The 130,261-nt window shown below is 40.0% G+C and overlaps 4 protein-coding genes and 1 non-coding gene across 15 annotated transcripts; 4 read left to right on the top strand and 1 right to left on the bottom strand.

Annotated features, from left to right (window-relative positions):
- The first annotated feature begins 4,023 nt into the window (after window positions 1-4,023).
- On the top strand, window positions 4,024-7,615 carry MOS (MOS proto-oncogene, serine/threonine kinase). Its single transcript, XM_027671066.1, has one exon. The coding sequence runs from the start codon at window positions 4,053-4,055 to the stop codon at window positions 5,100-5,102; it is 1,050 nt and encodes a 349-aa protein (XP_027526867.1). The 5' UTR covers window positions 4,024-4,052; the 3' UTR covers window positions 5,103-7,615.
- An 11,926-nt stretch (window positions 7,616-19,541) lies between these two features.
- On the top strand, window positions 19,542-22,571 carry RPS20 (ribosomal protein S20). The gene is made up of 4 exons (XM_027671449.1): window positions 19,542-19,655; window positions 20,992-21,091; window positions 21,833-21,906; window positions 22,348-22,571. The coding sequence occupies exons 1-4, from the start codon at window positions 19,653-19,655 to the stop codon at window positions 22,528-22,530; spliced, it is 360 nt and encodes a 119-aa protein (XP_027527250.1). The 5' UTR covers window positions 19,542-19,652; the 3' UTR covers window positions 22,531-22,571.
- LOC113964744 lies at window positions 21,692-21,756 on the top strand. The gene has a single exon (XR_003533281.1). It is a non-coding gene; the product is annotated as a small nucleolar RNA U54 (small nucleolar RNA).
- A 2,299-nt stretch (window positions 22,572-24,870) lies between the features above and the next one.
- On the top strand, window positions 24,871-50,159 carry LOC113961288 (kinesin-like protein KIF20A). 4 transcript variants are annotated; one of them, XM_027671782.1, is made up of 19 exons: window positions 24,871-24,909; window positions 25,281-25,429; window positions 26,618-26,692; window positions 29,842-29,961; window positions 30,838-30,976; window positions 31,063-31,247; window positions 34,607-34,703; window positions 35,177-35,371; window positions 35,463-35,574; window positions 37,038-37,109; window positions 39,071-39,217; window positions 39,831-39,996; window positions 41,784-41,954; window positions 42,642-42,781; window positions 44,257-44,422; window positions 46,057-46,174; window positions 46,257-46,324; window positions 47,941-48,060; window positions 49,251-50,159. In XM_027671782.1, the coding sequence occupies exons 2-19, from the start codon at window positions 25,298-25,300 to the stop codon at window positions 49,524-49,526; spliced, it is 2,499 nt and encodes an 832-aa protein (XP_027527583.1). In that variant the 5' UTR covers window positions 24,871-24,909; window positions 25,281-25,297; the 3' UTR covers window positions 49,527-50,159. The 4 variants fall into 4 exon arrangements, with proteins under 4 accessions (XP_027527583.1, XP_027527515.1, XP_027527373.1 ...); XM_027671714.1 differs by lacking the exon at window positions 24,871-24,909 and adding an exon at window positions 25,005-25,148; XM_027671572.1 differs by lacking the exon at window positions 24,871-24,909 and adding an exon at window positions 25,021-25,052.
- A 1,299-nt stretch (window positions 50,160-51,458) lies between these two features.
- LYN (LYN proto-oncogene, Src family tyrosine kinase) lies at window positions 51,459-103,971 on the bottom strand. 8 transcript variants are annotated; one of them, XM_027672134.1, is made up of 13 exons: window positions 103,907-103,971; window positions 81,994-82,067; window positions 80,672-80,720; window positions 80,474-80,579; window positions 79,903-80,001; window positions 79,694-79,797; window positions 78,098-78,247; window positions 76,660-76,812; window positions 70,105-70,287; window positions 69,151-69,227; window positions 61,041-61,194; window positions 59,193-59,324; window positions 51,459-53,112 (listed from the first exon to the last, which is right to left on the bottom strand). In XM_027672134.1, exons 2-13 carry the CDS (start codon window positions 82,060-82,062, stop codon window positions 52,910-52,912), a joined length of 1,479 nt encoding a protein of 492 aa, XP_027527935.1. In that variant the 5' UTR covers window positions 82,063-82,067; window positions 103,907-103,971; the 3' UTR covers window positions 51,459-52,909. The 8 variants fall into 8 exon arrangements, with proteins under 8 accessions (XP_027527935.1, XP_027527712.1, XP_027528025.1 ...); XM_027671911.1 differs by having other exon boundaries at window positions 81,931-82,067; XM_027672224.1 differs by lacking the exon at window positions 103,907-103,971 and adding an exon at window positions 103,698-103,775.
- Window positions 103,972-130,261: the final 26,290 nt, after the last annotated feature.

Raw genomic sequence — 130,261 nt, forward strand, 5'->3', positions numbered from 1 at the left:
CAATTCTTTTCTGGCTTGTGCTTTTAGTGTTAAAAAAAAAAAAAAAGACGTGGTTAATCAGTGGCCTATCTTCAGAGAAAGCCTTGTAGGGACTGGCTTCAGATAATAGTATCACTTACACTTGTGCAATTGATAATATCAGAACTCCTTTCAGGCAACTCTGAATATCATTTGAGATCTATGAGTTGTGACTGGAAGCAGTGCTTGGACCATGAAACACTATGTGTGTAAGGAGAATGTAGGTTCATCATCAAATCCCAAACTGAGATCACAGGGACCGACAGTAAATGAAGGAAAAAGAAAACTTTTATTTGAAACAGAGAGGAAAACCTCTCAGAAGTCACGAAGGCACAGGCAAAGAAACTGTCTTTCTTTAAGTAGGACTGTAATTTAAGTCCTGAAGAGCTACATTTGGCTCCTTTAGCAAGATTACGAAGTACCTTATTAGAAACACAATGTATTGTAAAGTAGTTCTTAGGAGCCTTTGGACGGCCAAGCCTTCAAGGGTTTGTTATATGGTACACCACCAAATGTACAAAGAAATAAAGTAATGATTATGGAAAAGAATATATACTCCTAAACTCTCTGAAATCAGTTCCAATTCCCAGTTCTGTCCTTCACCTGTTTTAGACAAAACTTTGGCTGTTAACCACAAGAGTAATGCACCTCAATCAAATGACTGTTCATGATTTTTGGTATGTGTCCTGTGTTACAGCCGTATCAGCCCTTTAAAAAGGGCCCTTGGTATTGGGCCTGACTTCTTCTGTCCAGTGACCAGACAAACACCAGTAGTAACTAACAGCAGCAAACAAAGAGTTTCTATATTCCTGATAAACAAGTGAAATATAAATGGAGGAACTGAGCGAGACTGATTCTGTATACCTTCTCAGCCAGAAGCACAGATTAGGGTGGGCAGCTATTGCAGCACTGGATGCACAGGTATGTTTTACTTGAAGAAATACAACACAAGCTTGGAACAAAATCATTGCTGCTGCAGGTTATTGTAGCTGCGACATATTGCAGCCCATGGGACACAGACTGTGTGTTTCCCTCTTGTCACTTGTAAAAGTTCCTGTTGCATTTTCTGCTGATGACTTCTGGTTCCTACAGCTTCCTTTTTCCTTGTGGAAATAGCAGTGCAGTGGGAACAGTAGGTTGCTTGTAGGTTGCTGTGGGTTCCTTGGGGAAGAGCAGCTGGGAGGGAAGGGGCAGCTTGTCCCCAGCAGCTGGCTCCCTAGGCCTCACTGTGTTTCCCTACTCCAGCCTGTGGTAATGCTGGAGCTAAACGAGGCTGTGAAGCATAGCAAGGATTTCCTATAGCAGTTGTGTCTCCTGTGATGTCACTGGGCCAAGTCATTAATGGATTAGGGGAAAATAATCTTTATTCTTAATAAAAGCCTCCTTGCATTTTAATCTGATTTAATTGTGTTCACATTGAAAGACAGTGGATGTTCCCTTGCTTTGGTCCACAGCAATAAGTCTGAGACAAGACAGTAAGTTACATTAAGAGGGTTCCTGTTCAAAAATTCAGTGTATTCCCTAAGAACAATACAACATGTCTGCCATGACAGGGGCAAAACAGAAAGGTTTCTAACAGAAAAGGGTAACAGGAAAATTATCAACAAAGGGACAACTGAAAGAAGTGGACATAAAGTTTGGAAATAGTAATATGGAAGGTCTGGTATACCCTTCTGAATGAGATTTCAATCAAAGAAATTTGGAAACAACCCTAATTCTAACCCTTTGTTTTATGAACATAGATTTTACTTCTGTGTTCTATAGCATTCTGAATCATCAGATATGCTGCTACAGTTGTCAGCTTAACAGGTCTCTTCATCCATGCATCCTTCTACCTATGCCTCTCCCACAACCAACTTGCTCTTTGAACTTCAGTGCCAGCTTAACCTGGTGAAAACAGGCTTAAGTTCTTGGAGAATTCAGAGCAGAAATGTCTTTCTGGTGCTTTTATATGCTATTTGGCAGAGAAGCCCATTGAAGAATTGGAGCCCTAATAGTACTCAGAAAACAGGCATAAAAATCTTTCCTCTCTTCCATATAGTTTTGTCAGCTTTCTGCAGCTTTTTGTTTCCATCACAGCTCACCTGTGTAGAGAACATTCTCCGCAAAGATTGGAAGTGAAGACTTTTACTTACAAGTATAACATCACAGTGCTGCTCAGAAAAGGAAAGTAAATACACTAAAGATCCTCTGGTCCTCCCCCTACCCCCAAACAACCCTGTGTAACTGATGTTGAGCAGTGCTTCAAACCAGAGAGCTGCTCCAAGGAGCAGGCAGCAACAGGGTATTACCTGGCTGGCTTGTACTGTACAAAGAAAGCTCACAGGGTTTGATAGCACCTGAGGGGTCCAGGGGCGTCTTGAACTGTTAGACTCCCTTCTGGGAGGGGCCAGGAAAGAAGAGCCTTGTGCTGTCAGCCAGTCTCATCTGCAGGAACTGTCGTACCCAGGGCCACTGAGAGGCCTTTTGCCATCCTTAAGTCTTTGCACTCTCACTTGGTAACAACTATTAGCACCTGTTTATCCAGTTCTTTCACTGCCTGTCTGTTTCACACACTGCCAGGTGATAACCCAAATTCCCTATTCACACTCTGATCCAAGCTTGCTTCCCTGTGAATTGCTGTGACAAATTTCTCCTGATAGTCTCAGTACTAGGGAAGATCTCCATCACCAATTTACTACAGAATGAATTCACCCTCTAGAGTTCAAGTAGGATCAGAAGATGCCTTTTGGACATCAGGTTTGCCTGTTGAGGTGAGCAACTGAATCCATCTCAAGGTGGAGAACACAAGTTTTCCTTGCACATGTTCTGAGTACCCCTGAAACCTCCCTCGGTGACGTGCTGCATCTTATCCAGAGAAGCAAAAGAAAGAGAACAGAAAACACCAGGAAGACTGCAGGAACTGCCTGCAGAGCCAGTACTGCCCAGAGGTAAACTCTGGAGAAACAGGCACTGCCAATCTTTTTGGTCCCATGGCAGGATCCACACCAACAAAGCTGACATCCAGAGGAAGGTTCTGAAGGGTGAGGAGGTGGGAAATGAGGCCCAGTCTTTCCAAGATGCTTGTCAACATGTACAGAAAGTTACTTACTGGAATATTCAAAAGCCCTTAGCTGTATAGGTTCCATAAGTGTGCTCTGATACCTGGGCAGTACAGAAGGTACCAAACACTAGGGCAGTTAGAATGACCACTGTGAATATGTGAAAGCAGGGTCAAAATTCCAAAAGCCCCTGTGAAGAAACACCAAGGCGAAATTACATTTTTTTTTATTTCTGCCAGAACAGCTCTGTAAATTCAGCAGTAAGTTTTCAAAGGAGGATCCAGAAATAAAATACCTCTAGTAACTGCATGAGGTGTGATGGGAAGACTACCAAATACTTATATATAATTCTAGTTACTATATCCAAAGGATGATACAGAGCAATCATTTGTATTTATGCTGCTATTAAGGTTGCTGTCCTGCATGGGCAGAACTGAGCAGCCAAACCAGTCCCTTTGTCCCAGTCATGTTGAAGTGGTAGGTTTCTACAAACGCACTTTTATATTTAGTTATGCCTGCTGTAGCCCCATCAAATGTTAGCACTCACCATTTCAGTTACTTCCACTGACAAAGACTTTGAGCTGTTTAATGCACCTAATGCTGATCATTCCTGCCTGGAGTCATGGTGAAATGCATTCACTAGTCACTGCTTTATTAACTCCTGGGGCATTTTGCTAGAGGCTTTCAATGGGCAGAACATCTTTCTTTTTGAGATTAGAAATGATGTGAAATACTTATGAGTTATTAACTTTTTAGCTTTAAATCCATTTGCTTTGACTTTCTAGAGATTTGCTTCAGGGTTGGAGAAGAATGTTTCCAGGTGAGACTGATTTGGTTCAGCTAGTTGAGACAGATGCAGCTCATTTGGGGGTGGGAGGGAGAATGGTGAAGGGAGGATAAAAGGCTTTGAAAGGCAGTGTAGAGTCCTTTCTGTTGGGGAAATTTCTCTAGTCTTCTGTCTTATTAACTGCTTCTGGTTTTCTCCATCTTATTATGCCATCACCTCTTCCTCTTAATTGTTTTCTTTCTTTTGAGTATTCCCCATCTGCACATTTGCGCCCCTGCAGTAGCCCTTTAGTTATCCCTGGCAAAGACAGCAAAAGCTTTTTGGGGGGAACTCCTTCAGTCAGGACTCGCCGCTTGCCTCCACGCCTGGCCTGGTGCTCCATTGACTGGGAGCAACTCTGCCTCCTGCAGCCCATAGGCTCTGGGGGCTTTGGTTCTGTCTACAAAGCTACCTACCATGGTACAACTGTGGCTGTAAAGCAGGTGAAGAAAAGCAGCAAAAACCGGCTGGCATCGCGACAGAGCTTCTGGGCTGAGCTGAACGTAGCCTGGCTACAGCATGATAATGTGGTACGTGTGGTGGCTGCCAGCACGTGTGCCCCGGCCAGTGAGAACAGCCTGGGCACCATCATTATGGAGTATGTGGGCAGCATCACCCTGCACCATGTGATTTATGGCACTGGTGATGCGTGGAGACAGGGTGAAGATGATGAAGGAGGATGTGGAAGGAAGGCCCTGAGCATGGAAGAGACTGTGTGCTATTCTTGTGACATCATGACTGGCTTAGCCTTTCTCCACTCACAGGACATTGTGCACTTGGACCTGAAGCCTGCAAACATCTTCATCACTGAGCAGGGAGTGTGCAAGATTGGAGATTTTGGGTGCTCCCAGAAACTGGAGGAGAGCTTGTCCCACAGCCCCCATGTTTGCCAGCAAGGGGGCACATACACACACCGTGCCCCTGAGCTCCTCAAGGGGGAGAGGGTCACTGCCAAAGCAGACATCTACTCGTTTGCCATCACGCTCTGGCAAATTGTCATGCGGGAGCAGCCCTACCTGGGAGAGCGGCAGTACGTGCTCTATGCTGTGGTAGCCTACAACTTACGCCCTTCGCTGGCTGCTGCTGTTTTCCACGAGTCACCACTGGGCCAGAGACTCCAGAGTATTATTAGCTGCTGCTGGAATGCCAATGTAGAGGAGCGCCTGAGTGCAGCCCAGCTGCTTCCCAGCCTCAGGGCCCTCAAACAGAGTCTCTAGGAAAACTCAGGACACTTCAAATTTATTTTGTCAACTTTTCCTTAACCCTTTCTCTGAACATAATTAATTTAGCCCCTGTGTGTTCTAAAGGTTTTGTTGCTGTTTTTTTATACTAAAAAAAAAAACAACCCCAAACTGTTTTAAGAAGACTATAAATAAAGAGATTTAATAAAACTGTGGGCTTTTACCTTGGGGAGGGAATAGACACAAGGATCAAGACACTGGCAGATACAACTTCTTCAGGCTGATCTGTTGTGTGCTGTCTTGCTCAGGGAGAAACTGGAGAATGTGATGTGCAAAAAAAAATAGTTGGTTTTAAGTAAGTGAAGTACAAAAAAAGGGGCTAAGGAGCTTTTGGAAGGTTCTTTATATATAATACCTTTTGGTATTTTCAAAATGTCAGATATGAGTAGTTCTTCACTAACTAGGGTTGTGCATTTGAGCTTTTCCTCTCCATTTTCCAAGGAATGAGTAGGTATCGCAAATCAATGAATGCAGAAAAATAAATACAGAGTGTCAATGGGGTTTTTTTCCCTTGTTCTTGGATGTACTTAATTCCAGTAAGTATGCTGCTTTTGATATGGAAAATGTGAACTACTATAAGATATACATCTTGAAATAAGGAAACTTTTTGCCAGTCTAAGGCTATTAAGAGTAAGAAGATACATTAACAACCTGTACTTTTATAAGACCTCCCTGCTACGAAGGAGGTGTTAGTTTCAACTTGCTAGCTGGAACACTGCAAACTTTCATATCTGAAGCATTATAAGAGCATCTTGTGCAGAGCAGAAAGTTACCAAGTTTTTGAGGTACAGGGTGAGTTAGAAAAATAAAAAAATTGGGGAAAAAATTATTGGTAAAGGGAGGATTATTTGTGCTTCATAATGCATGGGTCAGTATTAGACAAGATACTGGAAGTACTGTAAAGGAAGTTTGCTTAAAGCAGTAATAATGATGCTCTGCTGGTACTCAAAGTGTTTGCTATTGAACTATCCTCTGCACTGCTTATGTCTTATCTACTATCTTTCCTAATCTGGCTGTAATGTGTCTGGGAAAGGAAGCGCTGTAGGCAATGCAGATGACAAAGAGCTCTGATCCATGATTTATCAGAACTGATAATTGTACATCTGAGCCCTTATCAGAGGCCAACTGCTGTAGCTGATATTGCCATTGTGCTCAAAGACTCTGCTTCTTTTTAAGACAGGAGAAAGAGTGATGTTTCGGTCAAATTGTTTTTCTTCTTTACCCTTCCTCCCCCTTGCTTCCATTCTGGAAAAAAAAATCCCCAAGGAATTGAGCCAGTTTCCTGATTTCTGACACACATCTGTTCTTAGCCCCGTGAAATCCTGGAAATGAGCAACTATGTGAATTTGAGATGATTCTGTAGGTCTTTATGGTATTTGGGTTGGTAATTGAAATTAATGGTTTATAAAGCATATCTAAGCTTAACTATTTCTTGGTCTTCTGTCCCCCTTAAGCAGAACTGTAAAATGCTGGCTGGAATCAAAAAACCTAAGGTGAATCCTGGAAAATATTTCCCATGTTTTCTCTGTCAAAATAATTACGCTATAGAACCAGAACTTTTTTTGTGTGTGTAGCATAACTTATTCTAATAAAGAAGTTATCTTAAAGAAGTTATTATGATAAGTCAGTTACCTTTTGAAATGATTAGCTGAGGGCATCTAAGATAAAATGTTAGATAAAGCCAATTGATGCCTCATCTTAACATCAAGCCTTAAATAAAAGTGCTTCTCCAGTTTTCAAAAGTATATAATAAAAAATGGAATTGAAGTTTGTTAGTAGTCCCTAGATGCTTATGTGTTGTATTTATTTTGCCAATCTAGGTAGCTGGTTGCTTATACTGCTAGAAAACTGCTATTTTTTCCTTAATGATCCTTCAGCATCAACAAGTGCTACTTGAGTCTCTGTGAGAAATCAAGCACCCTTCAAATTCTCTGTTGTACTTGACAGAATGATACTGGATGGCCAAGACCTACTCTTGAAGTATAATCAGCTCTGCAGATGTCTCTGTCAATTTTTCAGGGTTCTCTTTTGATAGCAAGTGAGAGAGAACTCTGTACAGCATTCAAGATGTAGGCACATCATACTCTGCTGTAATAATGATGGTCTCTAGTTTTTAGTAACTTCTAAGGTTTGATTTGTTTTGAGGGTTTTTTGATTGCTATTGAGCTCTGAGTTAATACTAATCAAGAAACATCTCAACCCTAATAGCTCAGAATCCCTGGTTCTATGTGATAAGGATAATTTTGCCTGCTTGCTTCACTTTATATATATATATAAATATATATATATATATACCTTGAATTGCTTTCTGCCAGTTTGTAGTTGGCCCTTGCAATTAATGTCCAAAATAACTCCACTATCAACAAATTTGTTTATCTTATGGCTCACTCTCTCGCACTTCATTTATGGATGTGCTGGGCAGCACAGCATCCCCTGAAACACCAGTGGACACTTTCTCTAGCTGAGAGAACTGACACTTTACCCCTGTGCCTATCTTTTGACTTATCCAGTGCAGGATTTTCTCTCCTAAATGTGGCTGCGTAATACCTTTCAAAAGTTTGCAGTGAAGGATTTTTCAAATACCTTTGGAAACCCTAAGGGAACATATCAATCAGTGCTTTATCTGCATGCTGTCAGTGCTCCTAAAGAATTCTAATACAATCCAACACAATTGTGAAGTGCAACTCCTTCCAGCCAAAGCAATATTGGCTCCTTCTAAACAAATCATGTCTATGTGTCTGTTATTTCCTTTAATATAGGATCTGCTAACGTATCTTATACAGATGTCAATCATGTAATCAGAAAACTTATTTTTTAAAGACTTCCTTGGGATATGATCCTGAAGAGGAGGGGCCAAGGACAGCTGGTTTGTCTTCAAAGATTGCCTTTTACAAGCTCAAGATTCAGTCCCCATAAGCAGGAAATCAGGCAAAGGTGGCAGGATGCCCCGAGGGATAAACAAGGAGCTCCTGATTAAACTCAAATGTAAATAATAAATATGCAAGAGTTGAGAGACCAGTGGGGGGGCTGAAGCAAGGAAGACTTACTGTTGGTAAAGAAGGATGAGGTTAGGGAACATTTAAACAAGACTTACAGAAGTTCAGAGGACCTGATGGGATGCACTCACAAATGCTGACAGAGCTTGCCAATATCATTGTGGGGCAACTCTTGACTACCTTTGAAAGGTCATGTGGTCAGGAGAGATTCCTGAGGTCTGGAAGAAAACAAATCTAACTCATGTCTGCAAGATGGCAAAAAGGAGGATGTAGAAAATTACAAGCCAGTCAGCCTCACCTAAATCCCTGGGAAACTGGTGGAATGCACCATTCTGGAAATCATTGCCAAATAAATGAAGGACAAAAAGGCGTTTGGGGGATCATAGGGGATTTGTCAAGAGGAAATCATGCTTGATCAACCTAGGAGCCTTCTGCAATGAGATTACTGGCTGCTGGAGAGCAGTGGTTGTTGCTTATTTTGACTTTAGTGATGTTTTTGATGCTGTTTCCCATTACATTCTCATAAAGAAACTGATGAAGCACTGACTAGATAGTGGAAACTGAAAATTAGCTGAGCTGCTGGGCTCAGTGTTGTGATCAATGGCATGAAGTCTAGTGGGAGATCAGTCACTAGTGGTGTATCCCAGAGATCAATACTGGACACAGTGCAGGTTAACACCTCCATTAAAGCCTTGGACGATGGGATGGTGTACCCTCCGCAATTTTGCAGTTGATACAGAATTGGATGGAGCAGTCAATACCTTGGATGGTTGTGCTGGTGTTCAGAGAGATCTTACCAAGCTGGAGAAATCCGCTGATGGGAACCGATGCAGGGGGCTGGGGGCCAACCGCTTGGAAAGAAGCTTTGCAGGGACCTGGGACACCAGGTTGAACATGAGCAAGCAATGCGCCCTTGTGGCAAAGGCGGCCAACAGCATCTGTGGTGCACTCCAAAGGGTGTTGCCAGCTCTTCTGGAGCGCTGCTAGAAGAGGTTATTCCCTGCTGTTCACTCAGCCCTGGTGAGACACATGTGGAGCTCTCTGGTCAGCTCAGGGCTCTGCCAGAACAAGAAAGTCATGGCTGTACTGGACCAGGAGTGGAGCAAAGGGCCATTAAGTTGATTACAGGAATTTTATCTTCTGTCTTAATCTTCATGCTCTTACTTAAGGTTCAGTGTCTTTGGTTCCCAAATAGAAATATCAACAGACATTTCAAAATAGGTTTTGAAAAAAGAAGCATAAGCTACAATTCAGATGCTACTCTCTTTATTTGGAGGTGGGGTGGAGTATTGCATGTAAACATACTTGACAATTAAGTGGGGAACCTTTATCTGTTTCTCTTTTACAGAGCTTCTGGCTTCCCATCAACCAGAAGCTTCTGTAACCCTGGTCCTGGCTTGTTCTGTTGTTTGCTCCTCTTTCCTTGGAGGCTTCTTTTTTTTTTTTCAGTATTAAGCTTTATCTCAACCCAGAAAGAAAGTGGTAACAACATCACTATCTTCAAATAATAAAAATACTATGTGACTTGGAGGTGGGCAGGTCCTCAGTACAGAATTAGGATGGGAAGCACAAAAACATAAGTGTGAAGATGTATGGGTTGCTTCTGTATTCTGTGGTAAGATATACCGCAGCAAAGAAAACAAAGACTGTTTTACACAATATAACACAAATATTTGTAAATTCAATGAGAATCAAGTGGATGTTTATTATTTGAATTGTATATCAACTTTTGCAGCATTAGCATTTGTGTTCATGAATTCATCCACTAGAACAAAGATGAAAACAGGGACAGAAAATGAATGGTTATTTTTAAAATTAACTGTATGTGGAAAATTTTACCTATTGTTTATTTTAGCCATTTATCTGCTGCAAATACCTTCATAAAGCACTCAAAGAGCCTCTTTCTATGCTTCAGTTAACCCAGCTGCCAAATATTTGTCTGCCTGTCAAATGAAAAGCCTTAAAACCAGTTAAAGAAGGAAAATGGAACAAAAAAGTCTACTGGCATCTATCCCAGTCTGCCATCAGCTAAAGATGCCATGGGACAGTTTGGCAGTAGAGGAACCACCATCCGCCCCTGGACTTCTCCAAGCGTGAGGCTGAGTTTTGCTCTCAACCCAGCCTGAGGTTCAATAGCTCAAGTGTTCAGCAGAGCAGGGAGGTGATTGCATTTGCCTTTGCAGGGTACCTGGGATAATAGGGTAATTCATAACTTAATAAATATTCTACTGCACATGTGCCAGGCTACAAAGAGCAAAGTAGGCTGCAAATTGGAAACGTAAATGTCTAGCTCTTTTCAAGTTACTCCCCCCACAAGGGTGGAGGGAAAATCAGTTTTATTTTCAAGCCATGTATTTTTCTCAACCACTTACTATGAAAATGGGAAAAGGATTTCGATTCAGATATGGCACAAATGAAGCTGCTCCCAGAGACAAGTAAAGAAAGTTGCACCTGAACAGAGACTGTAAAAAAGATAAATGTAAATAAGGGAACTGATAGGCTGGGGAAGCTGGGTTTTTTTTAATAGTAGTTAATACTACATATGATATAATACAGGAAGTTTAGGGAGATATCATATACTTTTTCCACATCCTTGTTTTTCTCTTATCTGACAGTTCTAATAAGATATTTTACAGATAACACAAAAGCCACGTGCAAAACTTTTGAAGGAATGTATCGTTGCACTGACATGCCAGTAGATGAATGTCATCCAGATTTCTCTTCGTTAAGAAAGTGACAGAACTCCAGACCTCCCTTAAAGTTATCAATCCTTGTATAGCTTTTGAGACTGAAATGAATGCTAGTAGATGTTTTCTGATTTAAAGGGGAAAAAAGGATATTCTTAAAGGGGAAAAAGGGTATTCCTAAAGTTTAATTAATCTTTTTTGCCAAAAGCTGACTTTCAGAGGAAATGTTAGTTTTTTTAAAAAACGTTTTCATACTTGCATAGTTTGTTTAAAAAGTTGTATACTGAATTGCAAACAGCATTTGAAAAAGTGTCCTGATCATAAAAATTAGCACTACCTGACCAATCATAGAAAAAGGGCCATTTGCACAGGGCAACAAGGGAGGTGGCTGGAGAAGGAAAGGAGTCAAGCCAGAAACAGGGAGAGGGGAGACACTCCAAATCCCAAACCTATTTGCTACAAGCATGTGAATCAGTGAAGCTCTCACTGAAAAATAACTTTATTCTGGCACGTGACTTTCTGTGTTGTATGCTAGAGATACCTGCCCACTGGGCTGTCAGAACCCTGTATGACTTAAACTAAGGTCTTGAACTAGTGCTTAAAATTAGCCAAGGCCACTGATTCAGTTCAGAGTGGTCACCCATTACCACCAGGTCGTAGTAGTCCCATTTAGTTAAAAGAAGCATAACCTTCCACTCTCAGCCCCAGCCCTCCAAAAACGCAAGTGCTCTTGAAAAACTGTCTAATTTTAAATGTTCTGCAAACCATTACCTGTCCCTAAACTGCCTGAGAGTGCTACACTTTAATAGCACCAATGACTTAGCAAAGTAGATTTCTTTGCTGGAAAAGAAATTTCCTTTATGTACAGAAGATTTTAAGAGTAAAAAGCTACACTTCCTTTATCAAAGGTGTATTGTTGGTTTTGTTTTGTTTGTGTTTAGGAAAGATGAGAATCAATCCCTAGGTATTAGCATAAGCATTTGTGCCCACCAGAACAAAGTTATTGGCTCTACCTTACACCAGGAATAAGAGTGTATGAGAATCAGTTGTTCCTTTAAATACATAAGGGACTCTCAAAAAGGAAATATACCTGCTCTGATGTGGTAAGGGGTTATTGATAGGATGAAGTACCTGCTGGGTGCTCTCAGAAACATCTTCCAACAGTCATTCATAATGAATATTTTTTTAACATGTGTGTTTTGTATTTAAAAGAAAACCATAATACTGAAAAAAATTACAGGTATTGATATTTCTGGAATTTTTTCAAGAGGCATGGCTACCATACTCAAACCCACGTTCTGTGTATACCATGATACTTATTTTTATTTGCCTAAAAACTGAATGCTTGAACATAACCCTCTTAAATGCTAATACTATTTTTTCCTTGGTTTTAAGCCTGTGGACAGTACTGCTTCCCTTGATCTGCATCTGGAAAACCTGTTGCTAGGGTTTTCACTGTGCACAGAGGCAGGAGTGTTGGAAGTGCACTTGTGTGCATTTACATATAATTGCTGTTACATCATTTAAGTGATTGTGGCAGGGGAAAAAGGCTTCTGTTTTATATAATTTCCAAAACTTATTCCACATTTACAACGATGTTATATAGTCTGGTGTGAAAGGACATGTACAAGCCCAGTTTTCATTACCAGTAAGAACTTCTGACATATATTTAGGTGAAAGACAAGTTTAATAGACTTGCTGTACTCTCCTAGTAAGTTATTCTCTTAAATAAAACTTCTGGGTCTTCCATGAGATGACATTACAGACTCTACTGTTGTTGATCCTGCTCCCCTACCACAACCTCAGAACTCCTATGCAGTAAGCCACAGCTGCCACTTTGCCATGTTAGCCTTTTAGAGAAGTTAGCAAACCCTTTGAAACCAAAACTTCTTCATATTTGATGCCTCTCGGATCATTTTCATGTTACACTGTGGATCTGACCAGCTGTTCTGAGCAATCACAGTGTAACGATTTCCTCAGTGGCTAACTCCTGTTTCTAAAGCACATCTTTAACACCAGAGTATCTCCTTTAGTTCCAGGTCCTAAGTTCTATGTTGTTATTCCTGTTTCTGTCAGGCTTTGAGTAATTTAACTTGCCTGGGTCATAGAGGGTCAGATCACAACAGAAGCATTACCGAATTGGCTTTAATCTTTCTTTACTGATGCCAGGGTTGGGAAGGGCACCTTTTCACAAGTCCCACAGAAGTTCAACACCTGGATGTAATCTAGATAAAATTGTGAGTTGCAACTAATATCTTGCTCTAATTGTACTGTAGCATGAAGATGGCGATCAACTCTTGCTTTAAGTCTCATCTTCATCTGTGGCAAGCATTTGCTAAATTTTGTGCTTGCAAACTTTCATCATCTGAAAACCAGTTGGATCAGGAAATGGACACTAATCTTAAAGAGATGAGGAAAAACTTCTCAGGAACAAAAAACCTACACATGATGCAGTGATGCATTACATATCAAGAGAAATTTTTCCTCTAGTCATAAGGCAGTGTGAGGTCAGGACCATTCCTCAAATTATCACTGTTCCATGATAGAGAAGCAGTACAAGCACCATGAAACAATTCCCTACTACTCTGTCTCGCCAAAGAATTAGATTAGATTAAACTGGGTTTTGGATGCAAAAAGCATGATCAGTGACTTCATGACTGGGCTCTACAAGAGAGGGCACGGGCAAACATATATGTGGGCTACATACACTGGTATACAGAATTGCTGTAAAGTTAAACAACATTTTCTTCCTCAAGGACAAACATCCAAACATACTAATATCCAGCTGCTGGCAGCTTCCCACGAAGTCTTTGCAGGAGGCAGACATAAGGAAAAAAGACAACTCCAAAGTTTTTACTAGCACAGTACTGTGAGAGTTTGTATGCACCAGCATACACTACTAGTTCCTAAACGCTACGAATACAAAGCATCCATAAAGAAGCCAACGAGGTAAGAGTAGCAAACAAACCTGTGTCCTGGAAGCCATTTCCAATTCTGTTGGTAACACAGCTTGCTATGTTCAACAAGTCTCATGGATATTATCTGAGCAGCAGCAAGTCTTCAACATATTCTACAAACTATTGCAGTCTTCCCAAACTGTCTATTTTTTCAAAGTAAAAGAGATTACAACAAACAGTGCCAAGCAGTGCTGCCTCAAGTAGACAAATCTGGAGAAAATTGTGTAGAGTTCATTTTTTTATACTTGATTAACCTTTCCACATATGAAGTCTTCTGAATTGATTTCCAAAATGAAAACTGGATGCAAAAACACAGTTCTGTTTGCATTTCCACTAGTTTTGCTTTCACTGGGCTGATGCTGGGGTTTTTTTGTACCAGAATTGCATGCCCCCTTTTGGTAACCTGGCCTGGATAACAACAGATGATATGGTAGGAATGCAAGTGTAAAGAGTGTGTGTGAACAGAGTACCCAGAATTGGCATGTTTTGAGAGGATGTTTGCCCAAAACCTGATAACACTAAGAGGAAATTAGCAGTAACAAAGCTTGCTTAAGACAATGAGCACCCAGATTAAACAGTAACCAGAGAATTAGATAACTGAGAGCCTTTTGAGAGAAGAAAAAAAAGGAAAAGTTAGCTTGAAAAGCAGCGCAAGAATCTGTGGTTAGTGGCAGAAACCTTGGGGTGGGAGAGCAGTACCAGAGCAGCAGGTGTGAACACTTCTGAGATCCTCCCCACTGGACACGGTATCTGCCATGCCACTCCCAGTACGGGCTGGGGGGCTGACAGGATGAGGCAGAGCAGTGGGGACCCACCTTTCAGGAGTGCATATGGAAACTCATAGAGTACGCTTTTGCTGGCATGTGGATTAGCTGCACAGGCTCCCTAGAGTGGGAGTGTGCATTTGTAACCCACACTTCTTGCATGGAAGTGCATATAAAAATGTGTGCATATGTAAATGGGGTCAGTTGTAGAAGGATATCTAAGAAATTTGTAGGTGTTTACTAATAGTTTGTAAGCCTCTAGTAATGTGATTTCTGTTGTATTGCTGATACTGATCCACCATGTATAGTTCACTGATTACCAGCAAATTACATGTTGCTAATCAATAAACAACCTTAGTTGCTGTCAAGACTATGTGAGTTGCACAATTATTCTCTGCAAAAAGATTTTTCATTATTACAAATTTGACAGAAGCATCACATCTGCAGAGCAAGGAGTGGAGAGGAAACAAACATTCTTCCAGACAAGGAGAGAAGACATAATTCATCAATTTGAAAAAAAAATAAAAATCTTAAGACTGAACCAGAGCAAGACAAATTCAAATAATTTCCTCCTGAAAGCAGCACAGATGGACAATCCTGTTTCAATCCCCAGGGTTTGAAGACATATTGTAGTGATGTATCACAGATTTGGTGTCACTAGAATGCTGTAGCATATCAGCAGCTATGTATGTTCGCCACTCTGATTTGTGTCAGAAGAACAAGCCAAAACAGGCTGACAAAGGAGAAGTTTTGCTCTAACCACATCAATGATATTAGAAGTCACATGTATTATCTGTCAGGCATAAAGCACAAATTTAGAAGGAAAGAGCTTGTGGTTATAACTATGAAGTTCACGTTGCCCACTTGAAAGAAAGACTCCTAATGATCAATATTTTCAGCAACATTTGTCAACAGTAAAGAACTCCATCAAAGCACAATTGCTTTTTTTCCAAGTCATGGACTTAGTTCATGTTTTCCATGCTTACATGAGAAACTTTTAAGGTAAAGAGAGCCTAGTATTTCAAGGGTGGGTTGCATTTTTATATGCTGAGCTTTACGCCAGAATTGGCATGAAAATTTAGAAAATGTAAAATGGACAGGCTAAGTGCAATATGAGAACTCCAGCTGCAGACTGGTGCTCATGCACTGTGCACTCTGTCCACCTGCTACCTGCAAAGACTACTGCCAATTAGCAACCCATCTACACAAATCAATCTTTTAAAAGGGAGTATTTTTAATTCAGTGGGTTTTATGAAGTTCCAATAGCTGAGGCATCTATAGATAAAGCTAACTGTGCAGCAAAGAACTTGGAGGAGAGTTCTGTGACATGATACAACTGAGTAACTTAACACAAGATAATCAGCAGATACATAAAATTAAGACCAAGCAGATGCTGTAGCCTTTCTTAAAAGGTTTGAAAATAGCTTTCATTGGATTTCTCCTGACTGGTTTAGATACTCCACCATCTACTGATGATTTCCTGAGAAGCCTCAGGTATGATACTGCTTCACAGGTATTTTATGACCAGAAGCTAAAACAAAACCCTTAAAAGTGTGTTCAGATCCCCAAGACCTTGGAAAAGCAAGTGATTTACAAGTAAATAGGAATATTTGGCAATATGTTAATTACTACTGGAAGTGAAGACTAGAGGTATTAAGCTGGCATAACAAAGACAGCTTCCAGGGAGCTGCCCACATCAAATAACCACTATGAAAAATGACAAAGCACATTGAAGAAAGCTAATGTGAGCCCTGCCAAAACCATTCACAGGCTACCTGTTTGAAATAATAATAAATCTACTCAAAAGAATAAATGGTGTTCACAACCCAAGTGGCAAAGCCTGAGGAATACACCTGTCCTTTGACCCAGCCAAAGATGCATCAGTTCAACATTCACCAGAAGACAACACAAGCCTTCATCTCACTAAGTTATTACAATACTTTAGAAGATGCTGAGTGACAATAGGCACATGCTCCCTCAGGTAACTCTTCTGTCACATAGACAGGTTCATCCCAGGATCTAGTCTTCTGAAGGACAAACTAGTCAAAAGAAGGGAGAAAAAAAGCCCCAGTAATCTATAGAACCCAAAATAAAAGTCAGAAAGTATAATGAATGCACATGGAATGATAATCTGCATGATAAAATTAAATTAGGTATTAAATTGTTTCTCCTACAGACTACTAAATCATGTTAAAAGCATGTCTTGCTTCTTAATCTTTTATCCTCTTAATTACTTGACATGAGGGAAAGACTCCTGAAAGCTTCATCTAAAAAGCACAGGCCAACAGGATATTATAAGTCACAGAATCACAATCTCATTACTAAAGTTATCATTGGCTGCGGAGAAAAACCTACATTAAAACCAGTATGTAACTGAAGGAAAACCAGGCATAATACAAAATATGAATCAGAAGCTAAGAATGGCAAAATACTCAGAAGATAAGCAAAAAGTTGTATTTAGAATGGCTATTTACTCATGTGAATAGCATGAAGGAGCACATATTTCAGAGAAAACAGGACGTTCAGATAAATTTCTGTTCTACATTTGTGGAGAAAAACAACATATATCAGAAAAGTCTAACAATAGCCATGGAAAGCCTTAAACATAGGAATAGAAGTAAGGCGGTTTTTAAATCAGCAGCTCTATATAGCTTGCATCCAAGAATTTTAAGAGCTGGCAAAGGAGACTTGTGTGCTGTTAATGTGGATTTTCCATAAGCTCTGAGAAATCTGGGGAAGCTCAGGAAAAAAGAAAAATCTCAAAGCAAGCTGAGGTTGTGCCAATACTAGAAAAATAAGTAAGAAAGGAACAAATTCAGGAACTTACGGTCAACCTCGCCTTAATTCCAGAAAAAAACCTCCAAACAATAAACCAACTTCTTGATCCAGGAACAAGAAATAAATGAGCAAATTTTACTTAAATTACACAGCTTAAACGTATGGAAAATGTATCTTTTTGGAATGACTTTTTTTCCTCATGCAATTACAGCATACATTTGGTAAATAACAGAAAAGTGTTGATGTAACACATTTGCACATTGACTTGTTAAGTAGAACACAGGGAAACTGGCACAGCTGTGGACATATAGCTTGTAGTAAGCAAATTAAAACTAAAGTTACAGGTCTGTGTCACCAATGAGGACTCAGTCAGACATATTTCTAATTGAATCCCACAGGAATTAGTTCTTGGCAGCAACCTACTCAGTATTTTATCTGGAAATAAAGTTCACTAAGAACATTCATAAAAGCTCTAAGTAAATAGTGTAACAAGACTGCTGGTTGGGAACCATCTGGATTACTGGAAAATTAAGTGTTTCAGCATGATCAGTGTGAGGTCATGTATTGAAGAATGATGGATATAAAACACTTATAGGTGGAAAACTTCCTCAGGAAGTAGTTGGAATAGCTGGTAACAGAGTAAACATGGGTTCCTTATGCATGAGTTCAAAAATAGTATATACATAATTGTTAAATGGCTCAGAAAACAAACCACCAGAACCAAATGCTGTTTTCATTGCAGGGAGGAAGAGACCAAAGAAACATGACTATCATCAAAACATTTTTCAAGTACTGATCTCCATTGGCAAAAGATATCGCTCCATTTCAGAAAGCAGCAACAGGATGACAACTTCTGTATCCATGTTTATTGGAACTGCTTTATCAGAATATAGCCTCTAGTCCTTTCAAAAAAGATATTAGTAAACTAGAAATTTCAAAGAGCAAGTACAAACAATCCAAGTGCAAACAAGCCTAAAAATTGAGCATCACAATGGAATAGCTGGCATATTAAAGTTAACTCCATCACCTGAGGTTTAAGGACAATATGAAGACCTATAATGCATTTGGTAGAGGAAAACTATATATTAAGAATAGTGTGATCACTGAAAGTAAGTTCATATTAAAACACCAAGCAAGCTTTTTTGAATAACTCTAGTAATCACTGAGCTTCCAGAGGTGGCAGTATTTTGCTAACATTATCCATGTCTATGATTCCTGGACTAAATCCCAAACTAGAATTAAAGTAATAATTTTAAAAGATAATCACAGTGACCAGTGACCTTACAATAGGCCATAATTTCATAATATCTGTTTCACCAGTGATGTAACTAGAAACAGACATATTTTCAGCAAAACACTTGGTTTGGGACTGGCAGTTACCACTGTCCAGGCCAAATCAGTGACTCTGCTCAGTAAAAAAAATCCCTCCAACACCCACTCTCAATAAATAATGGAACTTTCATAAATAAATTCATTTAAGTCCTTAAACGTAAGCATGAATGAAACCAGTACTTTTACTTAAAGCTTCTGCTCTCACACCTCCACTTTACCGAGTCACTGAATCATAGAATCAGCTGGGTTGAAAAACACCTCTAAGATCACTGACTCCAACCTATGACCAAAGACCATCATGTCAACTAGACCATGGCACTGAGTGCCACATCCAGCCTCTTCTTAAATACCTCCAGGGACAGTGATTCTACCACCTCCCAGGGCAGTCCATTCCAATGTCTAGTCATCCTTTCTATGAAGAAATTCCTGATGTCTAACCTAAACCTCCCCTGGCGCTGCTTAAGACTATGTCCTCTCGTGCTGTCGCTTCCAGTGACGAACGAAAATAACAAGACCCAAAGGCTCAGACGGGAGCGTGCTCGCTATCCCCGGAAGCGATAAGGCCTCGTTTGTGCGTCAACTCCCGGTGCTCCCCCCAGGAGAACGGCGAGATCCACTGTAAAAGGCAGGAGCGCAAGATGCTCACGGAGCCCGAGCGGGGAGGGCGCTGTGCCCCGCTGGGCGCGGCCGAGCCCGGTGTGGGGGGCACTGCAGCCCCCGGGCCCCTCTCCCTCTCGACTCGCCATCAGCCGAGACTACGGGGCGACCATCGGCGCAGGAAGCCGAGCCATCCCGGTCTCCCCGCCCCAGCGCTTCCGTACCCAGCGGTCGGGTGAAAGGTCCCACAGCGCCCGGATGGAGGCGGCGCCGCTCCACTATATAAGCGCCCGCCGCCGGCACCCCCGCCTCTCACCGCGCCGCCCGCCGCCGCCTCCTGGCTCACCGCTGTTCGCTGGGCCCCGCGCCGCCCCGAGCCCGGGAATAAGTCGGTCAGGAAGGCTCCGCTACCGCCATGGTGAGGCGGAGGAGCGTCGGGGACGGGGGGAAGGGGAAGGAGAGGAAGAGGGGCCGCCGCGCCGGCAGCGCCGCGTGGCCGCCGCGCTCGCCCAGGCCGTGCCGGCCCTCGGCCTGGGGAAAGGGCTGCGCGTCGCGGCGCTGCGCGGAGGGGCCCCGGCTGCTGGAGCGGCTCCCGGAGCCCACCTACGCCGGCATGTAGGGAGGGCGGCCTGAGAGCCCGGGAGTGCGTTTCGCTTCGGGAGCTCCCACGTGAACTCCTGTCGGGAGCGGCACCTCGGGGAGGCGGCGGGAGCGGGGCTGACACGGCCTCGTGTCTGTGCCCTCAGAGTCAGCTCATGTTGAGGGGGTGTGCGACAGTTAATGCGGCAGGTCATCGGTGTGTGACATCCATATTTCAGACTCGGTCAGGTTGGAAGGGACCACAGTGGGACATCAGGTCCAACCTTCCTGCTTAAGCAGGATCGTCCTACAGCACACTGTACAGGTTTGCATCCTGACGGTTGTTGAGTATCTCCAGTGAGGGAGTCTCCACAACCTCTCTGGGCAGTCTGTTCCAGTGCACGGTCACCCGCACAGTAAAGAAGTTTCTTCCTCATATTCAGGTGGAACTTCCTATGCATCAGTTTCTGCCCCTTGTCTCTTGTCTTATTGGTTGGCACCACAGAGAAGAGCCTGACTCCATCCTCTGGGCAACCCCCCTTTAGCTATTCATATTTATAGTTTTACATATATATATTTGTCTATATATCATCCATGTTTTTTCAAGATCTTTCTTCCTCCATATTTTTATTTCTGTTTTCATCAGCTCACTTAGCCTGCATTAATGCCCAATTATTTGCAAGCGCTTAATTGCATAAGCTTCTCAAATCAGTTTCCTGAGTGGCTGAATTAGTCTTTCTGGCCAGGTGCCCCTTTTTGTTCTTGCAGTGTGAGTTGTTGCAGTTTTGTTGATCAAGTCTTTGCTACTTAATTCGTGGTGAGGTTAAATGGTAAGATACATGAAGCCTTAAATGTATTTTTGAGGACAAGGAGTGTTTGTGCTAGCTGTATATAGGCAAACCAGGGAGGGATTTGCTTGCAGCTTCCCACCGTGAGATGCAGTTAGACGCTAAAAAATAGCTTTTCCTTAGAGTTACAACTTTGCTCTTTCATTCTTTTCCCACCACCATTCTTCTTCTGTGCCACCGTACCCTTCAGATATCTCTTCTACTGAGTAGAACAATGTAGTCCCATATCGAAATTGTTCTTTACACTCTTGAAATCTGTTTTTAAGAGGCTGTAGATAGTGTTGGTGTTCACTGTAGTGTCTGATATTTATAACTTCAATATTTTAGGCGTTTAAAGATACTGGCAAAGCACCTGTGGAACAAGAGGTAGCAATTCATCGTATTAGAATTACTTTGACAAGTCGCAATGTCAAATCACTGGAGAAGGGTGAGTAGTACTTTTTTGTTTACTTGGGTAGCTTGTCAAGTAATGAATATGTCACGTAATGCATTGCAAAATAAATGTATTGAAAACAGTTGTAATTAAAGATGTTAGCTTTTGCGTGCTTGGCTCACTGAGTCAACCCAAAGCGCTTCATACACTGACAAGTAAATTCTGATTTAATTCTTAATGAAAGCTAGTGTTTTGGGGGGTTTTATCCTGCTGAAAACTTATGTCATAATGACTAATGAAAGAGAGTGCAGCTTCTTCGCTTTAGTTCTCATGGGGGATTTTCAAATAGTTGTTATTCTTTGAATTTATAAGAACTGAAAGGCACCAGTTTCTCAATATTTTGTCACTCATGTTATGAAGAGTTTAGTATAACATTCTTTTAAGAAATTATTTATTCTTGTTTAGGAACTGGCCTTGCCAGTGTTTAATCATATAACATGTTATATAACAATCATAAATGTTGTAGAATCACCGTTTGCAGGATCTTCAGGCTGATAACAGCTTAAATACAGTTTAAACTTGTAGTAATGGCTTTTGTCTACTGTTGTAACCTGATTTTGCTCACCCAAGCATAACACTTCCACTTGTATGTGTTGGCTATGAGGATAATGCTTAAAATGAATGGCAGTGATCACCTAATACGCTATTCTGAGCCAACATCTTGTTTGAAATACTCACTTAAGGAAACAAGCAAGTAAAATAGTCACAAACCTGAGCTATTTTGTCTTTTTCCAGTCTGTGCTGACTTGATCAGAGGCGCTAAGGAAAAAAACCTTAAGGTGAAAGGACCTGTTCGCATGCCCACCAAGGTATTTAACATTTTTCTTGTCTTAAAAGTTGGGGTTTTTTTCTACAACTATGCAGAAACATCTTTTTCCAAAAAAAAAGAAAAAAAAAAAAAAAAGGTGAGATGAAAAGCGGTACTACTAAACTGAGTGTTGACCCAGTGTGAACAGATAGTGATTTCACAAGTTGCTTTGATGCTTAAGGGTAACTGTTTAGTCCAAAACATGTTTAATGTGGAAGGGGCTTTTCTGTTCAATTTATTTTCATCATGAACTTTTTTTTTAAATGAAATTAAATAGGTGGGGAAGGAGTGCTAACATCAGTAAACTATAACTTAAGAGGTAACTTTCTAAAGTCATAGATACCATACAGTATTTTTAGATGATTTAGGTGATCATATTTTATGTGATTCTAGATTACTCCTCTCTGTGCATCAGCTAAATACCTCGTGTTTGACTTTTCAGACCCTGCGGATCACTACCAGGAAGACACCTTGTGGTGAAGGTTCCAAGACCTGGGATCGTTTCCAAATGCGTATCCATAAGCGGCTCATTGATTTACACAGCCCTTCTGAGATCGTGAAGCAGATCACTTCCATCAGCATTGAACCAGGTGTAGAAGTTGAAGTTACTATCGCCGATGCCTAAATGATCATCGTTGTTGAATAAAATTGATTTACAAATTTTCATCAGTGTTTGTTTTCATATGCGTGTAGAAAGGTAGCTCTGTGATTTTCATGAAGGACAACAGAGATCATAATCAAAATGCCGTGTGATATTTAAAGAAGATTATGATATCTGTAAACATCAGGAAAATGAAACGTGGGCATCATGGTTTCATGGAGGTTGGTGACTGTATGGTCATGCAGCACTTATTAAAAATATATTTTTCATGAAGAGTTTAACTTTAACTGAAATCTTAGTCTATACTCAGACAAGCAGTAGCATTAAAATTGATGTTTAGGTAAATTACTAAGTTTTCAATTCTTGGTTCTTGCTGTGCAAGGCAGAACTACCACTAAGCTTACTTGGCTTTGTTTTTTTCCAAGCATGTCACAGGTGAAGGATCCCGAGGACACTACTTATAAAACTTCCTAATTTGTGGTGAATACATTGAATTTAGCAAGTTCATTCTTTAGACTTGCATGTAGAGTCACAAAACTAAGCTGTGAAACTCTCTAGTTGTCTTTTCAGGTTTAGATTTCCGTAGGTATGATTATTAATGTTAAAAGTAAGGTTCATATGTAAAGCAGCAAAACAGCCATTTTTGGTGCTGCTGCTTAGGGCTCTCAAGTAAAGGAGGTATGATTAATTCTTAAACCAACAAGGCAAAGAAATCCCAGAGTTGAATAAAAGAGTCCAGTTTCATTTAATCCATTTAAGATAAGGTTGCTGTTTCTGTTTCCAACCATAGGAAAGAACTTGAATTCAAATGAATTTAGTGGAAATGTGTAGTTTCAGCTCCTATTTACATTTTTTAAGACCTAAAACAGTGGCCAAAGCTTGAGCTTCCTTACTCAAGGGATTCAGGTCCTTCCGTTTCAATAACTGTAAAGCCTCAGAAAGATTCTAACTATCTAGTTAGCAGGCTTGAGAGCTTTGGTAGTAGGAAGAGGTGAGAAACTGAGTTAATGTGTACAGATTGCATCAAGCCTGCTTCCTTGGGAAACATCCTGAAGAACTGCATGAGCAGAGGGGAAAAAAAAAAACAAACCAAAACACCTGTGTTTTCCTAGAAGTCCATTTCTGGTAATACACTACAAATATGAGCTTCCTGACAAATACTTCTAGCTCTAGTTTTAAAATTATTTGTGTTTATATGGAGTCCTCTGTGGGGATAAATGAGCAAACAAGTAGCAGATGAGAAGTGTTACTGCTGAAGCCCACTGACCTTTGTGTACAAGTAGATACTAACTTTCACATAAGTAGTCTTCCCTCTGCTTAACTTTAGCCCTCTGATTGAAGGCACTGCGATGGATCTAGGGAGAGCTGGCAGGCTTTAACATCAGTTCTGTCTTTGGTCTTTCCTGTTGGTCAAAACCTTTTGCTATGAAATAGCTTTCTATTGGGTTACAGCCGGCTGTACCTCTGACTTGGGTGGTGCCTCTTAAACATACCTAAATGACCTAAAGCCCCATCTATGTTGCTGAGCAGCTGTGGCACTTCAAAGACCACAGTTTTCTGCGGTCTTTTGAGTGCGTATCTTTCTTTTCACCTGTCTCCAACTTAAACACAAATGCAACTTTACCTTTGCACGTGGGGCTTGTGCCGTGCAGAGGTACTGCTGCCTGCCTACTGTATGAAGGGACAGGCTTTCCACTGGTTACCGGGAAAGCAGACCGCTTGCCTGTGGAAGGTGATGGACCTCAGGCTGCCGCGGGGTTCCTTCAGCAGGGAGCAGGTCCCGTCCCGCAGCGCGGCTCATCTCCCGCTCCCTGCGGCACGCAGTTCCTGACCTGTCCCACTTACGGCTTCTGCGTGACCCGAACGCTTCGGGATTCATTTGTTTTCAACTTGATTTACGACAACACTGTGGGAGTGTCGAAATGTTTTACGTAACAACCACAATAAGTTTATGTAACTCGTTTGGATGGAAACATTTTGGTACCCCCGTCTCCCCCCTCAACCCCTGGCACGGCTTTGTCGGGCAGTACAATCCTCGTTCCTCGTTGGAACGGCCGCTGTCCGTTCAAACCTCTTCTTTACCGCCCTGCCTTATTAAGGACGATATACAAACACTGCATCAGGAGCACACGCAGCTCCGTCCCGCTCCGCTCCGTCCCCGCCGTTCCTGCCCTCCCTCCCGGGCCGGCAGCAGCTCCGAGAGCTCCGGCGGCCCCGTCGCCTTGCGCTGTGCGGCAGCGCCCCCTGCCGGGCGGAGGGGGCGGCGCCCGTGCCCGCGCGCGACCTGTCCGTCACCGCCCGCCCCGCCCCCCCGCTCGCGCTCGGCCAATCAGCGCCCGCCTCCCCCAGCCCAAAACGCTCCCCCTGCGCGCACTCGGCTCTCGGGTTCCCGCGCGCGCCAAGGTAGCGGCGCTGGCCGGGAGCTCCCCGAGGAGGGGCCCGGGAGCCTCGGGGAGTGGGGATGGATCGGCCCCTGGGGACTGGGGAGTGTTGAGCCTTGCGGGGTGGGGGTGGCAACACTTCCAGGTGGATGAGAGCAGTGCCCAGTGAGGCTGTTAGCTTGCTTTCCCTTGAGTGTTTCTTTCCTAGGATAACCTGCCAGTTGTTTTTTTGAGATTCCTTATACTCACAAACTTCTCCAGGTGACCTTATCTTCCTCAGAAGTGCTTGTTTGTATACAAGCTGCCCTCATCTTTGTTTTGTTCCGCCTGTATTTTTGTCTGTTCTCTGAGAAAATGATGAGCTTTTTTTTCCTCTTTTTTTTTCCTTACAAGTTCCTTTGCACGGAACAATGGATGATGAGGGGAAAAACTATGTTTCTGCAGAAGTATCTGATGTGCTGGAATCAGTTTCTTTTCTGAATGTTGAGGGTAAACCTTCACCCTTGGAGTCAACAGTATTGCCTAATATGGAGGAACAGCAGGTGTGGATTGGTTTTACAAGATGTCTTTTGGTGATGCTGGGGGTTTTTTTTGTTTGTCTGGGGTTTTGTTTTGGGTTTTTGTGTGTTTTTTTGTTATTGTTTGGGTTTTTTTAAAAAACGCTTTAATTCTGACAAATACTTCTTTCATAAGAACTGCTGTGCTCCTCTACCCCTAAGATGTGTTTGACTCTTCTGCTTATTTCTCACTGCTTACACACAGGTCATAGCCGGTATAAAATACAAGTGGTCAATGCTATGTCGTGTGCTAAGCTTTTGAAAAAAATAGTAAGGGACTTCAGTAATTACACTTTGAATGTAATGAGACTGTGCTGTTCTTTTTAGTAAGATGAAAAAGCATATGAACCTGTGTTTAAAACTCATTAGGTGCTTGGAAATAAAATCTATAATGCTGTGCTCTGCACTTGAGGAGAAGATAGTACAGCAATCTCTCCTTTTTGGAGTGGTAGGTTTCCTGGGTGACTTTTCCTCAGGTGATCTAATTTTGTATGATTAGTGGAGTGCTGGTCACGGGACGGCTGGAGTAAATCCATCTGCTGAATGAAGTTGACTTTGAAGCTCTGTGAGAAAGGAAGGAATGCTAGAATCCCTCTGAAAAGATCCCTGCTATGATTGCTTTACCTGTGTGGGGAGACCATTGTGTAACGGTTGGGGGATGGAAAAGCCCTTCTTAGCAGCTGAGAACTGTTTCATGGGTGTTACTGTGAGGAAGATGAGTGGCTGGTGCCTGGAGGTGGTAAGGAAGTGGTCTCTTGAGCCTAAGAATGTGTCAATCTGTTAATTGAACGTGCTCCACACAAAATGGAAGTGCAGTACTGTTTAGCAGGTGTTAGAAAACACAGCTTGAATTCAATACAGAGGGAGACCAGAAGGTGGAAGCAGTGCAGTTTATGCCTGGGATAGTGTGCTCTTTTAAAATCAAAGTACTAGCTTTGCCACGAAAGAATGCTAAGAGGGGGTGGCACACAAAAAAGGTGTTACTTAAGGACAGTAAAAGATAAGCAAATGAAAGGTTAGAGTCTGAACTTCACAAGGAAGGAAAAAGTGAGGCATTAAGATGAAATAGGAAGTACTGCATCAGATATGTATGCTGATATGATTGATTTGGGGCTGTTCTGCTTAAAAAGTGGCAATTGTAACTGTGTTTTGTGCCTTTTTTTTATTGAATAGGTATATCAACCTCTGAAAGTCTTCTTGAGAGTGAGGCCCTTTTCTATAGCAGAGCTTGAAAGCCATGAATCTCAGGTTAGTTTTGTAGAATTAAGAAATAAGTTTTTCTTCTCTCCCAAAGAACATGCAATATTGTAAGGTGGAACTTTTTTACATAAGCCAGGTACTGCTTTCAAATAGAATTAGTGGACACCTAGATAAAGGGAATTTCTTTTTTTGTGTTGTAGTTGTTTGGTTTTTTTTAACCGCAATTTTTAATAATTTGTGGGGTACAGACATGGACACCTGTAGCTCCACAAAATTCCACTGGGTATGTTGTTTAAAAATTGGTGTCACTCTTAACTCTGTACAGTGCTCAAGAAACGAAGGAATTTCATAGAAGAGATTATGCAATTCTAGGAGTAATTTGGATATCTGACCCTTGAGCTTTTTAAAAATGCTTGAGTAGTTTCCTACCTCATCCTGGTTACCTGCTGCTCATCCTGTCAAAATGTTCTATAACCTGTACCATTTATAATGTCAGATTCAGATGTTTCAGTGTTTGACACACAAGTGCACACACAAACATGCGGAAATACTCCCCTCCTTTGTGATCACTGATGCAAAGAATTCCTTTAGCTGTCTTTGGAGGACAAGGTCCCTGCAGCATATCTCTCAGAGTCCTTGTCTTTGCGGGGTCTCTGATAGACCTCTGGTTCCTGACTTGTTCAGAGGATTTAATATTAGTTCTGATTTATGTTTTTCAAATTGGTTTTAAAAAATGCATTCTTGCATTTGATCTACAAGAGCTGGAACCCTTTGTATTGTTTTCATTTGGATTATCCTCACACACCAGCCCCCTCCCCGCCCTCAACTTCCATTCACCTTTCCTTAGGCAGCTCTTATTGAATAGTGTGTACTGCCACCATGCTTCCAATTTGGTAAATTCCACAGTCTGAACTGGCTCTAAGTGTAAATTCATTTGCAAAGTCAAACTGTTTTATGAGTTATCTCATTGCTCTTTGGAGTTTGACGTTTCTGACCTCCTGACCATTAGAGAAACTATTTATTCTTAGAAACAGGGAGGAAAAGTGATCATTGAAGTTTGTGCTAGATTTTTTCTAAAGCTCTTGTCTTCACATAGTTCAAGCTAAAATAGTTGAACTTCGAACGTATTCGCTGTATAACCTGTTTTGCATGGGATTAAGACTTTTTTCTCAGTGTCCAAAAATGGAGTGATTGAAAGATCTTCAACATCTTCAATGTTTTCTGTTTTCTTTACTATCACCTGAATCCAGGAGGAAAATGTTTGGTGGCAAATGAAAAAAAAAAAAAACAAACCAAAAACAAACCAAAACAAAACCCTCACAAAACAATCAAGTAATCCCCCCTTCCTATCTCTTTAATCAATCAGATTAATTTTATTTTTACCTCTTTTTTTTGCCTCCCTGCCATGCATAATTTTCAGGAAAGCATCTTTGTTCCAAATATGTAGCAAGAAAAGACAAAAGTAGAACCCAAAACCTATTTTTTACAGCTGTAGGCTGATGCTTTAAAAAGAGACAGTCAACAGCTTAACTGATCTGTTGTTGCTTATAGCGACAATGATTTCTGCAAGTAAAGCTTAAGACCTCTGGAAGAAATGCTGTACTCTTAATACAATCAGTGATTCTCCAGAGTCACTTGCAGGAGAGCAGGAGGTTTTGGTTTTTGGATATAAACAATGTGTATAGTGCCAGAAGTGGCCTAGCTCCTGCCACTTTACCTCTGAGGTGACAAGCAGAGTGACATGTTACCAACTGCCTCCTGTATTTGCAGATCTGACTACTTCAAGGCTTCTATTCACAAATTTCTATGAGGCCAGTGGCAGCTGATGGCACATGCTGCAGATATTGGATTATTTGTTAGCTCCCCAGGGTTTGGTATATCTGACCTGCATTCCTGTTCCCGGTGGTGTGGAAGGAATGTTAAAAACTGTATGCGTTTAGAGCCTGGCACAGTGAGCAAGTGATTGGTCTAAGTTCAGAAAGCAGCTTCTTAGATCTTCTCAGAATCAGAATATTCTCAGTTGGAAAGGACTGACAAGGCTCGTCAAAATCCAGCTCCTGGCCCTGCACAGAACAACCCCAAGAGTCACACCACGTGCCTGAGAGCATTGTCCAAATGCTTCTTGAACTCAGACAGGCTTGGTGCTGTGACCACTTCCCTGGGAGCCTGTTCCAGGCAAAACCACCCTCTGAGTGAAGAACCTTTTTGTAGTATCCAACCTAAACCTCCCTTGATACAGCTTCCTGCCATTCCCTCAGGTCCTGTCAGTGGTCATCTGAGAGAAAAGATCAGTGCCTGCCCCTCTTCCCCTGATGAACAAGTTGTAGACAGCTATGAGGTCTATACCAGTTAATAAACATACTTGTTAATTGAGGCTCCTAGGAAGAGCAGTACTTCCTATGTACATGCTACATATGGACTATTAGTCTTAACAGCTCTGGCCAGTGTCTGAACATAAATGTCAGATTTAACTACAATCAATCCTTGCAGCTGATGCATCAAGACATTGTTAAGATATACTGGTAGTTCAGTTTGCATTTTTGGTAGCCAGACTGGTGTAAAATAAATTTTCCTTTGACACTGTATCCTACATTTATCTAGTTAGTGAGTTCTGGGTAATTGTATTTCATCTTTATTTAATTGAGAAATGGCAATCAAATTACTTGAAACTAATTCAATTTCCTTCATTAGTGGTAACACCATCTATCAATCAAAGGATAATGATTCAGACTTATTTTACTTTATTAATGCTGCTCATAGTCTGTTTCACATTGAAAATGATTGATGTGGAAAACCAGTAGATTTTGATATAGCTTTTTTTTGTGTAAGTCACTATCAAAAAATACTAGCCTTTAGAAAGTGTTTCCAAGAAAAAAAAAGTTACTGGAAGAAACATTAGAAAAACTTTTTACCTCTTAGAAAACCCCAGAGATTGCCTTAACTTTTTCTACACTCTGGCTCTCATGTGAAGTGGATATCTTTGTAGTTATGTGCCTCAAGATGATATATGTAAATTGGGCAAGTCTCTATAGGTCTAGTAAATAGGTGAAGCCAATAGGCTTTTTGGCTGTTTGTTTGGGGTTTTTTTGGGGGGATGTTGAGTTTGGTGTTTGTTTTTTGTTTTGTTCAGATAGCTTTGTTCCTGAATAATTTTGTGTGGTGTTTTGGTTTACCTTCTCTTGTTTTGTTTTTTTTAGGGTTGTGTAACTATTGAAGATGCCCAGACAGTAATTCTTAATGCACCCAAAGAGTCTTCTGCAATGAAAAACAGCGAAAGAGGGATTGGTCATGCTGTGCACAGGTTCACATTTTCTCAGGTAGGCAAACTTGTTTCAAATTTTTAGGTTTGTTTTTTTTTCCACTGTAATGAAAGCTGAATTTTGTACCATATCATGCAATTTAATTTTTCTTCTTTTAATTACATGTGGTGGTACTTGCCTTTAAAAAAAGACTGCTCATTAATTACTAATAAGCTGTGAAGAAAGCTGTATTACAGTGGAGGTGCCTATTAGATGAGACAAGGAAGCTTCTTTGGTAGTTCTGTGGATTTCTTTGATTAGATGCTACAGAAGCTTCTTGTAGGCACAAACTTACTCTGCTGTTCCTGCAGATGCTCTCATCTGGGAAGTGGTACGGGAAACCTTAAGTTTGTAAGCATGTATTTATGAACTTACTTTTGAAAGAATAGCAGCCTAACTGTTTAAGCCTTCTATACTGAAGGTAAATTTCTTAACTCTGTTGCCTACTGCAAGAAATCCTGTTCTTACCGTATCAAAAGATAAACAGCTCCAGGGACTGAATCATTTAGACTGCTGTAATGCTGATTTTTCTCATCAGTTGTGGGTAACTGGTGCTGAGTGAGAAGGAAGCTTTACATCACCAGCAGAGCTCTTGAAAATATCCACAGCATGTGCTCAGTAGCATTCTGAGCAGTTTATTTTAGGAGTAGGAAAATATTCAAAAATGAGTGCAAGCCTGAGTGCCTCTCAGAATTAAGCAGGCATCCTGTGAGAACCCAAGAGAAAATGTTGAATCAGAAGGGGTTCAGGCAAGACAGAAAACTAAGCTGGTATCTCCTACCCAGCTTGCTCTGAAAAACTAGTCACTGTTAATGAGCGCTTAATATTTTGATTTATTAAACTTCTTTGTGCCACTTGTCACTGCTTTTTTTTCTTTCTCCCCTTCTCTCCAAGGTTTTTGGACCAGAAACTACTCAGAGTGAATTTTTTGAAAGCTCAATAAAAGAAATAGTAAGAGCGTATGTTAATGGAGTGAATGGACTGGTGTTTACTTACGGGGTTACAAATGCGGGCAAGACATTCACTATCCAAGGTATAAAATATTTGCATGTATAAAAGTACACCTATAAAAACCAAGCTTATATGAACGTCTACACTTAATCTTTTAATATTTTTAAGGGACTTCAAAAGATCTTGGTATTTTACCTCGCTCACTTGATATGATTTTTAACCACGTAAGGGAAAGACATTATCTGAAGATGGACTTCAAACCATATTTGAGCAATGATGTTAAGAAACTAGAAGATGCACAAGTTAAACAAGAAGAAGCCTTAAAAACTGCTATTCTTGCAGCACTGAAAGAGGTCAGTGACCAAATACTTCCTTGTTACTGAATGAAGCTCCCTAAAGCTGTTCTGTAAGACAGGAAGTTTTAAAAATCTCTATTCCACTATTAATTCTTTAGATTTATCTAAATCTACAGTATGGATACTTGTTGAACCCTGGTATAAGAGAACTGGCTATTTTTGGAGCTCAGGATAAACTGGAAGAACATTCTGCAGCGCACAGTTCAAGCCAAAAACCATTGCAAAGCCAAATCTGAATTTCTATAGAAAAAGCTTCCTCTATAGAAAAGCAGTTCTGACACTGTGGTGACACTTGCCCTTGAAAAGTCTGAGAGTTATAGGACCTATCTAAAACCTGCTTTTTGTTAAGTGATTCTTCTTGTAGGTCAGGTTCCCAGGCTGGACCTTGGTGCAGTCATTCACGTGACATTATTAGCTCAGGAGAGATGATGGCAAGAAGAATCCCTTTTGGTGGAAGACAGTCTTAAGGCAGATTAAAAAGTTTATAAACCTGTGTTTTATGTACCTTCATAAGAAAACTTTCTGAATCAGCAAGTGAAGTGAGATGCCACAAAATGAATGTCCTGAAAGGATTCCAGTCTGCTTTAGGGGATAGTATGTTGTCTTTTTACTCTGGTCTTCGGAGATTGTAGGTAGAATAGAGAGGTCTTTATTGTAGCAGCCTCCTGTTCTTATTATATAGTAATTTCTGTTTCCAGTGTAAGAAACCGGTCTCACCAGAAAATGGGCATCCTTATGTGACTATTCTACATTTCTAGACCCAGTTGCAACTTGTCACAAGATGTCTGGCTTGTTTCCTTTTGTTCAGAACATTTTTAACCTGAACTGTGATTTTGTGCGTTTAATCCCAGAAGGTCAACTGATTAACATTCAAGGCAACTCTGAACGAATTTCTGGATTTTCTTTTTTCTGTGGTCTTTAATACTAACATTGTTAAAGTACTCCAGTTAACCCTGAAAAAATATCCTTCTGTGAATCAAATTCATATGTAAAGTTCCACTCTAAGTTCTGTTGCTTAATTTAAACTCTGCAAACCAAAACTTTGTTTAGTCTGAGTCTGGTTAACTCTTGAGGAAATATTTTGGACGAAAAACCTAAAAGATGCTAAAGATTGCATATTTATTTTGAAAGTGTCTGTATGTGCATGTACAGGGATAGGGATCTTAAAGAAAAATTGAGATGATCAGGAGGATAGTAGGTAAATATTTTTCAAAACTTTATGGAAACTACAGCTTTGGAAAAAGGAAGAAGCAGGAGCTTAATGTCTGGAACAGGAAGTCAAATATCTTATTTTGAAGATTACTCTGTACAATATTCCCTTCTGTTAAATCAGTCTGACTTATTAATGGCTTAGTTACTGAACGTTGCAGTAGGTGATCTAGATGCTGATGCCCTGCTGTGGAAAGCAAGCAACCCTCCACTATCAGGAAGGAAAGGTAAAAATGCATCAGGAAGCTATTACGTGGCAAGACCTCGTTTGTGTGGTACAATGCTTCATAGTTGATAACTCAGCAATCCCCAGTTCTGAAACTGTGTTTCTTGATAGCTTGTGAATGAATAGCATCACTGTTTGGATGCTCACTCGAGCTTGTAATCTGAGAAGAGATATGGTTTAGTGGGCTTGGTTTTGGTTTACATGGATTTCTGTAGGCTCATTTCCCAGGCTCAGTTTACACGTCACGCAGAAAGAGCTTGCTGTTCTTTCATTCTCTGTTTTAACTGCCTGGAGTTACTGCAGTGCTTACTCTTCTACTGTTTATGGTCCATATACAGTACTGTTGCAAAAGCTCTTGCTTAGCATGGTTCACACCCTCTCCTTCCTTCCTGTTCTTGGTTCCATTCATGGGATTAAATACTGTTTTTTACTGGATTAAAAGTCATTTGCGTTCCCATTCCCACCTGTCCTTGTATTTTCTATTAATGTCATCTTCTGTTGTTAGCCGTGTCAGTTCCTGTTCCCACTTGTTTTCAGGCAGTCATTTTCATGCTCTTTTCTGTATTTGGTGTTATGATTTGACTAACAGTGTAGCAGTGTAGCTAATTCACTCACTTTTGTTGCAATACCTTTAAAAAATCTTACCGTGCACACAAGCACTGTGGTTACGGGGTTTCCTACTGTTACATTTTTGACATGCATAGACAGGATACTCTGCTTTAGAGTTCTGCTTTGTACTTCACAAACAATGAATAGAATCCATGCTGTGGTTATAATTCCAACTACTCAAGAAACACAATCATATAGACAGTACAGTATTTGCAAAATGATCACTTGTACGATTTTGTTGTAATTTATTTTATGCTATTTATCTTTAAAAGGGAAGATCTGAAAGTATGGCTTCATGCTTCTCTGTTTGTAAAAAATCTGGTTTGAATATGCCAAGTGGATAACGCTGATATCAGTAGTCAATCCATAACCAACTTAGTGCTGCATTTGAATAGCTAAGACATGAAGGCTTGCTTCTCTGAAACTGTTCCCTTCTACTGTAGGATGACCCTCTATCAGTAGTTCATTTTGGGAAATTAGAGTGAATGTCCTGAATTATGTGGGGCTATAAAATATGGAGAGGGAGGTAGTATGTAAAGATGTTGGAATCTCTAAATGGTGGGAGTTGCTACTTTGATACACTAGTTTTTCCAGAGGTAATTTGAAGCCCGTGCTTTGGTGAATCTGCACAGGTTCTAAATAACTTTGCTCATGTGAAGAAATTCAGCAAATGTGTGTGCTTAAAGAAACTATGCTTTTATCTATTTTTAATGGCCTTTTAATTCAGTCTGAATTAAACCAACCTAGACTGTTGGTTTTTCAGATCTTTAAGTCCTTTATGAAGCTATTATTCCACTCTTAAAGTAAGTTTGACTTATACTTTCACAGACCTGGCACAAGCCAGTGATTTGCAACAAGCAGACAAATTAGTAATCTCTGTTTTGGTTTGTCCATTGTCTACCACCTTGTTAATTACTCCTAGGATAAACCTACTTCTCCAGTTCTTTTGGTTGACTGAAGCACTGTTCAGATTTGTCCAGTAGGTCATAAAGGCAGTCTGGGCTGCTGCAGTCTGATAGAATCTTGTTTCTCTCAGGACTGTGAAGTTAAGTCTCTGATGTTAGCAGCAATTGGCCACCAAAACAGGTTGCTGGAAGTAGCAGTGAGCAATAATTCTTGTGAAGGAAAGAGTGTTTATTGATGATAGTTCATTGTTGTTAAAAATATTTCACCTGAAGCCATAGTAAGGCTGGTATAGCACTTAAAACTACTTCAATATTTAAATCTTAAATACTGGAATTACTATAATTTTTAATTTCTGCTATCCTCATAGTCTGTCCATGTGGATATAATGGTCTTTTATTTTCTCAAGGAGACAGAGAACATCTTAAATACTATGACAAATATCTGTGATGTGAAGTCGGAGCCTTCCAGCTGTACTTCAAACAGTCATCCTTCTAATTCACTAGGTAAAGCGGAAAACTTTTGTGTGTGGGGAAAAAATAATAGAAACTAAGAAATACAAGTGGGTAACTATTAGTGGATTAAAAAAATCTCTATATTTTACTACAAAGTAAATATATATACTTTTGGACCAAATTTTAATGTCTCAGCTCTGAAGAAGAAGCAACTGTAAAAATATTTCAATAGTTTTGCTCCTTTTGGGGAAGAGGCAGACTTAGTTCTGCAAAGATAATGTATAAACTGCTGGAAGCTTGTGGTAAAGTGGGGGCAATAGCTTAGAATTTGAGCATATTCTGGGTACAGATGACTGCTGAGAAGTTTGAACGTTCTTGGGTAAAGTCCAAGTTACACAGTACTGTTTATCTAATTGTATAACACAGGTGTATCCAAGCCTTCTCCTCTTAGAAGGTTCTATATACTGAATGAAGATTTATTAATGAGTTGGATGGTCTTTGAACTTTTTTCTGTTTTGGGTTAGCAGAGAAGAACGTTGTTCCACTTGACATTCATAGGACTAATATACACCAAAGAACACAAGCATCCGTGTGGATATCCTTTTGTGAAATTTATAATGAATATGTGTATGACCTATTAAATGTATTATCTACGAAGACTCAAAGGCGCAGAGTTTTAAGAATTTGTGAGGATCAAGAAGGAAATTCTTATATTAAAGGTAATAATGCTGTTTTATGACCTAGGCAGTTTCACAGAATTTCTCTAATGATCAGAAGTGTATGTAAAAGGTCTTTTTTTTTTTCCCACAGATTTAAAGTGGATTAATGTTCAAAGCACTGAAGAAGCCTGCAAAATACTAAAAATAGGAAACAAGAACCGAAGCTTTGCTTATACTAGAATGAATGAGCAATCAAGTAGAAGGTTTGTTCCTCTAATTATAAGCATATTCTAAAGGAGGAGGGGAAAGAGGGGACTTTAGAATATGTTTGAAATGAACTATTCTCCAATAGTAGTTTAATACTTTCCTTGACTATTATGGTTTTGTTATGAAATTTTCTCTGAAAGAAAACTAGGAGAGACTCTATGGCTTTATTAATAGCTGGACTTGGTTTGCTATTCGTATCTTTGTACAACCAAAAATATCAAATCACACTAATTTTTGAGTGCCAACAGGGCTATACATCTTGGCAAATGCTAATGGGTGCTGAGTGAGAATGACTGTGTGAGGATGTTGAAGGAAAAGCTGATTAATTCTTCATTACTGGCAAGTATAATTCTTGTAAACCTTGAGCCTGTCACTAGGGGATGTAGGAAGGATCAAATCATGCAGCATCTTGCAGTGCTGCTAGATTATCTAGATGCTTTTAGATTGCTATGTTCAAGATGAGCTTACTTGCTACCTTAAGAATTGAGCTCCTAGCTTTTACCCATCTCTGGAGAGGGACCAGGGAGAACCTGGCTTTTGATGGAGTGGGAGAAAATAGAGAAGGTGGAATAATTTCTATTGAAAATGTTGCCTTTCTTGATTTTAATGACCTCTTACTAATTTGTCCTTTAAATGTGGAAGGGCCATCTTGTATTTTTAGCTTATATAATCATAGTGTTAGTAAGCCTGCTTTTTTTTTGCTAAAAAGCAAGAGTTATATTATTCTGTATTAGCTAAAGACAGTTGCTGTTAAATTTCATGCTTTTCTGAAAGAGTTTTGTGTTTAGAATGCCTGCTGCTTTAGGCATATAGTGGAGAAGTTTGTCTTCTGTGTTTCCTGACTTATCAGATAAACTGGGAACTGGGCAATTTTGCATCTGTGACTTTTCGTTTAGTTTCAGACAGCACGTCCACTGCCTTTCTAGCTTGATGACAAAACGAGAGTAACTGGATTTCGAGTGTTACAAATTCAACCTTTCTAGAAAACAGAATTATTTCAAAACTGAAGAAATAACTGTGCATATTGAAGTAGACAAAATTACAGAACTGTTTAACTTAGTCCCTTTTCTCCACCATTTATTTCTAAGTTGATTCCTCAGATATACTGAGTTTAGATACTGCCTGAAATTTCTATACAAAGTGGCTACCCGAGTACTCATCTTTTGAAGAGCAGACTTAAGTGAAGTGGCTTGTTTTTTCTCCAAGACAGTTTGTAGGCTTCATGTGATATTTTTCCTTTTCCTATACGTAAAGAAATAGAAAGTCACAAAATACAGCTTTTATTGCTGCTTTTTGCTACTGAATGAATGCATTGCAGAGGTAACTAATGTAAAGTAATGAATTAATTCTTGTTCTTTCTTGAGCACTGAGCTTTCTGTAGCACACAAATTTTACTTTGCTTCAATGACTGCTTAATTTTCATAACTGTGATTATTAAAAGTACTTTGTTCCATTCCAGCCACAGTATATTTTCCATCAGGCTGCTAAAGCTAACTGATGAGCAACAGCCGCGTGTTCTTGGAGTTTCAGAGTAAGTGAATGCTTCACATGATTACCAGAATGTAAATATTTTGGAAAAGTTGATAAGGTGTAAGCATGGTAAACTGGTGAACTTTCTGTTAATAAATAAATTCTCTGAGAGCTGAGACAGAAATCAGGACTGGCCACATAAAACTGACTAGAAGTCCAAAAGGGACAGGTGTAGAAGTGTCTTCCTGTCTCTTATTCTGTTAAGGTTTGGCTGGAGGTAACCTGTTAACTGTCAGTAGTACATAAATTGAGGGAAATATGGATATTGTCTTACAAAATGGGGAGGTGATGACAGAGTAGTACTATATAACACAACACTATATGTTCTGGTAAGCAGAATTCAGGTGGCTGGCTGATAGAAGCTGATCTCTAAAGCTGGGGTGCAGCAGTTAGTGCTGAAGACCCAAGGTGCAAACTATGCCAGTATATAATCCTTCTACTTTGGGACCAGATTAGAGTTTATCAGTTGAACGTTTGTGGCAACATATTTGATGTGTTCCTAGAATTCAAATTAAAGCCTATCATCCAAAAAGAATGCAGGTGACATGCTCCATGGCCCAATCTACAGTAGGAGGGGAATCATCAAGTGATTTGCTTAAACTGTTCTCCTAATCTAAAATGCTAATGTGGGTGCACACTGTGAGAGCAGTCCTTATGCTTAAGTCTGTTCTTTTGTGATTTAGAGGAAGCAGACTAATCTTTTGTCTTGAAGCCATTAAAATAGCTTTTTTGGGTGGTGTTTTTTTTTTCTTCTGATTAATGGTCCATTTAACTTTATATGGAAACATGAAGACAGCCTGTGCCAGAATGTTTTAGTTCAGTCCTAGATCTTACTGATTTCTCTCTTTTTCTCTGCTGAGCAGGGATGGTAATAAATATGCCTCACTGTGAGTTAACACCTTCTAATGTCAGATGCTACAGTGATAAATACTCTTAAGAAAAGATAACTTGAGGAAATGACTGCATCTGTGCTTTTTGCTGTATTACCCTGGCAAAGCTTGTAGCAGCTGTTAAGTGAATGACAGAGTTTGTATATTGCTTAAGGAAGAAAAAGTCTTTTCATCTTGTACTGAAACAGATAAAGAACATAAGACCATACCCTTTCACACAGTTGAAATATGTGCCTTAATAATATATATAGGACTCACTTCAGCTGTGTGAAAGGTTATGGTCTTTACAAAGGCATTACTTTATTTAAGTAGATTTATGGATAAGTGAGTAATGGTTTGGTCACATAAATTATCCAACTTCCAGAGCTTCCTGTATTTCAAGGACTGTCCTAATACGAAGTAAAATTGATTAAATTCCTTGGCTATCAGAGACAGTTCAGTGGTCTGAATTTAGTAGCACACATTGCTATAGCCAAGCAAACCAGCTCTAAGGTGAGCTGGGAAGGACTTCTGGCCTATTTGCAATAGGGAACAGGTCATTCTGTATCCAAAACAGGCAGACTGCAGTGCATTGAAGCTCACTACTATCCTGCAATCCTCTCAGCACTTGAATTGGTGAAGGTGACTGCCAAAGAGCTTCTGTACTATAGCCTCACTGTGCAAAACTGTTTCAGAAATTCATCTCATCCTGTCTGGGTGTGCTTACTTTAGAATTACAACAAAATGTGGGCTTCTAAACTGAATTCTGTGTTAGAATGCCTTCAAAGTTTTAGATGAATGCTACAAGCAGACTACTTTGTGCTGAGTAGACTATCCTTAGGATCAGCAATTTTGTTCAAGGATCTTTATATACAATGGGAAGATAGATAGGTTAGTGCTGAATACCATGTGTAGTGCCTTCTGGACAACAGCTCGACATTGAAGTACAACTAATTCTGTGATCTAGGTAGGCTGAAAAAAAAAATCACTCATTTGTGCTTCAGACACACCTAGAAATAAAAAGTTGTGATGTTCTATTTTCATACTGCTTAGAAATAAGTTCATATGTGTGTTCTGGATAACTTTTGTGCAGGTTGTCTTTCTGTGACTTGGCTGGATCAGAGAGGTGTAATAAAACACATGTCTTTGGAGATAGACTAAAAGAAGCAGGAAATATTAACAATTCTCTTCATATCCTTGGAAAATGCATTGCAGCATTGAAGCAAAACCAAAATCCAAAGTAAGTGTTAAGTTGTTTACAACATGCCAAGTTTTAGGTTGAAACCCTAAGTATCCCTTTACGTTTCTGCAAGTAGTTTGCAGAGTCAGAAAAACAGAAATCTAGAAAATTTTGTAAGCCTTCTTTATTACAGATGTCACTGGAATACCTGAAAAGAACATTTTTTTTCCCTAAAACTGTTGTTTGTGCAGAACTAAAAAAGGCAATTTGCAGAAAACTACTATGATTTTTTTTTGCGTTTGTGTGTATGAGCAATGTACTTTGTGTACAGAACTCTTTGTCCTCTTCCCTTCCACCTCCAACTTATACAGGTAAATTCATCAGGCAGCTGACAGATGTCCTGTATTTAGCTTTTGGCTTGTTCCACTATCTGCTTGGTAACACTAGGGAACTGTGATGCAGACACTAGATTACTTTTAAATAGTTCAGCTTGTTGGAGAGCTTATGAGATCCAGCAAAGACCTTGCTCTTTGATGTGAAATAGCATAGGCTTAAATATGAGCATCCTACAGGATCTCTTTCCTGAAAGAGAGAAACAGAATTGAGGTAAGCTACAATATCCCACAGTTTTAAAAATTTTGTTTCACAATTTTATTTTTTTTTTCTCCACGAGGATGAAGCCAAGCTATATTCCATTCAGAGAAAGCAAACTGACTCGTCTGTTTCAGCCATTTTTTTGTGGGAAAGGCAAAGCTTGTATGATTGTAAACATCAATCAGCATGCTTCCACATATGATGAAACATTACATGTAATGAAATTTTCAGCTGTAGCCAGACAGGTAAGAGAGCATCTACTTTCTCTGCTATTCTGCATTTTTTTAATCACTATTGATTTGTGAAATGATCAGGTTGTATAGAATTGAGTGTGATTCTGACTTCTGATGCATCCTATTAATTCTTCTGCATGTGGCTTCCCTCTAAAAGGCTTCTAGTAGTCTTGCCCATCCTCAAAACTATTTTGGTGGTAAGAAATTAAAGTAACTGTAGTTGTCTGGCTGTTCAGTTTTATACCACCCATGTTCTGTGGAAAAAAAAAAAGTAGGACACTTTCAGATATGACTGATTATACCATATATCTGAACAGATTCAAGCTTTCAGTTCAAACTTTTGATGAATTATTTAACTTGTGTGCAGTTAAACATCTGTTGCATAAGATGACAGTTATTCACAACTTCTTGGACAGTTGGTAGTAAAAGGAGTAACTGCTTTCTTATCTGCAGCCTGAGATCTTTTGCACTTGCATTTCTCCTGTTTAGCTAAGTGCAAGTAATTAATAACAAAGTCGCTTAACAAGCCCTTCCTCCAGGTCCCTGGGTACCCTTGGGTGGATCCCATCTGGCCTCATAGACTTGCGTGTGTCTAAGTGTTGTAGCAGGTCGCTGACCATTTCCTCCTGGTTTTAGGGGCTTCATTCTGCTCCTTGTCTCCCTTCCAGCTCAGAGGGCTGAGTACCCTGAGGACAACTATTAAAGACTGAGGCAAAGGCGGCATTAAGTACCTCAGCCTTTTCATTGTCCTTTGTCACTATATATTTCCATCTGCATCCAATAAAGGATGGTGATTATTCTTAGCCCTCTTTTTATTGCTGATGTATTTGTAAAAAACATTTTTTGTTGTCTTTCATGACAGGAGCCAGATTTAATTCTAGTTGGGTTTATATTCAGTTTTTTTCCTGCATAACCTCATGATATCCTTGTCCTCTTGCCTTGCCTGCCCTCTTTTTTTCTTTTTTCTTTCTCCTCACGTTTCAGCCAAATTTTCTATTCAGCCAGGACAGTCTTTTTCCTTTCTGGCTTGTCTTTTGACACATGGGGATGGGCTGCTTTCTAACATGCTTTTGAGCTTTTTCTGCTACCTCTGTTTGTCAGTCTCCCATTAAATTCAGGACTTGGTGTTGATGTTTGGCCTTAATTTCATTCAGGTTCCCTGGAAGCTGCTGCTTGCAGGGAGTGGGGCTCTATGGATAGTGGGCTATGCTGTATTTCATGACAGAAATAATAATTTTCTAGTCTAGGGCCATGGATTAGTTCTGACATGTTACAAGTCTGTAATAGCACGTCTAATATGATCTCAGAGAGGATGATTTTTCTAATTTTCTTCAGCTGCAACTTTCATCATGAGTGTGCACTCTAGAGACAAAATTCTCTGGTATGTTGTCCTACAACATAGATGGTTAAAATCTTTATGTAACTACCATGAGTTGCTGAATTCTGGTCATGGTATTTCAGGAAGGAGCAAATGTTTTACAGATTTGCTGCTTTTCATTACCTTTGCAGGAAACCATACTAAAACCCTTTTATTTTAGAGGGAGAGAAACTGCCTTTCTAGACAAGCATACTAAGTTTACTGGTAGATGATCTTTCCATTTTTCTTCTTTTTTTTTTGGGGTATTAAAGTCTTATATTCATATTGATTTATTTTTTTTTTCTGTTAAAATATGTATAAAAATTCATTAATGTTCTTGTAATCGTTAAATATTGTGTAAATACAACAATGCACTCATGCCACTTCTTCCTGGTATTCTGCAATACTGACAGCATTGATAAATCAACTCTGGATTTTCCAGGTTATCCAGACAATCCTACCCAAAAGTTTTGGTTATTTTTCACCTAAGCTCGTTGGAGGTGATGGCAAACCTATCATGCACTTTGATGCTAACACATCTGTAGATGACTTTCCTGACAGTACTGAAACCTCTGCAGAAGAGGAAGTGGACATCACCATTCTGAGTCACGAGGTAGATATACATCTACTTAAAACTGAACCCAAGAAAGCAATTGCTATTAGTTATAATATCTAATATAATCTATATTAGATAAATATCTAATATAATCTTTTAGCATAGAAGTTGTGCTGGGAGCTGCATCAAATGGGAAGTTTAAGCTTATGCTTAGTGTCAGACAGACCTAGACTTTAAAGTGGCCTAGTTCAGTGTAGTTGTGGAAGGATGCCTGTGGCTTTCTAGTTAGATCAAGTGCTAAATTTGGAATTCAACTGATTGCTCAACGAGAAGAGTAAGGAAGCAGCATGTATGTTTAAAATAACATTATTTAGTTGCTCGTGCTTTCTTGGAAACAGCAGGAATGAGTTAAGATGCAAAATTTTAAAAGCAAAGCAATACAATCTAATAGTAATAAATTGTAAAACTCAAGTAGGCTTTATGCTAAACAGTTGTAGAAATTAGTACTTAAATGCCAAAACAGCAGTGAAGCTTTTGATAGCAGAAACCATGAAGAAGGACAAAGGTTGTCTTTACAGTAGAAATTCATGTTTGAAAATACTTAACCTTTGGTGCAGTCACTCCGAAAACACGGACTTGTAAACATACCCTCTGTGGATGGCTGCCTGTATGAATATTTTGTTTGACATGCATATCAATATGTGTTTCTAGCTTGTTTTCTGAACTGAAATATGTTAAATTTAGGACCTCTTGAAAACTACAGAGAACTTAAAGGAGAAGCTAGTTGCAGAAAGGCAAAGTAAGCTCCTTCTGGAGGTGAAGATACGTAAAGAGATGGCAGAAGCAATGTTTCAACAGCTGTTGGAAACAGAAGAAGCCTGGAGGTAAGTCGTATTTCAGTCTTCTCTGAGACTGAAAGGATTCTACATATGTAAACACATGCGTATTTACGTATATACGTATATATGTATATACGTACTCATGTTACTTAGAGAAGTTAGGGCTGGACAGTTTCAAAATCTCTGATGGAAAGGGGAGAAAGAATATTAAACTTGTACAGATCAGACTCTTCCCATGTACAGTGAAAAAGTAATGCTGCGTTCTGTTGAACTTTTCTCTGTTTCATTTGTAATTACTGGAGCTTGTCCTGACATGTTATTACTATTTAGCAGATGTGCAAGATTTTTACAGGTACCCCACTGAGGCTTATGATTGTGCCAAAACATACACTTGGTCATGTTAATACGCATGCATGTGCTTACGGTAGCTTGAATTGTATCTCTCTTGTGAGCTCTTCTGCGTGACTTACGAGGCACTGTTAGTTTACTATCTTATAAATTACATGCCCGCCTACACTGATGTTACTAACTTGGGGATTTTTTTTTTTGTGTGTCCAGATTGCTCAAACTGAATTCACTTCCTATTAACTCTTCTTTAAATCAGTTTCCTGCTGATTGAGTTGTTAACAGAGAATAACACCGAGTTGCCAGCTGAGCACACTCTGGTTTAACACCTGCACTGACTTTAGAATTGTTTGGTTGCCTTTGGCCAAACACATGAAACAGCATTGATGTTTTTCCTCTGAGGTGATGTTCTGTGTCACTGATGGGGCATGTTTTTAAATTGTGGCAGGAGTAATGTGTAATGTATTGAAATAATAGATGGAGAGGGACTTTTCACAAGAGCATGTAGTGACATGACAAGGGGGAGTGGATTCAAACTGAAAGAGTGCAGGTTTAGTTTAGATATTAGGAAAAAATTCTTTACTGTGAGGCACTGGACCAGGTTGCCCAGAGAAGCTGTGGATTCCCTATTTCTGGAAGTGTTTAAGGACAGGTTGGATGGAGCTCTGAGCAACTTGGTCTAGTGAAAGGTGTCACTGCCCATCACAGGGAGGTTAGAACTAGATGATCTTTAAGGTCAGTTCCAATCCAGGCCATTCTATGATTCTATGAAAATGAATTTGGCATTTATCTTTAATGGAAAAAAAAAACAACAAACATCTGAAACCCAAAGTGAAAGATATCCCCTGGAAATATGCTTCAAATATCACGTCTAAATGGGTGTAATCATTTCTATTGCTCTATGTTGGTGGATCTTTTTTATAAAACTTTTTGTTTGACAGACATTAAATATGTGTTCTTCTATAGCGCTTTTTTTGGTTTATGCCAAGTAGAAGTTATGCTTTGAGGCAAGTCTGTAGGATCATTGAGATTAAAAAGGAGAACAATACTTCTTGATCTCTTAACTTCACTATATGATTACACAAATAACTTTGATATTGCCAGTTGAATACAGGTAGCCAAATATAATAGCTGGAATGCAAAAATATTAAATAAAACTAACATGTTCTCCTCAGCAACCGCTTGGAAGATATGAAAGACAGTTATGAAGAAAAACTGGAGAGCAAATTTGAAATGTATAAAGAGGCCATTAAGAAACATGCGTATATGTGTGCAATGGAACAAATTGAAGACCATTATGTTCCCATAGAAAAATTTCTGGCTGAACAAGAGAAAGTTGAGGTATGACTTGACTGCCACTAAAAAACATATACTAGCCTTTTAACTGCAAATTTTGCTTTTCTGTAACAGAATCCTGTAACAGAATCATTCTGAATTTCTAAATATAACACTGAGCAGTCAAAATAACTGGCAGTTGTTCAACCTTGCTGTTCTGGTGTTCAGCACTAAGATAAGGATACAGATGTCGTCTGTCTGACACTACCTAGTGCACATCTAAACTTCCTGAACTTTGAGGCCACAGTTCAATTAAATCCAAGTCGTCTTTATCTCTGCAGTGCAATGATTGGATCACCTAGAGGAATGGTGTATACAGCAGTCTGGCTTTCTGGAGATCTTTGGGTGTGGAGTAAAATGCTAGTCTGAAAGGGCAGTGGGGAATTTGGTACAGGGTAGCTATTTTAATTATAAAGGATCTCTGCTCTGAAGGTGACAGGGGGAGGATTGTGAGACAAACTAATCAGAAATCAAACTTTTTGCAGGAGAGAACTGAATCTCCTGGATCTATTTAAATGTAGAAATGCTCAGAGTTGGCATCAGTAGGTTGTTCCTTTTGCAACTCAGCCATGTTAGCCATGAGCAACTCAGTTTTCTAACCTCTGCATAGATGGTTAAGTGTATCCAGGCAGCAGATGAGACCTGTGGGTCTCGCTCTTTTCAGAAGATATGTAGTGGAAGAATAGAACTGTGGTGTACACCAGAGGGGCTTTCTCACTGCAGTCTCCTGTTCTGGAACTGGTAAGACATTGCATTCCATGAGTAGGCAGATTCCTTTCAGATGTGAGAGAACTGGGTTTCTGTTGTAGATTGTGATATAAAAACATTTCTGCTTTTATTGCTTTCCATTCGGGTGCTGACAAACAACACTGTATTATGTAATGGCGTCTCTTTTTCCAGCTCCTTCACATTTGTCTTTTTTCCCTCACTTAGACTGTTCTTATGTTCACTTAAATGCTACCTATACACCATGTTGGGGTGGCAGAGAAGAGTTCAATAGTTTAATGGTGCTCTCTGTATTTATATCTGCATCTTACACTGGCCAAAAGGCTGAATGAGGGAAGATTCAAAGAACAAGATGGATTTAGTAGCAAGTCAGATAAGAAACTAATTAAATCCCTAAGATGTAAAAGTGTTAGTTCACATAGGAGAGCATAACATGAAATCTGAGCGGGCAGCTTCAGAGAACCAGAATCAAATGAATAACTTTTCTTTATGGTGGCACTTGTTTAATTTCTCACTCTGAGATACCATCCTAGCAATCTGACAGGTACTGAAAAAGAGATTGAGATTGAAATGTAGTTCTCTGAAGTATGTTCTTCCTTATTTAGCAAACTAATTGGCAACAGTGTTTAACACAGATGCACTAGTTTCCTTTCTGCCATATGGTTACTTCTAGTACAGTTTGGAAATCTTCAGACTGGAAGAGTTGACTCCTGTGTAAAGTAACTTCTTCCTAGAAGGTCTTTTGATCTGAGTGTTATTCTTTACTGTGATTTCCTAACTAACCATTGCACCTTCTACCTGTGAAATTATTTAAAATTATATATACATGTGTGATGTAATTGAAGGATGTGCAGTAGTGCATCAGATCAAGTAGAAATATAGACAAATTCTACCATGTGCCCTTATTTTTTTAGGATAGAGAGAGGAAAATACTGCATTTGGAAAGGCAACTTGATGAACAGTCAGGGAAGCTATTGGCTCTGGGTAGTCTGAACTCAGATGTTCTGACTACTGAAAATAACATGGAACGAGGTAGGAATCTAATCTGGGTATTCAAAGTTCTATTTACTTTTGGTAATGAATATAAACAAGCAAACTTCTCTTTTGCCTATAGATCTTATGGACAGGACAATGAAGAGAGCCAATGAAGGATTACAGAAACAATGCGAAGAGAAGGACGAGGTAGCTCTTGCTTAGTATATAACAAATTTGGGGATAACAGTTGTAAACTCTGTCATGGTTCAATGCTTAAAAATCTGCACTGTAGACAAAAGCATGAAGGTTCCTGCAAATGGGCATCAAGTTTACAAGAAAGCCCTTGCCCAATTGTGGATTACTTTTGCCAGAGCTTGTCTGTGTTCTGACTTGACTTTAGTTTGTAAAGGAATCTACTACTGTAACAAGTATTGTGAACATGGAGTGAGTTGGAAGTGAGGAAGTATGTAGCCTTGTGTTTGGAATTTATTGTAAACACTGCTGCCATGGCCTCAGTGTTTTCCTTCCTGAAATGCTGCCTGCTCCTGCACAGGGGAACAGTTACAGAATCTGGTAATAGTTTTGATCTAGAGCCAAAACAGTGCCTTAAACTAGTCCCTTCTGGAAGTACTAAACTCCACTATCCCCTTAAACTTAAGTGAAGAGTAATGCCTCTGTTCTTCAAACAAGATCCCTGTGTTCTGAATAACATATAGAGGTGGGAATTATGACCTTCAGGCTCTGTTATGGAAAACATTACTTTTTTTTTTTAGGTATACATTTTTAATGTATACTTTGAGTGATCTTCTTGTAAGGCTACAGTTAGTTTCCCGTGTTTAAAGAGGGTGGGAAGAAGGGGAGACAAAGCCTTGCTCCTTTCGCTAAAATAAGAGTAGGGATTGGAGAAATAGTTTCCCGCTGGGTCTAACAAAACATGTAAATGGAAAGTGAACTCAAATCCCTTTCTATTGAGAAAGAGTACTCCAAAAATAAGTTTGTCCTTACCAATTTTAATGTCTCCTGTTATGGCCCTGGCATTTGTTTTCTACTCCTATTCTTGATGATGGTGTAGCTCTACATGATTTTCCTATGTTATTTTCAAATGGTGGTGAAAGTTTGGCTTTTACACTTGACATGGGTATACAGTTATTGGTTGTTTCATGTGGTTACAAAGTGTTAGAGTAGTGAGATTGCCTGGCAATAACTGACATGAGAACAGTTTAAAACAGCTGGTTCCATCAGTGCCCTTCTGCTGCTTTGCCTCACAGATCAGTGCATGTGTGATGAGTAATTCACCACATTTTTCTTCCCATTCAGCCATTAAACGTGGGCAAAGGGTGTGGGGTATTTTAGCAATCTATATATTTTCCTTCCAACCTTGTAGAAGTAAATTAATTATAACATTAATGTTTCTGCTTAAGAGTTTCTTTTGCCTCTTGGGACTTAATCCATTAATATTCCCATCAGAAAGGTGAGGTCTTCTGTGGTAACTGTGCTCCAATTCTGTATATGAATGGTGTTAATGAGACAAAAATGTCCTTTTAAATACCCTTACTGACATGGAGCAGGCTGTTCCAGAAGTAGCTTAGTCTGTGCTGCTGTTCTGTGATTGACAAGTCTATGGAAATCTAGTAGCTTCAGCACAATAGCTTTTGAATGCTCCAACTGTATTTTATCACCCAAAACTATGAGTTGGGACGTTAGATGTTGAGAGAAGCAGACTTCATTGTTTTGATCTTGCAGTTTGCACTGTTCTAGTCATAAACAAAATTAATGTAAAACATGCTGTCATGAACTTCAGCATGTATGGGCTTTATTTTCAGCTTATAAAGTCTCTGAAGTTTAAAATACAGAAACTAAATGAAACCCTGCTAGAAGCTAATGAAGGCTACAGAAAAATGGCAGAAGAAAACAGTCAGCTGAAACACACAATCATGCTCAAGGTTTGTCAACAATTTTAAAAGCAACTTTAATATGGCTTGTATCTATAGTTGTACTGGTTGCTTTTGCATCTTTATACATTTCAGATTAGCAATTTGTTTTGATGTTAGCTCTTCTTTCTGCTCCTAACTTCCTGAATCATGAGTTCGAAGCCCTTGTGTTTTCACTCCTTGACTTTGAATCTAATTTTTCAGCTTAAGGCATAGACTTGGTCAATAGGGTAACTCTCTGCTGACAAATCTTGCTAATCTAAAGATGCCACAAATTATTGTCAAGCAAAGAAAATACTACTTAGAATTCTAGTCGTGAAGTGTGTTGCTGAGGCAAGCAAAGTGTCAGTGCACAGATGTTAGTGCAACGAGGCCTAAGGATTTATGGCTTTAAAGCTACACTGACAGTCCTGCCAGGGGTGGCCATGCTGGATAAGAGATATGGGCAGGTAAACTGTTTAATACGGAAATAGAAATCTTTCCTTCAAAAGCAGGGACTTCCTAAAGTTTACAGCATCTGACCTCAGATATCAACTAGATTCCTAGAAAAAAAAGCAAATGAAAATTTTGAACTCTTGACACTTTGCGTCTATGACTCGCCTGTAATATGCAAGTGAAGCAAGGTGGCTATAATACTCATTAGTGATGATTTTCTTTGAGCATTAAATTACTTTCTGCATACTTCTTAGTCTGAGACTGAAAATTATTTGATTTGACTTTCTTAATTGGAAGTCATCTTCCTGTTCCTTCTTAATATGAAGGTGACTTTTTGTTAACCACAAAGATTAGAGAGCATATTTAATACTCTGTATTTTGCCCACTCAAAGCATTTATTCAGTCCTGGTTAGCAGATATATGACATAAGAGTTTTGATTTGACCAATTTTGCTTTCAGATATTGCAAGACAGGAAAGCCACCTTTATTTGGTTCCTAGAACAACATCAATTCTTTGCAAAGTGTGGCTAAGCATTTTAGCATCAGCTTTTTAGTCAGACTTTGTCTGTAATTAGATTTGACAGCCCTATAGTTTGCTGGTTTTTTAATTACTTTAATGTAATTTAGAGGAAATGGGTACTGAATAGCCATTTGGCATAGTAATAAAGGGTGTTCATGGGTACAGTAGAATAATCTGAACCAGAAAATTAACTACATAAGAAAGACCTTGGAGTGTTCACTTACCTAATGCAGCCTTATCCTCATAGGATCAAGAAATAAGTAGTCTTCAGATCTGGGCTAAATGTGTTCTTGAGCTTGAAGAAACAGTGTCTTCCCTGCAAAAAGAACTTGAAGAACGGAAAAAGCATTTCTTTGTAGAGAAGCCAAAACAACAGAAACCCAGGAGAGGTTTGCTGGCCAGCCTGAAATCCCCAGTAGCAACCACTGCTTGTACACCTCTTGGTAAAGGCGGGGTGAAGTATGAAGAGGCTTCACCCTATTCAAGAAAGAAAGTACTGTTGCCTCATAAAGCAAAAGAATAATATTTGATAAATCAAAGTGTACAATTTCTGGGCTTCTTTATCAGTATTAAACTGCTGATAGCTCTTTCTCACTCTTAGGTACCATCTTCACTGTCATGTTAACTGACAGAAAAATGTTTAATACAGAACTTTTTCAATTGAGTTGGGTTTTAATTTAGAGCTATGTAAGTTTAGGTCTAAACTTGTGCTTTTACTGTTGATATAGGGGTGTGATTTGAGAAATATATATTTTAATTCTTGAGTAACTGCTATCATGGTCTTCTATACTGATAAATGTGTGGTTCGTGCAAAGTGGGATGATTCTAATCTGCTGCTAATTATGTTTTTATATTATTTTATTTCATTGTTGATTTGTAGAAATCAGATGGCTCATAAACTTAACCTCAAGTAGCTAAAATAGCTTGATTCTTCAGTTAATATTCTGGCTTTGACCTGGAGATTGCCTTTCTGGGACCAAACTAAGCAAACTGCTAAAAGAGGCAATAAGATGAGACCTTATCTGGCTCCTTGCTATTCTTCAGCTAACTTGGCTTTGTAAAGAAACTTGTTTTAATATAATTTGAATTTCCACTAAGAATATATATATTAAACTTTGAAAAATCTACTTAATAAAATTTTCTATTGCTAAATTAAGTTGCTGTTCATTTTATAAAGCAGTAAAATCAAGATAAGGAAAGATCATAAAATTAGAGGCCAAATGATGATAGGGATTGATATAGGATGATCTTGAGTTGAAAGTATCACAGCCCTGATTATATTACTTAGCTGTTATCTAGTAACTTAGGGTTGGAAGACTGGAACATGATAAAATTTGAAATAGACTTCTTAGAGCCCTTTCAGTCAGTGAGGGTGAGCTTTTTTCTAACTACTGTGAAGGTACCATGCCTGCAAGTGCTGGAGGCTTGCTGTAGAATCTGTAAGTAAATTGGATGGATCAGTCCATGTAATGGTGTTTTTCATAGTGGAAAGGGGACCAAGTTCAGAGCAAGAACCTCACCCTCCCTGGGGCGACACTAGGTGGTGCAGCCTTCTTGTGTGACGCTGAGGACAGTCCTTCTCTGGTATGACTGTTCTTGCCAGGTCTTTAGAGTTTTGGGTTGGTCTACACAAATGCTGGTACCAGGAATCGCTCTGACACCTCTTTAACCAGGCTGTAGATGTTGCACTTCAGCCACTGCTTTTCTCACATTTTGAACTGTTTCTGTTGAACAGGGTTATCTGGCTTCAGTAGTTCTAAAGGCCTATAATCCCTGCAAGGTAGAATTTATAAAATACTATTCTACTCCCACACAAATAATTCCAGCTATTAAGAAATATTTTGGTGTAGTTATACCAGACACTGACTGTTGATCCTCTGAGTAAGAAAGTTGTTATATATGAATTGCTTTAGGAACAGCAATATTCAAACAGAAGTTAAAAAAATCATCAGAACAGGCTAATACTGGAAACTTTCATAATAGCATTTCAAACTATCTAGTGCTATACCTTGGCTATATTCTTGTCTTAGAGTGTATGTTACCAACACTAACCTCTTGTTCCCAGAGCCACTGATCTTATGCCTTTTTTTTTTTGTCTTAATAAACGAAGCCTGTAGTGAAGTATTAGCCTGTACTTAACTGTAATGTTTTCCAAAGGGTTGCTAAAGGACTGTGTTGCTATTAAATTAAAGGATTTTGAGAAGTTATTTAAAGGATACCTGAGGACTGGCTTCCTCTCTTCATGCCCTCCAGGTCAAAAAGAAACCACAAGAAAGATGCAAAAATGGTTAGCTTGGTCCTTTACAGCTTCTCAAGGCTGAATGGCTGTAAGGAAAGCAGAATCCATTAATCTTGTTAGTGGTGATGAACAGATGTTTCCCTGTTCCACATGAAGCTACCACTGGATACAACATCAGCCATTTGTTTTATCTCAAATTACTACCCCACAACTTGCTTCAGAGTAAGTGTGTTTATTAAAATTAAAAACCACCATACAATAGAAACTATTTACATATTTAACTGATAGTCTGCTTAAACTGCACAGTTTGACTGAAGGAAGCCAAGGGAAAAGAAAAGCAATGAATATTTCTGCTGCTGAATTTTAACTGCAGGCACACTGAAGCTTTATCACAAAGGTTTTAAGCTTCTGCAAAGTACCATTTGCCTAAATAATTGGGCTGAAGGGTGGCAAAGATGTGTACTGGGTTTCAGTTGTAAGAACCAGCATCACTTTGAAAAATAAAATAATCTATGCTGTGGTTACATTGCAATTGCACTAGCTCATCTGTTTTGGTAAGTAATTTGATAGAACAATTCAATATACAGAGCTTAGCAAATTGCATTCACTTTAAGAATTAGATTTGTATACGGAGCAACAAACTACAGTGTCACTGCAATGTAACTTGATATCCCATTGCATATTTCCACAAGTTGGTTTTGATAGTGCTAGAGCTAGTTTTAGCTTTAAAACAGATTTGAGGTTAGTTGATTAAAGCAGCAAAAATATAAGGAATATTCATGAATAATCACAGAGGATTAAAAATGAAGATTAAAATATTTTCAGTGGTAACAGTTTCAGCAACTGCAATGAAAGTGTTAACTTCCTTCACAATCCTGTGCTTTCCCATGGACTTCAGATGATGACTTTGGCCTTGTGGGAAGCTGAAAGTTGAACACAGAGCCAGGTGTGCTGCTGCTTCTGCTGTCACGGTTGTTCATCTTGTACTTCTGCATCTGTGATGGCTTTGTGATGCTTTGAAAATGATTTTAAATTTAGTATGAGTAATACAGCAGTAAACCAGAACTATTTTCAGTGTAAAGAATTACATACATAACTCTTCCTCAAAGGAAATCTGTTTAGAGAGTCTTACAAGAGGTGACAGTATGCCAGATACTAATGTGAAACAAGTATATAAAAATAATTTTCACAATATGTTGTATTTCAAAAAAGATTATTTAAGAACATCAGCATGTCTTAAATCTGTAAGTTCTTTTTCGTGACTTGTTCTTTTGAAAACAGCTGTTCCTGGATCCTCTCACCGCTTTATAAAGGTCTCCTTGTAACATATTTGCATGACTTAGAACCTAAGGAGGCATTGTCAAGCTGTACCAGGGCCTGATGGCTTTCCCTCCTTCTCCTTCCCCACCCCAAAAAGCCTGTTTGCTTTGGGATGTTTCTACAGATGCAAAACACAGAACATTTAAGGAGAAATTCAAGCTTTAGAGGAACTGGTTTAACCAAATAAAAACATTATTATTTCTCTGCAGAATTACTCTTTCCTTCAGTGTTTCAGCTTCCACACTCAGTTAAGACATCTGAACTCATGAAGTAATTGGTTTTGAGCAGTCTCTCCAAATGATAGTCTGTGCCAATGATCCATGTCAATAGAAAAAGTGTTCTTTGTTCTATGGCTGTTGTTGATACTGCCCTTCTGTTGCTGTGTAGAAGTCATCAAGCACACTCTGTAGATAATCAAATGTTGGCCTCTCTTCTGCTTTGTCTTTCCAGCATGTTTTCATGATATCATAAAGCTCAGCTGGACAGGTTTCCATGCGTGGCATTCGGTATCCACGCTGAAGAGCAACCATCACATCTGAATTGCTCATACCTTTAACAAAAAAAAAAAAGATTTTATGAAATTATCTCAATTCCTAGAGAAATTACTTTTTTTATTTACTTCACTTTAAAGACCTTCACCCAGTAATACAAGACTACTGCTATTTTTCGAACACATATAAATTAATATATGTCCCTTTTCCGGGTTAAGTAAAGGTGGCCCGTCCACCTCGGTCAAAATCGGTAAAGATTTGTCCCAAAATCGATGGTAAAAGACACGTCATGAGTTAAGTCCCAAATCCTGGTCCCTACAAACTACCCTGCCTGTTCTAACTGGCTTGTGGCGGTCCTACGTCCCTAGCGGTCGCTACCTTTATTGAAAACTAAGACACACTTACAGTTCGAGCTTTGCTCGCAAACATATGTACAATATCTACAGAAGTGAGGAGCGCTCTGCAGGCCAAGGCCCTGGCTGTTTTCTCCCGCCTCGATTTAGAGAGGCCCAGGGCACTCAAAAGTTCATAGTTCTTATCATACCATTTCCCCCGCGCCCCAAGGGGGAAACCAAAAAAAGAAACCTTCTCTGCATTGGTTAAGTCCTGAATTTGTTTCTCTAGATGTTGATATTTCTTCACTTTTTCCTTTGCAGCTATCTCCAAGGTGTTCATGCTTTGTTCGTATCTGACTGTCACATCCACCACGTGTGCCTGATCGCCTTTAACAAATATAAGGTCCGGTTTATAAAGTTCGCCAGCTTCATCTCATAAGTGTGGTTCTTGAAACACTGCCCAATCGGCCTTTTTTGCTTGTTCAGATAGCATGCCACAGATGTAATTATGTCTCTTAATCCTTGCGTCTTGCACGATTGGGCAGTTCCCGATGATATGGGAGCAAGATTCGTTTTCCGCGGGGCAGTGTCTGCAGGATGTGCTGTATTTACCCCGTCTGCCCCTCGCCAGAAATTCTTTCGAGGGGTAGACGTTAGCTCTCAATTGAAGGGCTGTCAGGAGTTTCCTGTGCGGTATGCCTCTGTAACGCTCAATCCAAAAATTACTGATTTTGTCCGCCTCAAAATTGTCAATACCCCGGCCTTGGGATGTCAGTTTAGTCCATTTATTAAATTCAATTTTCCTCCAATTGCAAGGTCTCGGGTACTTAATTTTAGGTGCGCTTACCTCCCACTCTGATGGTTCTCCCTCATCTCTATGTTCAGGTGGTTCTAATACCGGTTTGGGCTCCCAGATTGATGGCATTTTGTCTTTATCTCCACCAGCTTTAATCCATAGCATGAGTTCAATAAACAAGGCTGAGGTGTGCACCACAATGAGGGACTTGCTCTGAAAATCCTGGGGGGGAAGATTTCCATTTCTGCAGTTGTGTTGCAACCTCTGTAGAGCCAAGTCTAACAAGATCATAATTCTTGTCTCCGGAACCATCTCCATTCTGTTCTTCTGACCAGTTCTGCCACCATTTATTCTGCTTCCAGGGGCAGTGAGATTCACAGCAAAAGCCCACCCTGGCATCAGCCTTTGTCTCTAGCTGCAGTGCTACTAACCTGCTTGCTGTAGACCCCATCCATACTGAGATGGAGAGCAGCCTACCTGTTGGACTCTGCTGCCAAGTCACCCTGCCCAATGTAGTAACACACTTTCAGATTTTCTTCTACATCAGTTTTTCTGTAAGTGCTGCTGATTGCAAGATACTAGACAGTCACTCATAAAATCCTTACTTGTAACAGGCAAGTTCCTCTCCCTTGTTCCTTGTCCTGTAACTGTCATGCAAAACCATCTTGCCATCTGTGCTGAGCTTTGCTTTGTTTCCCCGTTACAGTTTTCTTTCAGAGGGTATGAATTGTAACTATCAGAAGTGCATCCTGAGCCTCACATGCCAACTAATGTCACATGAGAGAGTCCTGCCCTAGACTCCATCATCTTCTTCCATACTTTTTTTATTTCCCATCACCCTCCCTCCCGCTTTATCAAACCCTGGAGAGACTGGTTCACAGAACGATTTCAACACCTTCTCTCAGAAGGTCAGCTATGCTAGGGCCAGCTTTTGCTTTTTTAGGCTTACCCAGAAACCTGCCTTTTGGCTTGTCACTTCCTATGCAAATCTAATGCAACCCAGTGGAGTAATGGTGCCAGGATTACCTTCTCCAGGACACAGAGTCTAAGTTTTCTGTACTCAGTGAATGCTGTTTGTTCTGATGACTGGCCATGCAAGAAGCACCCCGCAGTCACTGGCCGCTTCTCAGGCTGAATGCTCCACGTGGTGCAGTTCTGCCCAAGACCACACTTTCTCATGGTTTTCTCAGGCAATTCTGCCTCTGGTCAGGTCCATGTGTGACAGCCACTGCTGCTGCATACACCAGCTCCCTAGAGGTGTGGGGAGAGCAGCCACACTCGGCTCAGAGAATGCAGTGAGATGAAGATGTGGTGCTCCCACGAGGACTTGGTGGCTGTGCAGCTCTGTTGCTACAGTCTGTGCAGATCTTTGTACACATTATCTGACTACTATGGCTCTGATTTAAGCCACTTGGCAGGTAAGGACATATTTGAATTATAACCAAATGACAACTTTATCCCGTATAACTACTTGGATTATTCAAGATAACCATAGTTCATATAGCTGACTTCAGCTCAAGCCTTTTGGCTTTAGCCTATTCCAGAAATACCATCAGCCATGTAATCTGAGTCTGAATTCAAGTGCTTACTTTGGGCACATCTTTTGTATTTTCAGTTCCTCTTTGGAAAGAGAAGGGAAGTTTTCCTGAGCTAATACTGCCCATTTGCAGAAAAGAAGTATTTTGAAGTAGTGGAATGGCATGTTGTCACAGAATAAGGAATTACTGCTATATAGAGACAAATTAAATACAGGAAGAAAGTCAATAAAGCATTTTATAGAGAACCGTGATCTGACTGCTTGAGCTTAAAGAAATGGATTGTATATAATATGTGCAGTAAAATAGTTACTAATACTATGCAAAGTCTTAGTTAACTGTGTGCTATTGGGCAGAGGACTGCTGCTATTGAGCAGAGTGGGACTGAATTTTTGGGCTTAAGTACTTTATAGGATTGTGCTTAGATCTAGTGTCTGCAGGACCAATTATTACATTGTGAATGCTAAAGACAAAGCCTGTGTTTCATCTGCCCCGCAGGAAAACTATGTTAAATAACCATTGGAGCTCAGAAGCAAAAAATTAAAATACTTTCATCAGTATCCCATAGTAAGTATGTCATGTACATACTTACACGTGTTTGGGGTTTTATTTAAAAGAAAAAGGCTTACCCACAGTCCATGCAATATTCTCAAAATAGCTACTTGTTTAACTTTTCCTTTTCTTTTTTTTTTCTGCCTAGAGAATTACCTGTCTCATCATAACTACATCCTAATTAGTAAAAGAAGTATATCCCACATGCATATTTATTACACTTACACCCTCTTGAATGCTAGTAAGGGACATCAGCTCTAAAGTTTTGGTACATGTCTGTTAATTTATGCTGCGGTACCTGTTAGGCTTCTCAAAGACACATTTGCTTACGTTAGAGCCTGGCAAATTTTGTGAACACAGTGGTACAAAGGAAGAGTCCCACTGTACAGAAAGGGTCATACCTTGTGAAGAGCAGCAGACACAACTGGAATGCAAGTGTGGATGCTGCCAGTATTTGACATACTATATAATCACCCGGAAATTAGTTTTAAGAGAATCTTAAAACTTGTTTCATATTTCAGAGGTGGTTCCTGAACCTATAGTCCCACTAATTGCTTTGAGTTTCTTACAAAGAGAAACAACTGTTGGAATTTAAGAACAAAGGTCACAAAAGCTCCAAGTTTCTTGATTACACAGGCTTCCTACCAAGTTGCTTACCTAGATTCTCCTCACGGGTATTAACTACTTGCCAGTTTCAACTCAAACCGTTTCATATGCAGCTTTATGCTGAATACTCTCTGGTTGCTAGAGCTGGTTAATAATTGAAAATAATAATTTGAAGCATTCCAATTAGAAGTGAAAAATCAGTTTACTCTTTCTCTCCAGTGGCTACTGGTTACAACCTATCATCAGGTTACTATTGCCATGCTGGGGTAATTTGCCCAAATCTGTCACATTTCTTCATGTAAAGTAAATGGGTCACCCATTTATTTTCCTGTGATTCTGATTCTCAGTATCAACTTTCAGTCTAAGAGGCTATTTCAATTTATACTTCTATTTAAAATGGATATATATACCTCTTCCTTTTTAATGCAAGCAATACCTGCAAACTATTAAAATCTTCCAATATGCAGTCAGGAGCCTTCCACTTCTAATTGCTGGTTGACATATGAATCCACAGTGCATGGACTATTTATGGTGCTCATAAAATGATCCCAGATTTAAAAAAAAATACTTGCCCTAGAAGAGATATTTTCCCACAGTACTACAGCAGTACAGTGTCTGCTGTACAGATTGACTTTATTCCTAAAATAAAAATATGATAAAGAGAAAGCAGACTTAGCTGCAGAATTAAGTACTGGGTTGGGGTTTGTATTTTTGTAGTGCTGGTTTCCAGGTGAGTGTGTAGGTTTGCTCAGGGAAGGACAATTTTCAAGGCATCCAGAAATAACCTTGTGAGCCTAGCTCAGCACAGGCAACTGTCTGGATACACAGGCATGTGCTAACAGGGAAAAAAAGGATATCTTGACTGTGGGAAGAAACATTTGTTAACTTGGCTGCATACAACTCCTGTCTGATCCTTTCTGGGGACAGGAGCACTTTTTAGAGTAGCTTTGGGAGGACCTGCTACGCAATCGCATATTTTATAGCCCTTACTTACAAACCAATCCAGAGCATATGTTTAAACACTTAGCTGTGCTAAGTGCAGCCCTATCACCTCTTGAAGTTTAAGGGGGCTAGTCCTGAGCTTAAGTGTTTTCCTGGACTAGAACCTTACAGTGCAATGAGAATGTCTGGTTTGGCTCTACCTCTTGTATGGAAAGTCGATATGTTCTTCCATAACACAGCGTAAAGTTGGCTGCCATCACCCCTTTCCTGCTGCTTGAGTCTCATGGGAGGTCCCATCTCCCTGTGGCCAGAGGTGTTCAGTCATTTCAGGGACTTGGGTCTGCCTCTTAACCATCTCTGGCATTTCAGGATGCAGAATTCCAGCTGCTCATGAAGTGGTAGTGAAAATGTTTTCACTGTTTAAACAGCAAGAGCTGCAGCACTGGAAGCACCAGGAAAGCTTTGCTTGGATGAAGTATCTGTTCTCCCTTTCCCGTCAAGATCCCAAGGGTTCTTCTCAGAAGAACATATCTTATGATATATGCAGTACAGGTGAGCAAGGCTGTACTTTCCCCATTTGCCCACAAGAGAAGAAAATTTAGGTCAATTTTCCATAACCTCAGTAAGCTTAAATGAATGCAGTCTGTTGCCCAGAATTAATCATCTATGCCTGAGATGTCACCATTTCATGTGCATTAAAAAACCCCTTCATACAAGCAGTATCTGTGTGCTGGAAACATTAATACATATTGTGTTTAACAATGAAAAATGAAACATGGAGCACATAACCACCTCACAGCTACCTAAATGCAGCTACAATTGATGTGTACACCTCTGCAGCCTCATACCTGAGCTATATGGAACAACAAATAGTAAATATTCCTAGCGGTACATCAACACTGCCTTAGGGTCTGCTTTCATATTTGTTTAGATTAGCCAGCACTGACAAATTATTACAGCCTATTTGTTTGTGAAAACATGCTTTCTTAGTACTTTCACATATAAAAAATCCCAGCAGCTTACATAGCACCGTTAGAACTTGCAGCACTGCATCCTCACAATGGGACTGTGCTTCTGTTCATAAAGCAGAGATCTGTGACAATGCACCATTTGCTGCAAATGTAACACCTTTGGAACGTATAAAAACAGCAATGTGTTCATGGTGCCTTTAGTCTCTTAGCTAAAATTCACCCCAGTGAGGCATGTGGTTTACATGTACAGTGACTGTAAGTTCTCAAAGCAGTAAGATTACCTGTAAGATATTTTTCAAATCACTGGGGTCACTTACTGTCAGATGCCAGCTGTTTCTCTGCGTATTTTCTTTTCTTTTTAATACCAAAGTATAAATATAGAGTAAAAACCCAGGCCCGTACCTGGATAAGGAATCTTTCCGTATGTAACAATTTCATACAGGAGAATCCCAAATGACCACACATCAGATTTGATAGTGAAAGATCCATAGTTAATTGCCTCTGGTGCTGTCCATTTAATAGGGAATTTTGCACCTAAAAAAGAAATACAGCCGCAAACAGTCAAAGGCAAATTTAAACACTCAATATCAAGTCAGTAAAAGGTCATAAATGACTCGCCTTTGATACTCCTAAGTTAGCAAAATTACCAAAATTCCTTCTATACAAGAGTTATCAGCAGAGATGTGCCGCAGGATGCACATTGTCACACTGCATGTCATGTGTCAGAGGGGCAAATAAGATGCTTTATAGTCTCTGTTTTCCCTTCTGCCCAGTGGTCAGGCAACAATCTTACAATTCCCATCACCTGGAACTTCACAAGACTTTAACTAACTTTCCCTATTTTAAATAACGTCAGTCTGGCTTGGACATACACTTGAATGCATTTCACATTCAGCCATAAATGCAAAAGCAGTAGCAAGACATACCTTAAAAATCATATGTTAGGTTACTGTCCTTCGTATATAACTAACTGATTCCAGAAATTGCCAAATAAATTGCCAAACTCCTTCCAGTTAAATGAAAAAAGTTCAGGCAGCATTTGTTGGGAATACTACATTAGTTCTTTTGACAATGAGAAGCAATATAAGCAGATTGTCTGTAAGCCCTTTTTAGCCTGCTCTATCATTCTTACATAAAATACCAGGTAAGCTAGGAAACTTTTCTCAATGGCAGAAAACACATCAAAGAAACTCAACATAAAAAATGTACAAAGTGAAAAGTTAATTTAATCAATACACAATGTTTAGAGATAGCTAAAACACACACATATGGGTCTGTACCTCTGAAAATTGCTTAATCAGACCCTTTGCTCTGATATATTGAATTACTGTAATTCCGTGACTGCTGAATAGCTCATCTTCCTTTAATCTTAACTGTAGCATATTGTTCTCTTTCTTCCTCATACCTTAGTTCTTCCCCTCTTGTCCTACATTACCAGTTTCCATCCAGACTGTGTGAAAACCTGACATAGTGTGTTTGAAACAAGAAGGGGAAAGCCAGCCAACAAACTCACTCTGAAAAGTTACCCTTATGCAATCTGTGCATGGAAGCATAAATAAAGACTATTCACTACAACAAATTGGCTGGGCACTTCCTGAAAGGATCCTTGACAACATTAGCAAAACACACCTGGCAAACCCCAAACATGTGTCTTTACCAGCATGTTTTCCCTCTTGCCATTCCTGACCCTGTTGCACTCTTAGCTCCCATCCATGTGCTGAACAGGGACATGACCCAGTCTTCCAGTGTCCCTACAAGTAGCAGCAATGCTGCTGAACATGCAGATTAATGTTGCAGCTCCCAAAGCAACTTTAAAAGGGAACCAGTCCTGCTAAAGCTTTTCTTGCTACCAGCAACCACACCTGCTAGGGCTCCTTCCTTTCCCTATCTGAAATTAGGAATTAAGGATGTGAAGAGAATAAAAGATCATATTTTCCTGGCATTTGTTTCTGTGAGATGGAAGCTGTGGCTGTGTAATTAATTTCTTCAATTTTAAAAAAAAAAATTGTGTGCAGTTAAGTACTTTCATTTTTTTCTGCTTTTCAAATCTATTTAAAATAAACTCATCAAAAAGCCTGGAGAACACAGAAAGGTTGTTTCCTTATTCTTTTTAGAAATTGTTGGCATTAGAATGCTGCTTCTAGGAAGCCTTTACAGGACTTTCTGTCCTTGGTGACCGTATTACTGTTAAATACAGCCTCACTGCCTCCCAAAGGCTGAAGTTTTAAAGACAAAAATGAAAAGACATACCTTCCCTTGCTGTGTATTCGTTGTCTTCAATGACTCTTGCTAGTCCAAAATCAGCAATTTTGCACATTAGTAAGTCTGAAACCAGAACATTCGCTGCTCTCAAATCTCGATGGATATAATTTTTTCTTTCTATGTATGCCATCCCTTCTGCAATCTGTGAGCAAAAGAACAGCTATTTTGATATTTTGACACCACACAACTCCATTAGCAGCTCTGATCTGTCTGTTTTTCCAAGGTATCAGCAAAGCCGCATCCATTTATTCATTATTGGTGTCTTTGGAGCATTTTTTACAGGGGAGCAAGGAAAAGGGGGATGCCATGGAAAACCTGTGTGCAGATCAAGTTCTGTAAAACTATGCTTACAGTAGTAACAGCTCTGAAAGAATTGTTTGGGTGAACAGCTAGCAGGATTAGACATGTATAAGAGACATTTCCTGAAACAAAATCTTAATTAAAATGTTCCTAAGATTTCTATTAAAATATTCTCTTTCCCAAACTACTAACTGGTTTATTTTCCAAATACTAGGAAAATGGAAGGAATGAATAAGTTAAGATACAGATGTTCCATTTAAGGACTGATGAAGCAACAGAGCAGAGAGAGTTAAAAAAACCCACCAAAACCAACAGCTTTCTATTTACTCGGTAAAGGCCTGGGCAATCAGGAAACAATTACTAAGATAGGGCAAACAATTTTAGTTTATTCTACAACAACATGTACCTGTTCATACATGAGGAGTCTTTAGCAACAGCCAGTTTTCAGATATTATCATAATGAAATATAATTGTATTTCAGTAGCCCAAACTGATTTCCAAACCAAGTTAAAGAGGATTAATGTCTGCAAAATAGGCACTAGGGATGATTGGTTTAGTATTTGTCCAGATTGCCTTTTTTTCTGAAGAAAAACATTTTACTTTTCAGAAAAAAAATCCAAACTGAAATAATAGTTTCTAAACTCAGAGAAATAAACTGATGTATAGACTATTCTGTCCAAAAGTTTAGGAGAAGCTAAGAAAAAACCAAAAGTAAAACCTGTTCTTGTGAGCTGTCAGTTTTTATCTTTCTTGTGAGACTGTTGTTGGGCCATTCCCAGGCAACGGCCACAGTCCAACCTTTGCCACAGGTACCTCTCCGGGATGCCTGTGGGTGGGTGACAGACCACTCACTCTTGACCACGTGGTTTGAGGAACACACAAACTCTCAGATTTGCCAGTGAAGCAGCAGTAAAGCAGTAAGGGTCCTTTGCCAGTGCCAGTCCCCAGCACCCTCCTCACAGGCTCTTTCCTCTCCACCTCAGGAGAAGATATATGGACAGATCCCTTCTCAGCACCAGCAGTGCTCATTTCTGCTGTGCAGTAAAGCAGGCAGGAGCACCCGACCAAATTTTAAGAAAGCATTAACATCACTTCTGCTTATCTGTTTCTAAAAAGTCCCTGAGGGGTACTGCAAAGGCACACACTTACAACACAAAACCACATGGTCTTTGTTCCCCTTTTTCGGTTTAAGTAATGGAAAAATAGAGCCACTTGCCCTCCCACCTCCTTCCACTGCAAACCTCTTCTTACAAACCGATATATTCTTCAGAGCAGTGTGATATTGCCCTTGTACAATGCAGGGGGGGTTCTCACACCAAACCAGAAATAAACTCTGACAATGAAGACAATGAAGAACACCTGCATTTCACATTTTCTAGAAATAAGTAAGATGTTTTATAATGAAGGAAGTAGCTACTGGTGAATAATTGCCACAGAGAGTCTTACTAGACACTTACACAATAATTGCTTCACAATAGAAGAGCAGTATTTAATTCAGAGCTTGCTCTGCCTCTCTCTCCTCCCCATGCCATTACTTGGATTTGGGGAGAAGGAGAGATGAAAAGGAAGGTTTTGGTGTAAGATCAGTGCTGAGGCTGGACAAGCCAGCTTGGCAGATACACCCATAATGCAGACAGGTCCACTAATATCACTAAAAATACATCAAATATCAGAGAGGAATCAACTTTCCTCCTTCTTCCCTGCACAAATTTAATATTTGGGCAAACCGCTGGCTAGGGAATGAAGAACCACTTCACAAAAGAGACATTTTTGATGGTGATATTTAATTCCTAGGTCCAACCAAGAAAAACCATTGGAAAGACCATTTTATTTCCTCTTATTTTTGCCAAATTCACCAAAGTCATCATCTGATTAGTCACAAATAAGAATGTGAAAACAAATGATTCATTACGTTTTTAGCAAATACAAACTACATTTCTGTAAAACTCCAGGACGATGGTTTTGACTGCATTGAATCAGAAAAATTCAAAGAAGCTATGCATATTCCAGTACGTGGGCATGCAAAAAATTCCAAAGTAGGAAAAGAATAATGAGCAAGGAATTTTGAATGGGAGAAGGAGGGGAAACACAGCAACTGGACAACTGAATTCACATGTCTAGTCATGTTAAATCTTTACTTGTGGAAAAAGAAGAAAGAAAAAAATTAAGATTTTTTTGATCAAGGAAATGGGTGCCAGAGCTGAAGAGATAACTTCTAATGATAATTGTTGGGTTTTCATTGCCAAATGATATGTTAATGGTAGAGAAATTCATGTGAACAAAAGAAAATTAAAGCCTTTTTCCCTGTCTTTTAATGATCATTGGTACCTGTCAAGACTGTTCGGCTACATATAACTTCTATTCAGGAGGCAGGATGGGAAAGCTAATTTGAGCTTCACAAATATGTTTTGTGGCCTTTAAGAGAGGATTCTGCACTACACTGCCAAGAAAGGAGCAGTTCCCCGTCACCTTTAATGAACTACTGACACACTTTTAGAAATACCCAAATTAAATCCTTTTAAAAACAGCCAACCAACAAATCTCTACACACTAGGAACTATGCATGCAGGGTAAGAATGGGAGAAAGGTCTTCTGGGTGAAATAAATCATTCCACAAGACAGCTTCTGTAAATGTAAAGCTTTAGCTAAAAGTCATGGCAAGTGTGGGACAGTGGCCTCAGAGCTGCTCTCAGCTGCCCACATGGGCTGCTCAGGCCCACAGCTGGTGGTGAGTCAGAGCATCCCAAAAACCCGACTGGAAATGAGTGCAAAACTCTTAGGTGGACACAAGCATTTTGTTGGTGCATTTTAAGCAGAGGATACCCTGAGTTTCACATTGCCCTAAATTTGGTAATGTTCTCAGTTCCTGGGGAGAAGCCTCACTAAAAGCAGTCTGCAGTTTTGAAAGGTTTGAAGCAGATGTGTTATTGATCTGGACAGAGCTGTCTTTGGTCTAGGATTAACCTTTCCATAATGGTACCTTTCAGGTACCTTTCAATAATGTTCAGATGCATAATAAAATAAAACACACTTCTTGATCACAGAGTTTTCAAAAAGAGAGTTCATCCTCATGTAACTTTTTGTCTGTGGAGAACTATTGCAAAAGACACATATCTTCAAGGAATATATTGGTGGAATAACAATTTTCAGTTTGCAGCAGTGCTTATCCTAAAGGTGAAGTCAGGAAAGGTTGCAAAATCATATTCCTCTTGATCCAGTCAAGCAGCTATGTAGTCAAAGCAAACCCACGGGGAAAAAAAGTATTATTAAAGTAATGTATATAATTATGCACTAGAACATTAGAGGGTATCATTAAAAATCAAAGAAGCCTGAAAAGGAATATGCAGTAGAAATGTCACAATGCGAAATAAGACTTAAAATTAATTGTAATCTAGGACTTTTCTCTATGACCTTAAAAGAGTGGGGCGAGAGGGATTAAAACACTGCATTAAAAATCTCTATTAATTTTATTCTAAGTTTACTATAATTTCAATGACACTGTAGCCTTAGAAGGCAGAAAGTAGTTGCCAGTGAAGCTGTAGGTCATAAAAGAACTAATGAAAGTATCAGCACTGCATGGGAAAGAAAAGACTGTTTTTAGGACAAAGCTTTGACCAGTTCAGAAGTTATACCATGAGTATGTTCAGTTAAAACAGATATCATTTTCCTAACCACAGCCACTATGCACACACTATGTGTGTGCTACAAGGAAGGTAATGGATTTGCATAAGAAGCAGGAAGAGTTTACACATACAAAAGGTTCTCTGAATTCCCATCATACGTTTTCAGCAGATCTCATCAAACAGAAGCAAGTACCAATTCAAGAACTATGAAACAAAGAACTGGAGGCTCTTTGGGTAAATTTCCTCTAGGGCAAGACAGAAACCTACTAGTAAAATCCAGAGTTTGCCAGTTGCTTAAGTGCTGAAGGAGCCACGCTGTTGCCTGTAATGGCCAAGAGGAATTTGGGCAATATCCATGTGGACCACCTTGGCCCGCTGCATTAGCAAGATCTGGCAGTAGACCATGGACAAAGCAATGAAATTCACTTACACTCCAACTTGCAACCAGGAATCAACAGCTAATGGCACCTTTGGATTCCCCAAGTCTGCTGGCTGAGCTGGCAGGCAGAGCCCAGCAAGGAGAACCACTGGGAACCACTCATCCCCTGTGCCAGGTAATGCCTGCCAGATGCGAGGCAGCTGTGGAGCAGCCAAAGACGTTGCCATGCTGCTGACCCATGCACAAACAGTGGCCATGCAGGCAGGGAGGCAGGCTCAGGTTTTGTTTTCTCCATATTCCTGGCTGTTTCTGGCATGTCCGACATAGTGAGAATTCTGCTGACTTCTACGGGAGATGCCACAGCTCTGCTCTGTACTAAAGCAGAAGTATGTGCCCGAAGATTTGTTTGCAAATCTCAGCTTCCTTTAAAACATGCTCATTTCAGAGACATCTAACATTCATCTCTAGTGAATAAAATTGTCTTTGCCAGGGCATGGCTAACACTAGATTCCCCCCGCCCCTGCTCATATGCACTAATTGAAGCACAAGAGATACCTTCAGCTCTGTCAGAGGGCAGGTTGCTTTAGAATCTGAGCTGGACCACCTTCCTAGCAAGCATTTTTTTGCCATCTTTTCTACAAACTTAATTTCATAAATCATGACCATTAGTACAGAAAGAAAACATCAAAATCCAGAATCCACAGCTGTAAGTTAAAGTAGGCACTAGATGTAAGTGTAACCAAGTAACAGCTATCTCTGTCAAAAATGGCCATCAGTGAGTGTGTTCATCTAACTAAACAGCAAAGTCAGTTTAGCAGAGCAGGAGCATATTTGATTACTTGCTTGAAAAAGGCTTACTTTTAAAAAGGTGTTATTTTACCTAGGACAGCAGTCCTCATTTTCAAAATCAGAATGCTTCACCTCTTTCAAACATTTTTTTTTCAAGACTGTTCAAGGCAAAGGCATAATGAGCTCAGCAAGTGGAGCACTAAATGACAGCCTGGCAATGCAAACAACAACTCACAGCTGTTGTTGTTCTCCAATAACACTTGGAAAATCAGCTTCAGCTGAGGGATCCTGTACATCTACCTGCGCTATATTCTTCAGCCCTCTAATAGTACATAGACCACATCCTTCCCTCTCTTTCTCCCATTCTCAGTCCGTCCTGTGTCATGTAACATCACAGATGTATGAGGGGAAAAATAAGCTAATGCTCAGCTATAATTTCTTGCATTTCCAGTGTTGGTGAGAAGCTGGGGCAGTCTGGCAAACTGCCTTGCCAGAACGGTGTGATTAGACAGTAATGAAGAGCTCAACCATGTGTCCATCAAGGAAAAAAACCAAACCTGATTTTATTTAAGAACTTCACCACAAGCTTCCTTCCATATTATTTTTAACCTCTTCTGAAACATATCTCTCCAAATTTCGTTCCCCTTAGCTCTATGGAGAGGTTAACATCATTGCTGTAAGAGTAAATTAGTGCTCCATTTGTACAAACTAGAGGCATACCAAAAATGCTACATACATTTTGTGTTCTTTATATATAGCCTACATTCTAGAAAAGTGGGATCCACAGGTCTGCAGTAAAATTGCCACTACCTTAGCAAAGGTCTGAAAATATTTTTGTCTGTCTTTTACCCTAAAGACCCATCAATTAACATTCAGACTATCAGAGATAGAGAAGACCAGAGGAACATCGGTGTCGGTCAGAGGGAAATCTCTAGTCTGGAACCACACACATGCAGCCTGCAAGTCTATTCTACACAGTCCTGTTATTACCCAATGGCATTAAGGGCTCTTTACAAATGTGCTCAAAAACTCTACAGATTCCTTCCACAAGAAAAATCCTGCTATCTCTGTTCCAAAGTTTTGTTTGGGCTGCAGCCAGAAATCCTCAGGGAGGCATTCCTGAAAACCCCTTCAGGATCACTCCAAGCCAATGCATAGCTCGCTCTCAGGAATTTCTTTTGAAAGAGGTGATGAGGGATTTCTCACATCACCTGTGCAGCACAACGTCCTGGCCTCTGAGGCCAAGTGCAGGAATTGGCTCTGAGAGGTTGCTGTAGATCACGGTGACAAGTGATGTTCATTTCAAGTGACCTGACCTTCAAAGTTTTGTAAATGACAATGTCTGACCCTGTTATCCTGAAGTGATTTACCCAAGTTGTACACAGTTAGAGTTCTGCTCTAGTTCATTGCACTTTTTAAGCCTTAAATTTCTGTAAACACAATATTTAAAATGAACACAACATCCCTAACTCCACTGCTGTGAAACTATATGTGCTTTTCTCTTTACATCTCAGGTCTCCTTTCATATCACTGCTCACAGATGTTCCTCTCTCCCTTGAATTTTACACACTATTTTCAAAGCTCCCTTTTTTTTTCTTCTTTTCTGCCCACTGTTATTCATCTCCTCAGGCCATGACCTGGGATACAGCAGGTTTTCTACATCTACAAAGCTTTTATCCCACTAAATTCTCAAGGACAAATTACTCAAAGAATTCATAAAACTTAGAAAGCCTATAGCTACACAAAACCAATAATTATAGCAAAAATTGCTCCTGCATTGGATCTATGTTAAATAAAAATCTGTATTTGTATTGAACATCTACATAACAACATGTGATGTGTAATATACCATAGGATAGAATAATTCTATTTGGAAAGGACCTCCAATGATCATCTGGTCCAACTGCTTGACCACTGCAGGCCATTTTAACCAAAAGTTAAAACATGTTGTTAAGAGCATTGTCCAAATGCCTCTTAAACAATGACAGGTTTGGGGCATTGATCACCCCTCTAGGAAGCCTGTTTTACTGTTTGACAACCCTCTTGGTAAAGAAATATTTCTAATCTTATATTTATCTGTATAGAAATGGTTATATAAAACATTTATATAATATTCTTATTGTGAATTTTTTGTATAAATCCTGAATGTTTTGCCACACCTTTTAAAGTTTTCCCATCTTTCTTCATGAGTTACAACAAATTACTGTAATAGGGTACAAATATCTGTAAACTCCAATGCATAATAAAAACCCTAAAGGATTGGTTAGCAATAACCTAACAGAAATGCCTTCATTACGTATTAGTAACATGAACTACAACTCACAAAACCACAATTATTACTCTATTTTTTTTACATCCCTTCCTGGACATCTAATGCTGGTAACTGTCGAAGACAAAACACTGGGCTCTGGACACCTTTGATCCAGGCTGTGAAACACAAATCACTCTGGGGTCTCTCTCTCCAGGTTTCATTTATGACATGGGATAACTTGTATATTTTGAAATAATCATCCTGGTTCATGAGTCATATACTAGTATACTGAAACATCATTTCACAATAATTTACATAAGAATTTGAAACCAAGTAGAGTCAATTGAGGTTAAGAGACGTTTGACTAATTAACCCAACTTCAGAATTAAAAAAATGACACATTTATTAACACTTAAGGAATCTCCTAAGCACAAAGTCACAAACTTGTACTTACACTTTCAACACATAGCTGCTCAAATTGAAAGCAGCCTCTCCACGAAGGAAAGCAGATGTGTACTGCTGCCATCTTATCAGGGTTTCACTGACATCTACGTAAGTTACCAGCAGCGACCTCATACATTCCCTTTGAAACCTCTTTTATCTATTTCCTCCTTTCAAATAATTTTATTTACTCAAAATTTATTTGAAAATTATTTTTTATGCAAAAACCCCTGAAGATAAAGCTGCCCAGCATGAGTTACAGACTCTGAAAAAAATAAAACCCCACTAATTTTGAGCATATTTCCTAAACTTTACCTGAGCAGAGAAGTCAATTAGCTTTGGAAGCAACAATTTACTTCCTTCATCACTCTTCAGGAAATCAAGCAAACTTCCTGTTACAACAGAGAAAGATTAAGTCAGTGCAGCTTATTACCAAAAGAAAGGTCACACCAGTCCCCAATGTTATGGATCACAAAATTGATGTGTTTTGATGTATTTTCAAGTTGACCATAATAAGACAGTCTCTTCACAGGATTTAGCAACTGTAACATCCAAGTCTGCATGTCAGACATCTGAGTTTAGCCATTTTCCTGGGTGTAGAAAACTCCCATCAGACTGCATCTCAGTTTAGTGGCGTTGAGTTTGGTAAGCATGCTAGTCTACAGACCATCAGGAACTGTTTAGTAGAAGTACTCACATCAATCCTTTCCAAATCATGAAGAATAAATACCTCAACACAAAATTGTTTGAAAACAGAACAAAACAAAAAAAAACTATCACCCAAGAAAATCTGAGAAGGAAACCTTGCATATTTTTGTGGGAATGCTCTATAAAGGTTGTCCTTTTCTAGTAGTGGAGCCATCCTTCCATGACCACACCTCATTCACCTTATTACACACACCTTTATCAATTTAAGGGCCACATAAGGCAATTTCTAAGGTATATTTTAATTGCCTTGCTATGATACCAGAAACAAAAGTTAAGTAGGGAGTCCAAAGGAACCAGAGCTATTTTAGGGTTATCCTCTGATTCAGAAACAATTAAAAATGCTGCATTTAAGAAAACTGTAAATTCAGATTCACAAATGCAGCAATAGATCATAAAATTAAAGCCTCAGCCCATCTTAAGGATAGGTTCTTCTTCAATTAATACCTGAGCACTCAAAAAAATAACTCTATCATTCCTTCCTTTTTAAAGAAAGGGGACTAATTTAGGAGAAGCAGAAGAGTTCACCTAAAACACTGCTTGCAGATCCAATGTTTTTCTCACCTTTTGCCATGAATTCTGTTATAATATAAATAGGCTCTTCTTTGGTCACTACAGCATAAAGCCTAACGAGCTTATCGTGCTGAAGTGTTTTCATGAGATTGGCTTCTTCCAGGAAGGCTTGCACAGACATTGTTCCAGGCTTCAAGGTCTTCACGGCTACTTTCGTACTATTGTGATAATAACCTACAAAGAGGGAATACAATCAGTGCACTTGAAGTCACTCTGCACCACACAGCACCCCAACTAGCAGGAATTTGTAAAGCAGGTGAGGTTAGATTCCAGGAATAGCTAAGAGTCTGAAAGCAAGTGCCAGATGTAGCACAAATGCTAGAATTCCTTTTTATTTTGCAACTGATACAACATTGCAGTGAAAAATGATCCATTCCCTATATTTAGAAATCAGTTATCTCAAAAACAAAAAATTAAGCAAGCAAATGATCTTACTTCATACCAAGTTTTCATTCACAAGTAACGCATAAAAAACTTGTCAAGACATGTTTTAATGAATGTCCACTTAAATTTTCTCAGAATTCAATAGCGTCCAAGGACTGACTGCAAGATTCTGGAGTATCTTTAAATCCTGTGATTTTTGCTAATTTATGCATGCCAGTGTCATGCTTCTAATCCTTTCCGTAACCCTCAGTGCTCAAAATGGAGCATTACAGGAAAGTGCAATCAAACGAGTGGTCTTGTGACCAACAAGGATACGCTGCCAGGACTGCAATCCTGCAGTGTTCAGCACAAGATTTAAAATGTGATAACTTCTTATCACATAGCCCATGCCAGAAGTGAAGGAGACTGTGGCTGTGGTTCATTTCTTTGTTTATCAAACCTTCTAGTGTAATAGTCTAGTTACAAAAAAAGTAGAGAGAATTACTTTCTGATTTTCCCAAACATTAAATAAATGTTAAAATAGTATTTAAAATAGAGTAGCAAGCACTGATACTAAAGTTTATCTCATGAAGTCATTTAATTTGAAAAAGAAAAGAAAAAGAGAGAAAGAAAGAGATAGGGATATAAATGTAACTGTTGTACCCCGTCATACCCTTTGCAACATTGCAGAAACATTTCTCAAAAGAGGTTAAACTTTCATGACTTGATGAAATAGACTCATTGCCTTATGCAGCAACAATGCAGACTATCACCACCTCCAAACTGGAATCTACCGCTTCCTTATACTATCATCCTAAAAAAAGAAATCAGTGGCAAAGCAAGGACCTAGTTCCCAGATATTAAGTGATTGCTCTAACCACTGCATCTTCTTTTTTTGAAGAAGAATCATCACCTGAGAAAAGCCACTATGTCAATCACAAAATATTCACTTGCACAGTTATTAAATCCATTTTTCCAAACACGGTCAGGTCAAAGCATAACATAGACATTTCTCTAAATTACCTAAGAGTAAAAAATTACAGCTACAGATCAAATCTGCTGTTAAAGCTCAGGCATATCTTTATATCTATTGGAGAAAAAGATATAAAATATATTTCTTTCTGCTTAAGAATCAGAGAGTTTATTTCTATAATTTCTACTATTCCATCCCATACCCTAAAACAGAGCATGATTTCCACTCTCAATTTGTTGACGTCTCTACTGAACATACTAATCAATATCATTATTTCTGTGAAGCAATTATGAGCAACACACCATTAGCTATGTAACAATATTTTACGTTCACTACAGAGATCTACCAAACTGGGTCTTACAGAAACTTGGCTTTATGACAATGCCTCAGTGACACCAAGGTTTTCTGCTGTAAAAAAGTCTACCCTGACCTTCTGGTCGTAACATACAAAGCAAATAGCTGGTGGGAGTACTAGAGATAGCTGATCCTGATCACTTCTACGTTTGTTTATTAAATCAGGTATCAGCAGGGATGGGACACCAAAACCCTGAGGAAAGGCAGTCATGAACTCTATGAGCACACACAAAAAAGTGGACCTTAAGAGCTTGGCAAAACTGGAATTTGTCACCTCTCCCACCCACATCATCAGCAAAACCAGTGTTAGCTTTGTTTGGGCTGGACCTGGAGCGGGCAGCACCTTTTTAGTATGCATCTGTACCACCCCAGCCCAACAAAGTCCTAGTCCTCATGCCAGGTCACCTGTCACTGCTACGAGAATGCCTGTGGTAGTGCCCAAAAAGATAATCTGCTTTGCAGGCAGACTCTTACTGTTCAGGTAAGAAACTGCAGCCTTTGTTCAGGTGGAGAGAAAACTGATGACCTCAAAGAGCTTTACTGACAGCAAATGGTTTAATCTGCATCACAGAAGGATTCCAGTAATGTGCAGGGAGCTGTGGGAAGGGGTGACTATGGCATCATCCCCCAGCTTCCTACAGTGCCTGGGACCCTGAACTATTCACTAACACCTGCCTTGGCTGAACTGAGCCTGACTCTGGGTGTAGACCCAGTGCTTGCTGTGTCACAGTATTCCTTGCCATATAATATGAATGAACTATGGTCTGCTGAATGAACTTAGGACCGCTACCTAAATGTGAATTCAAGAAGATAGATAAACAATGAAATTCTTGCTTAGATCTAGAACATCTGACATAAAATTCAGATTTTTTGCAACTAACATTCAGCTCATCTATGTATTGTCAAATTTCTTTTCTAATACTAATGAGATGTACCAGTAAGTTTTCTCGGTTCATTTTAGATGTCTTTTATCGTAACAATAGGATTTCTGTGATACGATTTACTCTGTTTTTTTCTAACAGCTGCAAAAGAAAATACACCTTCAAAACAAATATTACTAATATTCTAATTCAGAGGTTATTGAATAAGAGAATCTTTTACACCTGAAATGCAAGCAAGAGGTGCCTCATTAATAAAATACACTATAATGGCTGCATTTGCCTTGTTAACTTTCCTCTTAGACCTGCTTGAGAATTCTCTTCATGGATTATTAATACCACAGAGCATCATGATTCACTTCATATCAGTGCACACTAGGAACAAAAATGCATAAAACATAGACCCTACTCTTGCAGTGCTGCTCTGTTTCATCACATCACCAAAGTAGCTGCCCAGATGAACTGAATTCCATGGTCTAAAAACCTTTCATACCATGGCAGGAAGTGAGTCTCTCTGCAGTTTCAGCTTCTGTTAAAAATCAAATGTAATGCAAGCAGTAGTATGAAAGTTTGAGGAATGTATGATGATGTCTCACACTATGAGCAATGTTCTTCTCTACATCTTAGAATAGAATCCTCAAAAAAATTTAGTGTTTCAGGTATCTATCTTGGAGCTGATAACTATTATTTTAACAGAGTAGTATCTTGGACAGCCAGGTTGTCCTCAGATTCTTGCACAGGCTTAATCAGGCCAAGCTGTGATATGAACTTACAACAGACAATAATGAAGTTGAGCCTACCATTTCTGACCAGATCTCTAGGTCTAAAGATGAACAACTTTGTGAACAAGCCTACGACATGCAGTTTTCTCCTTCCTCTGCTTTTGCAGTAATTCCTTGCAGTGTATACTGGGAATAACTTGTTTGGGCTTCAGAGGTATGAGACTATTAGAAGAAAGATTATATCTCAGGTGGTTACTATTGCAGGGGAGACCGGGGAAGAGACTGAGAACAGCAGTTTCTCTTCACAATTGGAGGAGATTCAGCTGCCCACTCCATAGGTGACAAAGATTTTCTGCACAGGTCATACAGGAACACAGCCAAGTGCTTCAGGGGCATAGGGGCTTGTTTTTTGTTCCTAGGGTTCTCTTAGTCCTCCCACAATATAAGCTAACTCCCTCCAAAATGTTCACGAGGAAGATATTAACGAAAGTCCAGAAAGTACTTATGGACATACTAAAAAGAAAATACTATAAAAGATACGCTTTCCTATCTTCACATTGCAGTAACAGTATTATCTCTATATTCCCACGACTCACAGAATCACAGAAGGGTTCGGGATGGAAGGGGCCTCTGGAAGGCACCAGGGCCTAACACGCCTAATCAAGCTGGTTGTCCAGGACTGTGTCGAGTTGGCTTTTGATTCTCTTCAAGGATGGAGACACCACAGCCTCTCTGGGCAACCTATGCCAGTGCTTGGTCACTCACTCAATGAAAAAGGGTTTCCTGATGTTCAAAGGGAGCCTCCTGTGTTTCAGTTTGTGCCCTTTGCTTCCGGTCTTGTCACTGGGCACCACTGAGAAGAGCCTGGCTCCGTCCTCTCTGCATACCTCCTTCAGCTATTTACATATATTGATAAGATCCCCAAGCCTTTTCAAGGCTGAACAGTCTCAGGTCTCTCAGCCTTTCCTCAAGAGAGAGGTGCTCCAGTCCTTTCATAATCTTTGTGGCTCTTTGCCACAAAGGTCTAGTAGCTCTACATCTTTCTTTACTAGGAAGCACAGTTCCTCTGAGTGGGACACTGTTCCCTCTGAAACCACAATTCTAAGTACCCTTTATCAAGAAGAAATTTATTTAGTAATTAAACCATGGGACAGTATTGCTCTTTAATTCACACTACAGCTGAAAAATAATTTTGCTGTATGTGAGGTGGTAGCATAACAACCAGCTGTCTAGTCAGGACAGCGTACCAACTAGGTTGTTTCTCAGTACCTTTACATATCTCCCAATGTCCCTGGTTGATCATTACAATACACAGTGTTTGCTGACACCCTGCACCACACAGCTGACCTAGTATTTGTTTTCCAGTTTGAACTTCCTTGGTTCTGGTATTAACCATGCTCCTGATTTGAGTAGACTTGTGCCATGCAAATCATCTTCTTTTGCTTCAGAAAGGAAGCAGAGAAGAGGAAACACACTGATCGCTTTCACAGTACATTAATTTTTCTCACAGTGCAGCATTCAGACACAGGGGTTAGGCCCAATTTAGATGTTAAAATAATGACACAAACAAGAGGAAACATCTTGAACCAGAAACACCGTTTTAAAGTTTTATTCCTTTGTGCAGAACTGGTCACTTCCCAAAATGATTTATGTCTTCAAGCAGTTGATTACCTCCTACCAAAAAGTCTTCCACAGTATTTCAGTGTCAGTTAAACATTTCTGGTCCTGATTTATTAAACAGAAATAACTGCACAATGACTGACACTTGTCCTGAGTAATATCTGAACTGTCATTCATGTATATCATAGCTAGAGGGTTTCTTAAACCTTTTCTCATGAAGGCAGATAAAAGGCTGAATTTGGCTATATTATTCTATAGTGATGTGTTGCTTGCATTTTTGCATGATTTATACCAAAGATTACACCTATGACTTAACTAGAGCTTTCTGATTGATGCTGTAGTTGTGCGTATAATTTGCCACTCAAACAGCACCAATCTGTGCTTTGCTTTTCTAAACGAGAGCACCTCTTCAAAGCAGTGACATTCTGGTCAGACTGACCCACTCTTATGGGTTATCAGAGACCCTTTCATAGCTTTGTGTCTTCTAGCAAGCTTTGGGATACACTCCTAAGTTGCTCAGAAATACCCTACCTATAGAATCTTACACCTTAAAAGTAATAATAATCATTATCACCATCATCTGATCTATTACTATTTTAACTGTAACAATTTTATTCCAATTTAAATCCAAAAAAGAGATTCAGGGAAAGGCTAATGATTGAGAATGATTTGGCCTTAAAAAACATCCCAATGAAGACTTTGGGAGGAAGGTGTAGTTTACCCCAAACAAGATGGTAACTGGTAAAAGTGTGTAAGTAAGGAATAGCACACAGAACACGCAATACAGAAGCCAAAAGAATACTCAGATGTCAGAAGAGGTAGCATTTCAAAAGCAAGATGATTAAACCATTTTCACTATGCCCATGTGACACTGGACATAGGCCCTTGCCAAAGGAAGTCATCAAAGCTGAGAAAATATTGCTTTTAAGCCAACAAAGACAATTATTTAGGTGATAATAATTAATGCTATCATTTTTTGCTGTGTATATATTAACATTTACAACTTGTAAGTCTTATGAAAGTTTTATTATTGGGGACTTGCATGATAATTCAAGGTAGGGGGTGTTCAGTCTCTAGTCTTCTTACTACATAAGTCACCTACTTTCTAAGCAGACACTGGCAGACAATACACTTGGGTCAAGTCTGTTCTCTTTTTTTCACCCAATCTGGCAGCCCCACGCACTACATTACAGCATCTTGATACAATGAAATCTCAATAGGAATTCACTGAAAGACATTGTTTCTTTTTATTTCACGTTCTTTAACACTTTCTGATTTGAAACAAAGTTCTGAGAGACCCATCAATTTTGAGACTTGGGAGCCACATCTTACTATAACCTTCTATTTCCCCACAAAAGTCTACCAAAAAAACCTTATTGTCTTTAACCTTCTAAATTACAGTGCTCACTCACTAGTTTTTTCCTTTAAAAGACTCCAAAAGGATTTATTCACTTATTTGTCAGGTATCTACCCTCTTTGCAAACCCCCTCTCCTCACAAGAAGATATATTCTGGACCTGATTTGGCTGTTTTACAAGTATATCGGACCAGGTTCATCTCCACTACATTTTTGAATGACACGTCCGAAATGACACTTCTTTCAGAGTTTAATACTTATTCCAAAAGAATAAACTTACCCATCCAGACTTCTCCAAACTGACCGGCTCCAAGTTTTTTCACTAATTTAATTGATTCCCGTGGAATTTCCCATGCATCTTTATCCCATGGTTTTTGAGGCTTGGGACTAATACAAGCTTTTTCCAGCTTTCTGCATAAACCATCTGATTGCTCTGGTTTTCAAAGAAAAAAAAAAAAGAAAATACAAAATACATTACACTTCTGTGACTCATGACTTGAGACAAACATCACTTAATTATAGGTGTGCACTACCTCAAATAATGCCAAAATAATCGGATGCTGTGATTAGAATGTAGCCTTCCTGGTGCTTTCACATAACTTTAAGTGCCTCTGATCTGAAATTTGGTTTTCAGAGACAAATTTAATAAAGAAATATCACATGTATCTGGTTACTGGTAGATTATTAAGGGGTTTTAGTACAATTGGTACCAAATAAATACAATATCAGATCTGATTACTAACAGCAGGTTGATTAAGATTCACACTGGAGTCAGGCTTGGGACCTGTATTCTGAATTTGTCATTAAATTTTCTTGCAACATTGTTTCAGACAGATGTGCATGCAAGCCTAAGTAGGTCAACATTATTTTTTCTCCAGACGCTGACCAGCTATAACTTTTACATAAATGTTGAATAATTCTCAGGTTTTCCAGCTGTGCCAAAGAACTAGCACATATATCTAACAACTCTGAAAAAGTTCATGGCCAAGTCCTCAGAATGGTTTTGAAAAATAACTATGTAATTTTATGTCCTATTTTTTTTTCTTTTCTGTCTTCCCAGTTACAAGACCAAAAAAAACCCATATTTTGGAGCTATCCACTAGGAGATCATGCAGAATTAAAAGCCAGTTTTGCAGTAAAACATAGGTAGAAACTTGTCCCTCCCCTCTCCCCCCTCTTTTTTAAAATAAATGCATACATTCTGTGTGGGTGTAATTTTCTTTCTTTGAAGTCTATGGAAATTTACTTCCTTCCAAATGCCATTAAAAATGATTACAAAAATACATTTATAGGAAAAATAAAAACAATTTTACACTCAACACTAGGTACAAGATGACGTTCACAAGTCTATATGTATTTCTGCTAATTGTCAATAAGAATTTACTCTCAAATACAGAATTAATTTACTTAAAGTGAAGGCAATTCTTACTACAGTTTCACATCATTATAACTTTGATGAGGTGTTTTATAAAGCTAGTCTTTATTTCACAATGGTATGCCACAGGACAAACAGCATTAGGTCTGATTATGATAACAACATTACTTGGGTTCCAATCAGTTTTACTTTATCTTTGATAACATGCATGCCTGAGTTATTTAGGAAAAATAAAAAAAAAAAAAAAGAAAAGCTTTGAAACAAAAGAAGAAAGCATTTATTTTCCATCCCAGGAAATAATGGCTGCATTCTATTGAGTAATTCATTAATTGTTTTAACTTACTTTGATAATGTTTGATCATATCATTGATGTTGGGAAAAGTTATTCTTGGAGAGATGTAAAATCCTCCATTGTCTAGACTCCTGATTTTGTAGTGCTTAATAACATCACCATGCTGTGGATCATAGTCTCTTATGGAGAGAGAATAGCTGCCTGTGGATAAAGAAGAAATGATCATTAACAGATAGAAAAGTCTACAGTGCCTACACATATACAGTTGAGCTCAACAAAATCACCATTTTGTCTGTTTTCCTTTTTACTCCCTTATTTCCTCAAAAACCATTTTGCAATCAACAGGAGGAGGTTAGCCCATAGCCGGTCCTGAACCGGTCACCAAAATGCTTACAGTGACACTTTCTTTTTCAATCTTACTCAACAAACTCAGGAGTTCCATATTCCAGGCAGCTCCACATTCAAGGCCCAGTTTTGCAGAAAGTCCCCCAGCTTGGCTGGGAAAGCAAGACCGGGGCTGTCACACTACTCAGACAGAAGCTGAAAATCAGAAATCAGCATTTCAAAAAAGGAACACGCTGGTTGTTGTGGGCCAGCTAACAAAAGGATAGTTTGGAGATGGCTTGAGGCATACAGGAGGGAGAGCATATCTGTTGGTCCTAGGGAATCTAACATCAGCTGGGATTTAAGCTGCCGCAGGAGAGCATCTACCCTTAGCTACAGCACTCTTCCTTTCTTCTACTCGCACAATTCTTATTCATTTTCAAAGGATAAGAAACCACTTCACCCACTTATCTCTCCTCACACACAGATCCAGTGATAGTGGGGGTACTTTGCCTCACTCTAAGTAGAATTTAGGAGTTTTCCTTTGAAAACTTCATTTAGGAGTCTTCATCTGAGAGCACAGAAACAATGATATAGGCCCATAACAGAGCTACACCTAATCAAGAACCTGCAGTATGGGGGCCAAAAAAGCTACCCTGTGGAGTGGACAGACATATGATCTGCTGAAGGGCTTCATGCATCTTCCTCTGGAGGATGCAATGTTACAGCATTCAGTTGGAACATCCAGTCAGACGGCTGTCAGAGTCCTGAGGCTGTGGCAGAAATTCCTATGTTCTTTCCAAAGTCCCAGCTGAAGAGCCTGGAAAATTCACTAAGCTTTTCAGTGCAAAGCGCTCTCCCTACAGCACAAAACTTTACCTAAAAGCTTTTTGGACAGAATCACACTACACCGTAGAAGTGAAAACCCTCATTATGCACTAACTATAATTTAAACTTGCAGCAATGGATGCAGACCCAATAATGGAAGACTATAGAACGCAGGAATTACTATTACAGTAAAGGGTCTTTCAATAAAGGAGTTATAAACATTAAGTCGAGAAAAGATGGCACCATCCATTCCTGCTTCTTGTCAGTGTAATCACACTTTTTTTTCCCCCCATCTCAGCTTTGGGTGTTATTCTCTTCTCTATTTTCCTGGTGGTTTTCTCATCCTTCTCACTCCTACAGAACTGCAGAAAATTCACACAATAGGACACACTGTGACTTCTCCACATCCAGTGCCACTTGATGCCATTTTTTGGAAGACTGACTGTGCGTTTTTAACTCTATATCAATTCCAAAGTAACCCACCCCAAAGCCTACCTTTTAATGTTTCACTTTCTCTGATAAGGAAAGCTCCAGGACCATTTCCGGGAGCCAGGAGTAATCTTTCAGCATCTTTTCGGGTTATGTCTTTGAAGAACCATCTGAAAAGTATTTCAAAGAGTTACAACCGTTTCTCTCCCCATCCACAAAGGATACACCACCAGGGTGAAGAAGTTAGCCAGTATTTAGAGCCTAGGAGAACTTACTCTTCTGTTTCCAGGGTGTTTACTTTAGCCACATAATTACTGGGAATGAAGCCTTCTTTCCTTGTCGTGAGAGATTTTGCTCTCCACCATTCTCCCAACCTGAAAAACAGAAACAGTAGTAGTATTCACAGGAAAAAAAAAAGATAAATTGTTATTTAGGTTATAGTGTGTTGAGAGCTCTGCCCGTGCTGGAGAGAGAAGCAAAATCTTTCCTGTAAACTCAAACTCCCTGAAAAGCCATTGGCTCCACTGGATCAATGTTGGCTGCTGTTACTGAGGGCAGCTGTCAAGTCAGAGAATTACAGACCCATAAAACAGTCTGGGATGGAGGGGACCTTTAAGATCATCTGGTTGCAACTCCCTTGTCATGGGCAGGGACACCTTCCACTACAGCAGGTTGCTCAAAGTCCCATTCAACTTAGCACAACTCCACGTGCATTTGTATTATCACATATAAGGGAGCTCACCTACCATTCATAGACCTATGTTATGAGTAGGATAGCAAGACATCTAGAGGGAATCAGATGAGTCCAAAGAAAATCTACAATACAACCAGTACTGTCACACTTACTCCTCAATAACTTTCAATTTTTCTCCTTTTTTGAAGGACAAGTCCTCTTCGTGAATGCCATCATAGGGATACAAAGCTACCACAATGACTCCATGCTCCTCTGGGTCTAGAAAAGTAGAAAGACAAAGGAACGTTCACATCATTTTGCAGGCTGACATGGGCATAGCATGCAGTTGTAAGATTTCTATAAAAACGTACCTTCACTGACAAACCTCTGTCCTGGTAATAGCTGTGCTTCTGGATTTGCCTACAACAAAATATGTCTTTAATTAAGCAGTTTTAGATCTTTATGATGATCTTAAATTACATAATATTCAGTTGCTTTGGTATCATCTTACACATCTTAAATTAAGAGGAAATGCTCCAGTATTTCCCCACCATTCTTCAAAAGCAAATTACAATATAAAAGTATAGTAAGTCACCACTAGATTTTAAATTGAGCAGCTCAGACCTCATGAAGATGTGCCACAAGCTGTGGGGATGAAGTTCACAGCTTTGGGACTTCTGCTGAAGAGGCTTTAGGTTGGGCACTTTTTAACAAGACAGTTATTACCACGTAGCTGTCGTGCTAGAGAACTACAAGCATGCTCATGTCACTAGAAGTGTGCAAGAAAAAAAAAGGGTAATAAAAAAAAAATAATGGTAGTTTGTATTGTGTGTACATTGACTGAGAGCATGTTGAGTTCACTGTGTCAGCTGGTGAGAGAGGAGAGAAGAGTGCCATTCACATCTGAAGAGACCATGGTCCCTTAACAAGGGCAGTCAGGAGACATGGTTTCCTCAGCACAGTAGAGAAGGTGGGGAAAAAAGGTACCAGTCAATCTGAAAATTAGCAAACCCACTTGGTACCCAGTGGTATTCCCCACCCCAGCACCCTTCTTTTCCAATACCAGCACACATGAAAGTACCCTTATCTTGTTCCTCCCGCAGCACAGCTCTGCTCCCTTCACCACTGCACCTTCTCCTCCCATCCTTACCTACACACCTCACGCAAGGTCAAGTAGTGGCCCTCAGTGAGTAAAAGGAAAGTTAACCAGAGGTGGTAAAGAATTGCCCATGATTACTTCAGCCTCTAAGTATAATAATCAGCACCTGGATTCCACAGCTATTAAAAACCCAACACCGATGCCTTTTAAAATGGTTCTAAACTACTGCAGGTTTTCTAAATTCATCTAGCAGTCTTCTACACTCATAGTTATATCTATATCAAACATTGCCAAGGATTACTGTTTTAATGCAGAAAATATGACAAACATAAAGTAGCAAATCACCAAGTTTTAATTTTTATTTCCCTAAGTACTTATTCATTGAGGGTGAACTGCACAATTCCAAAAGCCCAATTGTGGATTAATGATCATTTGAATTTTTCCATGCATATGTTTTGGATTGAAATTTAAGTTATGCCAGTCATGCTTTGATCTTGCTACAGGAATTCTCCCCTGAGACTATCTACTTACTGGCCTTTGCTGTTTATTGGACGTTGGATCCCTCACATAAATAGTTCGTTCAGTTTTACGTACTGGTTGATTCTTCAAATCTAGCCCATCTCCATGCAGATTCTCTTTCCTTTTTGATTTTATACATCCCATATTTCCTGTTGGAATAAAAAAGGTATTAAACAAAATCATTATGCCATAAACCAAGCCCTTTCCCATGAAATCATCTGGGCTACACAGCAAAAACATGCGTCCTTCTCATACACAATAGTTCATGGGAAAAACAACTGAAAGTTAGGCACACATGCTGAAAGCTCTTTTCAGTTGCAAAGGAAAGAAATTACTTCTTGTTTCAATCCACATACAAAGTAAATAGTTATTTACCATTTCCACATTTTCAGATTTATTGTATTTTCTCTCCAATCTACCCTCCCCCGACAAAACCTTTCGTATCTTTCTGATACTTCTCTAAGCTTTGGAATAGATATAACAAAAATGCAATTACTGTAGTGGCAACTTTTATCTGTATGTTTTAAAGAAAAGACTGCTTTGGAAAACATAGGAAGAAATTCCAATCCAAATTATGAAAACTGCAGCTGGATCTAGCAATGCTTGTATCTCCCCACTTCATTTTGCAGACGCCAGTCTAGCAGGGAGCTCTGTTTGTTTCAAATCCCCACTCTCACATAAAGCTGATGACTTGTGCAGTCCCAGCTCCACAGCAGACAAACTGATATTGTGATGTTCAGTAATGAATCTCCTTGTTCACACAGGCCAGTTACAGCAGTCTGAAATAGTCGATGTGTATATCAGTGATGGCAAATCACAAGTATTTCTTTTCCAATACAATTTAGAAGGATAATCCCTCTCTCAGGATGTGCATCCATGCTAAATCAGATGAGATACAGCTGTTAGCATCTGCATGACTGGAACCTGATTCCTAATCCCATGATGTAATTACATAGTACTTCAGCAAGCATATATACAACATTATTTCTACATTCCTCCCTCAGAGGAGAGTAATTATACTTACTCTTCAAAGAATCTACTACGAATGCTTTTCAAACCTCTTCTTCCTTCCTCTCTCCCTCCTTTCAGGTCACTGCTCTAATGCTAGGTTCACAGTCACATTTTCCCTTGCAGGCACACAGTCATACTCCCCCTCGCCCTAATTAATCTTTAAAGCCAGTTCTTTGAAGAACAACATAAAACTTAAAATAAGAGCTCAGTGCAAATATGGGCTCAAGTAAACAAACAGTGACTAAAACACAGCTGGAGAAGCTAAAGCAGATTGTAACACCCTATACTACATCTCACTTTTAACTTCATCTCTCAGATAGAAAATATAGAAAAACAGGTAAAGTAGTAGTATAGGTACCCACTTGCAGATACAACTGTTTCAATGGGATGGTGCCTTACACATCCTGCAAGTAGGAACATTAACCAAATTGGTGTAGGTTCTTATTAAGACTTGTACTTTTCTAACAATACTGATGATAATCACAATCCTAAATGACTACACCAATAAACCAAGGCAACAAGCAGTCCCACATGGCAAGTCTCAACTTCCCATATCACCTTCATTCAATCTCCCATCCTTCAACTGAGGAAGCACCACATAATGACAGATGCACTGACACATCCACAGAATGTTTTCTTCTAAACATGAGAGGAAGGTACTTCCTTTCCTACCATTTCTGCAAATCATCTGTCACCTATTGCCCACAAACCCTGGATTTGGTGGATAAGGTTTCAGCAGTGATGCAGTGAACTGTGATACTGGTTTAAAACCAGTATTAGAACCCACTGCTCCCCTTCTCGTCTTCACTTGAAATAAAAATAAAAGGAATCCTACAGAAAATCAATAGGCACTGACCAGGCAGAGAATACAGTTTCCTCTTCTTGACTGTTAGCATTTCAGTGTTACCATACTTATCTAAAGACACTGGGGGGCATCTTCAGCCAGAATCTTCCCTTAGAAGCAAGTATCTTTAATGCTTAATTTTAGTCTGTGAAAACACCCATTGGGAGAGCTTTCCAAAATCTCAGCTCCATGTGTGTTGTTTTGAAATACTAAGAAGGATTTTTTATTTATTTTATTTATTTATAACTGTAAGTATATTGATGACTCTTGTTCTGTTGTTAATGGTTCATAGGAAATTTCTGTACACCCAGAGGCAGACTGGTGTTCCCTAGACATCAGGAAGCTCAGTGTTTAATTACCTGCTGTATCTGCAAGATCAGGTATTTATCCACCTAAAGGCTAACCTTTTTGCTCTTGAATAGTTCTGCTTCTACAGAACAAACAGCTAAAGTGGAGGACATAAGGTAATTTGATCTAAGTTGTCAGCCAAAAAGCCCTTTCCCTATTCCTGTAAGAAAGCTGAACATATCTTTAAAGACTGCATTGTGCTCAGTGCTGCTGTAGACCCAGAGAGAAGCATTTTTACTCAGATTTTTTTCTGCAGCCTAAAGCACACAAACTTAAGACTGCTGTGAGGCTGTGCTGATAAGCTCAAGGTTATCATTTGTTCACAAGAGTAACAACAACAGATCTGTCATGCCTATGTGCAGGTGCTTCATAATCACACAGAAGTCTACTTGATGTCATGTGAAATCACACAAATACAGAATGTGAGATAATATATGTGATGGCTTCCAACAAAGAGAAGATCCTGAACCTCATCATGAAGCACTGTTTTTAATGGCTTCTTCTCCTCATAGAGATGAAACTCCACAGTCTTCAGAGGATTTAGCTAGTTCTGCATTAGCAAATAGCCCCAACAGTTAATGCTGAAGCCCATAGCTGGTTCAATGGGGCCTATTGTACCCTTTACTATACTATAGTCCCAAGGACTGAACATTAAGTAGGAGCAAGTTGATATCAAGGGTTTACCTAAAGGTAACCTCCTAAAGCAGTCCCGTTCTAAACAAGTATAGGCAGGCAATGGAGACAAAGCTCAAACAGAGTTGAAAAACAGTTACTAAGCAGTCAAAACTGGATCAATGAGGACATGTTCTTTTGATGGTGTGAAACGACACACTTTTGAACTCTTCAAAGGCCACAAGATTTTATATTTCTGTACATGCTAGACCTTTGTAAAGCTATGCGCACTGGGTTCCAGACTGCACATCCAAAATTCTGTTAGATTAGTCCTACACCCAAAGCAAATGTAACTGTACTGGTTTCAAAAGCTTCTGTTCAGTGATTGCCCAGTTCACTGCAGTGAGAGATGTATTTGTTTCCAGCACAGTATGATACATTTTTATACTGAAATCTGATCTGGGCCTTTTCCAGGTTTTTGAGAGTGGTATCAGTGTAAAGATTCATAGGGCTACTATGAACAGCAGAAACTGATAGGAGAGTTTCAGTCAACACCCACTGTAAACATTCAAAATTCAGAATATTATATCGTTGCCAAAGTTATCTTTCCAAACATTCTACCCTAGCAAACTACCCATACAAAAAAAGAAACTTTGAAATATAAAATCTGTATGCAGTGTACATCTATCTTAGCTTATACAGTAGTCATAAGGAAAATCTGAAGGGGGGAGTACATTCATGCATAAATAAAATATTTCACTTGGTGTAAAATGTTCATTTGCATAGCGCTCTGTTGCCATATCACAAGGAGCATCAAAGAAGTGTTTTGTGCAGATATATAAAGAGACAGAGAATACAGTAAGCAAAGAGCAATACAGACAGCACAGCATCATCACAAATGAAAGTATGTTATTGTTCTTCAGAGACAAAAATAATTTAGACAACAGAGAAACTGCTGTCAGTCTCTACTCAGATGTTTCCCATTCCAACACTTTTGCAATACAGGAGACACTACTTTTCATCCCTGCTTTTCATTTATTGCCCTGTCCACACAACTAAACATGAAAGATAAACACTGAATTAAAAGAAACTCTACTTAACACAGCTGCTAATCTTTATAAACAGATGTCTAAAAAACTGACAGCTTCTCTTTGTTAAAAGAGCATACTGTATTTTATGGCTAAAAGGTAAAGACAAGTACTTAGGTCAACAGCTGCAGGGTGGCAAGAAGTATCTAAGTTGAGGCACACTTCAAAAAGCCCCAGGGGTATCCATAAGCACCATCATACAGAGCCTCTGCAGCAGGTTGTTCCACAGACACCGACTTTGATGTCTACAAGGCATTTACCTTGAATTTTCCCTCTGAATGCCCTATTTCATCTTACTACAGCAACACATGAGTCTTATTTCCAAAATGGATTGCGGGGAGCAGAAGTCAGAAGTGAAACATTTTTCCAGGGTTAAAAGCTGCTGTCTGTATCCAAAATATTATTGCTTTACCAGCCTTTTTCTACATTACCACCATGTAATGTGTCTAAAGCCACAATACTTTCTACTGCAAGTAGTCAAGGTTCATGTGACCATCCCCTGTCCATCCACCATCAGTAGCATTTGAGGTTTCATTTCCTCCCGGCAGTTACCCTTTACATCATCTACAAAGGTGATCTCATTTTTCATTTTGTTTATGGTCACAACCATTCTCTTCCTTGTGATTCTGTTACATATATAGTATATATGGTGTACATTTGAAACAATTTCCTAAAAATCCATCTGACATGTCTGGCCTTTTCTTGACTGAAATCATGCCTTCACGAAAATGATTCTCAAATCCTCACAGATCATACTTCGGCTTTTCCAATAATAAAGTAACTTTTAAAATAATTAGAACTACAACACTGAGTATACAAGCAACTCTATTTTATCAAATAAATATCTGTTAAAAAGGTGAGTAATCATGTACCTAAACATGAATTCTCTGCGTGGCTTAGGTTTTTATCAGCTATATACATATGTATTTTAACAGGTACATACATTTGTATTCAATTGAATATGAAGATTAAACTCTTCATTTAAACCACAAATTTCTTATGCACAAGAATAAGAAAAAAATAATCAAGACCCCCAGCTTACTCTGAGTCTTGAATGTTGCTCTATATTTAAAGTTCTGAACCAAAGAACAGGAAGCAATTGTTTACACCTATATATATAAAACAACTGTTATCACACATGGAGCTTTAAAGCAGTTTAGAGAGAAAAGGAGTAAATAGTTTTATTTTTAACGTATTTTTCAAAAATTGAAAATAATATATTTGCTCTCCTTTGCTTTAGATGTTTCATTCTGGCCTTTAACGCCAGTTGGTTTGCTGCTACTTCACAAGTTATAAAGTCAGAGGTAACACAGTGATGCCTTCATCAGATCTAAACAACTGAGCATATGAAACTGAGCATATGAAACTTCTCTGCATTTCCCTCAAGGTCAAAGCAGAAGTGTCTCAAAGTCAGAGTGATCAACTTAGATTAAGTTGCTTGAGAGGAAGAATCATAAGCCCACTCTGCTCAGGGACACAAAAACCTGCTTTCTCAGAAGCCCATCCAACTTTCTACATCACTTCAATCAACTGCTCAAGTTTACTATTCCAAGAAAAAAATGGGAAAAATCTTTAATTTAAGGAATTCATTTATCTTCCCAGTTACTGCTGACCTCCACTTTACATTGATCTTCTTCCACATCATCTGTGGCACCCAAGTGTTGCACGATCTTCTATACCTCTGTTACTGGACTATAAGAAGGACTATCTCTGAGCGGCCTGTGAAACCTGGTATCATTTTTGACCCATCATCACATGGCAAAGCAACTGCCAAGTTGCCAACAGAGGAGGAGTTTAACTTGAGGTGGTAGAGCTCAGAAAAGGCTGATTAGTACTGCTCTACATATATTTGTGCCAGTGAAGATTTGCTACTAGATCAGCAATAAGAGCGACAAAAATAAATTATCTGTGGTTGGGAGTAAAGTGAAAGAACCAAAACAGAGAGTAACTGAACTGAAGTAGATTCTTATTCCTATTGCATGTCTCAAAAATTATTAGTTTTGCCTCTGTTTGGTTTTATTCTTTTACCTGCAATTCACCATCTATATATAAAAATATGTGTGTATATATATATTTATTTAATAATATAATACAGTATTATCTATAGGTACACATTTAAATTTTACTGTAAGACCTGATTGTCTGGTAACTTTCATCTAACTAGACTCATGCAAATACAGAAATCCCGGGTCAGCTTTCATTTTGGGCTTGTTTCACTTCCCACATCTTGTTTTGGCACTTGAGACCTGCTAGGGGAACTTAAGCAGTTTGTTCTTCCCTTGCCTTTCTGCTAAATGGTTATCTGTGTCTCATTCAATCCTTGCCTTGTGTACTTTAATATCTTTTTAAACTTAGTTTATTTTGTATAGGTCCGGATCATATCATCTTTATGTCTCCCAGACAGAATTTAGGCCTTATATGATACACATATACATGGCATACACACACACACACACACACACACACACACACATACGGGCACAAATCACCATGTGCTCCCTGCAATCGGTATAAAAAGGAGCATGGATAACCTGAATCTACTCAGTGTTTAACTAGGACAGACTTGTCCTGTGTGGACTGCCATTGCTCCTGTGATGTGAGGAGCACTAGCCCAGGTGACAGCATTTTTAAAAAAGGAATAATAATGGGGAATTCTTTTAACTGCTTCAATCTTTTTTTGTGGAAAAGGTGAGACAAAGCTAAAATAATATTTTGACATACATATCTATATAAACAGGCAAATAAGAGAAATAACTACTGTAACCAACACTACTGTAGTGGAAAAGTCTGCAATAAGCATGATACTGTAGAATTTCCTCAAACTTAGTCTCATTTTAAGTCAAACACTGCAAAGGTGCATATGTGTCAGAGCAAGAACATATAGCTATCTAGTTTATGACCCATGATCAGAGCAAAGGACCAAAAATGACTTTCTGGGAAAGGCAGACCTGTTCTGAGCAATGCAATCACATCATACAAGCTCAGAAGCGAGTTTACCATGCTCCGCTTTTAGAGAGGTTAATGGGTGATGCTGCAGAAAAACAAAATATTATTGCTGAAAGGTTTCAGAACCTCATTCCACTTGGCTTAGAAGCTGTCTCATAATTCCTAGTCTTAAGCACATTTTGAGGACAATAACAGTATTTAGTCCTTCATCCTCTTGGGAGATTGAGAAGAAGTCACATCTTTTTCAGCCTCTTCTCTAGGCTTTAAAGACCAAACCCTCTCAGTCTTTTCCACTTCCACTGATTATCCTAGCAGCCCTTCTCTACCTCTGTTCCACTTTGAACTCATTCCTCTAAGAACAAGAGGCTGGAGCTGGCCAGGTGTTCCAAGATGACTTTCAGCAATGCCTTGAAGCAAATAGAATTATTACTTCTTCCATCTACAGAAATACATTACCAAGATGTATATATATTCCAGAAATTACTTTATTATTTTCACACTTTCATCACACTAGCCTTTTATAATCATTTGGTGATCCAATAAGACATCCAGGTTTGTCTCATTTTTCATAATGACAAACTGTCGTCACAGCAGACTTTCATATCTCCAGTGGCATTACCTTACACTCTGATATTAAATTTCTCCCCATTATTTTGCCAGACTATTTGTTCTGCACAATATTCTCAGCCACCTGTGTGTTTCTAATGCCTCTTAATATCACAAGGGGACCCTTATTTTTTCATTGCAAATGAAAGTATTTAAAAAAAAGTCTCAATGTGATGCTAATGTAACAGGCAACAGACAGTGGTCCTGCCAAGAGTTTGGGGAAGTGCAGCAGACAGGAACCACGACCCTGTTGAGCTCCTTTCACAATTTCTTCTTTAGCAATTGTGACCAAGACAAATTCTACTTTGGCCATGCTATCTCAGATTATTTTTTATGCTTTCCTACATCAGCCACAAAAAGTATTATCCTATCACCTTCATGCTCCCAAACACTTGCATTCCTACTACAGTTATAAATCCATCACATTTCTAATTCCTCTGCAACACTCAGTTTTAAACCCTGCACCAGTATTTCTTCTCCTCCTCTTCAGAACCCTGATTCACAACATTAATGCACAAATATCTCGGTCCAATTAAACCAATCCGGGTTAGCAGACACCTTTCTTGAATCAATTACCAAGCTGACTACTGTTCTCATTGAAATTCTCATCACCACGTCCTCCACCCTTCGATGACCTGTTTTCCTTTCCCACATTTGCCTTCATACTGAAATCAGGGGTTAGGACTCTGCAACATTCATAATTCAAGTCCACTTCCTAATTTAAAAACTTCTAAAATAAGAATTCAAGTTACAACAGGGCAAAAAGGTGTGCTGCCATATGATAGTGGAAGTGAACTGTGCATTAGAATCATAGAATGGTTTGGGTTGGAAAGGACCTTAAAGATCATCTAGTTCCAAGCCCCCTGCTGTGAGCAAGGATACCTTCCATAAGACCAGGTTACTTGGAGGCCTGTCCAACCTGGACTAGAACACTTCCAGGTATGGGGCATCCACAGCTTCTCTGGGCAACCTGGTCCAGTGCCTCACTGCCCTCAGAGTAAAGAATTTCCTCCTAATATCTAATCTAAACCCACTCTCTTTCAGTTTGAATCCACTCCCCCTTGTCCTGTCACTATATGCTCTTGTAAAAAGTCCCTCTTCTGCTCTCTTGTAGGCTCCCTTTAGGTACTGGAAGGCTGCTCCAAGGTCTCCCCGGAGCCTTCTCTTCTCTAGGCTGAATAACTCCACCTCAGCCTGCCTTCACAGGAGAGGTCATTCAGCAGAAATCCCCCAACAGCTGACATAAGAACAGTTGACAAAAGAACATAAGGAAACTTTAGGTCAGATAAGATATCAGGATTTGCTGTACTCACGCTGTATTGATGTGCTTCTGGGATAGGCAGAGCCATTCTCAGCAGCACAATTGGATCATAATGAAAATCTTTTCTCCTATACTGTACATTTTTTTTATTTTGTTTTCACTTCCTAGACCAGGTTCTTTAGTGATGCAATAACCAACATTAATTGGCATATTACTAAACGGCAAATAACTGACTTAAGTTATCACATCTCAAACTTTGAAGTGTGAAGTGATCCAATACAGCTATATAGAAATGAGGTGTGGTCGGGGAGGTTTACAGATTATGCACTTCTCTGCACAGCCTTTGTAACAGGAGTGCTTTGGTAAAACTTACTGTATCAGTCAAAGTAAACATTTTTCTGTATTCAAGTGACACTAATCCACTTTCCAACCTTTGCCTGTCTTGCCTTCAAGTGTCCAGGGAGAGAATAAGTTTATTCAGTGCTCAGCTAAATGATACAAAATATTTCTTGGAACTCATAAATGATAGCATAACACATACAATAAATATCAACATAGTTGATGACATGAAAGGTAGCTCTAACAGGGATGGGGAGTTTGACCAAGAAAGCAGCATCCTCTACTTTTCTGTAAATCCATTACAGTTTTGTCTAGATTAGTTAAAAGCTTGGTTTCATGCAAGAATAATGGCAGTGGTTAAAAAAAAAAAAAGGAAATAAAAATCAGAAAGAAACACTGAGAATAACTAATGTCATTATGGAGGTATAATAATGTGAAAATGCTTTCAGAAGGATGAAAACAAAATTCTGAAACAAAACATTACACTGAAATGAAACCAAATTTGTACAAACTACTGATTCTTGTTTATTCGATTTAAGAAAAAAAATACCAAAACACAAGAAAGTTAGTTCACACAAGATTGTAATTTTGTTAACATTGTATAATAGACTTTATATATTATAAAAATGTTTCAGATTCATGTAGTTAGTATTTTTGGCATTAGTTTTAAAACAAGTCTAACATTAAACTAACATCTGTTTTCTGACCTTACAATACTCTCTTCATTTTATTACAATCATTTGCCTCAACTGCATCCTCCAGAATTTTGAATCAATATCAACAATGAATTAATTCACTTTGCCAGCCCTCAGGCAACCACATCTTCCATTTCCTCAGCTTTTTTCCACTGCACTATATCTTTTGAAGATAGAGGAAAAGGTCAAATAACATCTTAGTTTGACCTAACAGAATAAATACCTCTATCAAATTCTTGGAAAGGATCATATGACATGGAATAGAAAAGCTGTACCACTATGTTAACCAACTTAAAGCGAAGGTTCCCAAAATACTTTAAAGACTTAAAAGTGTCATGCAAACTATAAGTAAAAATGTCATTTTCTTGACTTGTAAAAACGCTCAGTAATGACAAACAGCAGCTCCATATAACCAAATATGCATTTCCAAAAGAGAATTTGGCCAAACCACTACACTGAAGAGGACCAACATTTTTCCTAACTATTAGGAAGTGTGTCACTCCAGCTAGCAAGCCCCAAGGACTATGTCTACATTCCAAGCTGAGTGTATCTATGACTCACATAAATTTTTTTTCAGATTTAAAATGATCATTTTGGCCAATAATGGCAGTGTGCTAAAGTTTCAGCAGTCTAGTATTTGCCCTGAGCTTTACGTATGTCCATCTCTACCACTAGGATGAGGATCCATCTCTCCTCCCTTTTTAACAACTAGAGCAGTAACTGTGGCATAGGAAAACGAGAAACTACCCTTAAATCAACAGGGTGTTGGAGTGAGGTCCAGGAGTAGCCCAAAGGTCTTCATTCTCATAACAAATGATGTGACAGAAGGATAGGACAAGTTTCACACTGTTTCTTTGGAGAATGCAGATCTCGGAACTATCTTTCTTCACTCCCAGTGGTACTTACCTAGTTCTCCGCCCTCCCCTTTTTCACACACAAACACTTTGCCTCCCAAAAACACGTGTAGTTGAGAGGAGTGCAGCAAGGGCTTCTACATCAGTCCAAAAGGCCTGGTTCATTACCCATGGTGGTTTTACTGAGGTGTTGATTTCAGTACACTCTTCAATGTACTTGAAACCAAAGGCACAGCCTCACAAACGAATTACCCTAAGGAACAAGTGGTCCTGCATGAGCTACTGTGCAGTACCCCATGTCTGCATTTACCACATGACACAGGAAAGAGAAACGAGAGCTTCTCCTTGTTTACACTGAGACTCAGAAGACAACAAGGGACGAAGCAAGCAACTTGCTAACATATAGTGAGTTTGGGGAATCATCATCAGGCTGTTCTCCAACTATCTCTTCAGCTGAAATTTGTTACTCTGTCTGCCCTCTCCAGAAGGTGCAAAGGAAGGTATATTTGCAGGTAGCAGTTGATACTTGAAACCTTTGTCTCATTCAAGCAAGGGAGCATAATGCTCAACATCCACATGCCTGGACAAATGTATTGACAGGACATTTGTTGAGTGAATATTAATAGCTACTATGACTAAAGGGAGAGGATGGTTATTTATGAATGCGGCCTTCAACTAGTTAAAGATGCTGCTGGTAATCAAGAGTATTTTGCAGATGTGTTCTCTTGCTTTGAGGTGTGCCTGTAATTCAAACCCATTGCTATACTGTAAATAGAATGCAAAGATCATGAAGACCTTGAGATTATCACAACACAGAATCATAGAACTGTTAAGGTTGGAAAAGATCTCTGAGATCATTGAGTCCAAACCATGTCCCCAAGTGCCACATTTAGAGGTATTTTGAATACCTCCAGGGATGGAGAGTCTAACACTGCCCTAGGCAGTCTGTTCTAACACCTGACCACTTTTTCGGTTAGGAAATTTTTCCTAATATCCAATCTAAGTCTCCCCTGGCACAACTTGAGCCAATTTCCTCTTGTTGTTTGGAAGAAGAGACCCACCCCTACTTCATACAACTTCCTTTTCAGTAGTTACAGAGAGTGATAAGGTCTCCCCTGAGCCTCCTTTCTCCAGAGTAAACAACCCCAGCTCCCTATGCCACTCTTCATCAGATTTATGCTCCAATCCCTTCACCAGCTTCGTTGCCCTTCTCTGGACACACTCCAGCACCTCAATGTCTATTCTGTAGTGAGGGGCCCAGAACTTAACACAGGACTTGAGGTGCAGCCTCACTGGTGTCATGTACAGGGGGATGATCACTTCTCTGGTCCTGCTGGCTACACTATTTCGGATACAAATCAGGATGCCATTGGCCTTCTTAATCACGTGAGGACACTGCTGGCTCATGGTCAGCAGCTGTCGCCCAGCACCCCCAGGTCCTTTTCTGCCAGACAGTGCTCCAGCCACATTGCCCCCAGCCTGTACCGCTGCATGGGGTTGTTGTGACTCAAGGGTAGTACCTGGCATTTGGCCTTGTTGAATCTCATACAATTGGCCTCAACCCACCAATCCAGCCTGTCCAAATCCCTCAACTAGGCAATGAAAACATGATGGATGGCAGCAAATTCACAGCCAGCAAGCCCTGATGAAGGTTTTGAGGGTGGCTTCATAGAAAATATAACACTTCTCCTTTGGGTTCATCTTCTGTTTTCAGTGTGTTTAATCAGAGAAATGGGGAGCAGAACATTAATGTATTTTAGGTTTTGTTTTTTCAAATTCCAGTAACTAGGTAACCAGGGAATAAATCAATTATTATAAACCTACCTGGTTTTATGCATTCTACAATTTGCTTTCAACATGGAATAAGACAGTTATGACTAAATCAGTGCAGAATGACTTCTGTGTCAATGGATCCTAACTACGGATCCTAATAGACTAGTCCTTTTGTAACTCATATTACTTTGCACTGTGCTGCATTTACCATCCCATTCCATTGGTCAGAGAGCTTCTTCAGCTGCTGTCACCTCCATTTCTGAGTGCTGATATCTACTCATGACCAAACTTGCAACTAAAACATAGCATTTTTGTTATAATAGCATCATCTAATGTCTTGAGCACGTCTAAAGCACTGTCATTCACAAAAGAAAAAAGTATTTTTTTTTCACTATTTCAAACACCAATATACACTTATTTCTCCAGCAGACTGTATTGTATTTCATTAGCCGTACAGCTCTAGATATACACAGAAGAACCCTCCTGAAACACAGGACATTCTACTGGGGTACATAACACGGACTCAAGAATGAATTCTATGCTCAGATGAAAATTTGGGGTTAAATCCTTCATGCTGACATGAGCTAACACTCAGAGCTCACTTCCTCCTGGAAGTTTGCAAACCTAGGACAAGTTTTCTTAAGTCACAAGAGGAAGTTGCCACAGTTCTTGAAAAAAAAAATAAATCAGACAGTGTCAAATCTGGTGCCAGTAAATTACACTAGTAGAAATGAAATTCTGTGTTGTTTAATCTTTACAGGGATACTAGAACAACATTCAGTACTAACTGTGTAAGTATCCTTTGGAGGAACTACCTTGTCTTGTTCTCACTGATCTTAAGTAGCAGAACCTCCCTTAACTTCAAGGGTGCAAGAACTACCTCCAGGTTCTGGCTCTTCACAAAAGTCTATTTCTAACTCGTTTATTTTACTTAATTTTAAATTCTGTGTTAATTATATTCCTTCAAGGGCATCAACCTAAACTAGGAACGTACCAGTTGATTTCTGGCCCAGCTTAGTAAACTGTTTCAAGCAACTGTTGCAATTTGGTATACATGCAGAGGCAGCAAAGGATATCATCTGAACCAACAGTTTGCTGCAAACATGATAAATAGAACTAAATGAGCTATATGATAAGCAATTTTTGAATGTTTTTAGATGAAGTCCTTGACATTGGGGGTTTTTTTTATACAGATACAGGTACACTTCACTTAAGTCTACCAAATATATCCGAAGGGACAGCAAAATTTCATCAATTCAGGTCTGAAAGTCACAATCATATTCTAACTAAAGTTTTGTAAACTACATGTTCGAGCTGGGGTGACAGTAAGAATATAAAAAGAAATATGTCATTGAAAGAAATATGTCACTGAATGAACATTAATCAGAATTCACACCCAAGTTTCTAAGCACATTTTTCACATTTGTTGCACATTTGAGCATGAATAAGAAGTTTCTCCAAAGTTTAACAAAATTTAAAATATTTTACATTCTTTCCGTTTTCACAGAGGAATGAGAGTGAGAATCTGGGAACTCTCTTTGAGGAAGGGTTGTGAGTAGCTGGTCTGCTAGTTCAGTTGACTGTTCCAGCTTCAAACATTATAAGGAAGAGCTGGAGACCCTCGATTTTAAACACATATATGTTTTTGCATATGATCTCCTTCAAGGGTAAGAATGAACATAGTTCACCAAATTACCAGGACAATAGCTGTGCAAGTATGTTACTTGATTAAAGTTCTTTTACATTTGGGAGAAGTTATTCTATACTAAATAGAAGATCTCAATAGAGGACTGACTTGAAGACGCATGTTGCATATTCTCAATATGTTAATTTACTGCATTTTCAAAAACGGACTAATACCTTGACCTCTCCTACTATTTTGACTTTGCCCGGACATTTCTTGTTTTCACTCTCTAAAAACAACAAACCTTTCTGTATTCACGATACGTCATTACTGGATTGCACAGCATTTAGTATTTTCTGTTGCTTCTAGTCCTGCTGAATGGCCAAGGGCCTCGCACTTGATAGCAGATGAAGACCTAGCAATTACAACCATAGCCAGTTCCACTGAACCAGGCTCTGATCCTGTAAGTGGCAGCAGGGCCACGGGATGTGTGCACGAGCCCTATAAACTTCTAGAGACTCACATCAGGACTGTCTGCATAGAGGGCAGGACATGGACCTTTAAGAATAGGCCAGCACGCATGATAATTTTGGTAGATTTAGACTCATGGTAAACCGGAGGTCCATGAATATAATTTTCACATTCATACTGCAGACTGGAAGAATTTCACAGCACTATTATTACAACCATACTGGTTGCTCATTAAAGTTTATAACCTTTGTAACTTCACGTATCAAGTATACAGCTCATAGGCAGGACACGTGGTTATACTGTACTTTAAAAAACTATCTTAGATTGTGCACAAGCCCAAATGTTTATTTGTGACTTCAGCACTCACAGCCCACACAGCTAACTTTCAAAGCAAGAACTAAGAACAAATCAGTGTTCACAATGGTTATCCAATTTTGTTTCAGGAGGACAGTAATGAGTCCACAACTTACACTTGAATTCCACAGTATTAAGCATTGTGCAAAGAAAATGCTTGAAAAAAACAATAAGACTCCTTCATTGTTTGGACACGCACAGGAAGTTCTTAGGAAAACACAAAACATATAATAAAAGGTGCAGGAGAGGAGGCCAAAATCCCCAAGAAATCAGAATTGGGCTTAATGCTGAGAAATAAATGAAGCATGAAGACTGCAGAAGCAGAGAGATAAAATGAGAAAAAACAATCAAATGCAAAGGATGATAACTAATAGGGAGAGAATATACCCTAGGAAAGCATATATTCTCAGTCAGTATGACAAGATATAGGACCTGTAATAAACAATACAGTCACATCACTGAAACTGTATTCTGTGTTCAAGGGAGAAATTTCTTTCCTGTGTCATACCATACCAACCATTTTGATATTTTTGTTTATTGCAGGGGTAAAGTAAAGGACCTTTCACCCATCTAAACCTAGTCAAATGCATTACAGAAGAGAATACTGTTCTGATCTCTGATTTTAATCAACTACTCAAATGCTGAGCTTTCCATTTTTTTTACACTCGTATCCAATGCCCTCAACCTTGCTTAAATGCTCCACCAAGAGCAGAAGTATCTCACCTGAAGCGTATTCCTCCCACTTGTTCACTCCACCAGCCAAACCTCTTTTCTGCTGGTGCAACTTGCACTGCCTTCTCAAACTAAGTTTCTTTTTCTTTTCTTTCACTTTCTGTAGGTTCAGTGTACAGCACACCAACACCAAGGAGCACAGCAAGATCCTGGAGCAAGAGCTGTTGTCTTAGCACCACACCCCCACAACACCAAGCCTTGGTTTCTTCTTTGGGCCAGCACACATGCTGGTAAATCCACGCTCTGCTTCACTGAACCAGACGCGTTTACACAGAGAGTGAACGCTGGCTCAGAAATCTTTCCATGTGCCACTACACAGCACAGAAAAACCTGCATGCGACAGAAATGAAACTTGACCAGAGAAGGTCAAACAACATCACAGAAGGGCAGACAAAGGGGCAACAGACAATCCTCACCAACCATTTTCATAGTAGAAACTAACCTATTTCAAGTCAGTTTGAGGTCACCGTTTTAAATCAGATGTGGCAAACAGCAGTAGTCTCTAAGGATAGATTGCACCTACATATAAACTGTACTCTAGATAGAAGAGTCTTGTTGACCATCTACAGAAGTACAAAGCTGCCCTTTACGGAGGCACAGCCTTCTTAAAACACTTTGAAGACCACGTCAGTACTGCCAGGTTGGTACTCCACCAGACTTCTTCATGAAGCTGAGGTTATATATTTCTGGGCACATATTCCCTAATAAGGTAGCATGAATAGATCACAAATGATAATTGGATTATGAGAGGATCTGAGGCTTACTCTACTGGAAGGGGAAATGAAAATTTCCTACAGACATCTAAACCAAGAGATGAAACAAACAGTTTATACCACTGACAGTCCTGAAGACAAAGCTGGAGAGAAAGAAACAGTAAAATTATGATGGGAGAAACAATAAAGGAAACAGCTGCAGGGAGTACTGCTACAGCGGGGTAAAGACTGAAACATGGGTTTTTTCCGGGAAACTGGGGAGAAAAAGCCCCAAACAGCACATTATTACTGATGAAGGCATTTGAAGCAGTATGGGTCTAGGACCTTTTCAGAAACACTGGCAAGCATTGTGGCAGAGGGATGGGAACCTCTTCCAAGGAAATTTAGCAGGGGCTTTTCAGAAGAGGTAAGTTCTACTGGTCAGGCTTAGTGGAAACACTGCTATCTACTGCATGCCTAGCAGAAACTATCAATCAGGCCATCTACATCCCAAGAGAAATGGGCTTAGTGTTCACCTCAGCATGGCTTGGTGCTCCTCCACTGGTGTCAGGACAGTTGCTGCAATTTCTCTTGAAGCCAATCCAAATACAGCTGGACAGAAAAAGGAAGACCAAGTGCCACACCAGCAATATGGCAGAAGAATTGCTTAAAAGGCAAGTTTTCCTACATCCCTCATGGGCTATTATGCTTCTCTCTAGCCTTTGCACAGTTTAGCAGATCTTTTGCAATGGTAGGTCTGAAGTTACAAAAATGTACTTTGAATCCCATTTGCACATTCTGCTATGCCACAACAGCACATTCAAATGACTCTCGCAATGTATTTTGAACAAGTTGCACACAGAACATCCAATATAGGATTTCCTCTTTCTCCTGCCCATCCCCTTCCTCTGTGTTTACCAAAAACTTTCACTTCCTCAGTGACACTGACACCAGCTCTGGCAACCACTTAAGTGGTTCTCCAGCTCTTGTCCACCCACACCTGAATCACAGATACCCCAGGGCATTTAGCACTTACTGAAGGGTTTTAAAAATCCCATCAAAACACCTGGTAAGGCTGGGGCTGCCCTGGAGAAATCCATTTTGTCTCCACTACATCTAATGAATGTAAGTCTCACAATGCTGGCAATGGATACTCAAGCAAGCAATTTGAATACATTCAATAGATGTGGTACTATCCAGATCTTTCCCTACTTAGTTGATACTACTAGAAAATATTTTCTTTGTCTGAATAGAGTAAAAACTAGTCATAGATCAGACCTACTGATTTATAAATTTGTTATCATTACACAGGAATTCACTCAGACATATTTTTTAACTTTTGATATTAATTTTGTTCTAAGCCCCTAGTACAGTCATATGTGGAAAGAACAAACCTCTTAGCAGACAAATATACTTCTGCACTAACACCTGAGATAAAACCTGAGTAATTAATTAAAAAAAAATTATTGAACAGGTTTGTATACACCTATATACAAACTAATGAAGGAAACATGAAAGGCAAAGCAATATATTGTAGATGCCACATCAGAAAGCTGACTTAACAGATTGTTTTTGTTGATGAACTTCCTGAAACAGCTTTCTGTTAAACCAACAAAGGAACAGTTAAAAACACATCTTAGAGGGAATCCATTCCCTCCAAACTTTTATCATTTCCATACTTAAAGCATCCCGCTAAAACAGAGAAAACTGTAAAAAGTGCCATTCCAGAAGAATAGCTGCATCCCATACTTCAGCCCCTGTGGTGAGCTATCACATTTTCCAGTCTAAGATTGCACTATTTCCTATCACAGCTGACCTTTGCAAATTAAAGTAGCAATTTCTACAACATATCAGCCACAGGAAGAAGTAGCCTCATGCCTCATGCAGCAGAGACCATAGAGGAAGAAGGACACTTTGTTCAGACTGTTTATCATTTCAGTCCTTTGAACTGAAGAAGTAAGATAGTACACTGCGCAAACACAGGAACCAATTGTAGATACTTAAGATGCCAGCAGTTTGAAAAAGATAGGCAATGCTGACCTAAGGGAGAGCAATTGCTGGCCTGAATGGTACTAATCTACCCTTTTTTCCCTTCAGAGAAATGAGATCTAACCATTACCCCCTCCAACCTTCCCTGGTCTCGTCCTTCTCTCCCAGCAAAGTGTTACTGTGAAAATACCCTCTCTCTTCTGATGTTTGGCTGACAAAAATAACTGATCTATTTACTTCTATGAGTATTTCTTTAGGGCATACAACAAATACATGTATCTCATAAATATTTGGAGGAAATGCGTCCAGGACAAGAATAATCCTGTCTTAGCGTTTTGTTCCATGAACCCACATTTTTCAGGAAAGATGCTGAACACAAATGTGAGTGATTCAGTCTCGGAAATTACAGCATTTAATGACAATGTCAACAGGAAATGTATTTGAATCAGGCAAAAATAAATATGAAACCTTTCCATCCTTCCCTGGAGGACAATGAAGCTTAAACTAGGAACAGTCACACTAAGGACAGTTACATTGCTTTTGTCTTTTATCAGCAGATGCTAATTTCTTTGAGAATGTACCATTACTGTTTACAGGGCAGCAGTCTCCTTCTCCCTGTATGCGTCACTAGAGACTGTTTTCATATGAATGTAATTTTACATTTTTTATCTACATAGTTTCCTGTGGTATGGCTTAGCAAGTCTCTAAGCCTTTCTCTCTATACCATCTGTAGCACTCCTGCACTCTCATGAAAGAGGGGACAAATAAATGGGAAAAATAGGAGGTAGGAATATGATCAGTAGGAGAAAAATCCTAATTCTCAGCTGGGCAACTGCTGCTTCTACAGAATAAAGCTGTTCTTCTTAGTGATGGAAATCCTAGAGGGGTAAAATTATAATAAATACTACTTAATAGAGTCACATGGTTTGGTGTAATTATTTACACACTCAGCTCCATAGCTTCAAAAGGAAGTATCACGCCCCGCATACAAAGCTCACACAACCCTCAGGATCCCCATCCCCTTGCATTAGCACATGACAGCTCACACCTTCAGGGATCACTATTGCTGCAGAGGTACACCTCTGTGTACAGCCATGCTACTACAGCAGAGTGCTAGAAATCCTAGTTTACACCTAATGCCCACCCCATGCCTTTATTTATTTATTTATTTATTCATTCATTCGTGCCCTATCTACTTGTCTTCTGCATTCATTTAGTTTTGCAAAGGGCTTCCTAAACCCCAACAGTGAAGAAATAAAGTCGCTCAGTCCCTCAGAATATGCACATATGGAAAGGAGGAGAGATCTCATCCCCTCCCCAGATCACCTAGCCTTTTGACAAAAATAAAAATTGGTTCATGGTCAACGTGTGTTCATCCCAAAACCTCAAAATTTCCATTAAGATTCCAAGTAACGTATAGGCACACAAACATCTCCTTTATGTGACAGAAATAGAATCACATCTGAGATTAAAGAAAGCAATTCTTAAACTTTCCCAAATAACTACGTGGAGGTCAAATGTTGCTCCCTGATGTGCACCACAAGAAGGGCCAGATGTAGCATCTCTAGTCTTTTGAGACACCCCACTGAAGGGTACTAAGCTGATCTTAATCAAAGTCCAAGCCCAGGAGGACTTTGGACTTTTTTTCATTGCCTGTTTTAAGAATTGCTTCCCGCAACACTCGCTGTTCTATGATGCCATTAAGCTTACAGGAGTCAATAAGGCCATAGAAGATAGGCTACTTCAAGCACACAGATAAATTGGAAGGGGGAAGTATTATGAAATAGTTACTTGTACATTCATAAATACATATATATTCATAAATACATGCAAGGAATAATTTCACATTTATAGAAACTCTCTTGAAAGGGTAACATTAAAACCCAGAATATTAAACATCTTAAAGGGAACGGGGTTTAACTTTGTACTGGAAAGTTTCACAATTCATTGCCTTGTCAGAAAGAGTCGTTGCACAACTCCACTGGTCAAGGGACTTATAAGAAAAGGCCTAAACTTTACCTTGTCCCCTGTATATTTATTTAGGAAAAAACCCTTATTTGCTCAAAAATAGAGAAAAGACTAGCTTCAAATCTGCCAGCTACTGTGCAAAGATGATAATTCTATATCATCATGGTTAAAAAATTAATATATCTCAACAAATAATTAAAATAGATTTTTATGTTATTAAATCAAGGATTCTTTTCTAACTACTCTGTAGCTCATAAAACTGAAATGGAGAAAGAAAAATGCTATAAATCTCAGAAGAGATCCATAGAATGAGAAATCTATTGATCTCAGAGTTCATTAATTCCAATCATTGCCCAAGATTTCATAACATCCTATTAACAGTATCTAACTGATTTTTAGCCTGTTGCTACTTTTTCAGAGAAAACTACTAATTTTTCCTCATCCATACTTTGAGTGTTGCTGATAGTACCTATTAAAAAGATAAAAAGTCTCAACACATAAAAGATAAGTAACACCTACTCTGCCCTCAATGCTGAGTGGGAAACAATTCACACAAACACAATTTGACTATCCTTTTGGTAAAACTGAGCTACATTTCCCCAACATAGCTTTGCAATTTCTCAACACAAATCTTCCGCTTTTTGTTTTAGCAACTCTACAATGCTATTATGATGAGTGCAGACTTATCGACGTGGCACTTGTACTTTACAGATACTTGCAACTAACATTAATATTTCTAAATTACAAAAGTATTACAGTACCTTTATGGGATCAAGCTAAAAAAATGTAATTTCCAATTTGTATTACAATGTGCTAAAATACATTAAGATTGATCAAACTATTTCTCTTTTTTCAAAGATGGGAACTAAAGGCAGGGGATGGTATATTGATTAGGAGTTTCAGATGAAACCAGCTTTGTGCTCCCTATGTATATCCACAGGACTATGATCTGGTTAAACAAGTTTTAAATGTTAATCCCTTTGGTCTTTAGTGCCAACAGAAGGGAGCAAGGCAACAGGAGGAGTTCTTGCTAAGGCATTCACTGCAAACACGAGAAAGATGCAATTTCAACAGAAACTCTTTACTGCTTTACTGAAGGTACGACATCAGCTCCTAAACTAAAATTGCTAGGAGAAAACTCCTCTAGATCGTTCCTTAGGCACACAGTACCATTACAATAGTAGTCTGCAAGAAACACCGTGTACCAAACATCACAATACCATTTTCTCATCTGTCCTTTAATTCGAAACACATTTGAACGTACAGTTAAGAGGAAGCAGCTTTTGCTTGGAAGACACACCAGGAATTACTCTCCTAGAAAAAAGCAGTGTAACAAGGGATACCCACGAGCCACCTCACCTCAGCCAAGGCTATCGCTTTGGCTTGAAACGCCGACTGCAGACTGTGATCAGCTAATTTCATACGTTTCCCGGCACGAAACAGCCCGAAAGCCCCCGAGCCCTCCAGACCACAGCAGAAGACAGGCAAAGGGGTATGAGATAAACCATGCTTCTGAGAATGATTATTTTATCCCAAATGCAGTATTTCCCTTAAGACCCCATCCAGTCCTACCGGGAAGGTCGGGCGGCAGCGGCACCTCCTCGCGGGGGCAGGAGCGAGGGCAACCCTCCCGGAAAGCGCCTGGTACTCCCGTACCGTGCCGGGGCGGGGGCACGGAGGCAGCGGGGCGGGCACCCCCCGCTCCTGCCCGCAGCACCCCGCGGGTGAGGCGGGGAGAGCCGGCACCGCTGCCCCTCGCCGCTCCCGGGGAAGGCACTTACTTTCCCTGGTGCGCAAGTTGAGCGGCAGCGAGCGAACTCCGCGGTGAGCGCCGGGGCGCGGAGCGGGGGGTCCCGGCGCGCTGCTCTGGGCGTGCGGGCGGGGCGCGGCGCTGCTGCCCCGCCGGCCGGGAGAGGGGAACGGCCGGGCAGGAGCCTCGCCCGGCCCGCGGTTGGCTCACGGCCCGCCGGGTGACTTCCTGCTGCCGCGGCACATTTGCATGCGGGGCTGCGAGGGGAGAGCGCGGAGAGGGGCAGAGCGGGGGGCGGCCCCGGCCCGGGCTCGGCGGCTCCGGGCAGGGAGGCAGGCGCAGCTACTCCGGCTGGAGCGGGGAGCGCCGCGCGGAGGGGGGGCTGTGATGGGGACGAGGTGGGGCAAGGGATGCGGGATATGCCCCCGCCGCGCTGCCGCAGGGGAGCGAGCGCCTCTGTGCCCCAGAGCGAACTTCGTGAGGGAAGCGACCCTCCACTAAAAGTTACAGCTAAATAAAACCGCGTTAGTCTGAGGGACAAAACAGAAAAGGCTGTCTTGTTCAACCAGCAGTCTGAAAAACATCTTGAACTCCAAAATTCCACTGCAAGCAGCTTTTAAGGTCCTTTGGAGGCTGGTTGGGAGAAGCAAAGAACAAGTAAGCTTATCTTTCAAATTATCTTTTCTTTTAAGAATGATTTACTAGCCTGATGAAAAGTGAAATAAAAATTTCACAGGTCAGCAAAACAGGAAATATGAATGCGTGGACGTAACAGCCAGAGGATGCAGCTGAAAAGCTTTACAAGAACTGGAGTCAAGGTGTGGTATATATGCTGCCAGACCACATGGGCAAGTTCAGGTTACGGAGATTTCAAAGGCAGAATATCAAAAGAAAAGTATTTAAGCTTTCCATATAAAGTGTTGACAATAGCGGATGCTGCTTGAGGAACAGCCAAAGCGGTATGAAATGCTAGATATTCAAAGGTACCTCTGTGCACTTTCCTGAAGTCCACCAATACAGTCTAACTGAGAGTTGAAGTTGACTGGGGAGGTGGTGGGGATTTCAGCTACAAATAGCTGAAAATAGCTCAATGCAGCTCACACCCTGCTGAGTTTTGGAGAAGAACTTGAATCATGTCAATAGGACTTAAAGATCTTCAGTGCTAATATAAAGGCCTGCCACTCATGGTGACGTGCAATTGGCACAATCCCTTCTCTCTAGTGTGTGCTGCAGTCCTGTCTTGGTCTGTGACTCCAGCACACAGGCTTGATCCTGTAGAAGAGACAGTGTAGAAACAGTGAGACCGTAATCTGTCACATTTCTTAATCAGTCCCAGATATCCCTGGGCACCTCTGAAATGCAGTGGGCAATAGTTTCTGGTGTTCTTTTAATTGTATCATCAGTTATTAAAATAAGGTCATGTAGATACTCGGTATAAGGTGAGACAGTAAGGAATTCCTCAATAATTAATAAAAAGTTGGTATTAATAAAAGGTTGGTAAATGTTTTCTCCCTTCCCCCAACAACAACAACCAATAAAACAAAAAAATCCAACAACCACATAACAACCTTTTTACATATGACAAGTTTATACAAAAAGGAAAGATCTAACTAAATATACATTGTCTTAGGTTTGGAGATTTTTTTTTGGTAGGAGATTTGGATTCCAAAGGTTTATGTAAAATGAGCTATTTCTGTTTGGAAGTTCACTGTTAGTGCCTCATGTTTCCATTTTCTCTATTGGGTAAGTACCTTGATATTGTATCTTTCTTCTTGGAGAAATAGGGTACAGATCCCACATCTATCTTGTTCTCCCTCCTTTCCTCCTTGTTTCTTCATTATCAAGTATTCCACTAAGTTTAACACTTACCTTCTCCTATCAAAGCATTAGTGAAAATAAAATTTAGTTTTATAAGTGCATAATAGAGTCTAGAAGTCTAGTAGAATACACACTTGCCTATAATGTGAATAATTTGAAAAAATAAGAGATGTTGAATTACCCTTAATAGGCTGCTGTGCATTAGTAGATTGAGGAGGCATAGCACAAACTCATCAGTTCTGCCCTGAAAGAAGTAATATAAAAAAGGGTTAGAGAGGAATAAATACACTGTGCCTCATAAGAAATAAAAGCAAAGAGAAATTGTTAGTATAATGTGAAATAAGTTGTGGTTTTGTGTATCCTTGTTGCCATTGCTTAGAGGAATATGTACAAAATATGCTTTAGAAGGCATAAGCAGAAAAGTAATTCTCTCTCTCATTATATATTCATCAAAAGGAAAAAAGAGCTGATTCCAGCCTCCCTTACATCTGTAGATCAGCTGTTCTTCATGTGTTTTAAATGTCTTTGTGTATAGATCAAGAAAGTTGGGGAGTGGTATAAAACAGGGTAAGAACTGAACTTCAAGCTTGTTACTGAAGTGGAAGTCCTTGTAGGAAGGAGTGTGAGTCACGTTAGCCAGCCAGTGTTCATGCTCAGCAACTGATTTTCTGCTTTGGGAAGATTTGAATCCCAGACAGTGTCTCTACTGCTGAATTAAGCAAGCCTGCAAGGCAGTGCTCCAGTATGGAGACCAACTGGCATGGAGTCCATGCCCGTGCTCTTGGCACCCAGAACATGGGGACCATACCAAACTGGCCCATGTGTCCTGGTTTCTGCTGGGATAGAGTTCATTTTCTTCTTATTAGCTGGTGCAGTGTGGTGTTTTGGATTTAGTATGAGAATAATGCTGATAACACACTGCAGTTTAGTTGTTGCTCAGTAGTGCTTACCCTAAGTCAAGGACTTTTCAGGTTCCCATGGTCTGCCAGCAGGCAGGTGCACAACAAGCTGGGAGGGAGCACAGCCAGGGCAGCTGATCTGAACTAGCCAAAGGGATATTCCATGCATCAGAATGTCATGCTCAGTATATAAACTGAGGGGAGTTTCCCAGGAAGGGACCGATAATGGCTCAGGAATGGGCTAGGCATCAAGCAGTGGGTGGTGAGCAACTATGTTGGGAACCACTTGTACTGGGTTTTATTCCTCTCTCTCCTTTACATTACAGTTGTTGTTGTTATTATTATTAATAATAATAATGTTATTATTGTTATCATTATCATAATTACTTGTATTACATTTTTTTTTTCAATTATTAAACTGTTCTTTTCTCAACCCTTGAGTTTTTACTTTTTTCTAATTCTCCTCCCCATCCCGTTGGGGAGGGACAGTGAGTGAGCAGTTGCATGGTATTGGGGTAACCCCGTTGCCAGCTGGGGTTAAACCATAACACCATGTTTACTTCTAACTCACCTCAGGAATTTTTTTGAGTGGTAAGTGGCCTGGGCCAGGGATCAGTCCAGAAATTTGTCAGTAGACTCAGAGCCCTGTACATCGCCCTGTGGGGTCCAGACCAACCCATCTACATACCCGTGTATGGTAGCTGCTGATCATTGTTTGGATCGTGTCCAGGAGCGTGAAGTTGCACAAACTGTAGGGAACAGTGGCTCTCAGCAGTAAATCAAACTTTGTCATGGACAATGAAAGCAGACAACAAACTTCACTCTATATTTTATATAGTCCTTAATCTCATTGTTGCTGAGTACTTTCTGTGGGATGCTTGAATGCATAGCCTGAGCTTAGCTCAGTTGGTGAGAGCATGGTGCTAATAATACCAAGGTCATGGGTTTGATCCCTGAATGGGCCATTCACTTAAGAGTTGGACTCGATGATCCTTGTGGGTCCCTCACAACTCAGAATATAATAAAAGAATTTAAAATAATATAAAAGAAGCAGTAATAGAAAAATAACAGACACTCCTTAAAGCATAAGTGCCACAGACAGGATAGCAATTTGAGAGAGATTCCAAGGAACACCTGAGTTCATTCAATGAAAAAAACACAGGGAAAAGTTCACTGTACAAAATTAGGTTTACAAGGATTTACACTCTTCATAGACGAAGAGGCAAAGATAATACAAAGACATATGTAAAACTAAAACACCGAGGCATGTATGAGCCAGAGTTTTGGAAACTCATTCTCAATTTGTTAACAGGGTAAAATGTCTTTTCTCTAGAAATTCCAGCATTTACTTGGTCACCACTTGCATTGGTTTTCTGTATATTATTTCTTCCTCAAGGCATTATCATTAACTACTTAAAGTCCAAATTGTCAACCTACTTTATAATAATGTAGCAATTTTAAAACAAGTAGTGAAGAGTGGATTACAAAAAATGCAATCCAAGTCAGACATTCTTCACCCAATATTGTCACAGAAAAAAACCCAAATCCCCAGAAAATAAAAGCATTCTATTTTGACATTCATTTTTTTCATCATGTCCTTTCTTATTGTAATGTATTCTTATTTCCTACTATTTTAGAGAAAGTCATGTTGACCAATGTAATAAGAATATTTACAAATTTGATTCTAAGAAATGTGCTCTTCATGTGATAAAGATGGGTTGCTTTTATTTGTTCAAGGAAAAATAATATAGGAAATAAATTTTACTTTCAAGTTTGAGGCAATAAGTTGCACTTTGATGTGTGGATATTCATCAGTTCCTGTTCTTGTTTCCAGTTTGGAGCCTGGGAAAACAAGTTTTGCAACACTTAAGAGAAATGAAAACAAACAAAGAAAAACATTCTTAATTTCTAATGGTAGTTCCATTGTGTTTATTTGAAATGTATCACACAATAATTTACAATCTATTGTAAATTTATGACTAAATTTATGACTAAAATTTTGGAAAATATTTAAAAATACTTTGAGGAATAATGCACAGGTCCCTCTACTGACCTGTTGTTCGGACTAAATCTACACATACTCAATAAGCTAAAGCTGGGAAAGCTGGCATCTTTTCTGTAGACAGTGGTCCACCTAATGCATGGCCACTGACATTTTATTAAACTTATATTTTCTGACCATAAATCCTAAATTCAGCCTTTTTTCTTTCGTCTTGTTACTTACAATTCCGATGAACAATTCAAAATATTACTACAGCTTGTGCTTGTCTTGAGGTACTCTAATTCTGAAAGTTAATAAATGCTGCTCCTTCTGTCTTTTCTGATTTTAAATATTTTATTCACTTGCCATTACCTGTTTTTAAACATAGGAATCTTTTCCATTTTGTTCCCATTTCTTTCATGACTCTGAGCAGAAAAATTGCTATTTAGTGAATCAAAATGCGTCCAACACTGGAAACCAATTTGAGAACAACCTGGAATGAACTAGGTTGTGTTGGTGGGACAGTATCCTGAGTAACCTGATGGAGGCTGCAAATGGTCTACATGGACTTTATAGAATATCCCAATTGCCTTTCTGTAGAAATGGCAGCTCAAATAAAGGGTTGTTGTGGTTCTCATGAATATCATCTTACAGAGCCAAGAAAAGCAGCTGGACTGATGGTTCCGCACAGCTCATTTGGATAAACAATAAGAAGGGTGAGCTGGAAACAAGCTGTTACAGGAGCCCTCTTCTTTCAAAGATTTGTGGCCATTTGCAGATACCCTTATTGGTCTGAAGAGGCTAATAAAGAATTAATTTAATTGATGATTAATTTAGTACACAGTTCTGTGATCACTAATATTGAATTACCTGAAAGAACATATCTGAGCTAATTCAGAAGCAGGTATGTGATCATTTCAAATTAGCAAGATCACACAGTGGTGATATTTTGGTCTGCTTGTTTGTTTTCTGCCTTGTACTCAGGGCATTACAGCTAGTATTGCCAGCCTGGGTGGGCATCCAGCCTGCATCTTGCCTGTCCTGTACCACACGAATTGTTAGTTCAGAAACAACATGGTATTTCTGGAGGCAGCTTCCACAGTGGTCTGCTGTGGAAGAGTAGCTTTCCTTTTCCGGGATTAGGCATTTGCTACAGAAAATTTCCTCGTGGAAAGGCACTGGACCATTGTTAGCATTGCTGTCGTGCTCAAGTTGCTCTTTAACAGCTGCAGTAGCAGTAGGCAGGTAGTCCCATTTCTGGACACAGACACATAGCAGTACGAAGCATCCATGTAGCACATGCAGCTTTCATTTTCCTCTGGGAGAAGAACATCAGGCAACATACATTGATGTTGAGTTAGTGAAGTCAAAGCTGGCAGCGCTGAGGGAAAAAAATTGGTACCAGTTAAAGTTACCAAACCCCTCCCCTTGTTTGTGAGTTTGTGAGAAGTAGCTCTTATCTGGGACAGAAAATAGTTATCACTGGAGCAACTCCGGGCATCAAGAAGAAGATTGCCTTGGTTATGTAAAACCTGGAAACATCTAACTTTTGCTGGTACATTACCCATCAGCCTGGGCTTAGGAATGTGACAACTACCCGTGGAGGTTAGGAGGTGACACCTGCAACTCATAAAGTTCTCATCCTGCATCCTCTGTGGATAGGGAGGATGTATTGGAAGGCTACACTACCTGTAATGGCAACATCTCTTTATTCCCTGTCTCCTGACCTGGCACAATTTTCCATCATCAGAAATGTTGAGAGGAGCCATCTTGGATCATTTTTATAGATGCTTTACTGTTGTCAGCTCAGGCTGGCTGGTCTGGCAAGGCATATGGCACTCAAGTCTTTCATATCTCCTGCCTGTCTGATGCTGTGCAGCCTTGCCAAGCCTGCTGCTGAGCCCATTTGGAGCAATGGAGTTGCTGAATCACCCTCATACTGAATGAGCCTGCTTACCTCTTCTTACACTTAGCAGCAACTTAGCTGTTGCTAGAATCTCTTGTTTACCACCTCAGGGTCAGGCTTCAAAATGCCTGTCCAGCATGTCTAAAAGGATGCTGGAGGGCTACTGAACTTCCCTTCCGAACCAGGCTCTCGTTTGCATACTGCGTCCTTCACAAAAACCCAGAAAGCCAAAAGAGCAGATGGTGGTGGGGTAGGAGTGTAACAAGTGGAACTACAGCCAGTCCCTCCACCAGCTGTAAGTTGATCATTTCCTGTGAAATTTGGGCGGGTCACATTGTCAGGGACAACCTGACTAATCATTTTCTGTTGAGTGGTTGACAGCTGTTTGCTGTAACTTGAAATCGTGCGTATGTTGGATGAGCAGTAAATCAACTTTTCTCTGACTTTCCTGTTTCCAGTTGTTGTTTTACCCTGAAGCCCTTCGTATCCCGTTCTTGGAGCCAGGCCCTGCTGGCTTTGGAATCCCAGCTGTGCTGTCCCATCCATTGCAGCTCTACAATGGTCTTTGCCCCAGGCTTTGAAATGTTTGAAATTTCACCCCTGAACACCTTTGATGCCACCCAGCCCTGCTGTGAGACCCCCCAAATAATGATCTCAGCTGGAGACAAAATAAAAGTAGGAAGTAATTGAAAAATGAAGGCAAAAAGAAAATCAAATCTTGAACAAAACTGGAAACAGAAACTATTTTCACACACTTGGAGTGTGGAAGATGGGCATTACCAGAGTTCTTGTCCTGGATCAGCTTGTAGCAAATATCTCATGCAGTGTCTCCTGTGGGCAATGCCTGCTCTAGTAGGAATTGTTCCTTAGCAGCCCCTGAGCCTTGGCTAAGTTATCTGGTGTGGAAGCATTTAGGATAGGATATGAAGGGGTCAGGAAGGCTAAGTCTGAGGCAGCAGAAGATTCTGAGGAAGTAGAAGTTACTAATGTTAATTATGGTGTAACCAACCTATTCTGAGTCTACATTAGCACATGTGATCTCACCAGAGGATGTATTTGTCACCTGGTTCCACTCTTTGGATGTTCCAGGATATTTTGTTTAGTGCAGGATGAAGGCTGTTCTTTCTTGTCATCACATCTTCATTGCATCCGCACATTTGCTGCCACAGAACTGTTGAGCTTACTGGCTACCATGCATACCCTGTGCTTGCTGTTCTTTTTTTTGCCACAGTTAGCAGAATTGATTTAGTAAGTAAATAAAAGTAATCCTTCTTTCCTTATCTAAACAAGTCATTAAACTTTCCAAATGTTATTTGAAAGTGTACACCAGCAGCTCCTGCCCTGTCTGGATCGGCTCAGCTGTTGGCAGCTTCTGTGTGCATATTCTTTGGATAGATGGGTCCTTAGCTGTGAAGGGTTGCAGATTGGAGTGAGGGATGACAAATCTATGTTGGTGTTTTGGGGAAAACGAGACCTCCTAGGATGAGTGGAGGCATATACATTTCTGAAGGATGCGTGGCATGATCTACTGCCTTGGAGACAGAAAATAAGTGTGGACTTGCAACAAGGCCGATCGCAGCAAAGTCAGATTGCTTCACTGGTGACACCTCGTCTACTCTACAGACAAGACAAACTCTTGAAAATGTGGTAAGTGGCACTTTCCAAGGGAGGGGGCTTCTGGGGATTAGGGAGCAATACTGGGACACACTGCAATCACAGACCTGGAAGGCTTGCAGAAATATGACATGCAGTTCAACCTGACACATGCTATGATGGTGTGGGGGTCAGGACGCGCTGGGTAGTAGTGGGGAGGTACCATAGAGCACAAGCCTAGGACAAACCAAGGCAGAAGCCCCTGGCATAGACTTAGGGGCATGCAAGAGTTAGGGAGCAGCATTCCTTGTGTGCTAATTTGTTGGTATAGTACTTGGGATCAGAGTGAACGCCTAAAAAATGCTAAGATGACCCAGGGAAAGAGAAAGAAATAAAACCTGCTTGGAACACTTGTGAATAGGTTGGGCTTTTGGCTACGGAGACTATTTAATTTCTCCTTGACTGTCTTTTCCATGTGGGCAGGTTTTGTGCTCAGATTTGTCCTCTACCTTAAAGTGAGTGGTATACTTCAGTATAACAAAGGAATACCTATATTCTATGACATGGAATCCCTTTTCTTCTCTGAAAGTATGTGTATGTCCCTGCTTAGGATATGGTCCATAATGACACCATAAAGCTGTCAGCACCCATCCTTTCCTTTCCACTGTTGCCCCTAACCACCTTGCAGTTTTTTTCAGAGGTGCGTCTTCTGCCCTGAACTTTCCCAAATCCCTTTGATGTCCCCATTGAAGCATCTGTGGGAAATGGTGAACTTGCTATGTAGTGCCTACAAAGGTCTGCGGCGTGTTGCAGGGGTGGTTTCTGAGGAACACCAGCTATATTTATGGCTTGCACAGATTTATGGCTTGACTTTAGCTAGCTTGGCTGTGAGTCAGTGACAATGATGTATTAGTAGACTGTCTGTGAGAATGCTGAGGCAAAGAGAAGGGTTAAGGAAAAGATTTGATGAAGAGATGTGAGGCAAGGCAGGAATCTAGGGTAAGATCTATGACAATGAAGTCTGACTGATGAGTGTCCAGTAGAGACAGCAGCACATGTAAGATGAGATGTTTACAGGTTACATCCAAGGATAGTTATCTTTGAACAGAGTGGAGGCAAGAGGGCATTGGAGCAGACTCTTGGAGTGGTGCTGGCTGTGAGAGAGCCACTGAATTTATACTACAGCAAAGCCAGCTTAAAACTAATTGATATAAATTTAATCCATCAAAATATTCTACTGTATGTATCAGGGCAGTGTTTTGTATTAGATAGCCACTGCAGTGATGGTCCAGTAGTATTTAAAGTGAGGTTTACTGTTGTGTTGAACAACAGCCTTGAAGGCAAGGGTGGCACTATAAATACAACTCAAATGTCAAAATCAATTTCAGACTGAGCTCTGGAGGGATTAGGCTATTGTTGTAGATGGCATGCCTGTTAAGAGATGTCAGATTAGCTAAATTAATTTTCATATGAAGTAACATTCATATGAAATAAATTGAAAAGCATATGGACAATTTTTTTTCTGTGATCCATACTGTAACATTAAATTTTATTTAACAACTTCCATTAACAAATAAAACAGTTCACTCTACAAATGCGAGGTTATGAGTGCAACCTGCAATTAGGTTCCATACATGTGCACACACTGCTGTCACTGAGGCAGCCCTCTTGCTCACAAGGGGTTAAGTTTAGGCACTCTAGTACTCAGCAGTAAATAAACCTTGCTCGCAAAAGGAAGCGCAGACGTGCACTGTGTACTCCCCAAACCAACAGAAAGGCATACATTGCATTAGGCATGCAAATTGCTTAATGGTAAGTATGGCTAATTTGCTATTTGTGTGTCTATAACAGCATTTCTTCAGGTGCAGCTGTGAGGGGGCTTGTGAAATGTGCAAGCCCAGGGATAAACTGAATGAACCCAATCTTTAACATTCTTAACTATGTGATACAGAGTAGATTCTAATCTGATTCTAATGTACTATAAATTACTGTAGCAACAGTTTTTCCAGCCTTTACAACTTACGTTAAATAAAGCTGTTGAAAGTAAATAGGAAAAAAAAACCCCTTATTTTGGACCCAAAAAATCAAAAGGATAATATGTCTTTTCCAAGTCTTTTTTCTCCTGGGAAGACCACCAAATAGGGAACTACAAGGAGAGTGTTGGCTATCAGAACCGTCCAGAAGACGTGTAGCTGCTAAGGGTCTCCCAGCATCTTGGATATTGTCACTAAAAGAGCTCACTTGGATTCATAGAATCATAGAATGGTTTGGGTTGGAAAGGACCTTAAAGATCATCTAGTTCCGAGCCCCTGCCATGGGCAGGGACACCTATTACTAGACCAGGTTTCTCAGAGCTCCATCCAGCCTAGCCTTGAACACTGCCAGGGATGGGGCATCCACAACTTCTCTGGGCAACCTCTGCCAGGGCCTTACCACCCTCACAGTAAAGAATTTCTTCCTAATATCTAACCTAAACCTACTCTCTTTCAGTTTGAATCCATTTCCCCTTGTTCTGTCACTACATGCTCTCATGAAAAGTCCCTCTCCATCTTTCTTCAAGGCTACCTTCAGGTACTAGAAGGTCATAATTAGATCACCCTCAAGTCTTTTCTTTTCCAGGCTGAACCAACCCAATGCTTTCAGCCTTTCCTCGTAGAAGAGGTGCTCCATCCCTTTAGTCATCTCAGTGACACTCTTTTGGACTTGCTCCAGCAGGTCAGTGTCCTTCCTGTGTTAGGGGGACCCCAGAGCACTCTACATGGGGTCTCACCAGAGTGGAGTAGAGGGGCAGAGTCACCTCCCTTGACCTGCTGGCCACACTGCTTGTGATGCAGCCCAGGATACCATTGGCTTTCTGGGCTGCGAGCACATATTGCCGGCTCACATCCAGCCTCTCATCCACCAGCACCCCAAATCCTTCTTGGCAGGGCTGCTCTCAATCTGTTCATCCACCAGCCTGTGTTTCCCCAACCCAGGTAGAGCACCTTGCACTTGGTCTTGTTAAACCTCATGAGATTCCCATGGGTCCACTTCTCGAGCTTGTCCAGGTCCCTCTGGATGGCATCTTGTCCTTCAGGTGGGTCAACTGCACCACTCAGCTTGGTGTAATCTGCAAATTTGCTGAGGGTGCACTCGATTCCTTGATCTATGTCATTAATGAAGGTAGGAAATAACACCAGTCCCAATACAGACCCCTGAGGGGCACCACTTGTCACTGATGTACACTGAGACTCTGAGCCATTGACCACTACCCTTGAATGCAACAGTCCCATCAATTTCTTATCCATCTAACAGTCCACTCATTAAATCCACTTCTCTCCAATTAAGAGAGAAGGATGTCGTGGGAGACTGTGTCAAAGGTTTTACAGTGGTCCAGATAAATGATATCTGTAACCCTTCCCTAGTCCACTGATGTAGTCACTCAGTCGTAGAAGGCCAATAGGTTGGACAGACAGAACTTGCTCTTTGTGAAATTCCATCATTTTCAGGCTCTTAAATGGGCTAAAATGGGACACAGCTGACCATATCTGACACTGCATGTTCTCCTACTTCTCTGACTTCTGATTTCCTCTTCAACTTAGTATTTAGACTTAATAAGAGTATATAGAGGAACTATGCAGATTTCATCTCTTTCTGTAAATTTTCAAATGCTCTTTAACAATAACATTATTATTGCAGAACAAGTCACCATTTTGGATAACTATTGACATCTACTTAGATGATTAATGAGTTTGATTAGTCATAGAAATATTTTTAAAAATGGAAAAAAACACTCACAGCAGAGGTAGATACTTCTTAATTTGCAGATGCTGCTGAAAATGTAAAATATCTCTTGACTGAGTAATACACTGAATGATTTCTCTAGAAACAGAAATGTGCACACATTTTAAAGCATGATAGCTGCTGTCCCATTGCTTGGTAACATTACTCAAAATGTTGCTCTGCTTTGCCATCACCTCTGCATGAGTGTAGTGCATTGTCAGGGACCGACATTACCCGGCCTCCAAAGTACCTGCGTGCCCTGATGTGTCAAATCCATGTCTGCCAGCTACAGTCACAGGGTGACTGAGCAACAGCCAGTTGATCCGTCAAGCTCTGATCAGAGGAATGGTTCACAGAAGTCCTGAAGCAGTAGAAGAACTTGCTACTAGTGATAGCCACAGCCCTGATGACCACTTTTAGCAAAAACTGTCAAGTGACTCTTATGAGAGTGGATTCCAGAAGATGAGTATGCTGCAAAACAGATGGGAATGTGGCTGCACAGCAAGTGAGTGGACATGCCTTTTATGTTAAAGAATATTAAGGAATTGGAGCCTGGGCATCACTATCTGCTACCCCTACATCTGTGTGTCAGAGTTGTCTGTCTTAGACATCTGTGTCTGTGAGAGAATAAGCCTAGTGCAAAACCTGGAATCACTCACTTTTCTGGATAACTATCTTATGTGAATAACCTTCCATTTCATACTCTCCATAATTTATGCACACCACTGCAAAACTAATTAGATTTTTAGTAAGCCATTTTTGAGAGAAACCCACATCAACGCTAACCTTTGAAAGGAACAACAGCTCTCTCCGATAAAAGCTTTTTGGAATAAATTCTTAAGATGGTCTAGCCAAAGAGATACTCCGAGAGAGGGCCCTCATCAACCTCATCAACTTTGAAGCTAGCCCTGATATTAGTGAGAAGTTGAACTCCAACATAAATTGTTTTCTGGTTCTGTCTTGGTCTGCTAATCTCTGTTTTATTAAGGCTTTGTTCTCAAATGAGCTTCATTTTAACCCACCCCACTCAAGCCTTCTGCTCTACCTGGTCACCATTAGCAACACTGGCCCCAAAGTGAGACCATGTTATTCATTCACGTGCACACCATCCACCCTGCAATTTTTTATCATGCTCTCCCATGCCTGATTGTCTTTGAACTGGAAGAAGTTCCTTTAGCTCTTCACTGATCTGCAGGTAGTGACTGGAAGGAATCTATCGAACAAAAATAAAACTGCTGAAAGAGTCACACCCAGCTTGTTGCATATGAGGTTGAGCCCACCCATCCAGATTGCATCCTGATGCTGTTTGCATAGGACAGCACTTCCTTACACTGTGTGCAGCTGTTTCCCTGCTTGGTATTTAAAAGCCAGATTTAGAAATACAGCTTTTAACATCCAATTTAGTGTAATGACAAGAATAGAAAAATCCTGATGAAAAAGCATAAAAACATAACAGAGATATTGAGACACATTTGTTCTAAGTTTATCATTGAGGCAAAGTGTATAAAAAAAAGCCTAATATTTAATTACATAGAAACAAAAATCAAAGTAGCAAATACCTGAGAACTGCATGGTAGCAGCAGTCAGTAGTATATTATTTGTTGGAAGGCAAGTTATGAATACCAGTTTCAGCAAGTCTAGTTTTGGTTATCAACAACGGTATTAACTTTTTATCATGGCATGCAGAGCAAAGTTAAGGCTGCTCTCTCATTGTAAACACACAAAGAAACCTAGCTCACTGAAGTGTCCTAAAAATATTTAATTTTAGCACTTAAAAATGTCATTGACATAACAGATCCCCCAGGCACAGCAGATAAAGTCTTCAAGGACTAAGCAGCCCATTTACTTTTGATCTTGTGGCTTCCCCCTCATCTGCACAGTGGAGAACATGAATGAAGATAAACAGGAACCGGCATGGGCCACTTCTTTAAAAAGAGAAACAGCAAAAATCTCTGTCAAGGAGTCCCGTGGGACTCCCACTGCTCAAAGAAACTGTCAGGTTGAATGAGACAGATGGAGGAAAGAGGGACTCGGTGGTGTAGAGGACTTCTCCACTGAGCAGCCACACTTTACTGGCATGTGCCAGGAAGGAGCTGACAAGGAGATCCCAAAACTTTGTGGACCCTCAGATAGGGAGTGTGTGAATGCGACAAGGTCTGGTGGGAACCAGACCCCCCAGCTATGGGGGTGAGCTTCAGCCAGGATCCCAGGACAACTTTCCTCGGTGTCACATTTGTGAGTGGGAATATGTCTGCCACACTGTACTGGGGCAGGACATGAAGGCAAAGAGAGGCAGAAGCAGATGTTTGTGAGCCACAAAGACATCTATAGGACAGTCTTATGGTTCTTGTTCATCTGGCTGTGTGGGTGAAGGGAAGGCTATGCAGAGGAGGGGTGTTTAATCCAGCCTCAGCTCCAAGACAGTCAGGAAGCACCTGCCCAAGACCACCACACTGCACACCTACCTCTGACAGCAGCTGTGTGCAGTCCTCCGAGGCTGAGTGCATCAGCTAGGATCAAACTCCTGTGCAGAGGAGTCATGCAGCATTTGCCAGAGCCTCATGCAACTGCAGGCACAGGACATGGCTTCTGGGAAGTAACACCGTATCCCCTCCCTGGACACCACTGCTCTTCAGCTGCAGGCTCCATCACCCAGCCTGTCCAGCCCCAGGAGACTGGGGCAAAGCCAAGCCATGAAAAGGCAGTTTACTTTGTTCCCTTATCATTCTCCTGCGTTGCCGGCAAACAACAACGTGAACCCTGAGGATGGTTTGTGCTGTACTAAAGGAAAGGGACAGTGGTGACCTCCATATAAGCCATACAGCAGTCCTCTGACAGTGAAGTATTTTGGCCAGATGAAGCAGGCTAGATACGGACAGTGGGCAGAGAATTACCTAATGTGAAAACAAGCATGTTGCTTCTTAACACCCTGCTGCATATGCTCTGTGAGTGTTATGCTTCTTGACATTATCCAGTATGTAGGTTATGTTGAAACAGGCTTTACAAAAATAAATACACACAATGACGAATGTAAAGATCTAACAGCAGCATAACAAAACTCTCTTTCCCTTCCCACCTTCACTATTTATTTTCTGTGACAATTTAAACAAAACCTTTCAATTAACTACTCAGAAAAGTCTATTTTTGTGAACTGACTCAACTGTGTCAGTCATCAAAGATAAAGGAAATAAGAACATCTCTAAACTGGTGTGTTAGTTGTGCTCTGAAGTACAAAGAGCAGTAAAGGATTGCAGTGATTACACCAGACTAGGTGATAAGAGCATAAAAGAAAAGGGATACCACAATCAACAGCAACAAACACTGAAAGCAGGTTAGTGGGTAAATTATAAAGAGTTCCCAGTTATTACAGAAATAAAAATACCATCTAGAACAAAGCAACACTTTCTTTCCTGTGGCATTTTTTCATAGCATATATTACTAAGCCAACTAAATCAAAAGTTTTAGAAAACAATAATGTAAGAACAATTAGGAGAGGCAGATATAATTTAGGTAGTATTTGAAAAAAAAAGCAGGGAAAGCCCAAATTATTCAGGAAGGCAATATAAAAGGGGAGAAAAAGAAAAGGCTCTGTATTACTATTGTCAAACAGCCTCAACAGAGGCTGCAGAGCCTGAAGCTGGATGAAAGAAGAGCTCAAGGGTTAGGAGGGCAATGAAGAAGTGGATAGTAACCTTTGCCCTTTGGTTAAGGCCAGAAAAGAGTGTTTAGAGTGGTTCCTGGAATAAATAGGCTAAAGCTTTTTCACCCACACCAATATTAGTTACTCTAACAGGACTCTGGGGTTTGGGGCTGGGGCTTTTTGAGAATAAGTAAAAATACATACATGTTAGCCCAGAGACAGTCCCTGTACTGTAGACTTCCCAGTCTTGACTTTAGGTATGAATCTGATGTGAAGAGCAGATACAGAGTGGAAGATGCTTTGTTGACAAAACCTGTTGTAAATCTTCTACTTGAAGAGGACAGGAGAATCAGTGATTGAAAAATGGGAAAAAAAGTTTGCCAGGACAAAAGCTAAAATGCCTGCTGCCAACATACCTGTGATCAGATCAGGAAAAGACTCAAAGAATGAGGGAGTGGGAGAAGTGCAGATGAGATGTGTTCAAAAGAACTATGGGGAACTTCTCACCCTGAAGAAAATGCTGATGTAAGTAACAAATGAAACCAAGGAGCCTCATCTTTATTGTTCTGCCTGCTGAGGCTGTGTGTGTATGGGAGAGAGGGGAAGAACAGTGCCACAATTAAACATATATGATAGCAGCTGGACATTGACTTCCCTGTTTCACCGTCAGATCATGAAGTTATGAGACTTATTATTGACAGATTTGTCTCCTGGTAATTATTAATGGGGTTACTTGAAACCATTTCCACAACTGAAGACCACTGTACTATGTGCTTTGTAAACACAGAAAGGCATTTACTGACATGAGGTAAAGGGAATATATAAGAACTGACAATGAAAAATGAAAGAAAATCCTCTGTAATACATGACCATTCCAGTTTCATTAGCTTTTAAGTGTCATAGTAGGGACAAGACTTGAAAAGGGATTTTGAGGATGGAGATGAGTTTCAGGAGATTCCAGTTATTTCATGTGAAGTCATGCCTCCAAAGTTCTGTCAAGAATTATTGCTGTAAGTTTTGCTTTATTAATTTGCTATCTCTCCACTAATTCCCTTTCATTTGATCTGTCAACATAAAGTTGTCTGTTTAATTTTTGGTGATTATATATGTATACTCACACACATGCAAACTGTTTCTCAGGCTTGCTCTAAGATTTCCAACTAGATGTATATCTTCCACAGATCAGATTTTTTTTTCCAAAGCCTTTGGGTAAGATCAGATTGGCTTTTGGTAGATCTAAGTTTCAAAGCTCTGTTTGTACTTGCAGATAGAGTAGAAAAAAGAAAGTATAATTTATTTTGCCAGGTTTTCAACTTTTCCTTCTGTCTCTGTTACCTTTAAATATGTCAAGTCTATGACTAGAATTTTGGTGTTCTGATTTATTTCTTTCTTGTTTTGGAAGCAGCATTTGTTTGACTTCAGTTATATCACTCTTATCGGTATTCTGATCAACTGTATCCCTTTATCAGCACCCAAAAGAAAGAAGAGAAATCTCTTAGAAATTCTACTGCATACAAGAGCTAAAAAATGGCTGGGGGAGATTAGTCTCAAGACTGTGGGTGAGAGAAGGGACTGGTGGCACAGAAATTCTCCTTCCAGGTCTTTTCCAGGAAAGCTCCAGTGAAGACTCATAGCTATGCTCTCCCTCTCATGGTAGGAACTCCTCCACAAGGCAAAATGCTCAGGAAAATAACATCAGCTTCTCATAACTCCCTCAGGAGGCTTTGCCTTTGAATTCCCTGCCACTGGCTGGGAGCAAACCACAATACATCTGTACATCCGAGTACCAAGGTAGGTAGTACCACCAGAGGTGACTAACTTCCCTGTACTGATTCTTTCCCCCTCTACTGGGAAAGAATCCAAGCCAAGAGGAGTGTCTGAACAGGACTCCACTGCCACTGTCTTCCCTACTTCACTATTTATGTTGTAGGGAAAAAAAAGGAGAAGTTAAAGAAACTGCCCAACGGTTACAGGATGTCCTGTTGCATTTATCTGGCAATGCAGGCGAATGACTCACCCAAAATATTTGATGATCGGAAACTATTATGTTTTTCTTTCTTTCTCACATTTCTTCCTGAAAATATCAAGCATTCAAACTGTGAAACATGTCTAAAGGCAATATCTTAAAGCTACATGAATTCGAGGAAAGAATAAGGAAACTTAGTCTATCTTTGAAGCTTGTCATAGTCCCAAAAAAGTCATGTGACAAAAACCTGCATGCCCATCTCTGAAAGCTATGCAACAAGAAAGCAAACAGTATCATCCCAATCACTGGGAAAAGTCCTGCCCAGGGCATATTCTTTGACATGGATTAAAGATTTTTTTTTGTAATTTAAAAATACCCATGAATGGTTAGTCGTGCCCACTCCAATTCACAGCAGCATTAACAACCTTAAACTCTTCTGATTTGTGTTTTATGGAACCCAATGCAAGGTTACTCACCTCTGAGTGTCCAGGCTGTGGATCACTGGCACATGGCCTGTGCACAGCTGTGGGGAAGTTTGGTCTGCTTCCTCCCTTTGTCACATCTCCTCTGGCCCAGCCTGACAGGGGAGAAAGCTGAATCCCAGTCCCTGCTTCAAGGGACATATGAAGTAAACAGAGATTGATTATAAAGTAAACAGAGGTCAATTATAAAGCTTGGCTGGGTACTGCCCTGTACATACCTGTGTTAAGAAATGATCTGTCCCAAACAGATCAGGGACAGGAATACAATTATCCTCATTTCATATAGAAAAAATAATTGAACTGTTACGGTGGCTTTCCCAAAGTCATGTGGGAAGTCTGTGAGAATGGAAACTATTTCCAATGAGTACCAGCGTAATAGCCTGAGTATACAGCATTTTAGGAAGAAAAAGACCACACGAGGCCTTTATTAAAGCTACAGCAAGAACAAGCCATGTGTAAGTTGTGAGAATATCCAACATATACTGGTGTAGGCTGATTGTCAGCACACACATTTGGACCTCTGAAGGAGAAAAAAAAAGTCATAAAGATGGCTGACTTGGAGTGAATGCAAAGACTGTTACAGGATATTTCATGATGACCTAATGTTTTGTGTGGCCATGTCTAAGAAGAAGCTTAAAACATTAGGCATGTTAACAGAGAAAGAGTGAAAAAAAGGGTCAGAATGACCATCAGGTGATTTTATTTACCTTTGAAATTTAAGACTGGCTTCATATTTTCTCAACAACCACAAAGCAAGAAATTTACATGTGACTTTTTTCATTGTGTTAATGAAATCAAGGTTATCATGTGGTTCCTCGATTACCATCAGCCGGGGAATTAAGAAAACATCAGATCCCATGACATTCACAAGACTGTGAGAGTCGACAGGACTGACTCTAAGCACACAGAATTATCTCTTCATGCTATGCTTATTTTTGGTACTGAACACTCAGTTATTTCTGGGTAAACTTTCTACCTCTCTCTTTGCTTATACAAAGGAATTTTTCAGTGCTCTGCAATAGAGGTACAGATAGGAAGTGGCGGTTCCTGTCCCAGGGACAGGCAGAAAAAAAACCTGGGAGGCAGAAGAAGAATTTAAGCATCTTGCTGGCTTGGCAATACACCAAGCTCTGTTCTGACTTTCAGCTCAGAGCTTGGGATCCCAGCACCATTTACATAGAAGTTCTTGTTTTATGAAAGTCCACTGTGTTATGCAAAGCAAGGCATAACTAAAGGCAACCTAAGAGTATCGCACTTAAAACTCACAAAGTCCATGTCTTAAAAAGTCCTTTTATGGGCCTTTTCCAAAATAATAGCTCCCTCAGGCTCAAATGTCTCATACCCAAGTAAAGATTTTGTTTAATTCATAATGAGGTTGATTTGTCTGCTAGATTGTTTCCCATGGATCAGTCTGTTCGCAAACACAAAACATGCCGGCATCCAGCTGGGTGTTACTGGTGCCAATTTCAAGACAATAAATGGTTCAGTACAGAGCAAAATTCAAAACTTTTATTCCACAGAGCAATAAAAGCAGTAGACATTGACTACTGACACACTGCCAGAATAAATATTACCTACTGTACAAGTTTCCATTCAGAGCTTTCATCAGGTCAAAGTACAATCACAGACATTATCAAGCTTTATTCTGCATTAAAAGAGTTTCCATTAATGATCGAAAAACTTTTTAATTACATTCTCAAACACATTACTCACTGCATCTTAATGAGCTACAATCTTCCTCAATAGCAGTGAATAATGGGTTGGCACTGTTCTCCTGAAGGCAGGGGGTTTATTTTGGGATGCAGCCTTCAAGGAAGAGTTAAACAGCTTCTATGGCATTTCTGGCACCCCAAGACATGTCCCCAGCACGTCAAAAATAAGGGAAAGCATCTGAGTTCATCACATCTACAATGTGGCCCCTGGCAGAAGCCAAGCCAGGAGCAGTGTTTTGAGCTCATTTTTATGATTTGGTTGTTGTTTGCTTTATTAATACAACTAATTACCACAGCAAGAAAGATGTATTGGTTTAATGCAGTAAGTGGACCATTGGTTGGTTAGGTTGGGAAGCTGTCTCCTAGTGTTGATGGAAACATGTACTACAAATAGACCTGCTAGAAATCAAATCAATATCTTAGAAATAGGAGCATTTGTATATTTTTTTCTTAAAATAAACACAGTATCTTCTAACCCTGGCATTTTTAAGCAAAGAGTCACTTTGACTCTTTTTGCACCTTTAGTAAAGCCACATACCAGTTCACAGCTATTGGATGGTGGCTGTAGTGAAGTGACCTGTGTGGCAACACACCCAGGCAGCCATCAACAGACCTGGTTCTATCCTTAGCTCCAAGATGACCATGTCATCTCTCTCCATGTTGGCAGTTCAATGGAATGGGCATCTGCTATGTGAGCCATTCAAGCTACTGCATAAATAGAAAACCCAGTATCAGCAATGAGAAAAGGAGCAGATTTGTAGTGGGCCTGGAAAGCGAAGGGACTTGTTTGATGGCAAACCTAAGGTGTGAAGTGAGCTTCACAGGTGATATCTACCATCAGCTCCTTTATCTTCATATTGTAAGAAAATGAGCTGAGATGCTTCATCTGGCGACAGGAGACCAGCAAACTTCTGGACGAGAAGGTAAGCAGGCAAGTGAGTGATGTGCAAGTATAGTCCAGTGAGGAGAAAAACAGTTTACCTCGTTAAATAGATTTGGTTGTGCCACAGTTTCAGGGCTCTAGGTATCTCCCAGTCATTAAAAAGGCATATTTTGATTTTCACTGAGAAAATTATACTCTTCAGATAGGAGATGGACCATAAAATGCATACAGACTCCTAAGAAGGCTTTAAAAAAATTCAGTCACTTCTATTAGAGAACTCTTTCGCTTTTCCTCAGTTTAATGCAAGTCCTCGTGGACCATCTTCCAAGGTTTCCTATGGTCTGGATTTTTTTTGTTTCTTTGGTTTCTTCTTCCTTTGAAATGCCCCTTTAGAGATTTCTGCAGTGAAATACCATAAGATTTTCAGGAAAGCATTTTTTTCTGGTATGATAACCTACCTAAAGCCTCATTGCATCCAGCAGTGCCACACTATTGAATCCTCTCCTCTCTTTGCTCTGATTGACTTGCTCTGCTACTTTGCTTCTTTTTAGGCCAGATTCAGATATTTTCTTAAGGCAGCTTTTAAAAGCAAGATTTTTCTCTGCTCTACTCACTGCTCATCAGCTTTGTTTTCAGCTAGATGGGCACACACAGCATTTTCAGGCTACTCCAGGCTGTAGGCTGGCAATGGTCAGAAGTGTCCCCTTGCAGGGCTGGGGAATGCATGCAAAATTGGGAGCAAATATAAGAGTGGCCTAGGAGAGGCTAATATGGAAGCTGTTCACTAGGGACACTTCAAATAAATGTGCTCGACAGCAACATGCTATGGAATGGGTATTGTTTAGGGATTGCATTTCTATTTTGGTCAAAAAGATTAATTCTTTTGCAAGATGCATCATTGGGTGGGAGAGAAACTCTAAAGAAGTAACAGGAATGAGCCATGGAAAAGCCAGAGGAAGGAATGATCATCTTTGGGACATTAAGAGTTAAAACTGTGAGGTTGTAATTTATTTATGGAAAAGAGCTAAGAGCTTTGTGTATGTGGTAACCAGCCCCAGCTCTTGGAGCCATTGAGGTGACAAAATCAAACTCAGAACACTAATTAGTGTAACTGAAGAATGAGTATACTTATTATCTGATATAAAGCAATTTTAGAAACACCCACAGTTTTAAAATAATAGTAATAACAGTAATTGAAAACATGAACTGACAAGTCACTAACAACCCATTATATCACAGCAGCGTGGAAGAGCCTTGTACCTTTACAAAGCGCCCTTCTGTAGATCCTTGACACATATACACACCCCAATGTAGTCTCAAGAGCTGCTGCACAGACGATGTTAAAATATGTCACAGACCAACACCCAAATTATGGTGTTTCTGCTAGGTCTTTTTGTTTCTGGAGTAAAGCATAACTCAGAAAAACTTATCAGGAAGACTTATCAGTACCTGGCTTCAAAATACATACCAGTTTGTCTAAACAGGTTTATCCTTTGGTGTAAATCAAATCAACTATTCCAAGCTATCTGTTTTCATTTGGATTGAGACAGATATCTTGGGCTTCTCTTATTTGGGCTCATATGGGATAAGAATAAAAGTAAAGGACACATGGAGCAAAAAGACTAGCTATTTGTCATATAGAGGAGTGATTCAGAAAGTGTGTTGCACAGAGGCTCATTGCCTAAGTCAGAAGTCCCAGGTAAGTACCCTCTCTCCATCTTTGCCCACCTGTGTCTTGAGTTGAGGCAGACGAGGCAAAGGAGGAGGACATAGGCACAAGTTCCATGTTGCTCTCTGTTTTCTCAGCCTGCCTTGAAAGGTAAAACAGACAAAAAATATTGCAAAGAAGAAAGTAGGTTAGTCAAATACAGATAGAATGCTGTAGGGGGAAAAAAGAAAAAAAGCTGTCTTTTCTTCCAGCCATTCTTGTCTTCATTTCATGGAATTCAATTTTTGGAAATAGTAGCATGGTGCAACTAAGAAAACAACTACATAAAATTTCCCCCTCCCTATTCCACATGGCATTCAGCAGCTCTAGGATACCTTACCCTGTGGCTGCCCAGGGAGAGTGACAAGCAAAGGAAGCCGGAGGAGGAAAAAGGAACATTATTTGCATTCCTTGTGCTTTCTGATTTTGAAATATTATTCTGTCTACTCCATAGACAGGTTTATAGACAGAGAATACGTCTGTAGATTATAATCCAGACTCTAATTAGTCCCAGAGCTAATGAGCTGTCAGTCAGTTTGTCTTTCTAAAGTCCCTCTGTGCACCCTGCACCAAGAGTAGCTCAGCCATATCCAGACTTGCCATTTCTTCCAGATTTGTGCAGCCTTAGAAGATGAGATTGATCTGGATCTTGTCCTGGTTTTTCAGTTTCTCAGAGGAGTCTGGGGAGTTGAGGTCTGACTTTGCCAGCATTTTCCCATGAGCTCACCCCAGGGCTGGGATTTGCAAGTTTCCATGTGTGGACAGACCCAGTGTGCTTACTGCCATGCACAATGCAGTTACACTTTGCTCCCTCCTTGTGTCTTTCCGGATGTCTGCCATCTGGCACACTCTGCTCACATTTACAGTACTCTCCAAAGAGGGTGACGGATTTTCTTGCCACCAGCCACACAAACACACACATTGTACGGGGCTGGCTGTGTGCCTCACTTCTCCCAGCTATAGTGTAGCCCACCCACTCTGTACATCTCAACCTGGGTGCATAACCAGCTTAGTATGCAATAATAATTAATTCTCATTTCAAAACAATCTTGCCCTACTTGCTACTACTTCATTAATTTCTAAGAGTTGCATCATTTCTTTTCTGAGTTACACCCAGCAGCTCCACTTCTGCATTGCAGCTCTGGGGCTGTGCTGTCCCAAGAACCTATGGGCATAAGGATGGCCAGCAGCCGTGTGCATTTGGGGCATCACATGATGGAGACAAATGGGAAAGAGGTGGAGACGGTGTGAGATAACCTACCTAGATAACTGTGGTGTTTACATAGCAGCATCTGGTATTTTAAGAAAACCCATGGTAGATACATAATTAACAGAATAATATTTATTAGTAAATTAATCTCTGAGCCAATACCTGTAAGGGTGGATAGCATATCTGCAGCTCTCACATGAGATGACACATAGTTTTAGTTCTTAGAGAATGCCATGGAAAGGAAAGAATTATAATTTTGGAGAGGCAGCCAAGATCTGGGTGTTCCCTTTCCTGGGCTATGCCAGTGCTACTCCAGTTCCCGGCTGCCTTTTACTGCTTCAAACCAGCCCTCATGGCTTGGAGCAGGATGCTCTGCATCCACAGGGACCTTGCTGGCAGCTGGTGGGCCCTACTTGCACAGTCCCATCTGGGACTGCTGTTCCCTAGAGACTAAGATACTGGTCGTTAGCCAGCCAGCCAGCCTGACATCACCCACCTCAAAATGAAACAAATTTTAAGTGAAAGTAAAGTGAAATTATTTTGACATGCAAAGTATAAGCATTCAGTTGCTGTCTGTAGAGACAGACACACATAGAAATATGGAGAAGGACAGATGCGATGCTAGCAGTGATTCTCTCTTTGTTTTCAGCTACAGTTGGTCCTCCAGTTCTCCAAGCTAGAGTGTTGGGATGCTGAGCTGGGGGGGGTTTAGTCACCCACAAGGTGCTGAATTAAGGCACTGGGTAAGGCATTAGTTATCTCTAGGTATTTCCAGGATGGTAGTTTAATTTGTATCATGGACACATTTTTAGAATTAATTTTGTGGCTGCCCCCCTTACTGTGGCTCACATCGCAGCATAGTCCCTGGAGTGTGCAATCTGGATTCCTGCCAGAGGAAACTTAATCGGATCAATCCAACCACCAATGCGCATGTGACCCACAGGACTGCGTGAGGGCTAGTTTGTGATAAAATCACAGTGATGTGTGTTGCATGGACCTCTGCTCTGGCTGTTCCTCTGTAGCTCCCTTCCCAGGGTGTTGCATGACTTGATTATTCAGACCTGGCTGTAGCAACTTCTCCGGCATTTCTTGATACCGATTTTGGGATTGGAATCTGGGTTGCCTTCGTAGGAATGACAGAAAGAAGACTGGGAATCTCCCTTCAGCTACAAGAAAGGGATTTGGGGTTCATGCCGTCTGTGGTACCAAGTAAACATTCAGCTGGAATAACCAGGCATCAGCAAGAAGCCATAACTTCAGAACTTCTACTGTATACTCTTACTCATATTGTGTACTCACAGCTCTTTGTATTAACCCCCAACGGTCTTAGCAAATACATTTTATAGTGCAAGCAGCAAACTGCAGCGTTGCTATTTTTTCTTAAGTTCAGAAAGCTAACAGTTATCACACCCCAGCAGGTGTCACTGCCTTAGGACACTGACTCATTTTGACCTGTTTTTAATGAAGATCTAACCAGGAAAGGACAGTGCAGGTGCCACCCTGCCTAGATGGGGGTTGACCACTGGTTGCATTGCCTCCTTCCCCCACTTTTCTTCAGAGACCCATGGGGAGCTTGAAGAGTTTCAGATGCTGTGAAGAAGGTACCTGGTATCATCCTGCTACCTGTTCAGGTCACATTGGCCAGTTATTCTTTACTCCCAGCATGGCTCCCAGGCCTACCAGTTGAAACATCTGTGGTATTTTTCTTGAAAACGCAGTTTGCCTGGTGTGCTACAGAGATTGAGAGTCCTGCTGTGGCCAGCATGGAGTAGCTTGTGTGTTTACTTCCTCTGCAATAAGCTGTGGAAATTGATAGTGCTGGTGGGGATCCTAGCATTGCTGCTCAGCGTGTGTTCTCAAAAACATGACTTGATACCTGTCACCAAGGTCACCTGATTGTTTTTCTTGAGTAAATGAAAAGTAAAGATCCCTGCATGGCCCAAAAGCAATACAAAACTCATATTGTAGATGAAGAGAGGAAAGGAAGGGGCAGAGTTTGCTTAACACAACACGGACTCCAGCAGGAATTTGATCTTTCTTAATCCTGCTTTATCTAAGTTATTGCAAATTGCCATGGATTTTTGCTGTTCCTCTTTGCTGATGATGGTTCTGCAGCATTGCAAGGCAGCAGTGTCTTTTAGCACCAGCAAAAACTGTGCAGTAATCCAGGCTGGCTCCCAGACATACCCTCAAGCACCTGCACTAGCCTGGGCAAGACAATCTGCTGCTTCTTTCTCTCTTAAGACTCATGAACTTTCTGCAGGACCAGATACATATAAAACGTGATCTATAAATTCTGGCTCTTTTTAATTCTCACCCAAACAGGTGAGTTCCAAGCTGGGACCCACTGCTCCTTGGAATTTCTCCTCTTGGCAATTTTCTCATGTCCCTAATCCCTGTCACTTATCGTGTCTGTCAACATGCTCTGAGCTGGCCAGATACTCAGGTTCACTTCCCTCATGGTTCATAGCTGTCAAACAGCTGCTCACTGCTGGTTCCTCCTCTGGGCTCAATAGAGATCATGAATCTTCCAGGGTTTTTTGCATCTTCTGTACTGGCATAGCTATTTTTTAGCCAACTGGACAGTGGTAATTTTGTCAATTCAGCCAGATTGTCATTCTTCACATTAAGAGAGAAAATAAACGTGCAAGAAGTCAGACTTTCCTGCTTTAACTTACTTATACTAAATGCTTTGATCTTTAAACAAAGCTGATAAATCAGAGCAGCAGCAGGGACAAGCAGCATGGTCAATCCAAACTGCTGAAAAATCATGTCAGCCTCTATCTCTATGCCTCAGGGCAAAACATGAGGTGAACCTACCTATAA

Source organism: Neopelma chrysocephalum, unplaced genomic scaffold (assembly GCF_003984885.1).
Source record: "Neopelma chrysocephalum unplaced genomic scaffold, ASM398488v2 Primary Assembly neopelma1_22, whole genome shotgun sequence".
Taxonomy (NCBI): Eukaryota; Metazoa; Chordata; class Aves; order Passeriformes; family Pipridae; genus Neopelma; species Neopelma chrysocephalum.

Bases quoted from the DNA above. Each gene is read 5' to 3' on its own strand.
- MOS (XM_027671066.1), top strand. From the start codon at position 4,053: ATGCCATCACCTCTTCCTCTTAATTGTTTTCTTTCTTTTGAGTATTCC.
- RPS20 (XM_027671449.1), top strand. The intron at 21,092-21,832 runs GTGAGTAGTACT...GTCTTTTTCCAG, and splicing joins TGTCAAATCACTGGAGAAGG to TCTGTGCTGACTTGATCAGA. The intron at 21,907-22,347 runs GTATTTAACATT...TTGACTTTTCAG, and splicing joins CTGTTCGCATGCCCACCAAG to ACCCTGCGGATCACTACCAG.
- LOC113961288 (XM_027671572.1), top strand. The intron at 25,430-26,617 runs GTGTGGATTGGT...TTTATTGAATAG, and splicing joins CTAATATGGAGGAACAGCAG to GTATATCAACCTCTGAAAGT. The intron at 35,575-37,037 runs GTTTGTTCCTCT...GTTCCATTCCAG, and splicing joins AATGAGCAATCAAGTAGAAG to CCACAGTATATTTTCCATCA.
- LYN (XM_027671911.1), bottom strand. From the start codon at position 82,062: ATGGGATGTATAAAATCAAAAAGGAAAGAGAATCTGCATGGAGATGGG. The intron at 80,721-81,930 runs GTAAGTAGATAG...ATTTTGTTGTAG, and splicing joins CCAATAAACAGCAAAGGCCA to GCAAATCCAGAAGCACAGCT. The intron at 61,195-69,150 runs GTAAAGTTTAGG...TTTTGCTCACAG, and splicing joins TAATTGACTTCTCTGCTCAG to ATTGCAGAAGGGATGGCATA.